The sequence below is a fragment of the Varroa jacobsoni genome, unplaced genomic scaffold, assembly GCF_002532875.2.
Source record: "Varroa jacobsoni isolate VJ856 unplaced genomic scaffold, vjacob_1.0 scaffold_287, whole genome shotgun sequence".
In the NCBI taxonomy this organism is placed as follows: Eukaryota; Metazoa; Arthropoda; class Arachnida; order Mesostigmata; family Varroidae; genus Varroa; species Varroa jacobsoni.
In genome coordinates this window covers 1-136,273 of record NW_019213189.1, presented here as the reverse complement: position 1 = coordinate 136,273, position 136,273 = coordinate 1, and the positions used below count along the sequence as shown (strand labels likewise).

Below are 136,273 nucleotides of genomic sequence, written 5' to 3'. Positions count from 1 at the left end.
ATTGTGGCACTCCAGACGATCGCTATTGCTGCCTCCTACTGCTACTCCGCTGGAGACGTCAGCCACTGCGTTCACCGGTACAACGATGACGCCAGCTGTAATAGAAGTAATACTTTGGGTGCCGGTATAGTGGCTTCGTTAGTGGTCACCGGCAAGAACGAATCCAGTTATATTCAATATCGAGTTTAGTAACATCTGGAGAAGGAGGTTACCTAACTACTACACATCTAATCTAGTAGGCAGACAACAACAATAATAATAATGAAAGAAATACAGAGCTGTAAGTAGATCAATATCCGTGTTACGGCCGTGTGAATATCGTTATCATGTGCCACTCTTACTCGTTATGTCACTGCTCGTGACGGTTACGCCAATGACGTTGGCATTAAATAATGGTCGCGCAGCAGAAAATGAAGACGAAGTAGTAAACATTATAACAGACGCTACAGCTGCTGCTGCTAATGATGAGGCTAGGGTCAAATGTTCAGCAGAAGATTTGCCGCTTCTGTCGCTATGATGCGATTATTGTGATGGTTTCTGATTACTGGCGCTGTATTTCGGTTACTGTTAAATGCAAATTGGACCTGACACTGGCTCCATCGCCGTGCGAGCACGAATCCCGCGCGTTGCCGTCGTCATCGGCGTCGACGACCGATGCCGCTCCTACCGCTGTACAATCACCTCGCGTCCCCCTTTATAGGTCGGGAGCGTTTCCACAGCCTGCGACGATTCCGTACCAGCGGCACAGCGACTGTTAGTAAAAATCGTAGTGCCTGTAGCAGCAGCAGTAATACCGATAAGTTCCATGAATCTACCTGAGTCCCATTACAAACAAACCTTTCGTGGTCACCACCATTACCATCGAGATACAAAATGTATAAGCCATTGTTTGCTCTTTCTCGCTCTTAGCTATCTGGCGAGCGAACGAGCGAGAGAAGCGTTAGTATCTCTGTAGAACTGCGGGGGCTATTGTCGCTCCTGCCGCCGTGGGCGCTAGTGGATGTCGCTGGCGCTGCTGACGCCGAGGGCGAACCCAGTGAGTGACGACTGACTTGTAGCCACTCACTGAGATAAAATAGTGCCAGTTGTCGTACTACGAGTAGTTAGAGTTTTAGCAGTAGCTGGCAATACGCTTTTGTGTCTCGAACAGCTACGTAGTACGAAGGTAGATATACATGAAGCTTAGACAAGAGGCAAACTAATGAACAGCCACCGGAAAGAACAAAAGAAAGAAAGGAAGAAACTAATAGCTAGGCAGTGAATAATGAGTAAGCGCGAAACTATACGGTCAACTCAGCGACTCAGTCAAAAATCCAGTCAATACAGCGATACAGACAACGGCGGCGGCGGCGGCGGCGGTGGTAGCGGCGGCGGTGGCGGTAGCGGCGGTGGTGGCGGTAGCGGCGGCAGCAGCCTAAAGCAAATGGCTCTGGTCATGATGATGATGATGATGGTGCTGATGATAACAATGGTGATGATAGGATTTATAAGACTGACGCTGATTCATGCAGCGCTTCATGGTATTACAGCGACGGGCGAGAAGCCTGCAAAGTAAATAAGAATAAGACAGAATGGCATTGTGCCCTAATGCGTATACTTGACTGAGCGAGTATCTTGTCTGTATGTAAATGCGTATGCACGCTTGTGTTTATGTGAAATGCTAACGAGAGGCGGCAGCTTACCTCGTCCGATGACGACAAAATTGAACTCAAATACTTAACCGTACCTGTTCCGTCCTATCGTAGAAGCTACTCAAGTCACATGGCTAAAGTTCGTCAAGTCCTGCTTGCTACAGGATAGCCTTGTGGTGTCTTGTGCGCGGGGAAACATGCTCAGCAAACAATGGACCTATTGATTGCGGTTTCGTATCCAACAGACAGGGAAAGATAGGAAGAAGACTCAATAGACACCGAGAAACAGCCAAGTGGATAGTATAGTACGATCAATAACGATTTACAGACAAAAGAATGGATGCTCTTCTACTTTGACAATGATAGTAATACAAAAATGGCATGATGGCCAAATATATATATATATCATCTACTTACGGACGTTTGGGCTAGGTGAGATAATTCTTTGGTCGGTTGTTAACCCAAACTTGCACATATATTATTTTTATTTATGCTGATGGCATAAATCTTTTTCTTGTATTTAGCGCGAATAAACACACTGCTTGAAACATGTACAAACAAAAAGAAAAGCGAACGTTTTGTTGCTAAGGTGTATGATCTACGGTCTCACCGGTATGTCGGTAATTGTAGTCATACAATTAATGTTGAAGGTGAACCCGAACTTTTTCGATATAGCTCAGTCCAACACAACTCTCAGGTGGGACTTAACTAACACTTAAGCTTCCGCTTTATTTCTTCCTGTACGCTACATTTTTATGTTATTACATACATGTTATTAACGCCAATAATTCCTTACCAATTTTTTATCGGAATATTTCGATACGCTTACGGCGTTTAAAAGCTGTTTTCATGAAGTGCATCGATCTTTGCTAGAGATATTTATAATTAGAAGCAAAGCCAATATTTTCTGCTTGGTAGCGCTTCTCAAACAGCGCACGCAAACTATAGTTGTGAATTAGTTGAAAGGGTAGAGTATGCTGTAGTGTCAAAGACACACTGTCGACCGGCTTTTCGTCTTTTTTCCTTTGCTACCATTTGATAGTGGCTCATTTGTTTGCCTTTTTGCTTCGGATCCTTTGTGAAACATTTGCGGGTGTCCAGGTCGTGCCTTCGCCCAAACTCCACTTAGATAACCATCAAATCGCGCCAACTCGTGCGCATCAATATAGTTGTACATGTATTTCTATCTACACTAAAAATACATTAATATACAAGCAACGGTTAGTATATATTGTAGTACAACTCTAGTAGACAGGCAGATAGGCAGGGCGGTACTTCTCGTAGTTGAGGTCTCCGTGATAGCTATGTAGATGACGTGTTTGCCTGCTAATCTTAGGGAGACGTTATACTTTAGGTTCGAACACGGTTCGTTCCGTGCAGGGAGGCAGCCAGACGTCTGATCGAACTGTGCCTAACGGCGGTACCGGACGCAAAAATTCGAAACAGAGGTAATAAAGGTATTTGCACGTCTTGCCAGTTACCATGTTGTTGCTGCTGCTGTCTGTCATCTTGTCGTCTGTACGTAGAATCTGTGGGACTCAGTGAAGTGACGGAAAGTTAGCGGCCGCTAATCTCCGAGTCTAAACACTGCTGTCGTTGTTGTTTACATACAAACTAGTCTGCTACAATGGAAGTACCTCTCCGCGTCCGTGTTTACCACCACAATATCTGTCCTCATCCGGCGTGTCTCTACCGCCGATCATAGTACTGTTGCTTCACCGTAGCAGGATTCACGAGTTGAGTTGCATCGGCAGCCGCAATTTCACCACTTGAACGCAGAAGGTCAACCATAGTGATTCTGCCCTTTGCGGTTGCGCTTGTTGCTCTTAACGGCAATTATGATCATCTTCGTCAGGCGATAGATGAGGCGGTTGCCACTTCGAGCGGTTCCATCGCCATGATGGCCCGTTTGCAATCTATCTATCCATTCGTCTATCGGTGTCATGTCGGGTATTTGTGAACAACACTGTTGCTACAGTGGCCCGGCCAACGCGACGCAACATTTGTGAATCGTGTGCCGCGAAGGGATAGGGGGGGGTTGTGAGGCAAACGAGGGTAGAGTCAGGAGTTGTGAACAAATAATGTCTGCATGATACTCTACTGCAGCAGGCAGCATGATGATTACGAGCCCAATTCATTCTCTACTCAGCTCAACGGAAATGCAACTTTTAAGTTACAGTGCAGGCCAGATAGTCGATACGTGGACGAAGCGCCAAACAGAACTGATTATTGGAAAGACAAAGTTCTAGGCTAGAGGAGTCAAAGTTAGGTCTATTGGCACTATTATGGTACGGGCCAGGCCAGGGAACCATCGCGCTCGTTAGACGCACGTGTGCCTAATGCATTGTGTGCGTACAGACTCATTATTGAACAGAAAACCTGCTGGATTATTACAATGGGCCTTAGCGTGATTTCACGTATTTCTATTCTTTCGTCCACTTGTATCTATTCTGCTGATCTTACATTCCATAATAAGTAGACAAATCGACTTCTTTAGTTTTTGAACACGTAGCCAAACACGCCGGTTTAGCTACTCTGTGTCATCGTACGGAAATGTACTTCATATTGCTGTGAGATAAAAAGTCGTAATACAGTTCTGTGGGGCCGGAACAGTCGCGTTCGTATTACGTGCGTCAGAAGGAAAAAGGGCCCTTGATGATCAAGATGATGACGTGGTGATTTGTCGGCACCGACAGCGCTATTGCGTCCAGAACTACAAACGACAGTAGCGATAACAGAAGCCACAAAAGCGCTACAGCACCTAATAAAGGCATCAAAAGGCCAGCGGTGGCGATAGCATGGGTATCATCGCGTCGTGCTATACTTCTGTATTCATCTAGCGTAGTATAGTGGCGCATTATTGCTTTTCGCTCTGCACTCACACACACAAACTCATACACACAAAAAGCTATCTGTTACATCTATCTCTTTCGACTGCGTATGTACGTTTCTCTTCGGCTTTATGCGAGCAGCGAACTTCACGCATAGGAGTCAGTTAGTTAGATTGTGAGTCAGTCATGCAGTGGTCGAAGCTGGTCTTTCGGTCGTGTATTCTCATCCACCACCACTATTGCTGCTACTCACTTATGCACTCGATCGCTCACTCGCCGCTCATCTTGGCTACTCTCCGGCTCAGTCGTTACTCGGCTATGCTTCTCACATCAACGATATCCCTAGAACGGACGGATAGACATTGCTGACGGAGGATGGACAAATGCATCGTTGGGGGAACAACGGACGCGGGGATAGACGGACAGGGAGACGGATGGACACACTGTGAGTCAAGTGTGAGTGACCCCTACGACAACGGCGACTACTGCTTAGAATCAGCCACGCAGCATCATACTATTACTACACAACCACTCTACCTGGACGCCTGGTTGGCTGGCTGGCAGGCGTGAATATATACATCACCATATTACGAGACTATGACCACTATTCTGCGGCTGTTTTCTGTCGGCGCCGCCGGCGACTAAACTCGCACTGAACATTCCATGGGGCTCCCCCACCCCCTGTTGTCGCCGTTGATGGATCTCGGGTGCCTACCCGCCTCTTGGTGCTGTTGCCTTCCATATGTATTTCGTGCTGATGCTGCTGCTTGTGCTGCTCTGTATCTGACAGCACCGCCGTTGATGGTGATGATTGTCGCGGCGGCGGCGGCGGCGGCGGCGGCGACGACGACGACGACGACGGTGGTGGTGGTGGCAGCACCGTAGGGTAGCTTCTTGCATGGATGCATCTATCTGGCTTTGACTAGTGGAGCTCCATCCACTCGCTCTTGTTGCTACTGTTGTCATTGTCGTCGTCGAACTGAACTGAGTCGACGGTGTTCTGCGCTGCGCTGTGCCCAGCCGTACGAAACGCGATGCGGTTGGCTGCGCACAGATGCACTCAGTGCGAGCAACAGCATCGGCGGCGGTGGCACAACTTCCCGACTCCCGACCGATGACAACGACGACAGATGGACAAAGCGAGCGACCGATCGAAAGACCGGCCGCTAAACACGAACGAACGAGCGCAGGTCGTTACCGCTGTTGCAGCACGCCATCGTTGTCATCGTCACCGTCGCTGCTGCCGTCGCGGGGCTTCTAGAGCATCACCAGATCCAAAACAGCAACTGCCACCGCTCGATGTCGTTGAGTATTTTACTGGAGGCGACGGCGGCAACAGCAGCAGCAGGAAAACGGGGCAAGCCGCACCGAATGCAGAAGCACCACAGAAAAGCACTCGTTGGGCGGGATACGGTAAGAAGAAATGTATCTCTACACTGGATACCCACATCGCTCCCTCCCCTACACCATGATCAACAACACAGTTGCTATGTAGGTTCTGCTGAATTTGCCTCTGCGTCTGCTACACTTCAGTTACTTCCGATCGCGAGCTATTGCTGTTGTCTCTTTGCTTTTTTATCTTCTTCCATTTTTACAACTGATCCTTCGGCCTACGCTCTGGCCGTTGTTTCGTTGCTGTACTCCTTCTCCCCGTCGCCCTGAGTGTATTCCCCAGACCCACCTACCCGGCGTCCAACCTAGCCAGTTTCTTCTGCGCTGCGAGTGCCTCCATCGTCACACCATATCGTATGCCTAGGTCTGTGCTGTCAGCGAATATGGCAGCGCACGCTGACTCTCGCTGCAAATAATTGCCAGCACTAACGTCACGCCAGGTGCCTTTGCTGCTGCTGGCTAGCTATCCTCGCTTAGTTTTCATTCAGTGCTGCCCTGCTGTATCGCGTTACTATTGCTATGACGGCAGAAACCAAACGCGACGGACAAAGTCACTGATGAACTGACGATTACGAGGCCATTGGCCACCGCTGAAGTAATAGCAGTGGCAAGGCCTATGGCTTTAGCAGTCTTGTGAGTGCTGCTGATAGGAATGGACCAAGTTGTTTCTAATTATTATCCTTCTGTATCGCTTAGCTATCGTTTTCCGCGGCCGCGGGCACCGCCTGCTTCTTCGTCCAATGCTGCCTGTAAACAAAGTTCTTATCGTTAGATTGAGTTCACTACGAAGCTGCTATTGCCGCCGTAGCAAGTGTACAAGCGATGGACGCGTCGATCCACCGACCATCGGGCTAAAGCTGTTGGACGCAGCGAGAGTAGTGGTTGAAATGGATGGATTGTGCGCGACTTCCGTGCGGCACACGGTGGCCAAGTGTCGTTGATGACCGCGGCGGTAGCCGCAGCGGCGTCAGCGCTGTATTGTTCTATTCGCATCTGTCGATGCGTGATGAGAATGATGCTGATGAAGATGGCGATGGTGGGTCCATCATGGGTGAATACCATGACTATGTAGACTCTGTATTGCCGTCGCGCACGCGGACCTCTCTGTGGCTATGTAACTGGTGGGCAATACAATTGCGTTCGCCCCAGCCGAGGTAGCACTATCAGACTGTTTTTAATGCTGGATTCTGTTGCAAGCATTGGCCATGCCTTCTCCTCGCTGCGTTTCCGCTCACTGCTCGGTCGCTCAGCTAAATTAAACTCGACTCGATGACGACTACAGTAGCAGTAGCAGTAGCGACGAGGTTTGTTCGTTCGTTGGCGACTCAATGCGACAACGACTATGCAATTTCGATCCCGATTGTGATGGTCTAAACGCAAGTGCTACGGCCCGCAAGTACTTCTGTTATCCGTACGATGATCATGGCGTTGTTGGCGATGCCAGTGTTGTTGTTGTTATCGTCTTTGGTGACGGTACTCGATAATAGGCAATGACGACTGTGGTGATTTGGACGACGGACGGTCTTTATCATCATGACTAGATGGTTTTTTCGTCGCGGACGGTTCGTATGTACCATTTTTTTCTTATCGTATTTTTCTTATTGTTACGATATTTACAGGCGAGAAGCCGTTCGCGTGCGAGTTGTGCAGCTATCGTACGAAGCAACAGTCAACGTTGACGCGGCATATGCGGACGGTGCATGCGCCCAAGTCGGAGAACGGCGTACCGAACACGGGTGGAGTGCAAACAATCTTCGATGAGGGACAACTGCTGATGCTAGCGGCAAATCAAGCTGCGGCCTCGAATATGCTTCCACTGTAGAACATCGTTGCCGTGTCCTTATAAAGGAAAAAAGTAGGAGCTGGACAGATGATCAAGGCGTGTCTCATTATGTGCGATCCCAGTTAGCATGTCGTCGACGTGTTCTACCGTCCGAAACAAAAACAACTAGTCGGAGATATAAAATTAATAGGCCAATTGCCTGCAGTCGTTCGCCTGTTGACCGTCCGGAGCAGAAAATGAGTCCACACCAAACTACAACTGAAAAAAGGAACATGGAAACAAAAGCATTTGGAGGGAACCTGACTATTCGGGAATTTTGCATAAGACCGACTATATTAACAAATTGATCAACAACAACTGTTACGCGGTATATGTAAGGGTGTATATAAATATACACGGCAGTTAGACAGAGCGACCGACGCACAGACAACAAACGACCGATGTAGTTCAACAAAGACACGATCAAATACGCACGCGACGTAGCTAGCAGCCGTAGGATCAATCATCGGCGACGTTTTCCATCAGTTTGGGATTTACGAGGACGAAGATGAGGCTAAAGAGGTAGCAGATTAAATGTATGCAAAGCACGAACGGCGTACGGGTGAAGCGGTCGATGGAAACAAAAACGGAACAAAAGAAGCAGAACTACGACGCTGATGATGCTGATTATTTTGATGTGTAATGGAGCACTGTAGTATGTTAAAAAGTCGGAGAGGACGGCTCCAGGTCTCAACCAAGTATTCCTGACCACCACCCCCCACGGCTAGGCTAGAGGTAAGGCTACTTGGCTACGGGGGCTTGGATCAAAGATCTTGTACACTTAGATGTGTATGTTGATGGCTGCCTCGAAATGTTCGGATCAAATGAGGTATGACAAGCAAAATGGATGTTGGTATTGGAACGAAAAAGTGGGCAAGTATGCTCGACAAATATGCGAAAGACAATGTACGATGACAGCATGATTTCGTGTGCGGTATCGACTCTCGCTTGCTTACGTCCGTGGGTCACTTGTAGTCCTGGCGACGTCCTGCTTATGACATGCATACCGACTGGTCCATATGCTCAAAAGCGGTAGTAAGGTACGTAGATGAAGCTCTCGCGTCCGTTCGAAGTAAAATAAGGCGGCTATGCGGTTGCAGTCGGGGTAACCAAACACATAAATAATCCCAAATGTAAATGAACATGAACCACACCAAAGTTGTCTATGGTAACAGGGAAGCGAAAGAAGAAATGGCCGGACAGCCGAGTGGACGTCGAGATAGCAGTGGCGTTGAGGTTTCTTTTGTCGCCAGGACGACCGAGATCCTAAGTTGCTGTCGCATCAACCACAAGCAACAGCAGTCGCAGAAAGAGAAATCCATGGCATAGCCTCACATATGCAGGACAATAGAACCAAATGGCGGGTATCGGGACTATCCGTGACAGCTTCGGCAGCCGCGTAGCTTTAACGAGTCGAATTTTAGAAGTCGGAGAGAGGCACACGCGCACACAATCAACTAATTATAATAATAATAATAATAATTGATAATAACTGCTAAGTGTAAAAGCAGTGCGACCGTATCCTCTGACCTTGCCGGCTTTCGCGGTCACGGTTCGTTCCGCCCCCGCATGTAGGTAACGAAACGAAGCGATTAAATGTTACTAACTGTGCTACTACCACCATTACTCTCACTGCAACAACAGCAACAGGTACACCAATCAACAACAACATCAACAACAACAACAGCAGTAACAACAAAAACAACAACCCACAGCAACAGCAAGAACTCCGACAAACTAACGGCAAGAAACGCAATTAGGCTTCGCCCCACCGGTTGGAGGCCCCCGGACGCTCAAAAATGTCGGCCCGCCGTTAACTTTCGAAATATTCTGGATCATCCGTCGATTCTCTTTAAAACCCATTTTCTTTTCATAATCGATTTTTGTTTATGCCGAAACGCTATCGAGGAGTAACCGATTCTGATATGGGAAAAAAACACGAAGAAAGGGGCTAACGATGGAGAATGAGCGTAGCGGGCCTACGGTCGGTGTTTTATTATGCATTTATCTTGACACAGTACAAGACGCAACATTTTATACACGATATACAATGCTATGATGTATTATCATCATGATATAATAACTTTAATTATGATGGCAGTGGGCATATTCATTATCCTCTTCGAGATGCGTTATGTCCCAAGTGCGTCCCAAAGGTCTCTATTATGGTACGATCTTGACAAGAGCGGAACTTGAGCTACGCACGAGATCAAAATGGACCACGATTGTACGGAGAGTATTTCGGATCTATGCAGCGTGCCTAGCTCATTGTTCAACTTGTTTGATTTACCATGTTTTATTTTCTATGCAGCGGGATCTTCGTATCCCTTCAGTCACATTGCATCAAACGTAAATACATAGAATGGAGGTAATAGTAATAGGGATAACGATAACCGCAGCAGCAACAACAATTAAAGACATTACGGCTTAGAAGTGAAAATCTAGTTTTTGTTCGAGGAAACAATCTTCGAAAGGATGGAAATACATCCCGGTGACAACTTATCTGATACTTTACTAGCACACGTATATGTATATATATGTATACTTGACGTGCCGCTTTTGCTTATCTGCGATGCGATTAGGTGGGCAAGGCAGAGGGTCAAAGCAAAAGGAAACTGAGCGGTGTACTTCATAAAGATACCACTCAAAAAGACGGCATTTAGACGACAGAGTCATGTGAATGTAGCTAGCATCTCATCGTCACATTTGACTGAATTTATTTGAACTTTGAAGAATAACGGCATTTGCTACTTTGGCCGTGCTCGAAGCGCGTCTATGGAAAACTTCACGAGTCACAGTCCGAGGACAGCTATGCATCTTCATATGGTTATGATGAAGTCGTTGTTGTTGTTGTTGTTGCTGTTGCTACCACCGTTGTTATTATTATTACTATTGCCAGCGGGATTATTAATATATATATATATATATACATACATATTATAAATTTAAATATTATTATTATGATTTCAATTGATAATCTTGGCGAATGTGTACGAATATCGTTGATTTATTTCGTTGTATCATTATTGCTAGTAATACTAGTACTCGTGCGTGTGTGCTAGTGTGCGTGCGAGTCAATATCTATACGTGTCCGTTGTGTACCTAAGCATGAGGGTACAAGGGAGGAAAGGAAGACGCTTTTCCAGACCGATGAAGCGTCCGTGTCCTGCAAATTTTTAGAAAACAAAAAAATTCTATCCTTCCTTTACTCTTGCTTGTCTATATCAGTATGTATGTTTGATCCTGCGATGATTTATTACTTGGCATTTCGCTGCACGCTGGCGATTTCAATTCTTATTTGATCTTTTTTCGCTTATTTTTATTCAATTTTTGCATTTTTCCCAATTCCCTTAAAGAACGCAATTTTTTATGTGGTAATATTTCTAAGGGGATTATTATGGCACTAGCTGTTTTTGTCATTGTTGCTGTCGTCATAACGGCTGCCAGTCGATTTTCGAAAAAGGTTTTTTTGATAACAACAGAAAACAAAGCCAAACTAATCGTATGCAAAAATAACAACGATTACAAGTTTTATTTAGCCACCAGCGATGCTGAGTGTCTCATAAACAAGACAAGCTCCATGAGCTTGATGCCGTGGATGAAATATGACAAAATTATCTGCAGTCTAGAAAACGGTTATTCTGTACGAGGAGAAAAAACGAAAGAAGAAGATTTTCCAATTTGTTCGCTAAAGCAGCTTCAAAATTGGGAGGCAAACAGACAAACGATTCAACTCGAACGAGGTCCGATGAGAAGGCTGTGCAGAATTAGAATGATTCACTTTCACGCCTAATCTATTACAGTTAATTTATTCAACGAACCATTGAATTGCAACTGCCATTAGCGCGTGTAAATGAATATATCGAGAATTTTCAAGTAAAAATAGAAAGTGGGAAATGGGTTTTCGCTCACCGAACATGATTGTTTGATTAATTTACCTATTCCTGAATAGCAAACTAACTTTGATAGATCTACTGTCGATGACGACGACACATAAAACGATGATGGTTATTTAGTTATCTTGTCAAAGCAATAATAATCGATTATTTTTGTCGTAATTAACTTTCCGTCGTATAATTTTCTTGCCTCTTTGTCGAAATCGAAGCAAGCCGCATGATCGATGAAATATTAATTTATAACAAAATCGTGTGCAATAAACTATGCAATCAAGATCTATTTAGACAAAGAAGTTGACAGTGGTGGTGGTGGTGGAACAAGCGCGAATAAGCAATACGTAATAATCTTATTATTTGCCCCTTTCCCCAGTCCCCCCGCGTTGGAGAGGGACAACTTTTTATTCCCCCGAACATCAGTAACTAGCTAGCCAATAAAGGACAGACACCTCAACTGATCCCAGTAGAATCAGCAATCAAGGAGCAACTTCGTCCAAAAAATGCTTCTGCTGTTGCTGTTGACACTAATTAGCACAGACGCAATTTTTCTCTACACCGAAGAAATGTCAAGCTTTTATAATAGTATTATCATTGTTATTGTACTGTTTACCTAAGATGAGTTCTATAATGAAGGCAGGGGAGAACTGATATCGCCGGCGAGCAAATCTAAGGCGGTATCTTATATTATGATATGATATTGAAGCTAGCAGAGTAGCTGATGCTACGTTGTCAGGCCAAAATAGACCAAGATGTTTCCGAGAGTTTGCATTTTTTTTTTTTCATTATTTATACTACTTTGCTGTCAATCGATCCGACAGGGTCGGCAAATACAGTGGACCTAATTTTGCGTACAGTATTATCCAGGCTGAGACGATTTTACAGATCTTCGTAATATCATGTAAAGACGAAGAAAAACACCTATCGATTTCTTCAATGTTTCATTAAGTCATGCCAGCATCTCCCAAGACCTATGATCATAAAATCAATCAATCAATCAATCAATCAATCGGTCAATGAGTGAAACAAGATGTGCGTCTATTACCGTGTGCATTTCGGGTTTTGCAATGCCATTCGCTGAATGAAACTAGAACGAAGGCAGTGCACTATTTTTTTTATTTTCATTTCAAAACTTGCTACGGAAACATAACGCATAGCATCGAACCTTTTACTTTATTGGTATGTGTGTTTTTCTGTTGCGAGTAAGTGTGCCCATCGGAGGTCTCGCGTGTCCCTGCACCCCTGTCTGTCTAGTGCACGCAGGCAGCAGCCTAATCATGTAATTATATGGAAAAAGCAATTAATTGACGGAGCGCATGAGAGGAGAATGAGTGCATGTAAGCGACGATAATAATGTTAAAAGACAATAAACGTATGTTGTAGAGTTCTATGATCCCTCCCCGGAAAAATGCTCGCAACTTTGGCGAATCCTATAGTAGAAATCAATCAAAAGCGATAAAGATATATATAACAATAACTAGTTAATAACATTGATGAACGAGTACTTAAATGCAAGAGGACAGGCGAGAGAGAGAGAGAGAGAGAGAGAGAGAGAGGGAGGGAGGGAGGGAGGGAGAGAGAGAGAGAGCGAGCGAGAGAGCGAGCGAAAAAGTAGGTCGTCATTTTTCACACCCCAGTACTTTATATATATATATATATATATATATATCTATATATAAATTTTATTGTTACTTTAAATCGTAGAAGAAGACAAGAACCTTGTGGCAATGCTCTGGTTACCCTGTCGTCTATACGGAAGGAGGCTTTTTAGGATTGACTAGGGTCGTATTATATTTAAGGGCAGTCCGACAAAGGGATGAAGTACTTCACACAGTCACGGCACAGCAGAACAAAGCAAAGCAATGGTATAGCAACCGCAAATATTTTGTATGTACAAGCAGCGAAACAGAGATGTGAGTCTGTTTGTTGTTGGCGTGTAGTAGTATTCTGCTTGCAGACGACACGTGGACTTTTGTGTGTGTGTGTGTGTATGTGTAAGAGCGTGACGAATGCCAGTTTCTGTGTGTCAGCGTGTCTGGGTGTGTGTCTGTGGAGCAGCAATTGTATGAACGTCACCAAAAATCTAGCAACAACAACAACAACAAACAACAACAGCAGCAGCAAATTGTAATCACAAAGACACATTTACACGTACACACACACACACAGACAGCAAAAATAACGTTAACAAACAACAACAACAACAATAATAATAATAATCATAATAACGTCGTACGAATGAACACAATGGATATATTTTGAAGAACGAAAGCGTAAAAGTGAATAAAGTCAACTAATAATACCAATCCCAGTGTTATAGTTGTTACACCAGAAAATAAATCGAAAAAAAGATGATACCGAATAACTCGTCGTGTCCCCTCCAGTAGACGAGAATCCACTTACGCTCAAGCAACGAAATCAACTAAAAGTCAATAGGCGAACATAGTTGAAGTTAGAAATGAAACCGAAAGATCACCTAGGCAATCAGTATTTGTAGTATAGACAACATCGTTGGCGGGTATTATACTAGCCGAATTTGTAATTAAAATTTACCTACTAGTAGATTGAGTCTATTGACCCATTTTTGCGAGTAGTAATGGTTTGCTAATCCACATAAGCTATGTATAAGACTACGTTATTAGTGGAAATATAGACGTGCTTCAGTTGTACACTAATAAGTATAGCCATAATCGTGCGTTTGCAAGTTGCTGGTTAGGTGAAATTCGAGGTAACGATGAAATTAAATGCAAAATGAATTTAAGTTGTTCGATCTACCGTTTATAAATACCTGCTGGGTTTTTTCTTGTCAAGCGTCGAATAGATGAAGAGAAAATTACAGAACAGAAGTGACATGAAAGAGACAGACGTAATTTTTGTCATTGATTATATGATGATTGTCTAAAATTTCTCAAGTTTCGATCGCAGAAAAAACAAAAATCAATCTAAGAGAAAAAAAAATATTACAGAAAATGAAAAAGAAGCAGCGAGTGAGTGGGGATCTCGAGGGGATCAGCTATGTCACCCCGGTGCACCAAGTGGTGAAATGGTTTTACATTATAAAGTATCATTATTATTATCATTACGTAGGAGAAGCAACCGAAAGAAACTGATAGCAACGACAATAATAATGATGATGATGGCAGTAAATATAAAGAACGGAAGAACAACACAACAACAACAACAACAACAACAACAACAACAACAAAGAAAGAGTAAATAAATAAAGAAACGTATCTTTCCGTATTTAATATAAATGGTAATTATCATTTGGTATCAATTTTGTCTTTTTAGCATTAGCAATACAAAGTCAATTCATTTAACATGCGTGACATAAGTTCGGCAGAAACAGCAACATGATGGACGACTTTTCTTGAATATAGTATTGTGAATATTATATAAAAAGAGGCCGGTTCGATACGTACTGACGCATGTTCGTAACATCGGCACAAAGGACTACCTAGGCACTTTGAACAGGACTGCAGCGAGTAGCCATGGATAGGACGTTGTGGATGAAGTTTTCTTAAATATAGTACAATGAAGCCAATGTGGATCGCTATTACTAAACTAGGACGTCATTTCAGTTTAGAATCCTTAGGTCTGGATTGTAAATACAATGGGTGTATTTTGTAACTGAGTGTAACCGATAAAGCAACGATGAAGAATCGTCGAGGCTTATATCAAGCAAGTACGCGCTTCTATATTCTATAATATATAAATACTAATTATAGCCTTACATGTACAAAATTACGTTTTGTCTACAAGTTCAGAGAACTTTACGCTTGCATGATCATTATGATATGGTGGCGCCCTGTATTACAGTATGAGATTTTCCAAAGAAGTTATTTCAGCTTATTCACTTCTATGACGCACATACGTTGTGGCATCGTCGTGTGTGTGTGTGTGTGTGTCTGTGTGTTTTTATGCGTATGTGCGTGAGTGTGTGTGTGCTATAACTGTTTGCCATACGGATATATATATATATATAAATATACACCGTCGCTCATCATTGGGTTCCCTGTTTCTCTTTCTGTTATTGCTTTTATTATCTGATTCAGATAGCACGTGAGAGAATACACGATAGCCACGGCTATTGCACGGTTAAAAATTGTACGATTTTCGAAACACACGAACTCACTCACCTACAAAGAGAGGCGAGCAGCGATACGAACACTCCACCGTCGTGGGTCTATACACAGATGCCCTCCCCCTGCCTCGCATCCCCCGAAATCGTCGTCAACGTCCCAGAATATTTTTTTTGTAAGTCGATGGATGGCAGAGCTCCATTTTCTCGCTGTTGCCGCTGTTGCAGAGAAAAAATACCAACCAAGACCTGGACAATCCTGTGCCAGTCATGTTCACTCTTCGCTGTACTTCTCTGTCCCTCCACTTCGCTGGTGCGCTGTCACTTAAGAAAACCGGCAGCTGCGGTTACTGTTGCGTTTGTTGCCTCTGCTGCAGTTGCGTCCAAACATCTAACTTCTTTTCTGTAAGTTATCCCGTCGCCACCACTGGTGTGTCCCCGATGTCCATCAACCTCCTGCGCGAACGAGTGGTCGTTTGCGTTTGTGTCCATCCGGGGCCCTTTGACAGGAACAGCCGCATCAGTTGTTCAGCGTACCCGTCAAGGGGACGATAAGTAGGAAAAGGAGGAGGACCTCAACTACGATGACGACGACGAGGAATGACAAGAGTTAGGCAAGCAGCTTGTTAGGCTTTTGGAGCGGGCGCGCCGGAGGCGATACACGCTACACTGCACTCGCATAGCGTATATATGCGCTGTTCATGCGGTGCAGTCTGGTGCTAAGCAGAGTGAAGTACTAGTACCATCATCGTGATATTGCTTTTTGCTTGGAGATTTTCGCTTTTTTTGCTCCTGCTGCATACAGTTGTGACATCCGCTGGTTGCTTCCTCCACATAGATGACAGCGAGAACGACGCGAATGAGCGTGAGCGAACCAAAAAAAACCGAAAAACGGGTGAGCGGTGCGCACATAACTGCTACGGGCCGCTTAACACAGCAGAAATAGACACCGACAACAACATCAATAATAGCAACAGCACCACCAACAACAGAAGTCAAAGCAACCGGAGCGAAAAAGCGAGGAGAAAGCAAAAAAGATCACGTACAGCGTCTTGCGGTGTACTGAACTTGAGGACCAAGACTACCTCGGACTCTTCTTGTTCTTAGCTCGTAGCTCGTGTCTCTGTTTCCAGCAGCGACGGTGGCGGCAGTAGAGAGAAAATCACCGGTAGCCCCATAAGCCCTCGGGTTCTTATATGTAGCATGTAGCGCGCAATTGGACGAACAGGATGGCCAGCATTGCCGGACGCCGACAGCACTGAAGGTAAAGCAAATCTGGCAGAGAAATACGCCGATGAATGTGCGATGGTCATTGTTGGTATCACATAGGCTGGATGGATGGATTGATATAAGGACGCGGTCAATGCAGAACTTCACTGTCCATTGTATCATTGTTGTTGTCATCTCCTTGCGAGGGGAAAGAGAGGGTGGGAGGCATAGACGAATACCGTCATTCGTTGTTGGTTACTGCTTGGTTTCCTTTCTTACCTTGCTGTACGGTGCGCGTGCGAGTCGGCAGCAAGGTATTACATCTCGAGAGTCAGAGCATCTGCGAAGCCAGAGGACAAACGTGTTTCTTCTCTCAGGCTTCCTGTCGTGCGCAGTGTTGGTCATACTATAGGAAGTTACAAAAAGAGCACTAGATAGATAAATAAGTGATTTTTTTTTTCGATAAAGAGAAGAGCAGCCAATGCACTGTAGCTGATGCTGTCGATGCTTTGGGAGTGTTATGCTCAAGACACAATCGCTGGGTTTGTCATCACACACAAACAATGAGATAAACATACGGACAGTCATCTAGAACGAGCAGTACGTAGCTACTTCGATATCATGCATGTGTACCTAAATACATCTAATGCAATTTATGAGATACTGCATCCTGTTTTGTTCTGGAACTTCAGATGTTTTAACTAACGAACTAACGATAGGATTTTTGAATCTACATGCTATAAGTGAGCAAAAGTTTGGATCGTCTGGCATGCCAGGCGCGGGAGATGAGCTAGCCGTCTGATGGAAGGCCTAACGGCGATACCAAACGTAAGATATAAAAACGTCGAGGTGAGCCGCCGGATCTGTGTACATAATTTCGAGACAATAAACAATGAGCTGCCTAAATTATGTTTGTCATCCTTTCTTACATATATGTACGTGCAAACTAACTTCATGGTTCAAACATATTGCCGACATTCTATTGCATGTGGTACTATTATATGAGATAGAATTGAGGACAAAGTCTTTATTTTGTTGTTTTGAAACCTCATACTACTTTAAACTATAGAGGATGACCGAAGAGAAGCTAGCTTACTACGGGCTACTTTAGTGAGTGCAGTGTTTGAAGATCAGATTTCGAAACTATCGAAAGTTAACATATAGGCGATTTTTTTTCCTTCATTCATTCTTAATAAAAATCTCTAGCTTTTTATTAGCTATTTGTTAACCAAGATCAATTAATTTCTAGTGGTTAAAGATCAATGCGCCCTATTTATTCCGCCACAGAGGCCGCATGAAGCTTGACAAAGTCAAATGCAAAACGTTGTTTCAACTAAGCTTTGTTTTACGACTAATTCAGATAAACGTCTTTTATTTTGCGAAATCCAAGTGGATATATAATATGAATTAGACAGGTTCTAAACATTTAAAATAACCCTCCATCTATGTGTAAGGCAGAACACTCATTTAATAGACTATTCTATAAGAATTGAAAGGTGACTTCAGTTGAAATTGTTAAACAAACAAGCTTTAAAAGATAATGGTGAGTTATAATAAAGCGAAAAAGATTTTTCGCTTATTATTTCAAATGTAAAGTCGTGATCGAACTAATTTTGTTGCCAAGATTTGCCATTCATCATCGTAGTAACTTATCAGGGAACTTTATTTATGGATAATACCAGAAAGTCCTATAGCACACAACAAAGTACTGTTTTTGTTTCATAGGGGGCATTCCACTCTGCGGATGATCGAATTGTCGCGCGCCCACAACAGAGAAGACGACCTAATCGAATACATTTCAGATTCCGATTCAAATGAACATTGTGAGTATTGACATTACCTTTTGACGCACGTGTTCGTCGACGTGTTCCGCTCATAATATTCCTATCCGCGGTTTTTAGCATAGAAATACGTGTATAGGTTAGACAAGTGGCGATACCATGGACCACCTGGGCGATCGCAATATTGATGGAAGTAATTTGCCACAATTCATCCTGCTATTATAACTGTTTCGTATCCACTGAGGCTATTGCTGGACACGAGTATATGATAGCATCATGTAGGCCGCGCAAAGCAGGTTGCCTATCATTGACCAAGCGTACATCTGCCCGCAGACACGCCCTTCTGCCAGCACAACTGCACAAAATTACCGTCGCGCCTAGGTATCAGTTAGCTCGAAAAAAAAAATGCGCGACAGTTTCTCGTCTAAATTGACACATTATATCACGGACACCAGATATGTCCAGCGACGGGCGTCATCGACGTCAAATTGTTATATTCGGTCCGCAGTATTACGGCGTCTTATTATCGACTCCATATGGATCATATATTGCCTGCGATGATCGATAGATAAAGGAAAATCGGATGTGCCTAGTGTGCTATCCGTCTATGGCATCAGTCGGATAAGTCCGCCTGCCTGCTATCGGCTACACACCCCATGAGACCGAACTGCACGCCATGTCCTTGTGCAACCCATGCTAGTTCTCAGAGCAATGAGTAAGTTAAACCTTTGGTTAAAACAGAAACCCAGAAAAGAACAGGGGACGAGCAAACAACAACAGTCATCGATGCTTCAAAAATTTAACATATACAAAGATTTTCAAGTAGCAATAAAAATATCTAGAGGTGAAGTTCGACGCATAAACGAGGTTTTCGTTGAGCACAGTTGTATATGTAGCGGTATGTGGCTACAGAACACCGGAATAATTGTCTAATGCAGAATAGCGTGGAGAACTGAATGCAACATTTGCACACATTCGCATGATCCAAGTGCGTAACAACAGAAATAGTACTTATACTAGATTATTTTATTTGTTTGTCCGGCTTGCTTTAATGGATTTCAATTCTAGAAGTCGGCTACACTGATTCACCGTGCTCACTTGTCTAGACTCGTCTGTTGTTTTCTTTCATGCAGCGAGTGTGATTACGATGGAAAATAGGCTTCCGGTATAACTTTTGACGTCTGCACGTACCAAACCACCATGGGTAGCTACTTGAACGAACGCATCAAGCAGACGAATGCGTTGCTCCTCCGCCCTAACAATGAACCTGCTTAGTTACCTTCTAATAAAGTTTTCCCTGTGGCCGAACAACCTAACAATTGCAACGCTCCTACGTATACAGCTGACAAACATTTTTGATAGCTGATCTGTGTGAACTTTTTACTACGCTTTACATTGAAATGTCGTATTTTAGATAGGGTCTAGCTTCATTTTATTACTGGTCTACATTGAACATACTCAGTTATAGTAGATCGACTTACTTAATTTACGAGAGTAGTAGGAAGTGAACGAACGGCGAAATTCGGGCTCAGGCTTATTTACAATCCTAATTTTATACCATATCAACACAATTTTCCGCAAAACCTTTCACTACCTTCACTCGATATTGCCTCGTGGAATCATAGGTCTTTAACCGTTCTATAACGTTTCCATTATGGATAAGGCTTGATCTTGATAAGATTCCATCTAGTTCTATGATGACATATGTGAGTTGTAGACCTGACTCTTGACGTAATCTATATCCTACCTGCGTCTTTTTTCATCCAGCGGGATGCCTAAGGACTATAAAATTGAAATGAGATTATAGAAATTTCTACAGATTCTGTGGGTCGCCAAGGCACTCTCTTATTTTACCACAGAACGAGTTTGCGGAACTGCTGCGTCCTTCTCTTAATTGGGTTCGTAAGAAAGTGTTCCTTGCAGACGTTTTCATTCATGAGATATACAGCTGTTACTAATTGGCCTAGATGCTTCAGTGTTATGCTATCAAACTTTCATCAATGTCTCTTAAGGTTACCAATCGTTCAAACAGCGCAGTTTGGTGATACTTCTACGTATGACAGATCTTAATCTAGCAGAAAAAGCTAATTTTTTCTAATTTCTAAACCTGTCTGTTTAAATTCATTAAGCTCATAATAATAATAATAATACTTAATATGTTATATAATGAATATTGCCTACTTTTTTCAAATGTATTATACGCTTAGATGTACAGCATTGTTAGATTTCGGACGACATCGTTTGTCCTCTTTTCTGGATTGTGCATTTATCTAAAGCAAGGTCCAAAATTGCCAGCTCAAACAAATACGCATGATTTGAGAAAAAGTAGAACGCTTTGTGTCTGATTTTATACGAGAAGATCAATGCATTTGTTGTCTACTGGCCATTATTCGTTCAAACCTTTTTTAGAAACTGCATTGTTTCCCACCGGGGTGGTCTCTTATGACCACCATAAAACACGCACATGTGAATTCGAATAATTTTCAGTGACTTTTAACCAAATTCATTGTGCTCAAAAGGCCTGTTTACCGTACGGAAGCACCCGAACTAACATTATACCTTGTCCAGAGCTATTTAGCAAGCCAAGATAGCTGAATAAGTTTCAAGCTACGCGCTGCTAGCAGACGAAATTTGGTAAATAGCTATTTTCCGGTAACACTGCTCTTGTTGAGTCCAACGAATGATGAGTCCAACTTAGAGCGATGATTTAGTGCTGAAAATTAATGCTTTACTGATACGTCTCTGTCTCTCAAAGACAGAGCGATGGTGGACTCCACAGACTACTAATGAAAAAACAGGCCTTCTATAAAACGTATGCTATTCATGCAATTATCCGGGAAGGGAAAGTGACGAATCGAACACTACAGAAAAGGTGACTGCAGCTTAAGAATTTAAACAGAAAAACAGGTTTCCGTGGTCACGGAGGTTTTTTTTTTTTAACAAAAAAAGATTACAGTCACCGTTATAGAATTACTGGGCAGATATGTTATTAAATTATCACAATAACTCTGCATATGAATAAGAAGAACAAAAATAGGTTCACCATAAACTGAGACCAGGACAGACGGAAATAAATCTGGCATACTCTAGAAGTAAGTTGCAAAACTGTTCCTAGAAAAGAATCCGCTTGGAGCACATCATTGCTATATGTGAGACACAGGGCAACTTGTACAACTCAAAGAAGGATCAGGAGAAAGAATGGCGTTCAAGCGAATGGCGGAGTCACCTTGAATGTTACATATTTGGTCAGGTTTTTCAACCCGCTAAATAGGACGTTCCGAACAACGTAATACATACGTCCACTAGCAGTAAAAAGTATAGCAGGTAAAAAGACTATGTCAATAAATCGGATAACTTTCCCTCTTGTATTAGCGGTTCAGCTGACACGTAAGCAAAAGCTATATCGTTTCGGAGTGAACTATTTTCTGATTATGGCATGCTTCACTAGATCCGGCATTAAATTGTCATATAGACATAATCAGGAATTTGCTGCGCTAATTAACACATACATTTTTGAGGTCATTAGAACTTGCATGAAGATTTTTTAACAGATATTTTGTTTAGACAGGCCAATACTTCTAACTGAATTGGGCTGAACTCGCGTTTCCAATGTTTACCAAGGACTGTAATATTAACTTAACGTTACATCAGTTTGCCTTCAACTCCATTAAAATATTTGTTGACGATAAGGTTGCTCATGCTGTACGTAAAAAAACTAGATCAGGCAAAAAAAAAAAACATAGATATCAGTGAATTTGTACGGTCCAGTGTTTCTGATCACATCGTTGGGCTTAACTAAGCGTGGGTGTCTACAGATTAAACATGTTTCCAGGTCAGCAAATAAATACAGGTTATGTTCGCGAGTGCACGATTCAAGAAATTCAATAGACAGCAAGCAATTGTATTCCCATTAGTTAGTAACGCTTTTTTGATATTCTTTAGGACTTTAATAGATTATCGAATGATCTCATAATGAAGCCGTGTACTCGAGTGACCGCCGTGTTAGCAAAGATATGGTAAAGAAGGCACTGCTCTAAGATGAGATTCCCCCTATCAATTTTTTCCTATATGTGTTCCACTGTCACTTTTTCCAAAGAAAGTTATGTTATCAAGACGCAGTTATATAGACGCTCAGGCTGGCCCTTGGAAGCCGCTTACTGCGTAAGGTTCTTTGCTAAGCTATTTCGGAAAAAATTTCTAGAGTTCTAACGCAGTCCTTATCTGCGTGACTTTCTGTGTCAATAAAGAAGGTATCTGAGGCAATTAGCTCGTCCATTATGGGAAGTACACCAGCAGCGGTAATTGCAGACCAATTTAAGGAAAAATACCATATAGCCTAATTGAAACAACAAGCACCATTTATTAGCAGCAGTGGCGTTAGAATTTTTGCCCGTTAACGATCACCCTGGCACGATCCTGTATTCACGCTTGACAATCAGTTCGGTTGGCCATGTGTTAACCAATTCTTAATCTAGTAATCAATAGACTTTGAAGCTTTTGAGGGAACTTGATTTTTTCGACGACTGGTAACGTTTCGTATGCTTTCTTTAAACAATTACCAGCGTGTGCGCACGAACGATCTAAGTACCTCAATTGTATTCTGCTCCTTAGCCGATATATGTATATGCATATATATATATGCATACACATATACATATATGCTGTGCAACACAATGTTGGCGAGCCTAATTCCTCTGCCTTCCGAAACGCAGCGAAATTTTTTAGTAGCAGTCTTATAGTGATAACGAATATGACGGTCATTGTCACCATCATTGTTAGTAGCGGTAGTACGTAACTACGTCATTACATTTAAAAGAAAACTTCGGATTATAGCCTGATTTAATATCATATAACAGACAGTGTAGCCCTTAGGCCCAACGTTAGTTGACCTATAATTTTAACACCGCAATATGCTACTCAATCCTGTCCTATCTCAATGCATGTCTGTCTAACCTAAGTGAACAAGCTGACAGAGGCCAGACTTCAACTGTACCTAGAGAAATCAACAAACCCCACACAGCCCCACTTGTGACGACATGTTTCTTTAGGTAGAAGATAATTAGCATCTTATTACGTTAATCCTTTAACTAGAATTCGTTGTGGGCATCTTTCTATCACACACTGCATCCGTAGCTGATGCAGACGCATTTCCGGACGATTCGATCGTACGTAGCTCCAGCTACGGAAATACGAAAGCTTTTATATACACTAGTAGTGCTTTTACGCACAGGATATCTCTGCTGTTCAAACAAACATTTTTCTATGTTGCCATAAACAGCTGAAGAACGTAGCTTGGTCGAAAATAGCATTGAATAATTTCAATAGTAGTAGTAGTACGTTTGCAACATGACGCTTAACGTGCAGATAACGTGCTAACTGGAATGTTTAACTCCAGAGAATGCTGATTTGTCAAATGATTACAGTGAGATACAATTGGATCGTTTGTAATAAGTATTCCTTTCAAAATGAAGGCAGGTGTTCTACTATATCGTGCGTGATGTGGACTTTAGCACAAATTTGATAACCTCGATGAAATAGCGCATTTGCACAGAAGTTTGAGGTAAGTATATAACATTACGTGTTCGCAGTGTGGCACCCTAGGGGAATAAGACTAAGAATGGACACATATATATATTGATACATGTAATTGCTCGAAACGGGTCTGCTGCAGCACGGACGTTAGCTTCTGTGGATCCTCTATGAATGAAAAATTATTATCGTGTTATATATATATATATATATATATATATATATATATAACACGATAATTGCTTCGTTGAAAATGCGTGCAAGCGGAGAAAGGAGAAGAGCCCATTGTTCATAAACGCTGAGTATACTTTAAGAAACATCAGTATTTCTTATTGGCGTACACTCTGTTGCACAGACTTAGCAGCGATTTACGCTTTGGTAACACAGGCTTCCGAATTAGACATGTTTTTTTCCACATTATATGTTCCTAATGCCATATTATTTCTCTATAGTGCCGTAGAAGTGAGCACGTGGCGTTCGCCATTTTGGTTATGACGACGATAGGCAGCTTTCTATTCAAAATGCATCCAGCTGGAACGCACATGTTTGTTTGATTGTCTGCATTTCTTAGTAGTTAACTGGCCTTTGTCGGATTCAGTTTAATCAGTTGGATATTTGCGTGCCGCGAGTCAGTCGTATTGAGTCTCATTTTTCTGTAGCCTTTGCAGGTGATATAGTCAGCCGCTCAACCCGCATTTACCTGTAGAATCGAGACAATGTGCGTACGTCGACTGATACTTGGAAATTTTGTAAGACGTTAGTCCAACCAGATGTCTGCGGCCTCGGCTTGTACAGCAAATTTAACACGCAAATACAATTGACTTATATATATATCCATATATATGGATATATGTGTGTGTGTATATATATGGGCAGTCGTCTTCGTTTTGTCTCTGCTATACGATTAGAAGTAAGCGTACTTGAGGTTCACTAACATCCGAAATGGGGAACGCCGGTATATGATCGCATTCCGTAAAGTTGTCTCCCAAATCAATTTCAATCTAATTGAAATATATATATGTCCGTCGCGGCGTCGAATAAGAAGCCTGATTAAGTCCCTCTGCATGTATTAAACAGGACAACAAATGATCTGGATATTATGGACTTCTATTCATACGAATATTATTGTACTTGGGCATTCTCCCTCAAAAAGCTCAAGAACAGCTTCAGGAAGCTCCTTCTAGTTATCATTTATAACTTCATCTATTTAGACGTCAGCGACAACAAGGGACGAACGGATTTTCACTGATAGTGCCTCTTGGCTCCCAGGCAACATTATCCTCGGTTATTAGGATTGCATTGATTTATTTTCACACGATTCTATTTTAAAGCATATGCTATGTCGGTATACATAATAGAAGTAATCTGTATGGGACAATAGCGTTTTCTAGACATGTTCTTACCTAGTCGGCATTATATATATATATACTTGCCTTCACCCCTATTGACAGCCAAGCTCAATACGTGTTTACTTCTCTATACTATTCGTTCTGTTTTTTCTTTCGTTCTTCGTGTTGCTGCCGCTGCTAAAATACACAGCAGACTTACATGAACATTATACAGGCAGGCCGTTTACGCACGCACACAGCGACCCTTGCGCACGCCTATATTATTTTTTCGCAGTTAAAATGATGGTACAATTGCGTCGCAGGATATCGCGTGAGCAGAGATATTCACGTGTGGATGGATCTATTTGCTGGGTCGCTCGGCCGGTGCATATGCATTCGCAGCAGCGATCTGAAAAACGTTGTGCGGCCACGCTCATGACACAGTGTTATTTTGCCGGCTTTATACATCGACGGTGGCCGACGTTGCTGCTGTTGCCGCTAGTACGGCTTCGCCCGCCGCTCCTGCGCCGTCTATGTCGACGCCTACCTCAACGATAGAACGGCGGCGGAAACAGCAGGTAGCATTCGCGCTCCAGCGCTCACCAACGAAGCCGCCGCTGTCGACTGACTGACTGACTGACTGGATTGAGCCACTTGACTAAACTGGACTGAGTGCGGTTCGTCTGACGGTGTACTTTGACGGGGCCCGCCATTCGGACAGGAAAGGCCGCTGGCCACCCGGCCAATTGTCCATCCGCCCGTCCATTCTTCTAACTCACTCCAACGATTTAATGCGGATTCAACAATCGCTGCTTCGACTACACGAAGCGTTACAACTCCTAGCCATGTTGATGTCAGTCTTGCTAGTATGTTTTATATGTATATACGCCCTTTTAACGTGTCATACGAATACTATGTGGGTGGTTTTCAACTCGTTGTACATCCGATATCGTCAGGATATACAAACATATCCTACATGGAAATGTATCTAGAACACATGGTGTACATGGCATATGATGTTCATGGCAATATGTATGTGGTTTTTGTAGGAACGACAATTGAATAAACCGAATAATCCGTCTTCTCCGTGTCGAGCTGCCAAGATGGTCGCGTAAACTCGATTTACAAGCGAATCCAACTTAATTTTACTTTTTTTTTTTATGAACACGCGCATATCGGATTCGACAGTGGGACAAAGGTAAGTGAATTGCTAGAACGCCAACTCCGACAACCCCTGGTAGAGCTTCTCATGGCATCGACTTGAGCATTGGACCACTAACAACAGCATGACCTCCGACGTATGCGACTCAGAAAAACTTTCAAGAACAAAAAATGATTACATCTGCAAAATGACTATTAGATAGTAGCACTCCAGACGAAGTTGGACCCACAGGCGACGTGCGTTGCTACGCTAGACGGTACGGATTCCATTGGGGCTACGGGTGCGTAAGTTAAAACCCTCTTCTGTTGCTGTCGTACGAGCGGCCGTTAGAAGAGATGCTGTCTGTCTCCTTACCATATATATATATATATATATATATATATATATTTACGATCCTGGTATCATCTTCGTTTTGTTCGAAGCAATGAATTATATCGCTACATCTACTAAATACAGTATTCGGTTGCAGTCGTAATTCGATTATAGTGATAAAAGATAGTCCTCGCACGGGCTGCCTTGTTTAGCTGCGCCGGACTTTTCAGCTGATGCGACAACAATCATATCATTTTTGTCGTCATTAGACTCATCTAATCACCATTAGATTCAATGCAGAGAGTCGTACTTCGTTCGTGTCATATCGACGTACGCCGACCTCACCAGCGAACGAGTTAACGCGTGCCCGCTGCTGGGTCCCGCTGCTTTGTTGCGTGAACGGGTTGTGCCTCATAAGCATTCGAGTGGTTCTTGTTATCCGGATGTCATGGGTAGTGCGGGTGGCTCTGGAATCAGGTGCGGTCAAGCGATCGCTAGCACGGCAGATGGATAGGCGGAGGGGGTGGAAAGGAACGGCGAGCAACTAGGTGAAGGCTATCCATCTGCCACTGTTCAGACCTTTTATCCAGTCAGCAGCAACTGTAGCAGTCGCTGGAGGTGCGGATGTGCGCGATGATGATGTCTCTTGCATTGGGTGGTGGCAACGGGTCAGTTCGCTTGGACCAATGGCCGACGAGCGGACGCTTAGCGTGGCATTTTTCACGTATCAAGCGCATTTATTAAGCACTACATCTCCTGAAACATGCTCTGCACTGTCAAAGCAACAGCAGCGCCAACATCAGCAACAACAGTAGCAATCGCAGTGGAAGCAATGGAAAATGACGGCAGACAGTGCGTGTTCTAGTAGAACCATATGTAGCATGGCATTCACAGCGATAGAGTAGCGGAGACTAATGTCCGCCGCACGATGATGGTGATGGTATAGTTGATGGCGACGACGATCATAGTGATGATATTGAGCAGTAGCAGCAGCACTGAATTCCTGTCCGCCTTTACCTCCCCCTCCAGCAGCGACCTGCCGGCTCCAGCTAGCGTTGTGTGACCGTTATGTCCGCGCAGACGGTAACACGGGCAGTAGCAGCGACGACGATAGCAGCAATAACAACCCACGTCGGCGACGAGGTCGGCAGCGGTAAGTGCATACGTGGCGCCGCTCCTGCTATTCAGATAACATATTACCATATACTGCGGGTTCTATGGGTTCTGCTCGATGTAGTTCATATATGTAGTAGCATCGTACAATCGAGGTTTGCTCCATTCGCTGTGCCTGTTCGCCCGCCCGCGACAACACAACGGAACCATAGCTACGACGGCTGGTACGAGCGCGACCTTTACTGTTATCTCCATCGCTACTGCTTTTGCTCAAAACGCCAACGCCGTGTATTCATTCCTGTTCGATATAGTAGTCGTATATATCCGTCCACCATCTCTTCATGAATCTAATCCATGTGTCAACCCATTCGAAACCACGACTTTCTTGCCACAGCCGCTGGTTGTTGCTTCGCTGTCGACCTGCTGCATTAATCGCAATGGCAACGTCGGACGCCGCGTTCGTTGCAGGTGCACCGGTGGCTGAGTGCGAGGGAGGGGAGAGTTTACCTGGGTCCGAGCGTCTGTGCGTCTATATTCGACATGGCGCCGGTGATCGTGACGACCGTGACTGTGATCTCGATTAAATGAATTGCGTTGTGTGCGTGTGACTGACTGGCAGGCCGAGCGGCTGCAGTCCGTGCGTGCGTGCGCGCGCGCGCGCCTATCTCGCCACTGAACCCGCTACTGCTGTCGGTCAGTCGACAGTAATTCAGCCAGCCATCAGTGAGGGTGCAGCAGTCTAGTCGCGACCGGACGGGAACCACCACTTCAGCCACAGGTGCCCTTCAGCCAGCAACGCGCACACACGCACACCTACAGTCAGATGTAAGTGAGCAACAACAACGACAACAACAGTAGGCCTGCACCTACAGCTAGACGCTTGCGAACGCTGGTGGTGGCATGGCGTGCCGTCGTTCCGTCCCGTGTGCGGCGCAGTTTAACGCAGTCACTCAGCGTGAGATGGTGCACCGGCCGGTGCATTGGTGCATTCCGCCGCGACACCGGTGCGTCCACTTCGCCGTGGCTACTACTGCTGCCGCGGCCGTTGCGATGGCGGCAGCAGTAACATAGAGTAGGATTTGTTGCTGCCGCCATCGTCCTCATAGTCGCGTCGGCCAACGCCGGCTCTCTGCTCTACTTCCCCCGCCGTCCTTATCGTCACCTGGCGCAGCTAAAGCCGCCGCCACTACCCCGGCCGCCGCAACTTCATCGTCGGTGTCTCCGGTGGCAGTGGCGCAGAGACGCTGGAGCGATGGCGTTCGCAAACGGCATCGATGTTCTTCTCCTCTGATGGCGCATCACCGCCGCCGACGCATCAGGAGGAGCCGCCGCAACCGTTGAGCTGGAGTTTTGGGCGCTCCAGTTGCTGCGGTCGCAGAAGAGGCGCCGTAAGTTGCAGCTAGCTGGCTATAATCACTACTGCAGTTACCGGTTATACACACGAAGAACAGCGACCTAACCACTATAACTAGCAGCACCTGATGCTGCTGATGGTGGATGTTGTTGTGTAGTCTGTTTGTTATGGTGTAATGCAAGGCGCTGTATAGAGCAACTACCATTACGGCTGCTGCCGATGGTGGCGGTCCCAATGATGATGCTGATCATACTTGACGTCGGCGAAGGGAAGCTGAGGCGGAACAAGGCACCGCTACTCTAGGCGTCGCTGCTACTGCTACTGGTGCAAGAAGGACCCTAGTCACGGACGCGACTGCACTTTTTGTTGTTATTGTAGGTGTTGCTATTATAGTTGTTGTTGTTTCGGTTACACGCCCGCGGTTATACCTCAATGAACGACAATGACGTTGACGGCGATGAAGACGAGAGGGAAGCCAAGTGAGATGAGTGCTGCTTAGCAACGACATTCTGAGCAATACCAGCATCACCAACGCCAGGAGTACCGCCCTCTACCGCTACTCAGTAGTCATTGTATTATAGTCGTGTGCTAAAATCCTGCTTCACTTGGATACTTATTCAGTGCAGTGCACGCCGCGGAATCACCTGAAATACACGGGCGACCGCACAGAGCGGCACATATACACACACGCTCCGGCTGACAAATAGACAGACATGAGCATTCTCACACACACAGACGCATAGTAACGTCGATGTTCGACACGATAACGGCAGCTCCTGCAACGGTCTTGTTCCCGTTATTGTTACGCGATGGAAATGAGTGAGCCGGTTTGAGTGAAGGATTGATGCACATGATGCTTGTTTGGTATACATACGCCGCCGTTACTACTACCGTTGCTACCGCTACTGGAACGGTGGGGGCGCGGGGTAAGTTGGGTCTATGTAGATTCGCTTAACTACACGCCTGCTGCAGCTGCTCCTGCTAGTAATGTTCAACTCATTGACGTGACGCTCTTTTACCGCTCCCCTGTTCCTGCTTTTGTGGTTGTTATTGTTAATATCAATAATAATAATGCATTCTCTTGTATTCTGCTCTTTACGTCGCAGCCGGAGCGGACCACAGTGTTCCTATTAAGTTGCGAATTTCTAACGGTGTCAGTAGCAGATGATGGTTATAGATAGGCTGGCACGCAAAGAAATTGTCGATACTGAACAACAACAATATCAGTAATAGAAGCAGCAAGCACGAATCGGAGGTAGAGAGGAAGAATATCATGAACAAAGTAACCCCTGGCCGCGAACCCACCATCTGAAACCACTACAGCGATCGCCGTAGCCGACGTTGCAACCGCCGACCTACATGAACTGATTGAATGGCATTATGACAGTGACAACAATAACATAATAAGGAAACCAATGTCTGCCTAAAAAAGATAAACAAACCAAGGCCGAACAAATCGTATACAACAAAAACGGGGGATTTAAATCTAAATGGACAGGAACATACTGCTACATATATGTAGATATGGATTCATAAATTTATATTAGCGCTTATTACTGATAAAAACATGGCAACAATGGCTGATATAATATTTCTAATGGTTCTACAATAAACTATTGAGTATGTCACAGATAAGTAGGTGTCCCATTAAATCTTCATATCAAGGATTTAGATAAGTTTGCGTCTATGAGACATAAAAACGACCCTTGCTTATTAACAAAGCATGTTTTAAAAGAGATGAGGTAAGGGGACTCTGTTAGTGTCCTATCCCCTAAGGTGTTTCTGTTCAATGGTCTATTCTGCGCGTTGTTCGCTATTTGTTTATTACTATCAGGCCCATGAATCGAAGACATTGGAAGGACGTATGGCCTAATGGGAGATCTAATTCAGCGTTCTCGAGCTTTGCAACATCACATTTAATCCTAACAGATGATGCACCGAAGATGGGACTCATTCTTTAATTTAGAAAATTTCCTTCCTTAATAGCAATCTAGCTGATTGTTCGAAATCTTATGCCCACTGAAACTTAGACCATCGCATATAAGTTTAATAGACGAACACTGCGTCGTCACAAAGGCCCTGTATACATATACATATATGCGATTCTACCCCATCAGCCATATTCTACTAAGGCATTGCTGCCTGGGAAAAATATGTCCTGATGCTGTTGCGCAGATCCGTTTGTTGTTATTATCTAGTTCGTTTCGTAACCTAACACGGACCTTTTAAATAGAAAATTTCCTCTTCAATCGAACCTGTGCCCTGTGCCCCTTATGCATAGTTATACTACCTGCCTGCTTGTCATGTACCGCCGATCTTATTTATGCAATGCATTGTACAAACGTACTGACTGACTGACAGACATTGTACAAACGGACCGACAAACAGAAAATAGATATATCTCTTCCATAAAGAAAAAGAACGGTGCGCCGGTCACTCTATCACGCGCAGTCGATTTCGAATGAGTTAGTTGGAAGTCGCTGTAAAAGAGATAGATTCGTTACATAGTAAATGGTCCGTAGGCGTAACGGAGAACTACATAGTATGGGAATTGGCGTGGAGAGGTTAAGCGTTCGGTGTGGCTATATCCTCTGAACTAGTTTTTATTTGTCTGTGTTTCCTAGCTCACGTTCTCGCTTACGTTTTATAGAGAGTAGTAATAGTCGTTTATGAAATTGATGCTAGGCCTGCGAGCTGCTGCGAGTATGGCTATATAACATGATCGGGTCATTGGTATTCAATCGTTAGGGCAAGACATAACTGTACTCCACGAGCAGACTACGGTACTCCGTTCAGTGTCCCAAACATTTCGTATTTGAGACGTATCTTCAGGTGACTTCTTTAGTCTACAATTCAACTGGCGATGTAGTTTTGTTCTTCTAATGTTTGATGCAATATATGTTAAAACCTTTACTGCCAGGACGAAAATAGGTCACTGAAGAAAATAAATCTTACAGAGGTGCTGAGTACGGGTAATAAGAAGTATGCGTGCATTGTATATGAAGTAAAATATATACCTACGCAATGACTGCATTTTTCGTACTCAGCGATAGCCCTGTCTGAGTACCTTAGACAGCCTACGGTCAAGCCAGACCGCTTGTAGATGCAGCGTGCAGAGAAGTACGTTGATTTCTCCTAGTGTCATGATTTTTCCATCTTAAATCTTGACTTGCATGCGTAATTTATTTAGATTTACTATAGTAGGTTTTAGAAGAGAGCACAGATATGGCCATTGTTTGATAAAAAGTTTTATCAAGCCCAGACAATTTATATAAATGAATGTCCATGACTTCGGCGGGAATGTACGAAGTTATTGAACGGACGCGTCGCAGTCCGTTGACGCATGCGTGATTGTTTTGGGCTACTGGGTCGCTTTTTTTTTTTTGTCTACGTCGCTATTAAAGCCCGGAGATAAATGAATTGGTTTAGATTTAAAACCGTGTTAGATTCATAAAGGTTTGCCAGAGTTAGTTTGTCTAATGAGCTCGAAATCGTGATAAGCTTCTTACTGCTCGCGATCGCCAACGGTCCTAGCAATAATATCTATCGACTTTGCTTGCAAGCATCGCCAGTTTGTTACGCCCTCACCAATCGGAAATCAAAAGAAGTTGGAACGGAATCAGGAATGCAGATCTGATTACATTTTCTGCTTACTAGATCTATAGATACCATGCATAAAAAAAAAAAAACATGTTCCAAACGATCTTGTTAACCAATCTGGAGTCGATTAAACTTGCTTAAATATGGGACGAGGATTGCAGACTATAAAATTAAATTCCATTTGTCACAGCGGCGCTGCCTGAATGGAAATCTCTCGCAACGGCTTGTGAAAGGTAAGGTCTACACCCTAAAGCACTACGGTCGCTTACATAATATGATATGAAATCGAAAGAAGCGTGCGTGCTTGCTTAAAGAACTGGGTGTCCAGCCCTAGGACTCTCGGCAGCAGCAAATGCTCAACATTGACGGGCCTACAGGGGTTTGTGCAAGACCTTTATGTGAATTCGAATTTGATTCAGCATCTGAGGCCGGGACCTCTACATCATCAATTGCCTTTATCGTTTTCGGGTAGAATTTTTATCGTGTTTGTTATAAGCATGTGATTATAAATATGTTAGTCTAAGATTTAATGTTTTCTTATAAATACTACGATAGCTTTAGGGTGCGAATCTTTACTGTCGTGACTGATGCTTAGACAATTCTAGATCTCTTTAACTTTATCGTTTCCTCGAACACCTTTTGAATATAATTATCCCGACGCATAACTGGCTTAAATTCTTGTAGTCAGTAATTTACCTAAAAAGCAGACGCATTTGTTATTAAATTATAAAAAATTACATTCTCAAGTTCAGCAATCAACTGAAAACAGTGCCGGGCCTGAGCATTCAATTCAGACGCTTCGCTGCGTAATCGCATATACATACATAGAAGATAAGGTTTGTTCTGTTCGCAATTGCCTACTGAGTAGCTTGTTTTCGAAACAGAGCTCACGTAAAGTAAAATTAGACCAGGCAAACTGTCAAACGACAAATCCACAGAATAGAAATCGCCAGATATATGATAGATTTTTTTTAGCACGCTGTCGATTGCATCGTATGTTAGTTTACTTGTGGGCTAGACATAATGTCAATACAAAATCCTCCTATCAAATTGTGGTCCTGTTTTCGCTTGTCGTCATTGCCCTTTGCCCTTGCAGCCGTCTCGAAGCCATCGCAATTTGTGGCCAGCTCTGTTGTGGTTTTAGTGGACAAGGTGGGCCTGAACGACGCGACTAAACACAAAGGTTATTGGTACCATAATCATTAGCGAGTTTTCAAGCAAATTGCTGACTTTTTGATAAAGATTTTTAACGAATTTGATGACTCGTTGAGCTCGTGTTGTACGCTTAACTTCCAGTGTACAGCCCGAAAGCTATCATTACGGCTGTTTAGGTATGCTTATTTTGCGCTGCTTGACAAAGGATTCGTTTGATGAAGTCAGCCGAGCTTTATCTACGCCATGCCCTTAGAATGTGTAAATAGTGTGTTCTGTACAGCGCGAAAAGGAATATACCTATCATTGTTCCGCTGGTGCTCAATAAACCAATATGCCTATTACCCAGTTATTTATCTAGCCAGTCAGCAGCTGATTTAATTCACCAGTATAAGCTGAGTCTCACTAAGCCTTTTACTTTACCCTGCCCGCTATACTAGCGTGCCTTGTCTTTGGCCGTCCACCTGCTCATTCGGTCGATTACTCTCTTTCAGTTATTATTCTTTTTTAGTTATTCCATTCGTTTTCGTCCCCGCACCCAACAACTGACTAGTTTAACCCATCATCGTATGATGGCGGTACCGGCTTCGTTACTGCTGGCTTTTTTTTTTGGGGGGGGGGGGGGGATTGGTGCGGTCGTGGAAAAATGAAAGGCAAAATGGATGGATAAAGAAATATGTGTTGATCGAGGTGGGCAAAATGTTGTTCGTGCCTCTCACTACCACTCCGCTAACTTGCTTTGGTACCATCTATCATTTCCTCTAAGCGTTCTTTTCTTCTCTATGTATTTGTAGCTTTGTGGTGCATTCCAGCCGCCACTAGTGATGATAATAATAATAATAATAATAAAGGGCTCCATGTTCACGTCCGGTATCACCGGTGAGCATTATTCCATCAGACGGTAGTAAAGGCTCAGCCGCATCCTAATCCGCCAGGTCTCTACCCCCACCGTTTGTGCTAATCTAGGTGCCCGAGCCTGCGCCATCGGCTTTCTGTTGGCCGATCACCCCTAACAATGTTTGATCGCCCAGAACAATGATCCCGATCACGAGCAACCGTGGTGACCAAAACGTCACCGTCCTCGTCGCTTCTGCTGAAAATAACGCTGTTGAAAGAAATGATTTTCGAATAATGGAGGCGTCCGCCCTTGGTAGTTACCAGCCCCTTGCTCCATCAAGCTTTTTGACGGTGTCGCTCACGCTCCCACCGCTGCTGCTGCCATCCTGCCTTCTTACCCTGCACTTAGTACCTGATTAGAGTGCTCGTTCACCTGATTTTTTTCGGTTCTATCGGTGCTGCTGTTGCGGCGGCGATAGCGGTGTCATAGCGACTACTTTCTCATCGATTTCCCCTTTTGAACGCAGCAGCCTCGTTTGTCAGGCTTTGCGTCTCTATGATCCTCGTGCGGCTATCGGTACTGCTGCTGCTGCTGCAACTGCCGCAAGCTTATACTACTCTGCCAAGACAAGGGTGCTAGGCAAGTGCACTGGGTAATATATATATATATATATATATATATATATATATATATATATATATATGAAGGTACATGTGTAGGTAATATAAAATAAGCCAGCGCTGAGCATTAAAGATTACTGGCTATTGATCTCGTCGCGAATAATACGCGCGCGATGCGCTGCGAAGCAAGTTGTTAGATTGGCTGCATCCCGTCGACCATCGAAGCATTTGTTGGTAACGGGCATCAGTGGCCGAATGGAGCCTATGTTGTTAGCTTATTGAGCGCCACGCAAAACAGAAGGCTCAAATGGCCGGAGGTAAATAGCAAGATCGCTGATCAGGAACGAAGGCCGTGTGCTTCGTGTACTCAGCTGAACGCATGCTCCCAGCGGTTTGACTGGCTCTCCAATGGATTTGGCTGGGCAAATACACGCCAAGCCATGGTCTGACTCAAATGGCGAGCGCGGAATGAGTTAACCGTTGTTTATCTATGATTTTAACTGAAGCCAATCCTCGCTGAGGCTGATCTGCCTCTACTGCTACATGTTTGAAGTTAAGATTTATTTTTTACTGGTAGACCCCGTAAAAAACATCTGTAGTACACAGTGGGCAATTCGAATTTACAAATCATCTGCCACAGCTTTGCCTACTACTATTTGTTTCGTACAGGTCTAAAGGTTCTAAAGTTATGGACAATAAAGGACGCTCACTAGGACGAAACACAAAACCTATTGTCATAACAGAAGGATTTTTAATCGGCTAGCTGAACCATTCAAGTTGATGTGCTATGATGTTAGCAGGATTTTCTGAACGATTTTATACGATCGGTGCGTTATTTACACTTAAAATTTCTAACCAAATCTTTAGCTGCAGTTGAGGCCCTACTTCTTCAACCAGTCCGTAGCTATTTAATACAACGGGAGTTTTGTTTTACTGCAGGATTCAGTATCTTTTAGCCTCTCGCGTATACCTTATCTCACGAAAGAATTGCACAATTTCGTTGCAGTTTTTAACAGTTTAAGTGTTATTCGACGGACATGGTTAACGCGAAGGGCAAACAGAGCGATCCTTGAGCACAAGGCAGACTCCAGCTGGCCGAAAACGCCTCTTTACATTTGCTTCTTGGCCAGTTTCTGTATTATTCGTAGATATCTTGCAGAGACTGCTTTCAGATCTCAGAAATAGAAGATCATTAGAAGACGGAGCGAAAACCATCAGCTACCGTTCCGCCTCGGCATCTGCGCCACAGACCACGGCTTGAACCTAACGATATATAATTTTCCTTTGCTATCACTACGACTTCAACTCCGTATCTCAATAAAAAGATGCGATGCACAGGTGGTACCATTATGCGATCTACCGTTTATCTGAACATGCGATTCTACCTTAATCACCTTTAGATGAATAGATATTGATGGATACTCAGTAGTTCTTTTGAAAAGAAGCTGAACAGTTTTCTTCCTCCTAACGATAGAACAGCCGTCATTGCGTGTCCATTATCGAGTGCGCAGTGAACCGATGGTTTGTTTGAAAAAAATTTGACGGAATACAGTTTGTGCTATGTTTGTACGATCACGCGAGCGAGATTTTCCATAGGGTAAGCTTATATATTTCGATAGAACATGATACAGTTGATGCGATCTTGCGAAGCGTCTATTTTAATTACTCTTCTTAAACAGTTACACTAGATAGCCCGAGTTATTTCGGAGGCGTATACCGCCCTGTTTTCTCCTAGAATCCAAGCTAAGAATGATTATCGTTTCCTATCTAGCTTGCCCTATTTCGGCTAGCCCGTATCTCAACAAGCTCACAACATTAGATCGGGAAATATACGTACACCTTCTCATGCTGTTGTTTCGTGGCCGTTTGAAAGCTTCTCACCTCTTCTAGTTAGTCGGGCAGACAAAAACAAGCCCGCAGCCATTCTGCTTCAAAAACACACTATTGATTACAAAAGTTCTTAGCCATACGAGGCTGGCTGATATGTTAGTAGCATTCAAGAAGTCACCCATGGGCAAAAATTCGATCATCGCTACTCCTATTAAGGAAAAAATTATTCGACTCACTGTTTGTTCTAACTGTTATTCTATTATTAGTAGCACTAAACTTTGTTCAATCGTGGCCTCTACCGCGGCAGCTGCTTGAACCGGTTGTGACCGTGACTAGGCGAACGGCCTTAATGGCCTATAGGGATCCTAGCATAACATGCACAGGCGACCGAGTGCGTGAATGAATCAGCTGCGTGAAGTACCCAGTATAATAACTACAACTAAGTGGCACGGGTGCTGGTAGACCACGGGCAGACTCTGACGACCCATCGATGTAACATGGATAAGCAGGCGCACTGCACCGAATAGCTTTTAGGCTTTGTCAGCCACTTCTGACGCCGCCGTCGCCGTCCCTTCTGTCATTGCTTTACAAAAAATGTTTTTCATTATCTGTTAAGCAACCAGCCACTTCACCACCTGCTTCTGCCGGCGATAGTCATCAGATGACTGCAGGTAACGGTTGTGGCCCTATATATATATATATATATATATATATATATATATATATATATAGTGGCTGTCGCTGTTGTAGCTGGGGTATGGTCGCTTAACCGGCAAAAGTCGTAAGTAACAACAACAGCAGCAAGAGCGTCAGCAGTAGTAGCAGCAGTAATAAACGTATGCTGGCAATATTAGTTGGAGGAGCGACTCTTAGTGAGCAACTTGTACTATTGGTGCTGCCGCTTCTGCTGTCTTTGGCCGTGACGCGCGGGGGCAGTGAACTGTATCGGAGGCAACATCAGCAGCAATAGGAACAGTCGGCGGCTCCCGGTGGTGGCCGTGCTGCTGCTGCTGCTGTTGCGAGTTAGCCGACCGACCGACGTGGCCGCTTACTGTTGTGCCACCGCTACCGCAGCATCGTCCGCCTCTACCTTCTTAGTCGTCGTCAACTGTGACGCCGCTCTAGCGATGGCAGTGGTCGTGGTAGCAGCAGTTGTGGAGGCGGCGCACTGCAATTGGACGGGTCTCAACGAAGCAACGACAACGCGTCGCTCGCCGAGAAGTTGCACCAACAGCGTCAGCCGTCGCGGCAACGGTGACGACAGCCGCAGCAGCACGAATAACTAGCACATACTGGCGCACATTGAATTGCTGTTGCTGCTATGGCCGGCGCCGGTGGCGCTGACTCCGCTGCTCTTATTGAATGAACGGCCACGACACTCAGTAGCATTCACATCAGCCAGCTAGAACCGCTAGTAGCAGCAGCAATGGCGGCAGCTACGTTGCGTTAACGGTCGCTGTACAACACTATTCCAGAGGAAAAAGAAGGACCCATCGTCCGACCGACCGACCGATCCAGTAGGCGACCGCACACAGGCCGGACCAGCGTTCCCTGTTGCTGCTCCTGCTGTAGCAGGCCGTGTACCTTCGAGCTACTTCATCTTTGTGTCAAGTTCCGCTTGTTTTCCCCTTGAATACAACGGAGGAGCGGCGGTAAAGGGGTAGTGAGCCAGCAGGAAGACTAGCTACTTTGCGTCAGAACTGATAAGTGCTACGGGAGCTGCTGCTGCTACTGGGATCGTTGTGTTAGCGCAATGGCACCCACGACTAATGCTCAGCTGCATTGGAATATCCTACAGCCAAGGGCCGGTGCCGCCATGAATTAGGCAGATAGAGCAATGCAACTCAGGGAGCGGAGGGGGAGGAGGGCTAAGAGGGGAGGATGAGCTCTTCGTATCTTGACTTGCGTTCGATAGTGTGCAGCAGAAGACTGGAAGAGAGACTCAAAAATTCCGACTTCGCGGTGCCTGTAGCAGTTAAAGCTGATGGAATATACAAAAGCAGACGACTTTGTCAATCGCGCTATCATACATACATATATAGGGCTAAGTGCGCCGGCAGATACAGGCTTACATGTTACGGTAAGACCCGATATTGGGTCAAACCGGTCACTGAAAGAACGCTCCACGCTTGTATGGCTCAGTTCAGTGGTGTTTTTGACCATCTACTTTGCTCTAAGAACATCTCCTTTTTAACCGCCTCGTTTATTCTGTGATCAGAATTGTTGCCGGTTATTCGAAGTTATCCAAAGTGTTGCCAGGCCGATTTCGGTGTTCGGTACCCGCTAAATGAATGCCGCATAGGCGAAAAGCGTGGTCCAGGCATTTAATGCATGAGGCATTTCTTCATATCAGGCCCCTCTGTCATGCTACTAGATTCAATGCGGCGGCGCCGACCACTCCCTGATACCGCCTGATATGCATGTAGAAGAGTGAGTAAGATATGATGATGATTTTCACTGTAACATCTAGGTAAATTATATATATAATGTGCCTAGGAACGTCTTTTTAAGCATTTAGTATTAAGAATTAAATTTCTCTCTCATGAGTCGTGCTCGATTCAAAGAAGCCAGACTAGCGCATAAGTGCATCCGTGGTGGCGTGTCTGTGTGCGCGCGCGCATTTAAATGAAAAACAGGTAAAAAAAAAAAGTTAAGTCGTGAGTTCGCCAGTGGAGACTTGTAGCATAAGTCGACATATTGCTCTGCCCTACGCTGTCCTGCGATTAAGACTGCTAAGCTAAATGTCAACTAGTTGATCATAAATATTATCTCAGTTTCGTACCAGACAGGAGACCCTCATCGTTTGTCGACTGATACGTATTTCGTCATCTGTGTAAGTTATGGTACGATATGCCGTCTCCAAACGGCGACGGCAGTAGCAGCAGCAGCAGCAGCTCAACATTAACGCTTCGTATCAGAAACCAATCGAAAACACAGATGAGCTATAGAGTTGGTCAATTCTCATTCTACATCTGACTCAAGATTCACGAGGCCAATAGAAAAAGTAAGAAAGACGTCGCTGAGAGGATCAACTCCAGCCGCTTATCGCTGTGCCTAAATAGCATCATTTCGAACAACCTTGTTTCTACCTAGCTACCGTAGGTTAGAGTATAGCCAATATTTGTCATTCGGTGTGTGCTAGCTTTTTTTTTTACTATATATATATATATAACAGCCTTTTACCTAAGACATCAACGCAACTCGGCGTAGCTTATAGCTCACTCTTTGCGCCTGCCATCAGACCGTCGTCCATACAGCTGTGCGTTTCCTGATTAATAATATATCCTAGTTCAGGAGATATCATCCATTGCGTATCCTTCCGTTGTTTATAAGAAATAGAATATAGAGATTTGTAATATACAGCGGAGTCGTGCATATCGGATCTTTCTTTTCGGGCTGAACATAGGGAATGCAAAGCGCGAATATTTTTTAAACAGAATTAAATTTGAACCGTCCTAAATCGAAGTACCTGTCATTGTTCACTGTGTGTTAATATTTTCCATTACCCTATATGGAAGCCTAGTTGGGCTGTCCTTGGGCTTTATCCCTGTGAAAAGTTTATTCTGTGTAATTGGTACTCAGCTTTGCATCTGTTGTATTCTGGAAAAAAATTACATCTAGCCGCTGTGTCTGAATCAGTTGAAGTCGCGTAGGAAATCAAAATGATTTTTCATCTTCCACAAAATTTCTCTATTGGGAAGACAAGTAATACGCGTCAGTCAGCTCTTGTGCAGGCAACCCGTTGCGCAAACATTGAGCGATTGAGGCTGTGTTAACTACTAGGATTGTTACCATTAGCTTAGGATCTGAAGAAAGTCACGATAAAGTGACCAAATGATGTGTTCAAATTTGATCTGTTTGCCTAGAGCTCTATGAGAGAGAAGCGACTGGTTACAGCTCGGCCGAAAGTAACTGCCACTCCTGCTAAAGTTATCTCTGTTGGTGAATTCAAGGCTTAATGTATATCCGCTGTGCACGTAGCTGAGTATGCGCACGCCTGTCCCATAAAGCTTTCGGACAAAAAAAGGAACAAAATCATACGACGAGCTTACTTTTTAATCGTAGCCTACAAAACGCCAGCACCGTTTTATTATGTAGTCTCGTGCCTATTGAATGCCAAAACTATGTTATTGTGTATAGTATTATTCAAATAATAGTAATAATAATATCCATCAATCATTCGGGTAATGGTAGGTACGCATGTGACTCGATGTTTGACAGAAGTGTCAATACACATCTAAAAATAGCAAAAAAGAAACAACGCACGCTCTTCTGAAGGTTTGTGCTAGGTAAACATCAATCAGATTTATCCTGTACAGTCCGTCGCCCCGCCGGACCTTTCCCCGCGGCCTGTTTCAGGGCCGGGCTCACTCGGCTGCAGTCGCCACCCACTACTCCAGCTACTAGAGCTGTTCGTATAGCTTCATGACGCAGCGCGCTCGGTACCCTGCTCTGCTATATTCATTCACTGTTATGTTCTGTTTTTACGTCGGATGCCGGCCGACGCTGCTGATGCGGATCTTGATAACGAGGACAGCGACGGCGGCGGCGGTGGCGGCAGGAGAGAAACAGAGGGAGAGGCCTATTTGCTTCTTGGCAAGCGGTGCAGTTCGTCCATTTGTCTGGCTGTGCCTGACTCGGCAAATATGCTCTGCTTGCTTCAGCAGTTCCCTTGCCGTTGCTGTCGCTGTAGCTCCAATTGCTGCTTCCGCAGCTCCCCTGCCATACGCTCACAGACATGCATCTATATACGAACTTAGTCAGGTCGCTGATTTCGTCGATTTGCACTCACCGTTTCTGTACGCGAACTTTGGGAGGGGAGTCAGGGTAGTTGGAGGGGGAGGGGGAGGGGGAGGGGGAGGGGGCTCGCCGTTGTCGGGAAAACCGCAGCAGAGGGCTGCTTTACGGCGGCGTCGGTGGCGTCTCTCTGTTGGCTTGTCATTCTCGTGTTCGGCGCCTGTTTTCCTGTCCGCTCGCTGGTTCGTTATTATATACTAGTTTGCCTGGTGACGTTGTCTTCATTGCTTGTAGTGATGGCAGAAACTCACCACTGTAGTAGACTACAAGCTACTTCTAATGCTGTTATAGCCGCCGATGCCGCCGCTATCCTACTCGCAGAGACGGGGGCGCCGGCACCATGGTCGCGATCGTCACCGCTGACTTACAACTAGCAGCCATTGGTACGACGTCGGGCAGTCGCAGCACCGCCAATTCATTCGCGAGTTATTAGTTTTTCACATTCATCATTATAGTCATCATCGTTTGTCGTTTACTGTGTGCTCGTTCGTTCGTTCGTTCGTTTAAATACGAACTGTACCACTGGCAAGCACAATCGCCAGCGCCACCAACATCGCTGCAGGTTCGTTGGTACTAGCAGGCGGCGAGCTAGTCGACGGGGGCTGTAGTCGCGGCATGGGCTGGCGGCAAGCGAACATGGACGTGGACGGAGAAGTACGCTAGGGACGAGGCCATGCCTGTGGTGACGTTGGCGACCGTGGGGGATTCGCATCTGATTCTTCGGCTACAGCAGCAGCAGCAGCCGCCGCCGCCGCCGCCGCCGCTGCTGCTGCTACGACGGGACTTCACTGGATGCAACGCAACACCAGAAAGCCATGCCATTAACTTCGAGCGGTAGATGGAAGAAACTGTGACTGACTTCGAGGGAAGCGAAACGATACAGCCTCGCTTACGTTATTACCATGTGCTGCTTGTCTGCCTGCAGTTTGTCTTGCTCGCTTCGCGTGCTTGCTTACCATTGGTACGGTTTCTCTAGTAGCTAAATGAAGGCAACACGCACACGGATAGACACATGAGGAGGGGGGACGGGGGTAGGGGAGGGGGGATCAGTAAAAGCGTATAGTGAAGGGTCGGGAAGAAACCGCGCTTGCTCCAAGCAAGAAACCAGGTAAGACACTCAGGTGGTGGCAAGACAAAACAGTAAGCAAGGAATCGTAGGCGCCAAGAACGCCATGCGATAAACGCAGAGGTAAATACAAGATGAACAACGTTCCGTTCCGTCGGCGTTTTCCTCTTTGGCTCTAGTGTTGGGCTTCTCCTCTGCCTCCCCCATTTTCTCTGCCCGGGGTCTTGTCTGCCTTTTTCGTGTTGAAATTCACTGCGCCAGCTATCGCCGCCGCCGGTGACGACGTGTAGTCCGTTACCACCCTCTAGAACACCGACGTTCGATACGATACCAGAGATGATGATGATGAGGTTGCCGAGTTGTTGGGCGCAAGTCGTGACGGGTCGTCTCGCCCCGAGGTATACCTACCCGTCTCGATACATACATAACTCTGTATATGTAATGTGGTGCGGAATTGCACAGGTACACGCCAGACCGGCGAGTGTCGTAGTCAATGCGAGTCGATACCGCCTCTATGTACATACATCTATGGCAAAAAAAACTCGATAGCAATTCTGCTTATTCGAATAGCAACTACCAGCTGTCGATTCTAGCTGTTGAATACGTAGCGTTATGCTTGATCTCATCCACTCATTTCAGAGATCTAATCCCGGTTGTTGTTGAGTGGCGGGGGGCGGAAGGAAGCGGCCGGGCAGTGTACCGCGAGCACTGGTGCGCACTTGGCTGCTTAGGCGATTTGTCACTGCGTGGCTGCCCGTTCGTTGCTAAGGTTGGCTGACTTGATCGGAGATGCGTCGTTCTTGTGTGTCTTACGAGATGCCTTGGGCGGTTTCAGGCGCCGATGGCTGATGGTGATGATGACGAAGAAATGGGTGAAAAATATAGTCAGTGACAGTCAGCTCAAAAACATGCATACAGATCTCTCTAGAGATACATCAACTGACACATACTGACAAAGCGTTCATCGAAGCATCAACGACGAAGATGAAGACATGCGACAAGGAAGCACTGTTGATAACTCATGTCCCAGCGCTGTATGGTCGTTGTCGTCGTCGTCGTCGTCGTGGTCTCGACGATGGCAGTAGGGCTTGACTCGCGGTAAAGGGGTGTCCGATAATTGTCATGATTGATACCGGTGATGGATCTGGTGATGAGACCATGACGACGCTTTGACTACAAATTTAGAGAGGAGCACAAGTTCGTCCTTTCATTGTTTTGCTTCCAATGAAACGGGTACAATGTGTATGTGATCATTTGCGGACTAAGGCTGGCAAATGCTATTGGTATACCGTCGTTTAACAAACTGTGCGATTGCTGTTGATATGATTAAGGTGCCAACCTGTTAGTTAATAGAGACATACGTCCGTGGCGAAAAGAGTCATTGGTTCAGGAATCCATCGTCGAGATTGGGTCATAAATTGCTTAAGAACGCCTGATAAAAATACAGGCAACAAAATGTCCTTGAGCTTTCCGGCTAGCGCTTTTGATAGTCTCCCGATTAAGAGAGTAAAGTAAAATTCCTAAAAATTGTAGTAGTTAGGAACTCAGGGTGGGTTGCGCTTGAGATGCAAAACACGTTCATTAGTAACCACCTGGGTGGTCGAATTAATCGCTATATATGTGTAACTTCGTTGAGGAATGCATCAATTTCCGTTGTTTGATGAACATTTACTGCAGGGCTTGTTACCATCTATCTCCCATCCTCATAGCTCATACGTCATCGAAAAATCGAGAGGGAACATTCGGTTTACTAGATGTTGTTGGGTTCTCCCAAGTAGCTTTAATCTTTGGTACTACGAAGGTAGAAAAAGTTTGTCCGTGATCTATCAATCTCTATATTGTTAAATCAAATCTAAAACATATTCGAAATTCGTGATAATTATTGTAGACAACATACAGAAATACTAACGACACATATCCTTTGCCCTTGGGCTTGTGCGACTTACTTGTTTTCATTAGGTCATAATAACGAGAATACGAGAGAATGTGTAGATTTTTTTTCATAGATTAGTGCCTTGTACATTCGTGAGGGCTCGTGAGAGACAGGTTTTATGCGTACATTCGTTTGGCACTAGATATACCTTTCACCTGCCTGGCTGATGCCGTTTAACTCAGAGATCATAGGGGAACTCCGCCAACTTTCGTCATATGCTCGAGTGTTTTAACAGGAAACTTTACGATACATTTTAAGAGAGTGAGTGATGCATCGCTGGGACGGTAAGTAAAATCTAGCTAACAAACAAATACTATTTTTTATAAATTAGTGTATACAGATATAGTTTGAGCTAATGAGACGTAGGCTCAGTTGCTACGAAACAGAGAACCAATTGAGCAGTATAATTAATTTTCTGCTATTCATTTTTCAATTCCTAACACGTACGGAGAAGATGCATACGGAACGACATACTGGGTCTAATGTGCGCCCCCGACTTCAATGTGGTTCCGTAAAATAGATGCTTTTTGATTTATTCGCAATGATCTCTGTTGTCTGTTAGGGCGGGAACTACAGTTTACGTTCTGTTTGATAACGAACGGATAAAATAAACCTCTTATGAAGCCTCATCTACAATCTATTAAACACGAACATGGCGGAGATGTCTGATCTATCTGAGAGATACTCAATGATTCCGATTAGTACAACGATGTGTAGCCGTATCACAGAACAACTTCAACCATATGTAGTATCTACTTAGAAACGGCGCCTGTCATCAGCTACAACCTTCTGGTCTTTGTAAAATTTGTCCCACAGGGAAGGTATTCGTTACTCTATTTTTACCTAGGTAAAACTACCGACAATAATGAACGGTTCAGTGCATCCGTGAGTCCGCTGATACCTCAGAGGCTTTCTGGCCTCGAAATTTAACAGATAAACAAGTTCACTAAAGTTCTAATTTAATTTACTTGCGTACAAATACGAATGCATGGAAAAAAAAAACTAGATTTATATAGATATAGCAATACAAACATCAGTTGGACTGTGTGTCGTCAAATATTATTGCTTATACATCTAGTCATATGAAATATCCTTCTCCAAATATTTATAATAATCATAAATTGTGTGTATTGACATTATTAAAAACGGTGTGTCGTCAAATCTCTTTTACAGCTATATATATAGAGAGAGAGATATCTGTCAAGTAAATTATCTACTTTTGCTTAGGGTCGACCTTATCCAGGGGGATGTCTTCGCGGACGATCTGCAAAGCAGTAACAGCAAAGAAAATAGTAAGAGTAAGAAGATGTCGAGAAATTCAAAAAATCAAAAGGGAAAGAAAAACCGAAACACGAGAGAAAAAAATGCGAAATACGCCAAACGAACTGGCAAGCAGCGCACGTCCGCCCGAAAGACGCACAAAAATCGCTCCTCAGATCGCTCTTTAGAACGCGTTTACTTCGATGCGGCTCACTCTTCCGTTCGGCGCCAGCGCAGCGGAGTGCTTGAAGCGCTGTTGTCGCTTGCGGCTGAACGTTTGGAGCAACTCCGTCACCGCGATTCGTGCATTTCGTGGTCGTGGTTAGATACTACAACTTCTACGAGTAGACGTTGTCATCATCTTCGTAGCAATAGTAGTTGCGAAACTAAGAAAGGACAGGCCAAAAAAAATATATGTGGGACTAATAAAGGAGGGCGACGCGTCGAGAGGGGAACACCATACAGCAACGTAAAACGACCCAACGCAAGCGTGCGTGCAAAAAAGTTCGAGAATCAAGAGGGTGACGCAGGCCACACACGCCGACACGCGCTCACTCACTCATAGCCATATGCGCACAAATATATATACAGTTGAAACGGCAACGGCGAGTATCGTCTACTATTGTCACCCTTTACGCCTTCAGCACCCCCAAAACTTGTTTTCCCTCCCGTGGGTCGGCAAGTAAAGCCGTTACGGCCAACAACTAGCCACCTCCGTCCGTGCAATCAGATTAGCAAAAAACATATATATGTAGGATTGTAGTCTATGCGATTGCAGTCGTAGGCGCCTAGCCGCCGGCATATGAATGCTAAGTACTGATAAACGCCTAGTTGACGTCATATGGTATTTTGGGGTGTTGTTATCTGTAGTACCCGTAGCAGAAAGCCGCTTGGTTGCGCTGATGGAACCACTCAGATTGATTGACTAAAGCATTTTTGAGGCCTATTTTGGGCCTATTTTTTTTTTAAGTAAAATTGGGATCGTAAAGAACACTCTTTAGAAGCACTTAGATTTATATATATGTAAACTGCAGAGATGTGCTATTTCTCTTCGATTATAATATGAGAAGTGTTAAACGCTGTACTTCACAGAAATGAACTACATGTCCAAGCTGCAATGTAAATTGGGTAAGAATGAAGTTCTTCTTTGCTGCTTATGATATGTCTCTTTATGTAAAGTAATAAATATAAAGTACGCGCAAGTTGGTGTTGAGCGATTATGGTACACGATGACCTGTTGTAGCCTATCTGAAAAAAGTCTTCTTGGGCCTAAACCAAAACTGTTATCTGGTAACACTCGACCGAAAGGTAACTATGATGAGTGATCGTGACCATCTGAAGCATTTGTAAGCCCTCTTAACCTCCAGAAAAATGGTTATATGGATAGGCCGAAGGAACTGCATGACAATTACATAATTTGCAGTGGTCACCTCACGTTATACAACGTCGGGCAGGTTGTATGGACCTCTTCGACTTAATAATGTTTTAAATTTTGCCAAATGTCTAATCCGAATGCTTGAATTCGCTTCTAGCAGTTAAAAGCTTTGCGTTTACAGCGCTCGAGGGTATGCAATTGGGAATTATGTGAGCGGAGTGGCTCAACTAACTTTGTTAAAAATATCTACGATGTTTACATAGTCACATTAATGTTAGGACATTTCTCCTAAACATGCTTTCTACATAATTTACAAAAGATGTATACCTTTTAACACGATGTACTTGTGACGCAATTGATTGCTTTGTGGTGTCGCTAGATGCTCAAATTAGAAGTCCCCATACAGTAGAAACGATACTGATTTGGGGTTAGGCTATTTTTCGTATGTATTACTTGCTAAAGGTCAATGGTATGGGTATTGAACAAGCTCTATACGTTTTATTTGAAAGAAAACGATAAAAAAAAAAATGACTTTTCTCTCAATCGATGATAGATAGATCGCTCTCTGCAGGCGACGACCGATTCTTCTTTGTCTAAATCCTAACTCGAAAGCTGACGCGTTTCTATTCAATGAAATCACAGTATATGTTCGTAAATTATCAATGAGTGCCCACTTCATCAAGAGCGCCATTGTGAATATAGCAGTGGAACCATCGTTGATCGATCGCTGGTATTGAATAAATTTAAGACAGAAGCATCAGTTAGTTCAACTACCGACTACTTTCGATAGGATATTTAATCTGTGCTGCCATTGCGTTCCTAATCCGCAACAAAATTTCGTAAAAGATAGGTCTACTAAGGAATCCTTCGCCTGAAGTGGCAGCTTCCTTTATCAAGTTACTGAATTAACTCAAAGGGTGTTCGGTCTATGGCGTAACAAGATAAGAGCAATGAGATATTTCGCTAGCTCCGGAGCTAACTGTGACAAACCGCAAAAAATGGTCGACCTTTTTTTTTGGCATTTTAAGCGGCCTTATTAGGAACAGGTCAGCAGAAAAGTCGACCGAAATTTGCCACTTTCAGTACGACGTCATTTAGTCTAATTTCTCCTTATCGAGTCCCGTGGAACTTGTGCAGAATCAGAAGCTAGGAACGTTTAAAAGTTCGATGAGATCCAAGCATTTCATTAACTGGACGTCTTTCAAAATAGTTTGTCCAGTCTCCTCAAGTACAGACCCTAGCACGGTTATGTTCGATCCAAAAATACAAAAGAAACCGACGTCCTCAACACTCGTCCGTTGTGAGATTTCAACGCCTTATTCGAGCTCAGCTTTAACTGAGAGAAAATGCTATTAATCACTTGTCCATTGTAGACATTGTTTATTCTATTAGTTCCGGAACCGGATCAGAGCCTATAAGGCCACATTAACACTAAGAAAACACTTTTTACAAAACACTACTTCAAACCAAAGTTGCGAATTCAGTGTGTCATAGTGGTCTTCCAGTTGGCTGAACAGAATCGCCGTCGCGAAAATTAAGCGAACGCTCTAATAGGTCTGCCCTAGACATCTGTAGCGGTGTGCATAGCTTGCCAATCAGTGATAAAGTTCGTTATATTTCGTGTTCGAGTTTCTAAATTCGTCTGCACTGAGCACGGGTCTAAATGAATCCAGCTTATAGGAATAAACGATAAGATATCATTACGGTTGGATGTATACGCGATCACAGTAAACGATCATGGTGACAATATCTCTTATAAGAAATAACGTTGCTATTGCTATATTGTTCCGTTCCAGTCAGTCAGTATCACTAGAGACTCAACTTCGGACTCAGTACGACTACTGAAATCCGACAATGATGTCCAATGATCCAATGGTGACCCAATGCGTACGCTTGATTCGTGTGTCTAATGCAAAAAAGAGGTTTGTGACTGCAGCGCCTATTGCGGCGCTGGCGCTGCGAGAAGTGACACGGGCGCTCCACTGACTCCAAGCAGAAAATAGGTACCCAGCTGTTTTTATTGCTGTTGCTTTAGGAGATACAATAGCGCCTGATACATTATGGTCGTTGTCACTTTCATCCTACAGGCTGTTGATGCTACTAGATGCAAACGGAATCACTTGAGGCTGGCCGGCTGAATCGGTTGAGGGTTACCTTGCAACAGTTTAATCCACCCTCTGATGCAACACTACATAGCGATCTTCTGTTATAGTACTATACGTAGACGCGTAACGACTCGACATAATGCAATTGTTGATGACAACAACACTGTGCTTATTTTTAGTATCGGATCCGGTAGTCAGATCGTAACTTGTTTCGTTGTCGAGAAACCCGTTGTGCATTATCAAGCTACCTTTATTAAATAATTGTATGAGATATGGAGGCGAGTCATTCTTTTTTGCGCGAAGATACAATCTACATAAGGAATTCTTGGTTCAGATCGGTTAAGTTACTCCTTCTTGCCTTTCCAGAGTTGCATTGTATATTTACGTTTCTTGAAAAAAACGACGGCTCTTTCAATATCCTTCAAACCAGGTGTTGACAAAACAAACCTGTTGCTATTTGTTCCGACAAGAAGATATCTCTTGTGATCGTATCGCCAATGTCGCAAGCAAGTGTTATAGTTCGAGCTCTGATGTTCGTTAAATTAGCCATGAGCAATCGTATGCCGATGTAAAAAATAGGGTATATGTTGCCGTACATTTTAATATCATTGCGGATCGGACAGAGCGCATCCGGATTCCGGAGTTGGAAGACACCGATTTCAAAATAGACACATCGAAGTACAACAAGGTACGCTCTTTAAGGCAGTACGTGGACTCTTCCCATATGTAGACAGGCCGCGACCATGCCAACAGTTACCTACGAACATTTTTCTAGCAGAACGTGTTTCCACAGCGAGGAATGCCTGTATAAGTCGAAAATCGGTTGACGTGTAAAGCGGGCAATGTTGAAAATGACAAGGCAGGGACTGAAGGACGACAGTTAACCTGTCTATGCGGCAGTCAACTAACGTTGCAGGCTCTACTCATACGGATGGTACGCACTTACATGCTATATATGACGGCCGCTTCCCCAAATATCGTTAGAAAACCTAGCAAACTGAAAGGAACCGCTACGATGGGACGGAAAAGAAACTACCAATGATGCTAGTAATACCAAGGAAACAAAGATGGAGATTTCACCGATAGAAGACCAAGCCCGTAAGCACCTTGCGGTTTCGGTAGCAACGTCCATTGAAGCGGGAAGAATGAATGCGCCAGTGAGACACTCCAAACATATAGTGGACTGGAGACAAAACGCTTTTTTTTTTTAATATAACGGCACCCCACGCCATTACTTGTTAAATATGGAGAGGTTACATTGCTTTACAATAAGAATCTATGTACTACGGCTATCCTAGTTGATAATGGCGTTAGCGTCGAAGATCAGTTGGATGCTCGTAGATTAGGCCACGTGGCGCCATTACGGATAAATCCTCTGCTCATTTTCGATATATGTCATTTTGTGATCCCCTCCACTTGAACCATCGCACTATGAGCCAGATCCATCTTGAATAAATTGTATCTATCTTGACTCAAGACTATTAAAAGCTCAAGAAAAGCTAGTGTAAAGTTTATCTGTTTTAACTGAAGACGCGAGAGCTGGTACAACAGAATCATGTTGGCCAATCCAGTGATCGGCCTCTGCTATCTACAACACTCAAATAGGCTTTCGAACCAGCGGACTGAAAGACAACCAAATTACAGTTCGAGCATACTCAAAGAGAATAGGCTCTTCGACGGGCGCACGTTACTCAGCCTACGCGAACCTATCCACGGATAAATTTTCTGTCTTGATTCGTATGGAAGCAACAGATGTAGCCTCACTGCACGTCCCTTGGAAGTATAATACCTGAGTACAGCTCAAGCTACAGACGAAACATAGCAATAACTGGAGTCTTTATTTAGCCGTCGAACGGCGCTTGGCGTATAGGTTTTTCGAATAGGTCTAGGATTCCCGTGAATACTTGAATTGATCTTGGACTGGTGTTTTTCTCTACACCGTTCCCCGTGTCTAAATTCAAGTCGGTTGTGTACCGATCAAACGAAAAAAAAAACCTCTGTTTTTTCTTTATGATTGCTGTAACCTTATATATATTTGATCATAATCACCGTATTAGTGGTAGTACTGTTTTGTCAACAGTCTAGAAAAGTCTAGTTTTGCTAGGCAGCACCCCTAGCAGACCTTTAGGCAAATTTTTGATTGACTGCATGCGCCATCGATCTTGAATGTGTCTGCCAATGACACCATTACAATAAAAACGCAACCATGACAGCGTCAACAACAAAAACAGCAAAGCAAAAAGAATGATGACAAATTCGGAGACCCCATTTTAGTTTGGCGGCGTCTATCAACTCAAGCATTTCGAGCGTCGAGAGATCACGATTTTCGGGGCAAAATGCAAAAAAACGTAGAAGTTTAACTGAACGGCCGTGCAAGCGCTTCTCTGTGCGTGTGCGTGTGCGTGTGTGTATATATGTATGTATCTTTTGATCTTTCTTAATATCTTGTTTTTCACACAAACAGAAATAGGCTTTCATGTTGACTTTCATTTGGCGACACCTATACATTCTGTGAGGTGTCATTAGCAGGGGGAGAGAGAGAGAGAGAGGGGGAGGAGGAAGAGGGAGAGAGAGAGAGAGAGAAAGGGGAAGAGAGAGGAGGATATGTGATACGTCGCATCGTCACCTCTGCTGCACGATAATAAATAATACTATGGATATTTAGTACAGCGGATATATGCGAAACAGTATTTTAGCATAGATTCAAATAACAAACGAGGACTCATAACAAAAAATATCACACGGCAGTCTTCTAGTGAAAGCGAGGCCGACTCGTATCTAAATAGTCATTTCAGCTGATGCTGGTACAATGACCTAAGAAAATTATTCTTGTGTAAGAACGTAAAGTACATCGTAAATGAGCAGGAATAAAGTATTATTATGCTTCACGGTATACATTTAGCTGTGTTTGTTGGAATAGATATGAAAGTTCTGTATCCTATTGTACCAAACAGAATGTATAGGAATTCTGTTTTAATAGTTATTGTTGTTGGATCGGTAGCTGTGAAACCCTGAAGTGTCGGATCGGGCGAAGGCTAGGAAATGTAATGAAAAACGCATCTTTTCATCTTAGTTCTTTCATAAGCACTAATATGAAATATTAAATTAAGACAAACCACCATCTATACTCAATGAGGTTATCGATCAGCAAGTGTCAATACCAGGATCGATCCTTAACACAGGAAGCGGCGAATTATCCCTCTGAGGATCTAAGGACGTCTCGTCTTTCTATAGCTAGCAGCATCTGATTGCTGTTACACAACAGCGTTGTGCGAACTTTACATGGGTCCTTCTTTTCACCTTATAAATAATATCAATGTGTATGAAGCCCGAATACAGGCCATGTGACGAGGTGTGAGCACTTTCAAGGAATTCTCGAAAATAACTTCATGATTTCAGCGACGGTGTTTGATACATGCTTGAAGTGGGTAGAATGGCAATATTCACGTTATATTTCATGTACGCCGGCTGTCCAATAAGCGCGTTCGATGCCCGTCTGTCGTGATAAGTTTTGTCTAAGGCCTAGTAAAATCTAGAAATGATACTCTTGGTAGGGAGAAGTCAAGCTAGTCGATTAGGGACAACAGCTATTAAGACACATCGTATCTCCGTCACGTATAGCGACTTTAAAGCATTGGAGTGACTGCAGTCACCGGTTCACCTATGGATAGCCAAGGTTCGATACTGAAAATGCATTAGATAAGTTTCACTTTGCACAGCTAAAACGTACCCAGTTGTGAGTACGTCATGTTTCGTAACATCACAGATATGTGAAGTTAAATCGATGACCCCTAACAGAACTTGGAAAAAAGGATAGACGTACGGACTTAATTTCCTAACACTAGTTATAGTTAAACTTCGTACAGAACGCTTAACGAAAGAAATGCCAGATGTTGCTGATACCAATGGTATCTTGCCGTTAATTCATCTTTAAATTAAATATTTATTACTCGATATACGATACCTCCATACCGCTAAGTAGACTCAAAGTTAAGTTTGCCCACTATGAACACTATGAATCTATATGACATAGATATGGGGTACTTTGCCATCCTATTACATCATGGCTGTAAAGATGAAATTACATTGAGTTAAACAACTCAATGGTTTAAGTTACTTGGTCGCCACAAAGATAACGAGCGCGCATTACACATACCCGTTATCCCTGTAGATAGGAAAAATAACAGCCTTCACTCAAAAAAAAAGTGTTAAAGTTATGCATGACCGTGTCGTTAGAAATTAGGTTCCTCGAATTATGCGTTTGACAACACAGATTGATCAACACATGAAAAATGGATCAAAACTTGCTTCCTCTGACGAGTTAAACCCTTAAAAACGCTGTAATTATATAAGAATGATCAGGACTCTATATACACACATTACTGTATAAAATGTAAGTCTTGATTAAACGTGTACCGAACGTCAATTGTTAAGTCAGAACTCGTTGCTAGTATCAGGACGACTTCATATATTTCCCGGTTTATCTCACAAAATCGTCTGAAGACTAATACGGCAAATTTACGAACTATCGTAAAAACAGGATCATCCCCGACTGTGATGTAGATATTGCATATATTTTGCGCGCAGCTCTTCGACAAAAATCGACAAAAAAGCACATTTTACTTCCCCGATTCGTGAGGTTTGTTTTAGTGAACGAGTGCGTCTACAAATCTTCAGATATGTTTATGTACGTATACACAAATTTACTTCAAACGAGAAAATGTTCTGTTGACGGCGAATTATTTACAAATGTTAAGGATCATAGTATGTATCGTGTGAAAAAAATTACTAGGCTTTTTAAGATGGAGCTTACAAGTTTGAAACGTTTGCGCTTTCAGTTTTATCGTCTCGTGTGTTACGTTTTGGTTATATGTTACCAATAGTCAAACATTGAAAAAACTGCTTGGGGTTCAGCTCGTACCCAAAGGCTGAATTAGGTAAAATGAGCCCAGAAGACCTAAAGTTTTCTGCTTTAATTTAAATTCAGGTACGTGATGCGTGTCGATAGTGGAAAACAACAACAGGTTCGGCTTTACCTGTGGAGCACCTTGCTGGTACTCCATCCCGAGATTACCCAGATTCGGTGCGCGCATCCGATGGCGCTCCTGATTATGAATCATGAGCAACGTTGAACTTCGACAAAAATACTTCAGCGAACGAGGATTTTCATGACACTTTTTTGGTAGAACTGAAAATTTCTTGGGCAGCGTACAGAGCATATAGCAATTTAAATAAGCACTTATCACCGTTAGAAAGTAGTACGCTTGTTCATCCGTCTGCTGCGGTGATTGATGTACTCAGAGAAAAAGTAAAGAAAATGACATTATCTAACACTGTTTATGTTACAGGTAAAAAAAAAAAAAAGAAGTGTAAAATGCGATCAGTTGCAAAAAGTGCATTTATGTCTACAGTAGATCATTGGCCTAAACGAAAGGCTCTAGGAGCCTTTGCAGCTATCAGCCAGCTGACGCTCTGAACGAGTTCGCAAATATTTATTGATTCGTTGTTAATGGCTGTACAAATTCCATCAACATACAATTGAGGCTCAGCGAAGTGTATTTCTCGTGAGGTCACCTACCTCGTGCACAATGAAAGTTGAGCAATGAGAATTACTGAAATTTTTAGACGTATTCTAAGACATGTCGACATCATGGCTACCAACGAATCATCATGCAGAAAATACTTTTTTTTTTTCTGGAGAAGATACATCCGCACCAGCGGTGCGCATTTTTTTGGACTCGACTCAGCCCACAATTTTTTTCAGTGCGTTTGTGCCATTCGATTAGTAAAGATCGTGCACCGGCTGAAATCTCAGTGGGTACAGCCTTTATAGTCGGCTCAGCTGATGGTATTTCTGCAGCCGTTCAGTATATGCATTGGCATCAACAGCAGCAGCAGCAGCAGAAGCAAAAACAACAATAATAACGACAACGGCGACGAAGTTCAACGAACAGTCATCATGGTCATCACCATCATCATTGTCACCATCAATATTATCATCAAGTTCCGCGCCGAAAAGGCTGGCTTCATCAAGCTGTGCGAATTCGCAGGAGGGAGAGAGAGAGAGAACGAGAAAAGCCTTCTGTTGGACGGTCGGCGTACACTTGCGTCCCTACTTCGTCGTCAGCCGATGAGCGTCGGGCAGAAGCCAAACGAAGCTGGCCAAATGCAGATGTAGAAAGCTAGAAAGAGCTCACGAATACGAAATGGTAGCGGCAACGAACTGATGACGAACTAAAGAATATAGAAGAGAAAAAAGCGGAGATGATGTGCCGCCAAAAGCGCTGAAAGCATCGCACAATGATGCAGTGCGCCTAGCTGATTTGCTGGCTGATTGTCGTCAGTGGACAGTACAGCGACAGACGGTCGAGCCAGAGTGATACCGTTCACAATTCGACGAAAGGTCCGTTTCTGCATTAAGGTCTGCTTCTGTGGCAAGTAACGAATCCACCTGACCGAGGTATCATCGTCATCTACAGTGGCTCAACGTCTGCGCTCCCTGGTGCGTCTCCGCTATGGCAGGTTGCGCCCAGTCTCGGTCTGTACTTATTATACACGACGTGATTGCCAGCTAAAAAAGTGAGGTCAACGATTTTAGCTGAGACGGACAAACGGTCGTCAATGCCAATGGCAAAGCAATTTTTATTCATAGATGAACGGCAGACTGTAAACGTGTTTAAGCGTCTACCTAGCTCGTTACAAGTAACGTACTATATTTTGTTACTGGATGAAACCCTTGGATAATTACTAAACGTTTTTTATATTCCCGACAAGCTTACCATGTCTGATATGTTGAGACTGGTTAAATGAATTGTAAAGCAGTGATTGATTTGGCTAGCAATATGCGTCAGCGAACCAACTGTATCTTCATGTGATGGCCTTAAGCAAATGATTTTTTCAGGATACTGTTGCCAGTGGAAATTCTGTTCGATTCTACTGATCAGGATACATTTATATCACTTTGTGTCGTGCTGAAGAAGGATCGATTCTTTTGGCTTAGCTGCGTGCCATATATGCACGTGTATATATGTGTATAGCCATATAACATCGGCTATATATACATACGCATTCATTATTGAAGTAATTTGCCGATTGTCTGCTAATAGATCTGAGTACAGCTTGATCCGATTAAGCGGCCGCTGCAGTAGTTGGCGAGAAGACACCCTTTCGGAGGTAAAAAAAAAAACAGAAACAGCCTACTAGCGAGGGATTGAGGACCAACACGATCACCGTAGCAAAATAAAATAAAGTTGTGTGTTTTAGCGTCTTAAACAGAATATTCACTTCCTTATATAAGTAACGATATTTATGTTTAAAAAAAGAAAATATTTTAAGAATCAATACACAAGCTGACATTTTAACTGATACTTGTTCGTGACGGTCGTAATACGAGTTCCAGGCTAAGCACCCCGGGTCCTGGTGAGCGAGCTCAGACCGAAACAGGGCTGATATAGTTTGCTGTTATTCCCACTCACTGGTACATTTTCATAGTGCGGTTTGCTAATGGAGGTAGCCACCTCGTAGTTAAACCAGCGAGCACACTCAATGGAAGCCTTTGGTAACAGGCTTAGCGAGCGTTTTTCCGTACATTTTAGATGAATGAAGCCTGTTATCGAATGATATCCAGATGCTATAGGCTATAACGGTTAAGATGCATACACAATAGAAGTGCCCTTGAGATTCGTACGTCGATAACGTTGTCGTTTGTTATTCTGATGGACCGGGCTTGTTGTCGCAAAACATACAAAGAACCTTTTTTAAGAAGAAGTAAACGCATTTTGATTCAAAAGCTGGTATACCTGCAACGGTGTCTGGCATAGGTTCGAATATTTGAGCCGTTCTGACGATCTATCTACGAGGCACTGCTGCAAGCGTAGCCTTCAATTTCACTAGGAATACATCAATGCCTAAAGTAAATTAGGTAGGACACTGGTAATGTCAATCTGCATTTCAAAGGCGGACACATCCAGGTGATGTAGTGTTTGCTTACTGTATTATATATAGCTTTTTTTCTGCGATTCGCCTTATACTGTCAATCAATACTCCGTAGACTGACCAACAGACGAGCATTTGAAACCTATCTTTTCATGCATCTGCACATGCTCGCTCCGTATTGCTACACATCGTCTGCATCTCGTCTGGTGCCTTTGTTACCGCTAAAGAAAGTATCCATATAGAGAACTGCATACAGAATATATCCATGTTCGCTATGGCCGACCAGTTTTGTATTTATGTATAGTCTAATCTTAAACGCTTAGAAGATTCGTTACCGCCACTGATCTTGTACGCCAGCTAGGCATTACCCATTAAACGCATATAATAAATGCACGATTTTCAGCAATTCTGGTTTGAGTCGATGAGTTACAGGTAACTTATTCGAAATTATTCTTGTCAGCGATTCGTCTTGTGATGAATAATCACCACTAAATCCTTAGAACGCAGCCATTATATGCCATCTGTTCCAATCAAATTTGACCTGTTCATAAAAGTGATATCTTCTTGTCTAGGAAGATCGGACGTCGTGATATGAACGTAAGTCTTGGAGTTATTTAGCTGGGGCTTTCTCCCTCAATACAGTGCCCGCCACGCGGCTCGTCCAAATCTGCCTGGTATTAGTTTTTCGCTATTTACTCCTGTACGTAGGATTCCACACGTAGTTGGCCAAATTGAGGTAGTTTCATCTTCTGTACTGCCTAAGCGCGTAGCGAGCAACGCATCGTCCGCAGGTGCGGTCATACAAATGGATTTGAGCAAATATTTGTCACAACTCCGGAAAAAACGATCTCGTTTGCGATCTAGGATTTCGTATCGCCGTATATATGAGGTTGGGGGACAATATTAGGCCGTTATACGGCGGATTTTTGAACTACGCGTCGCAAGCAGACGAAATTTGGCTGGCAGCCCTCTGCAGACTTGTGAATAAAACCGGTTACGTTTGCTTTATAAATTATTTATTCAAGAGGAAAACATTTCTACTGTTGACGCTCAGTAATTAAGCTCTTGTTTCGTGAAAACCACGAGGCTGCGGAGGTTGATCGAAAACTGGTGAAGACATTAGGCAAAAAAAGCCTTAAAAACGACAATACAATATGTGAATGACGCAAACGTTCCCGATACCGGAGATCGGCGAGATTGCAATCTTAAGATCAATGTGGAGGTGACCAGATCTGACGGAAATTATGTCATCAGAAGTCGCGGAGTCAGAAAACTGATTTTTCGAAATCAGGGCTAATATTTCTACGTAAATTACATTAGAAAATTAACATTAGTCGAGTCCACTATAATAATTAACGGCGCTTAAAATTAATCTAAACAATGCCTAAACGTTCCAAGCAACGATAGCGCGTAAGTAAGATAGGTCCGCGTTCTTTTTAGCAAAAGCAAACGAAATACTTACTGAGCAATAAAAATTATTATTTTTCTTTTAATAAAAAACAATGAAAATGAAAGAAAATATTGCAGAAATCATTTTCGATATATCTGTGACATATAAGTGGAGGTTTTGGATGAATCAATTTTTGATATGGCTAGTTAACTTAGACTTAGTACAACCTCTTATCTATAATAATATCATAATTATGAATGTGAGGGGCATATCTTTGAAGAGCCAGTATCGCTACTCTTAGGTTTACGATCCTCTGAGATCTTTAATCTGAATCTTCCTGCGATCTGGATGTACAGCTACGACACGCATGCAGTTCATGGTCTATTGGGCTGGCATGAGTATTTTAAACGAACCACTACCGTCTCTTCTTAATTTTACGGGTTGCTCAGACCTCTGAGATCACTTTTGTTATTTGAATGCACAGCTCTACTGAATTCAATTCGTGGCCTTCTAGGCCAGCTTTTTTTTTTTAGCTTTGCCTTTCAGCCAACACTTGAGACTTTACGTCATCTGTGTGATCTCCTATCTTAGAACCCACCACCCATTAGCTTCAGAAACCTGGTTTGCAGTTCAGTGCCTTATAAATCGCAAGATGTACATCTGAGATCACTGTTGAGTTATGCACGCACAAGAGAACAGTGTTTCCTGCATTTGGATAGTCGTACACATATCTTCCAAAGGTGTCATAGCTTTTAGATTCATTAGTAAGGATCTTAGGGCTATTTCACAATGTCCTACTTGATTAATATTATGTGACTTTTTATGTCGTGACCATTTATAGTAATTTCTATTTACTAAAAGGCGTTAGAGGCTTACGTAATTTTTTAGCAAATTCACTCTTCAAGAAAACTTAAGGAAGCCTACGCTAATGGCTAATGTACTAGTCTATATCTTAGTGTTTCGACTGATTGTAGATATATACTATGTCACCTATTCAGCACGATTATAACAATCCGACTTAGAAGGACAAGTGGGATAGGCACGTTAAATTTTCTTTAATACATTCTCATACTTTCCGTAAGAGGTCCTTGTAGACTGCATCCGTAAGTTGGTACTTTGAGGGCAGCCTCATGTTGGCCCGCCGGATACAGAGTTCAAGTTCTTCGCTTTCAAGAATCGGCCACGGATCAATCTTATGCTTAAAGATCAGATTTCCCAGGTGCTCGATATAGTGCTTCCTGTAAAATAAAATTACTCGATTACCTTACAGTCATATTCTGCGAGCGAAAATTTTTGTGTTAGTTGTATGAATTACAGCTCCAAGTTGAAGTGAAGGCTAAGATATAATATTACCTAACTGCTATATTTGATAACCAAACAGAAGCTACGATGCCCCAGTCCGTGAAGAACTCTGTTGTCACTGCACAGATAGATATAGAGGTGTTCTTACCTAGCAGACGAAAAATTAATGTTATCATTTTTACCAGCACTCAACATCAACAAACAAAATATTTCGTCTGCTATATTACGTCTGTGTCCTTTCGCTTGTTTTTTTGTTGGACCGAAAACGACCCGTAAAACGGTCAGGCTGGACAGATCGCTAGAAATTCATTCCGAGAAGATCAGTTTCCACCTTGAGATAAAAGCTTTTTTCCAATAAACTATCATGTTCGTTTCGTTGGCCGTGAGCGACATTGACGAGGTGGCCATTGGCATCGTCCGTTCTTATGTATTACCGAATATACTAAAGTATATTCGTTTTTCGTAAGGCTAAATACTTAGAACGTTAGCTACACAGCAGTTTAGTGCACTATAACAATATGATTATCTGGTAATAAATTCTGAAAATATCAGTTAAATTACAAAAATATTTCAAGGGCATGTGACCTAATGCTTCAACACAGTGAAACTTCATTTCTCTTTACTGTAGACCTGGTAAACTTATTTTTTCTAATGAAAAATGTAAATTAGTAGTAATGTTTATTTGATAGACTCGTGTAAATCCCACGCGGAGTTGTCAACAATAAAAATAACATTCGTTTCATGGCCCTGCGAGATCAACAGTATTATCTTCACAGCTTCACTATGGTTTTCCACTCCTCCGAGGGGCAAGCGGGAGCTGGATGTGTCGCCACACCTATCCGAGCTGCACCCTTCGGTACGAGCGGTACCGTTGTCAGACCTAGGGGGTCTAAACAGTAAAAATGTTATAAATGTAAACACGTGAAATAATGCTTGCATACACGTAGTCAGGTGCCTATGCACGGTGAATACATACAAATAGAGAGAGTAAGATAGCCCATGATATTTCGCCAAGCTTTAGCCGAACGAAGGAAGCAAAAAACGAAGTTTGTTATTAAAGGCGTTAATAGAATCGTTTGCGATCCTCTTAGCAATAATTGATTCATGAAGCATGAAACTGAATGTGACCTAAGTGCAGGAATTGCTTGATCAGACAGACGACTATAAAAAAAACTATAGATAGTTGATTTGGCAAGCTACGCCCAATCCTTACGTCTATAGGAACGCTATATTTAACGCCCAACGAAAGGTGGTCCTAGTGTATTTTTAAAAACTATTTTCTACAGAAATGTGATCCAAAAGGGTTAGTATTAAATTATAATTTGTCCAATGTACAAATGGCCTCTGTTGATGTCTTAACTATCTAACCGATTGACGAGTTGTCGAGACTAAAGATGCTGCAGCTGCTGCTGCTGCTGCTGCTGCTGCTACCTATTTCAGATACAGCTAGGTATAGCGTAAAATAAGCCCGCGAGAATTCAACGTAGAAAATGCACAGGCCCTAACTGCAGGTATTCTCCCAATTAATTAATACCTATATTTAATACGTTTGATGCAGAAGGAGATGCACTCTGTTCAGTCAGACTTTGTTCAGAAATAGTTAGCGGACAGTCGATGTGATACTAATAGTCACCAAATGTAGTAGGAGATAGCTTTAAGTGTGACATCTTGTTGGCAAGATAGCATAGAATTACCTCAAGCAGCCAGCGTCTAGTTTATGATACTTGACCAGAATGGCTAAATAATAAAATTAAATGGTTCGTACAGTACGCAATCCAGCACATGGCAAATTCTGTGTAACAACTCATGGCGCATCGTAAAGACCTCTATTGAATGACCTCTATCATACATGACAACCTCCTCTTTCGCGTATGAGGGTTCGCTTCTTTTAGACTAACATACAAAATAATAGTATGTCTTTTTTTGAGCCAATAGCAAAACGTATGTTTGTAGGGCATGATAAATTGGCCTAGGCCTATTAAGAAACAGGGATCAATAGTGAGGTCGTTGCAAAGTGCAGATGTCCTCGCTCGCGATCATAGTTGCCAGCGACGAAAAATTCTGCGAATTGCAACTTACTCTACTAAATTGTGTCTACCATAAGGGCGTCCAAGTTATAAAGCATAAACTTAGGTAGAGATCTGAGTTTGAAAAATTCAACAAAAGCTAGGAAACATCGATGATGATGACGGGACAGCCCATAAAACTCGCTCTTAGATTGCTTGAGAACAGCAACGAGCTGCAACAACAAGCTGCAACAACAAGCTAGCAGAAGAACTAAAATTATGAAAGCTTAACAGTTTTTAAATGAAAAGTTCATATCTGAGTCTGAAAAACGATAGGGCTAAATCGCGTAGGAAGTAAGATGAGGCTGGAGAGCGAACTTTATCAAGAGAGAATATCTGTGCTATGTTATAAGAGCACCCACTATTTTCTTTACGTATTCTTCAGTATGTTTAAAGAAGACCAGGAGGGAAAAAACAGCAGTCGAGAGAAGCTCTACACTTGTATGAAAATACGTGAATTCTGTCATTTGCGAGATGATAATACGTATTAAGGTTATGGTAAGCGAAGCGACAAGTACCCGAGAGCTCAGCGTCTCTCGGCAAGCATTCTTAGTCGCTATTACTTCGACGCGCGGCCTATATTACTCTGAACGCGTACTTCGATCGTTCGCTCGCCAATCATAAGCAAAAATAGGATGAGCGGGAGCTATTCGCCGTACCTCACGAAATTATAGTATTAACCCCTCGGGTTTTCTCCGCCTATTGAAAATGGTGAACGAAGGCTCTTCGTGCAAGCTATTCCTCTCTCCCCCTCTCGCTTTTCTAGATATTGCTATAAATTGCTTATATCATCATATCACATGGATTATCTAGTTCTGGTAGAAAGATACACATTTCGTTTCATTAAAATAATCAGTATTTTACAACAGAATTCAAATACTAGAAAGAAAAAGCGTCATAGATAGTGATAGTTACTGGGTGGCGGAAATGATCAAATCACTGAGCAACATTATACACATCTAAAATACGTTTATATAGTATTGCGCACAACAAGGTATTGCTTCCTAATTAACGTTGGCCGGTCTTCTTTGGTTTAGATTATAACTTCGGAAGTTTCACTTTTTTTTGTATCGCTTCTTTAACTGGACGTTGTTTAGGAACAGCAAAATGTATTTTCATGATTTAGCCGTAGGGTAATGTTTCTCACACTAAACAGTGTATCTCAGCGTTTAGTTTAAAGCGGCAATTGACCTAAGTTTTCTAAAATAACGACTTTCAGGTCATCGTAATGCCAAGCTTAGTAATCTCTTCACCGTATTTGTTTTCCCTTTGTCCTAATTGTCCTTTTGTTGATTGTTAGCTGTCCCATTCAGGGTTGTGGAATAGTTAAGTAGCGTCGCTGATAAATGAAACATGTTTTAATTCAGCCCTACCTTCAAGCTCGTACTTGTTCTCTAACAAAGTGACAAACACTGACTTCCTTCAAAATCACAAAAATAGCTTTTTTTTTCTCGTCTCACCTGCAGAATGCCAAATATAATTAAAACTATTTGTAATAACTTAATTGACCCGCTTCGATCGGAATCAAGCGCCTGTGATTCCAGGTCTTCGGAAATCTCGTCTCTCGATGCGTCACCCAGCTACGCAGTCTGCGAAATCCTCTTAAGATCCCTTATTTAGAAATAACGACAAGCCTATATTGTCATTGAAGATTGTAGCCATACTGACTGGCATTAACCGACAACGCTTGCAGTGAACGGTAGAAACTTAACACAAAATAGAAACCTGGGCTGGTTACATATAGCGTATAGGTACATTATAGAAGTTTGCTGCTCAGGTCGTGGAATAACCCTTTCCTATACTAGGAACCTATGGTAAAGACGCCTACATCCGCTTCTCACACGGTAAGAACGGCTGCGAGTCTCGTACGCTCATCTGAGGTATAAGTTCACGTAGTGGAAAGATCGCAGCCACGCAGCCAAAACTTCAAGTTCTCAATCTGCTACGCAGAAAACACCGTTTTCGCTTCGATTTTTAGTTGCCCACATATGGTCGTGTTCATGAAGAAAGTCCTTCCTGTAGTTGAACATAAGTGCGAGTGAAGTTAATAACGCTCTGATGCGTTCAAATAGGATTCGCATTTGGTTCGTCAGGAGCCTTATAGTGTTAACAATAAGTGTTGAATGAAATCGTTATAACTGCCCTAACGAGTCAACTCCTGGCTTGAAGGACAATGATTTTTGGCCATTATACAAGGGAAAATAAAATTAATCATTTTTCTATAGTAGATTACGGAAGCTATCTAAGTGGCAAAGGCAATTCCGTTATAAAATACAGGAAAAATACATGACAGTAGGTAATTCTACCTTTCGTTCTATATGCTATGTCATGTGTAATTTCATTGTAAATAGTACTGCTAATATTTTCATTATCCAGTTAGTATTCTATCAGTGATGCAGAATTTTTAAAGTAATAGTAGATTAGCTCGCTCCTTTTTTCAGCCGAGTGCTATCAGGTGGCGTCCGGCAAACTGAACAAAGGGTCCTAGTAATGGCTGAGCCGGTATCGATGCTCGAAACCAGCTTTGCGTAAGTCGCCTGTTAGAATCCGGATATCAACGCGAACGTATTTCTCACAAAAAGCGGAAGATGTAAGAGGCGATAGAGTAGCTTGCGCCTGCCGCTAAAAAGCCAGACACCGAGAAAATACGAAACTGAACATGAAAATGATGGCAGTCATGACTCGGGACACGAGAGTGTTGAAGTGGACCGAGGAAAGAACAAATGTCTTTTATGGGAGGATTCTCTGCTGCGAATATGCCGACAACGTCTGGCCAAATGAAGGCTGTTAGGTATGGGGCCAAGCGCGTACTTCATTTTGTTCCGTTGAGGTGTTCCCGGAGCGTTGGAGAAGTCGCCAAGAGCAAAAAACCTTATTTAGCTGTACGAAGCTATACCTTTTTGATATAAAAGTTTCTACGTGTGAATTGCAAGATCGATTTTTTTATTGCTCGGAAAGATATTGACGGATGTTATTTAGAAGATGTTGAAGGCTAAAAGATCTATCGTGTAACTGGTTGAGTCTGCCCTGATGGTTGGTAAACAACTCGGGAATGAGCCAACGAGTATCACTATCGCGTCATTCCTAAATGTTGCTTGGAAGCTACATTTTTTAGGAACTATTACGCTGTCTCAAAAGGTAATGCTACAGTAACGATGACCGACGGATTCGTTTAATTGATTTACAAGATTGATATGACAGGTGCATCTGCCCTCACGGAAAACACAAGCATCATTCAAGCATAACGATCCCACTGATTTGAATATTAGTTTGACAGACAAAACATTTATATCATTCATTATGTCCGCGAGCTTTCTCTTAAGATAACCCATTGTCGGCAAACAAGGGTTTATCATCTTTTAGGTTGATAAAACCACATATTTTGCTTTACTTGTTTAGGCAGGCGAAAAGATTTAATGAGTGGATGTCTAAAATACGTGGAAAACCCTTAAGCTCACGTTAACTTGGTATGCAGTACGGGACGAACGCGTAGATACGCCATTTTTAGCTTGAGTATAGGTCAACTAAAACATATTGCGATCAAATCAGAGAGTACTTTATTTAAACGCCCTTTCATAGGAAAAAAACAATGCGATCACGTAGTCGAAATCTTCGAAAGGGTTCGTTCTCCAAACCTCATCATACTTAATCTATAGAAGTCTCGATGAAGCGTTTTTCAACGTTTTTAAACTTGAGTAGTAACTAAAACTAGGTAGTATTTGACGCTTCCTCTCCTCTTATCGACGCCAGCATCGTTTCCGTCTTGGTTGAGCATTTAAGAATAGCAAGTTGTCAACTGCCTTTTCTTAGGTTAATTTTTTCCCGCAACCAACAAACTCCGCTGTCTCGAAGCATGCGCTTGTCGCTAACGTTAACTTGCTTAACTGGCTGCCACCGTTTTTGTAAGCAAAGATGAAGTGACGAAAGTTCTGATGACGCAAGCCCTAGGAACGCCCACATGGTCGGCGAAAATAGAAGAGCAGAAGGAAGTTTAGGCCGTTCGTCGGCACCGCAAAAAAGCCAGAGTCAAGTCAAATCGTCACTACTTCTGTCACAGCACATGCCCATATACAGCAGGAGGTATAGAGCATCATGACATCAAAAGGTGTAATAAGCCATACTTTCGGTCCGCCCCATACTCACAAGCTACGTTCCCGAATAGGAGGCTAAACGATGCTGCTGCTACTACTGTTCGTCTATGGATAATAACAACAGCAATATTGAACCGACATGGTGCGAACAAAGCAAAATAGCTGGTAACGGGCTGAGTTAATACTATGAAACCTATCGTGTAAACGCATACTAACTTGGGTGTACAAATCGCTATCTGCAGGACTTATTTTCTTCATTATTTTACTGATAACGGTACAAGAGTGACGATATAAAGAATTCTCTCCACCGTTGAACCTACGATACGAACGATTATGGCTCCGCTTCACTCTTTTTTCTTGTATTTCAATGAAGAGATACGAAATATTATTAAACTAATGGCGAGGTTGGAGACACGTTCTCTCAGTTGAACAAAGTTTGCATAAGCAGTTCAGTACGTGCATATCTACGTGCGTAAGACGCGTGCTGCACAGAAAACTTCGCATTCTAACGTAATTCTGGCAACCACTCACCCATCCCGACCCTCTACAGGAAAAATCTAGTAGAGAATATCTAATTAGAATAATTGCAATTTTTTAAATCGGGCCAAGTGCATACACCTAGCGCGCATATATATATATATATATATATATACACACACACACGATGAGACGGATTGAATAGAGACAATGCCAGAGACGAACCTGCAAACTCCTGCCATTTTAGGTTCAACCTGCTTGCCACAGATGCCATCCTTGTATCCACCGAGTGCTGTCTCCTTTGTTTCAAGAACAGGGCATTGTTTCTGCTGCTCTTGGCCTGGCGGTAGGTCTTTTCTGAGAGGTACGCCTGCGTCCTGCGTTAGCATTAAATAGATAACATCGTTACTACAGAAAATATAATTCTGGGCTGCATACTTCATGATTGTCATAGAGCATTCCGACTGTTTCATAATTCTTATAACGACAGGTGCATCAACTCAAGCATGAAAGGCCTACTCCTGACCTAGAACTGTAGCATTATAGAACTTCCAGCGAATCTGGCAATGTACTTTTCTCAATTGTCTAACCTAACACTAGCTTCTTTTTTCGCATTTAAACACAAAACAAGGGGACGTTAGAAGCAGGACAAGAAAATGACCTTCAATGGGAGAAGAGCGTCGAACCCACGCCCCTTTGGGGCGGATAAACAAGCATGATCACATGACGTCGAACTGTTCCGCTAATTGAAGTTTAGCGCTGTTCACTAGGGTTATTAGTCCTTAGGCACTGTAATGCCCTTCGAATGTGGCCTGATGTCCTATATTGGTGGTGCAGTATATTAATGCTTGATTACTATATTAACGACTTGCTCTCTTTATGGGTTAAATTAATCTATGTCCGTGTATCGGCAAGAGGTCCAAACATCCCGGCACCGTGCCAGTTTATGGTGATTTCTTTTCTAGAAGCTTTCTCTTTTTTAAATAACTAATCTCTTTGCTTGCTGCATCAACATACTAGGTGAAAAATGTCAGCCTAAATCACAAATCTTGTTTTTGAAGCTGAAGTTGTGTGACTGAGTAAGACGCAAACCGGCGAAGATATCGAGCGAACGACATTTGGAATGCCTTCTTTTTCCGACGTCCGGCAACCAGCTGCTGGTCTAATCTCAAGCAAAACTGTCCATTGGATTTAGCCACGAACTAGAGGGGCAAATGAGTCAATTACATAAATAGTACATGAATATGAAATTTTCGTATCAAGTTCGTAAACCGAAGACTCATAACAGCGCATGCGTTTATGTTTCTTCGTGGTAACACTCCGTCGCACAGACGATGGCTTTACAAGTTTGATATAAGTATCGTCTATATTTCCTTTTGCGTTTTATTTACCGACTACAAATGATTGGCCCAGTTGACATAATTAGGTGTGTTACAATAAAGCTACGTTAGTTCCACTATAAACTCTATTATTACTGCATGATTAGTATTACCCATTATTGTCATGTTATTTCAAAGTTGATACGGTCAGCTGGTATCAACGAAAGTGGAGGTATAGAAAATTTACCTGATAAAAAAAATGGTAACTTCTCGAATGAGCTTACGCCAACGTTCTACCGCTGTTCGTACCATGAGCTCCGTTGAGGCATTCGATTAGTATGGCATCTTCTACGATATCTGCATTGGATTTATCTTTGTGCGCGCAAAACGAGCCGTTCTGCTGATTAACGAGCATTTCTCATGTCTGCGGCATTGCTAATTTTATCTACGCAAACGATTGGGTCGCTTTCGGGGTCTTTAACGGTTATCTTATAGTTATCAGCGTATGAGGAATGTATGAGTTCGACGACACTGTACCTTCAGTAAAGCTTCAAGTTTGTCGTATTCTTTGTCACGCAGATAGAAGAGACAATTGCGTGGATGATGAGCGTGGAGACCCATTCGGGAACAGGTAACTGAAAAACCACATTTCTAAAAGAAAAACAAGAAGTAAACGACGTCAGAGCATCTGCCATCACCTTAGCCACTCAATATATTTACACAACACGAAGCATTATCACTACGAAATAAGCAAGTCCTCTTAACAGTTACTAACTTCTAACGTAAGTTCATTTAATGTTTGCCTGGGAGTCAATATACTATTGTCATTTGGAAGCTATAGACGAAGCCGCATTAAGCTTGCCGCATTGTTTTACCGTTAGATAATCGGCCGCGTAATTAGGAACGGGCTTGCGCATTTGGCATTATCGGAAACGGTACAAATTAAAGAAACACTCAATAACAGATTATGGCTTTTCATAGCACAACTATAGGTGAAGGTGTGTTATTCAAGACCACTGCAACACAACCTCGAGCAGAAAAAAGCTAATGGAACAATACACGAATATACATGTAGGAGGTATCGTTAGCAACGTGAGCCACATTTAACTGGAGTATTGCGAATTAAGCATCACAGAAAGGCTTAGTTAAACGTTCATTTTAACAGCAAATACTTAGGATTTTTCTCATTTGTATGCAAAATAAGTTCGTGCCTTGTTCCCATCATGGAAAAATGAGCAAAAAGTTCATGCCCCCATCACCAAAGCTTCTAAGAATACGAAGTGCGGCCTTCGTGCTCCTACAAACAATAACAAAGGAAAAGGTTATTCTCTAAATGTAAATATGATGCGAGGCAGGTGTTGATATACGAGCAAAACCTCAAAAAGCACAGGATGTTATGCACAGCTGCCTTCTTTCTCTTCTTAGAGTACCCTTATCCAACCTTAAATGTCTACGGTAAAAGAAATTACAACTCTTATAGCTAAGCCAATAGCAAGGTGACTGTTCTTTCTGTTGTTGCAATGATCTCGCGTCCGTCCTGCATTCGATGATGACCCAATAAGGGTTATTTCAGCTGATCAAGAATGTCGAAGTGTTGAAAAAATACAGAAGTTGTAAGTAATGCTATTTGATGGTACACGAAAACTGTTAGTATTCAATGATCTTGCTTTATAGTGTGTACCTTAGAAGTGTTAGCCACTAGAGTTATCGTATTTATGGGGGATGGCTGACAGACATTACGTTAGAATGCAGATGCCCAACGTCAAACAGCCTAAAGTGACGCACATCTCCATGTTTGTATGGCCGGTTGCATCCCGAACAAAAGTCGAATCCGCACTGAAGACATTTGAAGTGCATACAGCCGCCACGAGAAAGAGCGTAGCGAAATTTACATGCTGGACACTGAATTCCGTTTTCCTCGAAGAATGTCTCCAGGGCCTTTTCGGCTGAGTCTGGCTCCTCACGAGATAACCACGCGACGAATTCGTCGCATGACATTGACTCATGTTCTGTCCGCCACTGAAATATTCAGATAATTTAAGAATACCATTAATGATTAGTAGTAAGTTGTCGTTCACATACTTGTATGCGACTCGTGCATGCACGCTCGTACTGCGCATTCATCGAGTAACCATAAATATTCCAGTTTAACATAGCAAACCAACGGCCTATGGCGACTGACATAGACTATCTACCGTGATCAACTCGCCATATAGTGCACCAAAGTAAGAATTGTGTCTACATAATTTAACGTTGTCTATGAGTGCTTGATTGATCCTGAGGCGACCGTATTACTAAGATCCAATAGAGACCTCCGTCAACGAATGCTGGTATATAAATACATGAGGTAAGAAAGAATCGCCAGATCAACAGCTCATTCAACAGCGTATGCCCGGCTTGAGTGACCCTCCTACGCTGTTCGAAATTAGCATTAAAGCAAACTCTTCTTTCGTTTGTCTGGACTCCCGAATCTCATCGTTCTTGCTGTATGGACGGCACTCTAACTTATGGAAACTTTAGAAACGTAACTGTCATAAGACTATGGGCTTGTTGTTGGCGCAATCGTATAGCTGGTTCGTCTGCTATTCCTGTGATAGCGTGCGGTTTCTGTTGAACCCACTCGATCACACAAATAGACCCGCAGTCTTTCTTTGACGACCTTAGCAAAAGAGCGGGTTGCATGGCACAGCTCTTGCAATAGGCTAGAGGAAAAAGACGAACTCAATAGCCTGAGGGTGGAAAGAAGCATACGCTGGGAAAGAAGGCATTCTAGGCATACAGGCGTTAGTCTGTGGCCTCCTACATCGACTACGAAAAAACGTGTCCTGAACCAAGCAACGCCTATAAGCTCTTTGAATGAACAAGCTATTGTAATGACCCGTGGTAGATTTCTATTGACAACAGTCGATAAAAGAAATCCGAGAAACGCATTTGGAAGGGGACACGTGACTGACAAGTATACTAAGACAGATCGTTATTCCTCTAGTGTCCTTATTGAGTACTCAGTCGCTCACAGACAGAGGCTAGCGCCGACCGCTTGCTGTTCAACCAAAAACCGTATTCTTGCAACGTGGTGCCCTAAAAATCGAAATCGGTCCTAAACAAACGTTGCAGTAAAGATGCGCATAAGGCGCACGCATATACAAGGTACTAGAGCAGTGATACCTGGGTAGAAGAATCTCATGGATATTAGAGTAATAAATAAATGTAAAATATGTGCTATAATTTTTCTACAGCTGAACTGTAACTGGCAGAGTGTGTTATGAGTTATAGGACACACAATTATGGTCTGAGCTCGAGTGAGTCAGGCTTAACGAAATGTGCGGTCGCCATGTTAATACTACAATTCATGATCGAGGCCACTCTTACAGGCGTTCGGCTCTTTATAATCCAAAAAAAAAATTATGTGATTCAGTAACAATATATGAGTTTACAGTTGTTACCCTCTTCATTTAAGGCTATGAAACTTTAATACAATATACAACATTTAGAGATCATGATTTGCTACCAATTCTTCAATAGCCAAAATAGAATACGAACAACGTGAATCCTCGGTTTGCCAGCAAATATATAATATATTAGATAAGTCAATATAATTCACCATAACTGCATCGGTCGATTTTTTTTCGGTTGTTTTCGGCTACGTTATCCCTGTAAACAGATCCTCGAAACCTTCTTTTGGGCACAGCAGTAAGGACGTGCCCCACTAGGAGTGGAAACGGGGGTAGGTCTTGCTGGACCTAACTAGCGTTTCTTGAACCGTCCTATGAAACGACATGGTAAGCATGCAAGCACATTTAACTGTAATATTTTTGTGTTTGTAATGATAATTTCTGGTATTTCATAATCCCTCATAATCATAACCTTAGTAGCGCTGAGAGCCTAGCTGGAGGCTTCCTGTTTCTTATGCTCACCGACACACGGCCTGGCGGTCAGTATGGTTCAGTATACCGCAAGCGCGACCTAAATTTGGAACCTAGACTACTCATTAACTAATTTCGAAATATTCCTCGTTTAATTGGCACATAACTATTCAAGTGATATTGGTTAGCTGTAAACTTGTGCCGGCCAAATACGGTACATACGAAAAATTCGGATCGAGTTGAATTTTGAGCTGATACCAAGCCGAAAACTTTTTGAGAAATGTAAGGGATGAAAACTGGCTTAAGTAAAAGAGAGTATGAAAAGACGCGAAATGTTTCAAGAAGACCACCCGTTGGAGCTTACTTGAATGATTCAATAGGCAAATTTTGTCTTATATGATGGGCCGCAAGCTGGTTAGTTCTCATCTTCTATTTTGTCTAAAAAACGAGGTACGTAAAAAAAACAACTTTCGGCCGTCTTACATGGTGGACGGTAAACCGGTTGTACGTTAGGCGCTTTGTTTAATATAATTGTATTCAGGTATTTACAATGCGTATCATTATTGCAACGCTTCTGTATATAGGTCGTATTAGATGAGGATCAAAAGATGAGGAGGTCTTTGTCCAACTTTTAATGTGGCTGAAAAATCGGCCAACATTGAATAGGGGCAATAGCTCAATTCAGTGGTGCCGACGCGACGTACAACTCTGCGAGCGTGATCAGGATCTCATTATCACGACCGCAGTTGCGCTCTTTTCCCATTGAAAAAGCAGTAAATCGCAACAGACGAAAATGCAGAAGAAAAAGCGCAGTGTTTTGGCCGCAACGACCTTCAGTGTGCTAGGGTATCATTAACTGGGACCATCAGAACGCTCGGATCGCGACGATACTAGCGACTCCGACTGCAGCTGCTGATGCGATAATATCGTGCTGACCCCCGGGGTGATACAAACAGAGACGATTTGGAGAGTCAAAAATCCCTAATATTAGCTCATTAGATCGAGCACGGCCAACTGACAGGGACTTAGCGCCCTGAAGGCTGGTGAGAGGCTCAAGTAAGCGTGGTCTTGCAGGAGCACTGTGGGTCTATCCTTTAGAAGAAACAATTACCATGAAACACATTTCCTGCTCTTCGCCCATAACACGGACTCATCTATCAGATATGATACCTGCTTCGTTGGCCAGCGTACTATGTATGGGTTGGCCCTATTTAAATAAATACTGTATACAAACTGGCGTCACCCTTCGAGCTCTAATCGGCCTTTGATTAACAGCTGTGATTAAATCATGAATAGATCTCATCGTCAGACGGTCATCTCCAACGACAATGCATGGAGTAGGTTGTCCAGAAATTCCCACGCAGGTTTCCCGAGTTGACGGTGGCCGGGTGTATAACTAAAATCATGTAAACAAGCCACGCCCGCATCCGAACCTAGACCATCATGTTCCGATGTTTAGCAGGAAAACACGTTACACACTGCGCTATAACGAGGACGAATTTCTCATGCATCTATGCAATCACAAGATACTAACCGTTTTCCTGCAAGCAGAGCACATCGTTGTTTTGCAGTCTGGGCACGTTACCATCCTCCGTTCGGGTACAGTGATAAAGCCCGACGAGCACTGTCAGCCAAAAATGGTACAAAATGAATCCAGGTTTCAGTTGGGTCATATTAGAGTGATAGACAAACCAATAAATGCAACGATAACATCGACGATACAACGCCCCCTTGAGGGCTGACGATACTAAAGCTCTACCGTGCATTTATTTATGCTCTCTATTTATAACAGGTAAATGTCGTTTAATTGTGAAGTTCGCTAGAAATAGTTATTGAATTGCTATCGATAACTACAAAGATACGGGTAAATTATAATAATTAACGCTCATGATGCAAAAGGCTATATATTGTATATAGACGCGTGAAAAGAACGGAGACTTTGCCGAATCGAAGTAGGTTCAAAACATAAATAGTAATGGTGACAAACCTGAGGGCACCAACAGAAATTTGGGTCCTTCATAAGAGCTCGTTCAACAAGTCTTTTCTGGAACAGCTCAAACGTCTCGTTATCCAACAGGTCCTTCAGCTGCAAAGCAGATAGGTTAGCTAGAGAGGATCCATCTTAATGCATTTCTTATACAATAAGTAATGATAATGGTATCGATTATCGTTTGTCCTCTATAAAAAACTCACCAAAACAGACATATTGCTGAAATAATTCTGTTCGATTTTCTCGTCGGCTAGGTCGGGCTCGCGGCAGAAGGGGCAACGCAATTCACTTATGTTGTGCTCACGGATCTGTATCGTGAAGTACGTTTGGAGGCATTCTCGACAAGCAACATGGGGGCATTGGAGTAGAGCCACCATCTGCGTTTCCATTGCCAAGCAAAAAGGAACCAATCTATGTATAAATTTACAGCAAAAACATATACACCCGTACAGCCACATAACGAGATGTGTTTTTTGTTTGCATAGCAGACTCATGAATTGTCGGCGCCGCATTATATATGCGCAATCAAAAATTATTCAAGGTCCAGTAACCGTTGCCGATCAAAAAATATAATAAATGGTAATAGGTATCCCAATTCTTATATCGTATGACGTACCTTTTCGCACAATCGTTAACATAGAACGATGTCATACGTACAGTATATAATTAGATATAAACATCAATTTATATCGTACGAATACGACTATAGACTAAGGGCACCAGATTAGGCCATCGAAAACCTGGAAGAAAACACTGACAGGTCCTTAAAAACGTTCAAAAAAAAAAACTGAATAACTATTCCGAGAACGAACTTTAGATTTAACCAACTCCAGATCTTAGTGTTTACAGTTGATGATATATTAAGTCACACTTTGATATATTAGCGTTTTGGAAATAGAGGGATCGGGAAACTGCTCAATATACAATGCTCTCACATAAAGATAAAAACGTATTTATGCAATGATGTAATACGACTAAAAAACTGCATATACAAATATTCCTAATATATAAAGATTCCGCTGTCTGGGACGTGAGTTTTACAATAGATAGATAGCAAAAAAAATAAAATATCCCGCGAATCTACTATAACTGCGTGACGGTATTTCTGACATCGGGGAAAACCAATAAATCATTACGAGTGTTTTATAAATTTCTTTTTTTTTTGGTGTTTTTTTTTTTTATAGAAGTTGCATAAACATACTTCTATATGCGTATTTTTACGCGTACAGTCTTATTTGGGTTGAAGAAGCAACACTACAGATATCGTAGCTGTTCGGAAGGTTGTTTGTATATCACGTACAGACAGTTTCATCAGATTTTGTGTTTTTATTTCGTAGCTGACACGTTATGTCATGTCATGTCAGCCAGAAAAAAGAACAGCTCAAGGCATTTTTTTTCTCTCTATATAAAAAAATACAAAAAAAAAAAACTTTGGACTAAATTTCGCATAGCGGAGCCGTTAGCATTGCGTAATTGCGTCTTGCTTCACGAGCTCACTTCCGTAAGCGGGTTGAGTACAACTACTCGATTTACAGGTAGAAGGAGCCAAAGGCGAAAAGAAAAGTAGGCTGAAGTGTGAGTCCAATATTAGATCTCTATACTATTTATATATGAAAAGCAGCGCTTTACTATTAAAGGCGATATTTCTTTCGCACCGTGAATATTTCCTTAGAAAGTCATACATAATGGCTGTCAACTATATTTTCTGTAGTGAAACTTCTATTAAGTCAATTGGAGCCGCTGGGCATATACTGACTCGAACTAGTTTACCAGAATCTCTATATTTAGATACATGTTCTTTCTGCCTTAGCCTAGTCTGTAACGTCACTCTAGTCTCAATCTTTGTTAGTACACTTCTCGACTGCAGCAAAAAAGTTATGCTGTGGGGTTTGTTCTGGCAATACGTTGGTTCCCACTTTCTCGCTGTGGTGCTCTATCCATTAGTTAGACGCGTTAATGCGTCTCTCGTAGATGCGAGCCACCTTAACGAACGAACGTGCCCTGCACGTTCGTCAGAACAGACGCAGGCGTGAGACATACGCACGGTTGATGTTCCGTAAGACCGACATCGTGTTGCTTCTCCCCAACACAAGGGCCTCTTCTTGATTCTGACCTATTCCACTGCGCACGTTAGCGCAGAGCGCTATTTCAAGGCCTACTCAAGCCACTCGGTTCGTTTGCTTGAAATCTATTTATATTGTGATCTAGGGTCGTAACGGCCCATCTACGCGCTAGGTCAGATCTGACCGGCTTTATATTAGGGTAGCATATTGAAAAAAAGTAACTGTTACTGATGCTGGAATGAGTGTAAGAAGCCTTAGGATACTGACTGCTATCGACGTAGAACGAGTATATGTTGTATGCGGGGAACGATTGATGTAGAAACGGATAGAGCGTAGGATACTCTGAAGAAATAGTCCGTGTTTATGTTGAACGAAATTTAAGGAGCATACTTAATAAGTGTGTGATGTTTATAGAGTGATTGCTATAGATGCCAAACCATCTATTCAACGAGTATCGACACGACATTAATTAACGATAGTTATGGAAAATAACTATAGTGAGCGTAGAAGGAGTGTCACATAGAAGGCGCAACGTCAGCACGCTACGTCGTATGTGTCCTGGAGAACGAGCGGCAAATAGATATTTTCGAAAATTCTCAGTCCATATTTTTGTCTTCCCTGTAACCATTAAGCGGACTAGAGAAAAACGGTCTGTTAGGGACTGGATTCATAATTTTCCTATTTAGCGTTGAACAATTGAAACTTCTAGACCGCGTGCCTCTACGTACTTTTTTCTCTGTCTTACACACACACGCACACACATATATATATATATATATATATATATATATATATATATATAGATATATATTGAAAACGTGGCTAATTTAATTTTATCTCGAAATCCGAAAATGAGCAATTTAAAAAAAACCAAAAATAATTATAATTAATCACATTTCCACTAAAACTAATTGAATAGGCTTCACGAGTTCTTGCTCTTATTTTCCACGCAGTTACTGAACGGTACTGTCTTTGCAATGCCTGAACTTTTATCTAAGTAATATTTACCTAAGTTACAGATATCGGTCTATTAGCTAAAATGGTTTTACTAACAAACAAAGTCAATGGTCTTGTAACATTTCTCATCTCGAGTAGTTTAGCCGCATTTCAGGTACATAGTGAGGACTCATGTGATTAGTAAGTTTAACTTTGAGTGGACAGTATTGAAAAACACCAAGCGTTAAGTGTTGGCACATTGCTTGTTGATATTTTTTCATAGTCCGTGGTCCAAGTTTAAAACTGAAGAAAAGCGATTACCGTTTAAAATTTCTCTGAACTTTCACCGTTGCCGTCTGCGCCTATCTCCGTAAACTGGAAAAACGTTTGCTACAAGACACGCTTAGGTTCATCTAAAAGATACGGATGTGTGTAAGGCGGACCACAAACTTTGCCTTTGAGACAGTGTTTTACCATTATAGTGTCCAGGTAGTTTACGTGTTTCTCCTTCCTAGTTGTAATAGCACTTTGGTGCACCTTGTATTGGCATGACTGCTCCGCTAAGATGCCTGATACGCTTTTGGCCTATCTGCGCCGGTCTTCATTCACATCAGTGCAGGCCATCATTTCAAGACAAATGAATCTCTCTCTTTCTGAGTTGCGAGACCTGCTTTCTTACAATGTACATTTAACATTTAAGTTCATAAAACTAGGTAGGTGCATCTCTTTACGTTACCTGCCTTAAGTTAGCATCGAACCCGGTCACGTGTTGGCAAATGGAACATAATTTTGTAACTACCAATGTAATGTAGGAATTGTGTCGGCAGGACAAGCTTCTCTTTCACATTTTACTCGTATTCTACAATTTCAAATCAATATGTTAAAAACCCACTGGGCCGTAGCTAGGACCAACATGATTAAGTCTATTTTCGAACCTATTTCGAAAGCTCATTCGCGTTTTACAACCCCTACCTACAGACTATTATAGACTTAACACACTCCTACTTCCAACATAGACTATACACGTTAGACAATTTATATACAATACTGTAGAGCTTAGTCAACGAGTGTTGTTTCCAATTAAGTATATATTCACCACACAAACTTAATTAGCTAATTGCGGTCACATGTATCGCCTGTCTTGCTGCTTCAGAAATCCAACGGTAATGTTGGACGTCATGTCTTCGTAACTTATGTTATAAGGCACGTAAGATTACTCGGAAAAATACACCGGTCTATAACACATCATAAGAAGCTAGTAGAAACTTTCGTAATGTAAAATCCCTATGAAAAAACATCAGAGACACTCAAGGTTAGCTGTCTTGGGCCCTCGAAGAATGTTCTATTCTGAGCAATGTACAACTGCGAATGCGAATGGAAGACAAGCGTCTGCGCCGCTGTACGGTCAATAACGCGTCTTTGACACATATAATACGTGTACGTGTTTGATTCAAGGAACCTTGGACGAGACTGAAAAACCTGCCGCCTTCGTTGAAGACGAAAACGCGTCCAATGCGTCCAAAAAACTGTCACACATAAAATACGTTTTTGGGATTTGATTATTCGAATAGATTCAAGAATTTAGGAATAATGACGATCTGTACAAATAACGTTCTAAAGCATTTCATTAAGGAATAAGTGCGCAACAGGAAAAAGTACGCAAGATACTTAGTACGATTTATGCTTAGATCATCTGGAAGCTGTCGACGAAGTAGAAGTTTCGCAAGGTACAGGACAAGAAGTGTACTTCTTGGATTATAGTATTACTGGTAAACTTGACAAAACATGTACGTTGCAAAGTTCTACAAAAAAAAAATACCTTGATCCTCGTTCACAGTACGCATTCACTCGGTGGAGAATTAAAGTCCGAACGCGCTACGGAAAAGTTGTCATTATGTATTCTTATCTTGTCTCTGCGAATTTGGGGTTTGTCAGTAGGCGAGTGTGTATGCCTCTGTTTATGCATGGCAACACACACTGATCCGGAGACCCACGGGTCGTTTATGTGTATCATCGAAAAAAGATACTATCATCTTCCCAAACTGCAAAACAGTTGACGAAGAAATAGCGTTATCATACAAGTTTATAGAACCGGGGGCTATTTCTGAGCACATTACCCCAACGGTCGACGAAAGCTTTTAATGTACATAGCTACGATTGCATGAAGTAAACCTGTGTTCACATGAGAGTCTCAAACAATAATACTTCAGGGACTACCAACAGACTTCAAACACGAATGTCCCACATAATAAAACAGTAGATGATCACTGAATGCCAACTTACGAAAGTTTAGTTTGTGTTTATCTAGCTGCTCCACTCGTCTAGACCCAAATCATCCTACGGAGTCATTTTGTGAAATAATTCTGCAATGATAATTTTGTTTATTTTCGACCTACGCATAGTAGCTATTATGATAACATTGTATTAAACAATTGTTGATATCAATATGATGCCACCCTGACGATTGCTTTCACTTCCAATCCAGACAGCTACTTCGGATCTCAAATTATATTTATTTTATACATCGTAGCAACCGAACAGTTCTACATGCATGTAGAATTATACCAACCTGACTCATTGGATACGTGCCCACACAAATGTTACACTCCTGCTGAAGGAATACAACTGCCTGATAGACGCTATCTGTATTTTCCGACGCCAATATGGCATCTGAAAGAGAATGAATTCGAATATCAGATATTACCTCATATCCATCCCACTCGATTGAATGTCTATTGCTACAAGTTAAGCCAATTAACTCTACGCCACGAAAAATCCTCATAGATCCCTAAAGTGGTACCAGCCAACGACTACTTAATCATTTATTTCGTCCGTGGCTACAGGCTCTCTGAGCCTTCGCCACCGAGCCTTAGAAGTACGAAAGGAGTTATATATATACGTATGTAAAACAATTGACCTAGCAGACGAGGAAGGCTTAATAAAAGTTTAGCCTTTAATACGTTAACAACTTTCTTGGTCGAAGACAAGGCAATATAAAGACGAGTATTAAACTGGTACAATAAATCATACAAGCAATATAGAAGCTATGGATATTTCTAGTAAACTAATATTATAATTATATATTATTTAGTGACAGATACATATATGCAATCCAAATAAACACTAACTTTATCATCATTTAACTTAAAGGGTTACACAACATTCTATTGCAACGAACAAACACCACACACATATTTAATTTTAAAATTATAAATATTGGCAATTTTGAACGTGTAACTGCGAGTTCATGTAACAGCGAAGCGATAACTTAGAAAAGCAGCTTTATATTTGCACCAACCATATGCAAATATACAATGCTATATATATATATATATATATATTTTAGGAGACAACAGCCTAGGGAGTTTGCAATGAAATTCTTACAATAGGCTAGTGGTAACCTAGCTGTCGATCAACTTCAGGAAGGCATATGAAGGCCGGAAACCACAAGTAAGGCAAACTAGGTCTCGTTCAACACATCAAGCAAGCTTCTGTATTATATAGCATAAACGTATTAGAATTTTGTTTTGTACATTATGTATATACAAATAATAGTAGAGTATGAAGGTTCAATTAGTCAAAGCTAGAATATGGTGTAGCTCAAAGCAGAGAGATTTGCCTACGACTCAGCGAACTTCAGCATTTTTTAAGTTCGAAAGCCGATTCCATGACCATTTAATAACCATGTATATTTAAGCTGAAACCTAGGCGGTTTGTTAAAAAGACGCCATTTAGACTATATGAAATGGATTACGTTTCCCCCAAAGATTATACAGCGTACTCAATAATTTTCATATTAACCAATGCGTCACAATGTCGATAGTGTGTTCTCTATATTGATAACCTACCGTCTTGGTCGAACTTCAAATCGACAAGTTCTGCAACTATTTGGGCCTGTTCCATATTTTCCACCACTCCAGATTTGAGCAGCTCGTGAGCCCTCTCCTGTGATTTCAACACAGAAATAAAGTCATTGTTTATTTGGGGGGCATTGAGAAACGCGGGGAAAATAAACTATTAATGGATAATCAATCGCCTGTAAATGAAGTATGACGCCGTTCTAAAGATGTGCAGTCAGAGAGTTAACGTAAACGCCGTATCGAGAGGAAGCCAAAGCTGAGGACTAGGCAAACTTGTGATACATGTTATCGTTTCAAATTAAGTCACAGGGGCTCTGACACGAGACAACATAATTGTGTTAGTAATGAACAAGCAGAGAAAAACTGTGCATTTGAAGCGTCTTTACGTTAAATTACCAGTCAAGGACGCGCTTTTACGAACTGACAGGATCTGCCCTCCTGAAGGCGGAATTTCTTTTGTGCTATTTCATTTAAATTATTTGTTGTCTCAATTTAGAAGATGCATTACATAAATAAGAACTGTTTTGTTTTTGTCCTGTGCTTAACGTCCATCGCCAGTTTACGAGGTACATTTCTTCTATGTTAAAGAAAACAACTATGCTACATCGACCGGTCAAGCAAACGGCTCTAAAACAATACGAAAACATTTTTCGGAGCTAACCCTTTAATAGGAAAAATATTTAAATATTGTGTCCTGTAACTGCTTCAAGTAAACAGGAAGCTATTGCTAGCTATTCTCTAGGACTCTTCTAGGACTTCATTCACTCACTAATGTACTCGGGTTCCATGTATGCATGGCCCGTTATATATCTCATGGACGCTTGCCAGTCAGCTGGCCGTACGGTCGAGTCGCTTCCTGTTGAACAGCACGTTCATGCAGAGTCCATACGGGTGGCATGTGTGCCGTTCACACATAGGACAAGTGAAACTATCACCCAAACAGACGTTCGTCCGGCCTACCGCCTAACCAATCTATTCTCTCGCACCCGAGTGGCATATATATCTAAAGCCGCCTGCAGTGTATTTGTGCGAATCGTCGACGCGGGTGGCTCGACAAAACAAGCTAACCCTGACGAGAATCGATAGCTTATCAGAATTTCGCTCGTATACATTCCACCTCTCAACTGCAACCGAATGAATTGAACAAAAAGGAAGTAGGCGTGATTGAAAGACTCAATGACAAAGCGAGATGAAGTAGCTGAACGAACGAGAAGAATGGGAACAAACATCCTGGCCAGAGACCTCTTCTTCTTTGGACGACACCATTATAGCCGACCCAACAGCTTTTGCTGGCCGATATATCATTGGGTGACTCACTAAATCGACGGATACAGGTTCGTTCACGCCTGAACAGGGGGCAGGCAGAACACCGGGATACACGGAGAAGGGAGTTCTAGAAAGTTCTTTACAATACATAACTTAGAGTAGGGAACAGCTGCGAATCTGAAATTAAAAACTCTACACGACGGAAACGACCTTGTAGATCCGAGCTCGACAACACGATTATTGTCATTATGTCTACCAGAATAGACGTCTACCGACAGAAAATTATGCCCTTCCTCGCCACCAATGCCATGCTATTACATATTCAATGCGTCCATGCGTTTTTAACTGAAATATAGATATGTATTCCAAAGGAAAATGTTTACAACTTACAGGGCAGTAAACAAGCAAGCTATGTCTAGTGAAAACATAGCAAATCATACAAACATAGCAGCGTATAAGAAAATACTAACTGATGTCACGAAATAATTGAATATTATAGACCTGAGCTAATAGCTGGTCTTCCGTTTAGAACGTATAGAATAAGAGGCGGCGGCGTTCGCTGGGAGTGTCTGTATTTCAAATCTCAGAATTTTACCTTGATATCAGTAAAAACACGTCTATGTCCAAAGTGGGTGTTTTGATGATGCTGTTTATTGAAAATAACCTACAGACGAAGATTTTAACTATCTTTGGACTACCATGGATTTAAACTAGATTGTCTGTATTGTCTACACACGTGTGCCGTAAGTGCCCAACGTCTTCAAACAACGTCTACGGTTAGACGCGTGCCTACTGGACTTAAGTGCATGTAAGATCAAAGTGGAATCAAACAAACTGTATTTGCTCTCCTCTGGGGGCAAAGCCTTACAAGCGTAGCCTTGAATTTCGCGAAGCTAACCTGACCTAGAAACTCTCCGCTTAATTATTTAACTTCAGTTTAGCCATAGCGGATATCTTTAAAAGAATAGGAACTCTCGCATGCCTATCGTAGGCTATAGAGCCTCAAGTCAACAGTTAACTGTACAAAAAAAAAGCCAGCGGACGCTTGTTTAGTAGTTTCCCATTTTCGGCCATTGTTTCTCAGAGATTTGCCAGGAAACAAAAAAACAGTATTCACGGCTACATTCTCCCACCGGGGCAGACAAAACCAGGATGAATAAGCATCAAATTTATTTGAATGTCGGATGCTTTTTAATGAAACCAGCCCTCGAAAGAATGAACTAAGACCGACTTGTCGAGGAGCTGCTTCGAAGCAGTCATACCATACGAGCGTATGGTAAACAGCGCTCATAACGATGGCTAGGACATAGCTAATACTAAATATTATACCGTTAGAAGCGCGGGGGGTTACAGCGTGTAAGTAGGTACATGGTACAATGATGAAGAGGTTCAAAATGTATCCACGTATCTGTTCGTTTGCAGCTTTGCACACGGTATTCAAATATATGGGAAAATTTATCCAAAGTATTTCTAACAGCTGGGAAAAACGTAAAAGTCAAAATAGGAAAGTATCAACATTCATTCTACTAGCCGCACCCGTTGTGAGATAATAAGATTGGGTTGTTTTAAAACACTTCCACGCTGGCAGCTTTTTTTTTTTTTTCTTATGTTTAATATATAAATACCAATATATTCGAGCACGGGAATATTACACATTGTGTGTTGATTATACTCACGTAAAACTTCATAAACGAATGGAAATTTATTGAAGGTAGGCATCTTAGGTCACACACATGTATTTAAATAAAAAAAAGTACATGGTCTAGGCACGCTATTGTCGCTAATAGTGAACTTCTTATACGTATCAATTTTGAAAAATACGTAAATTTTATATATTAAAATTAATCTAGTGACAGCGTCAATCAACTGTTCACTTACTAAGACAAATTAAACATTTTAAAGCCGTGGCCAATTTGCCAAAGGGTATGCAACACCGAATATGTTAAAAATCGAACTCGTTTTCAGTTTATCAGGTCCTTCAGTTCATTATCAGACGTAAGTACCTTTTGTGCTAAGGGTAGCTACTGTTTCAGCTAGCGTCAATGCTGAGGGCGCGCGTTACCGGGATAATACGTTCAATAATTAAAAGTCCTTACTATACGTTGTGATTTGTTGTTGACTTTAACACTAAACACAAGCAGTATATGTAATATATATATTTGATCGATGAAGTCTAGAGACTGTGGAACACCTACCTTGTACTCTTTTTGTTTTACCGAGCTCACAGGGGCCCGGTTTTTCTCCTGAAGTACTGTTGCATCTTTGACACGACGTTGTGGAGGGGGTTGTGTGCGGGATTTCTTCACCACTGCCATAAGTCCTCTCGAACAAGATGAGACCTCATTACGAAATCCTTTGAAAATTGCAGTAACGGCAATTTTTCATGGGATTTTCATACGAGTATAGCAATTTATATATACTATCTTGGAAAAAAATGAATAGATAAACTAGGCGAGCCTTACCTCCTGCCGACACTGTCATTGATAGTATAAATGTTTATACTAAATTAGAAAAGCTATTAGCTAGATAAAATAAAGTAATTACCAACAGATTAATGAACCCTGTTGTAATGAACGTTCCAGTATAACTGATAACAGTGGCAACCGAAACAATAATTTCGAAGGGAAGCTAACACAAATCTTAATACGGCGCCAATTACTAGCTAAAACCTTAGAAACGCTGGCAAGTCTAACGCCCTTACTTAGATCGGCGCCAATATAACGTTACGGACACGCGATCTACGGCAAGAGAACATTAATTATCATGAAGACGCTTGGTCGCTTACATGTTCGACCAGTCGCAAGAATGTCCTTTGGACCGTTAGCGCTAGTCGCCGATCAGATTGGATTTTCTCATCCTTCAACTTAAATTTTGTGCTTTGGGCATATGACTCCAGTATTTCTTTATCCGCATTAAAAACCCACATTTCTTTGAAAAACGCGCTTCGGGGTTCACCACCATAAACATGACAATAGCTTAGTGTGGGCATGAATGTAGATTTTGTACAACCCAATATAACAGCTGTGTACAGGGTTACGCAGAAGAATCTCTATCTAGCCACTGATTCTTATACGGCCAGTAGAAAAGAGAGTAAGTGATCTGGTGCACTGCTGTATTTTGTTATTTATGTTACTTCAATGTAACCTGTACCAGGGGGCCGTTAAGTCTTTTGTCAGCAGCCACCTGCTTCATATGCATGCACGTAGACGTACAGCCATCGTGTCCACACAACGGCCTTTGAAATATCATACATGCAGCTACTATGGTACAAGCATGCAATTGGATCTTTCGTTTGATTTAATTGACACCTTCCCTAGAAGTATTTAAGGACATGCTCGAGGTAAGGTCTTGGAAGATCCCGATACCATATCGAGCAACCATAAACAGTTGACCGCCCTTTTACAAGTCGCTAAATCTTCGGTTCCGTCCCTGGGAAGTTCTACGGTTAGCGAATTCCAACGTACTTTTCATGCAGGCCAACCGTGACTCTATTCCGTATATTTACACGAAATAGTGTACTACTGCAGTTTTAATGGGATGGACCACAACAAATGCCATTTTAGCAATGTATATTTGCCGCAAAATGCTTGAGAGGGCTACATATTAGGATAGGATATAGGAGTAAGACAATGATAGGTAATTACCTTTCGTGAGATCTTGTCCAAACAGTCTTACAGCCGTCTCCAATCTGCGTTGAGGCTTAATGATGATGGCATCGCCGCCTGGAAATCGGCCGAATCCATCGCCTCGATCAACGATTACAATTGTACTGCGACGACGAATCGATGGCCTTCGATACACTGCGATCGTTAGCGGTTCAATATAAGTAACGGTAAAATAGAAACAAATCATTGACCTATCAACAAACAGTCGTTATTTACCTACACTCATATGTTATCCATTAGCGTATACGGCATGGTACACTTAATTGAAAAAATATAATTTGGAAACTATAGATATATTAAGACTAACTCTGTGTTTTATGGACGCTGATAATATCGTATCGGCCAAAACGTTTATTACTTTACAAGCATCCTGTTCAGAAGCCACTGTTCACATTAAAACTAAGGGTGAATATAAAAAAGATTTTTTTTTTTTGCCATCTTTTTTGTGCCATCTATTTTATAATATACGTACCATATAAATACATAAATTCAACTCGACTATCCAGGACGAATGCCTAAGGCGAAGACCTAAACGAAGACCCGCTTTTAAAGGTACGTACCGACATGTTTGGACGCAATTTTTTGAGGTTTGCCTCCAAAATGGGCCAAATCTTCGAGAGATCTTCTAATCACCTTCATCATGGCAGCCTGATTGGCGAGGTCATTTTGAGTTCGTTTTATGGCAGCGTCACTCTCATCACCTGATACATCCGAATAATCATTAGAGTCGTGTCCGTCTTTCTGTGCAGTTGGCTTCGCAGATTCTGGAATTACATGAACTGACACGGCGGGTGGGGCAGAGCTATTCAACACAGTAGCGGATACGTCCGGTGAATCAGTCAACGCTACCTTCCGTTTTATGAACTCCCGTTTATCAGGCTTGTTCTTTGCTTCTATGGAGTCACTTGGGATTTGCTCATCTCTGACTGTGGCCGCAGTTTTGTTAAACGATGGAAGCTCGGCTACAGTATTCCTATCTGTATTCCTATTGGATTGAACTGTTGGGACTGGCGTCTTAATGAGGTCCTCTTTATCGTCATGCTTTCGGCTCGGCAACTCTGACATAGCAGAAGGTTGGAGTTCTTCCGTAGAAGGAGCATTAAATACGGAACTAGCAAAATGCGGATTTTCTGACTCAGCTATTTTACTGTTCTTCGTGCGGCCAACACTTAACGAAGCATTTTGATCATCAGGGAGGTTTATCGTATCGTTAACGCTCTCTTCAAATCCGTGCTTTGAAATCTCGTCTGCTACATACCCTTTCACTCCAAGTTCATCCTCATACAGGTCATAGTCACCTCGCATATTTTCATCGGCCGAATCCGAGTTGTGTATTTCTTTATTTGCATCGCCACCGGTCACTTCCCGCTCCAAACGATCCTGTTCCTCCCAGTATGCGGCCTGTTGTCCCAGAAAGTCCTCTATAATTTTGCTGTCGGCTTGCTCAACGATTTGTTCCTTGAAGTCCTCGTATTCGGTTGTCCTCGTATCCGATATAGCGTTTCCGGAATCATTAATTAACGGAGTCTGATTTTGGTGTTGATCCTTGGCTGGATTTGCACCCGCCTTGGAGCCTCCGGAATCAACCACCTGACTCGAAATTTCAATATCTCGAATATCTGCTACCTCTTCAGGGAGAGTAAGACTCAGTAAAGGGTTAGAAGATGAGGTGATCTCGGAAACGTTTTCTACTTGGGATTCGGTGACGGCTATAACCGTAGCACTATTTTCATCCTCGTTACTTTCAAAAGTTTGAGGTAATTTAAGCAGTGGCACTTCCTCTATATTGGCTTCATGCTCGGCTCCATTTTCGGACTTTTTATCATCTCTTTCATCAAGGGAATACTGACGCTTCTCTTTTTGTAGTTGTTGCCCCGGAGTACCTTCGACCTGGTGATGCGCCGCATCAGTCGTCGGGCCTGCTTTACAGCTTTCGACCTTCGAGGTACGTATCTTGTGGGTATCAATTGGCGAAGCTGGGTCAGGAGCAACCTTTGAGTGCTTGGATTTATCAGCTTTAACCGCCACAATCAGTTTCGCGGCTGAGCTCCCTTCAACGACGCCTTGATTGACATCATTCAAAGTCACTGGACTTGCTGAAGTGTCACGATCCTTATCTGGATTTGTGATGTCCTCATGATGAATTTCAGGGTTATGCACAATAGAAGGATCAAGAAAATCGGAAGCTTCCTCAAATTCCTCGCTGTCATCTGAATCCTGTGACTTTGCGCTACCCTTCATCCGTACCTCAAAAGGTGATACAACTACCGCTCGTGTAACGGTTGCAACCGCGAGTTCAAGTTCAGAATAGTCATTGTCGTCGACTTCATCGCTATCTTCCGTTGTGTTGTCAGCACCGGTAGCGGTAGACGCACCTTCTAAACTAACTCCGGTCGTTTGCTCGTTAGCATCATGGTTTCTACTTTTCGTCGCCTCTAGGCCTTCTTCATTATCACTGTTCATAGCAGTTTGGACCCGTTGGCTGGCGGTTATCTTCGGTGTAGGATTCTCATGGACGAATTTGTCGTCGTTTTTCTCCGGTTCCGATTCCATGTCCGTTACCTTATGTTTTGGCAAAGATCTCTTGCACCGTCTGGTACCTCTTGCCTTGTCTTTCTTGTCGGTGTCATTTGCGTTATTGCCGCTTGAAACGTCTTTGTTTTTTTTAGGTCTTGTGACTTCCGCAGAATCATCATTGCACTTTTCCTCTCCACATTCAACATCACCTCCACTGTCTCTCGAAGATTTGGGTGAACTAGATTTTGAACTTTGTCTTCCCTCATTTTTAACGGCACCGTTATCCTCATTTGATTGGGCCGACATATCGTTGTTTTTATTAAAAGCCGTTTTGATGGCTGACAAAATAGTGCTAATGCCATTTTGGATGCGTTGCTCAATGACCTTCTCAATATTCGTTGAATTGCTAGTGACAGATGACGCTTGGTCGACTGAGGAAGCTGACATGGATGATAAGGATCGTGGATTCTTCTTAAAATAGCCAGTTTCAGCTACCATCGCCCTTTTGTGATGCTGTCTGGTATAGGCAATTCGCTCTTTGTATTTCCTGTAGCGAGTCTCCTCTTTCTTTTGCATATGCCGCTTCATCATAAGCTGGTCTAGTTTGTGAAGTTGTAGGTCAGGTCCAGCCAGTAGGTTGAGACTTTCAGAGCTGGATGAAATTACCGAAGAACCGCTGTTTGCTGATGGTTCAGCGTTACGCAACCAGAAAGCGATCTTTTCATCGGGAGTAACGTCATTCTCGCTGCTCGCTCGACTCAAAGCTGGTTCGCTGCCGGATGGTCCGTTGTTATTAGCATCATACATCTTGACAAGAAATGCGTTCATCGCATTATTACTGAGCTGGGCCACTGCCTGGTCTATATTTCCTTGGGCCGCGAGCAGTTCTTGCAGAATATCCTCTGGTTTAAAAGGACCTTTAGTCGCAATTTCCTGGAACTAATAAGGGGATAATATCAAACAGATTTGCGTATTATACAGTCGTTCTTCGGCCCACGTTTATGCTCTAGGCCATACACTATGTTGACCATGGTTATTACTTCAAATGTCAAGTCTGGTTTAGCGCACGACGGCCAAACATGTTGTATCAGCTGGCTAGATGTATTTAAATACAAAGTCTAACACTTGTAAGCAAAATATTACCACTGCTTGACGTTTCTCCACGGAGTCAAGTACGGCGTTCCAAACATTTCCTCGCTGTCGCCTCAAGGCCGCTTGGGCTTCCATCACACTGAGCTGACCCACGTTCTCCAAGGCGTTCTCTGCTACATACGAATTTGCCAGATGAATTACCGTTTCGATTATGTGTGCCCAGTTTGTTTGCAGCCAAAACACCTGTAAGTAGACCCATCGTAACCATGTGTACGTGTTAAGCCCATTAGAACTGCCAGGATGTGTGCATTAAATACGGAATTGACGTCAACTTCAAGTTACCCTAAGCTAAATACTTGATCGTGATATCAAATAATACAGAAAGGTTAAACTTAGACAAACGGCAGGAAACGCGGCGACGATGTGAAGGGCGCGCATTTCACGGCTTCCGTAGCTCGAAAATCCAAGAGACTCCAAAAGCGGAAAATTAGGCAACACTCTAGGCCGAATTCCCACCAAGGACCTAAAAATTATAGGGAGCAAGAAAGCTGAAACCCTTAAATCTCTGCGCTGTCAACTTGCTAGGTAATCTCTTAAAGAAACTTCTAATGCCTTGTAATCAAACCTTGTTATTATCGTCAAAGGCCAGCATCTTGGACGCTAGAAAGCAGCTGGTACTCCATTGTTTAATTTCACCTCTAATGTAATAATAATGCTGCCAAATGCTTGAAACGAAATAACACGACCCCTTAATAACACGGCGAAATAACCGGCTTTATCATGCTAATTTATATATAATAAGAGTTAGTATAACAAAGCGTAACCACAGGATTACGTTTTCTTTTCACGTTCTTCTGGGTGTGTGTAAGCGGAACCAGAAAGTCTAGAAATAGAAAGCGGTCTACGACGTTCGATTTTCGTGCATCTGGATACGAGATTAATCTTCTAACGTAAGTAGACAAACAATACTGCACTCAAGCTCCAAGTTTGTCTTCATTACCCGAAGCCTGATTATTTATGATGTTTGCAATATTAGTTGAGGTCCGTCAGCACCGTCATTGACGGTCAGCCAAAACCGAAGTACAAAAACAGTACAGCTTTGTATTGCATATTGCTTGTACATGCCGGCATCTTTTTTCCGTTACAAACACCATTGGCTACCCACTCGCATAGAGAATGGTGCATTAGTTTGTTGCTATGCATGATATGAGATAATTTATCGTCCTATCATTTTGCTACGAATTACAGTCAGCCCGCAATAGGCTTGTTGATTACAGTATTTTACATTCATTCGGAGAAGTTCTACGTCTCAGGTTAGAACCAATTCCTTTCATCGAACGTCAGATTTCTTCAGGCACTGTAAGCGATTTGAATATATGAAAAATATGCGGTCGAAACGCCTGTTCCTAAAAGACTTCAAACATCTGAGAATAATTTAGTTAGCTATATTAATGCAATGACTACAAAGCCCGTCGAGGTCATTGAGCTCTGGCACTCAGTAGGACAGAGACGGGGGTTTGGCTTCTTAATAAGTGGTCAGACACAAAAGTAACGAAACATGAAATTGCTCGCTGTTTCAAAGCTTCCTTTTAAACATTTATATTTTAAAGTGGGAGATTTATATTTTAATAGAGTGTAGTTGTTGCCTCGACAGTTGTGTCCCTTGGGAGTTTTTCGAGACAATAATTAGAGATAAATGGGGCAAGAAATCTTCAAGTATCTATCGACATTGTTATTATCTTACTGAATGCTACCCTCTAAGGTGATCACCAATCGCTCGGGCGTACGTCCTTTAAAGTTTCGTGTTATCATAACATGTATCTAAATATAGGTTTATCATGAGCGTATTATTATTGCTCCTCCTCACATCGTAGTCTGTTCATAGATTAAAGGTTGTTATATTCTGTAGTGAATTTTATGGAAAAAGTTAGTACATCATTTGACTATTCCGTCTATAGCTTTCATTTATATAATACGGCGTATTCAACATTGGCTGACCTCAGGGGGCGACATTATGCGTTAATCTAGCGCAGGTAAATGAGGTAGGTACTCATCTGAAATGATTGCGGAGAGTCAGAAACGTTGTATCTTCCATTAGACGAACCCCCTAACCGTGATTCGTATATCTCTAGGGCGTTCGGTGAATCATTTCGCAGCCCGAATTCAAGCTACTCTTTCTACAAAGATGTCAAATGGCGTATTTCAAAAGTCCGCGTTTGTTTGTTGAAGTTCGTGTTCCGCGCTGCAGCAGACTATTTCTCCCTACGGCGCCTTGTAGTGTTACGGTCTGTCTGCTCCACAAGTGACTAAGAAAATTAGAGCTGACTGTATTTGTTCTCGGTGTTTTATTTCTGTAACGCGCCGCTGTGGCTAAATATGAAAGGATTCCTAATTAAATGTTTGTATAGAAAGGGACGCAGAATGTCATAATTTTAACAAACAAATTTCAGAGTCTTGCTAGTTTAGCATAACAAGACGTGCATCCGAAATAAACTTCCGTGTTGTTTAGTTACCATTTTTCTCATAACTTGTCGGTTCCATTCCCTCAGTGCTGACAATCCTTATAGAAATCTTTTCTACGCTATAAAGACAATCGATCTCCTCGAAACGGCTTCGGAGAGTGCCGAAGAACTGAATTGTAAAGTTTAGTTTGTCCAATAAACTTCGAAAAAGTTTTAAATTGAGTAAACAGCCTTTTGAGAGTTCAAATATGATGTTTTGCGTACAGCGGAGCCTTCTAAAAATCAATCAATGCACCTGTCCCTTTTTAATAAACAATAAGCTCCTCTTGTTTGTCGATAGCCTAAATCCAATATCTAACTCCGTTTGTAAAGGTCAAATAACGTAAAGCCTACGCAATAAGCTGTCTTCTTACATTCGGATCTAAGTAATGCCTTAGCAGCTTATTGATATCCTTGCAGAACGGCAGCTGGAAAGTTAACGTATGGGATGAGTCTGAGCGCACTTGTGTTCCTCCAAACGGGCAAAGAGGTGCTGCCCACTTTTAACTTATTTTCCCATTTCATACTTGTTGTTGACAACAACTGCTCCTGCCTATTGAACACTAAAGCCCTAGAATTTTTAGGCGCTCAGGTCTATACTGTCTTGTGGTATTAAACATAGGAAAAAATACTCGAAGGCAGTAGAGTGCTGCTTCGTAACAACAATTGCTGTCCTTTACCAGTTAGCTCACTAGAAAATCAATTTCAAGCCATTTTTCAATTATACGTAAATTTATTTTTCCAGTTATTAAGTAATGGGATCTAATATGTTCATGAACCCTGTATGAGGTTGCACTAGTGAAATCTACGAAAAGCCAAAAAACAAGTACACTCTAAGTGATAGACCCATATACTAAACAATATTGTTCATTATATCGCCGTTGCATAATTTGCACACATTTAGTAGCACAATTGCACAACCGTTCTATGCTAATCCCCTGAAGTGAATTACTTAGCTTTGTTTAGTTGAATAAAGTTTTCTCTGTAAAAAAAAAACTTGCTCATTAGAATAATTAAGAAACTCAGTGTTTTTCATGGCCCCTTAGCATCATTCTCTGCTGCTGGCCTCTCATCTCTAACATGTGCGGGTCAGGCATCAACAAGAGCTAAATATTCCTCTAGTATATTTTATTGGTTAGTCCGCAGCTGAAAAAGTCTCAGGTTATTTTGAAGGGGCTGACAAGTGGTCGGTTTCATTTCATAGCAGTACAGACATGTGAGCTTCACTCAGCTGCACAAACCGCAGCGCTCCAAGGTAGAGTAAGCACGTAACGCCCGGATCGTGACAATATTATCGCCTCTTCCGTAAAAACATGTTGTACGTACAGTTTAGCTATAGCCTAACTATTTGGCCATGAAGGCAAGCACCTCAACAAGGCCACCCGTCATTTGCCTTATTCACTTCAACATTTTGATGTAGCCGTTAGTATTGCATGATCTGTCATCCAATTCTCGCTTTGCTTCCTAGATATTTGACAAATGTTCATTTTAAACGGAGTATTTATCGGCTTGCCTTAGATGCCAAAAGCGAGGGGTTTTGAAACGCAGGAGTGCTGGACTACCTAACTAAGCCCATCTTTCATGTTATATATAGAGCGATATATTGATACGTATTTGAAGAGCATAACTATTCGAGCTCACTTCATTCAGTTACTTTGCTTACCCTGCTAGATGGCCATCTTCTTCAGCTCGAGTAGTGCTACGTGAAAGACTTTTTGTGGCCTTACAACATCCAGTTGTTCTTAGAGCAAAAAACAGAAATTCTATTTTTGCCCATATTCTTATAACCTATTATCTACTCGAAAATTAGCCCGGTTATCGTTAACAGTTTATGAAGTTCCAATTACGTTTAGCAGCTAAGATGACACAATATTTCGAAAACTAAAATTCTCGACGCTTTTGGACAGAGGCGCAGTGTCGAGTTATTGTCGTTTGAAACCCACAAAATCTCTCGAAGAGTATAGGATATATATAGGGTATAGGTATAGAGGTATAGGTATAGAGTGTAGGTAGTTCAAATACCTATGGCTAAGCTACATTCTAGGCAAAACCATGTTGCGAAACAAATTGCTATTTACGCGACCAGCATCAAACCTCTGTGCTAGCACTCGTATCGGCTCTAAAGAAACGGAATTACAGATATTTTCAGCCCCGCTGGACAAAACAGTCGTCCGTAGCCCTATTTCTTCAAACGTATGAAAGGGGACGGGTCAAGCTCTTTCTCCTCTAATAAGCCTTAATACAATCACCTGCTGTGTGGGCAGGAGAGGCTGCCTTGCAAATGGCATGGATTGACTTCTCGTAAAGAAAACATTCACAAATATCTTATTATTGAAGTACCATTGACAGGAACATTTTTGCTTGCCGTCCATATTACCCATTCTGCCGTTTGCTAAGGTTAAGCTAACTTGAGCTTTTCTGAAATGCCCTGCTACATCGAATTAATTTTATTTAAAAGCAAAACGTAAGTTAATAAAAGTTAAAAAATTAGTCTTATGAATTACGTTGTAGCAGAACGTTGCGTAACGATTAGATGCCGAGAGAATGCTACCAGTATTTGTTTTTTTTTTCGGTAACCTTCGAAACGCTTCTTATTTCGAAACTTTCGGTATGTAATTATAGGTGATCAATTAACCGACTAGAACGTTAGAACGTAAGAAGTCTTCACATCCTATGGGTGGCTTTGATAAGCATAATATATTAGAAGGGTATATTTATGAATGATTTCTGCAGAAATCGACAGCCTCACTAATTGTGATTCCAAGACTTTCTTTCTTTGTAGAAAAGGTTTTTCGGCGAAACATGCTTTTTGCAGAAGTACATGCAACTTACGTAGCACTATAGTTAAATTTACCTCCAAATTTCTTAGCAGTTGGGAAAAATCTTATAGACAGGTTGATGCCTTCTACTGCACATTTGCAAATGGCAAAGAACTTCATTACGTACAGAGGTTATAGCCACGGACACGATCGCAAGCGTGATCTTACCGGATTGGCGTCCGCGCACAGTGATTTGGCGATCTGTATATCCTCAGCAGAGAATCCAACCGCCTCGCCTTCCTATATTTAATGTGAAGAAAAGAATGGGTTGCAACGATGACAGTCCGTCGCCACCGGCCCCATGGCAAGATCGAGGGGGACACCAGCATCATCGGCATCGACAGTGATCGCGACCAAAACAAGTAAAGAGAAAAAATGGAGAAAAAAAAACGTTACTTGAGTACAAAGATAGGAAAACAGGATCGGCTACAGAAGAGTATGAGGCATCTATAAGAAGAACTGACGAACAACGAGGCGTCTCATAGTGACTGCGGTGAGGTTTGAGGAGAACCTGAATTTTCTGGCATTCTAAGACTACGTGGTGGCGCCATTGCTGATTTTGTTTCTATTACCACCGTTTCTAGGTTATTATTCTCTGAGGGAAACTTGTTGCCCCTACCGCTCCTTCAGGCTGTTCCATTCTATAGAATTCTGCCTTCGCTTTACCCTACTAAAGCTCAGACGCTTTATAAACCTAAGCTATAGTTTTAGCAGTCTCTTCCCCTTTCTATCCTCGCAGGAACGGAATGGACCAGAAAGGTCATTGGTAGGGGGCTGATGGCTAAGGCTGCTTAGAGGTGGCTAGGGCGAAAGGAAGAGAAGGCAAAGCAGGAGGTACTGTTCTGCGACCTATCATCGCCTGCTCTGGCATCTTCTGGCAATTTCTATGCAAAAACCTCTTGTCTTTAGCATAATGTTACTATTAAGGCAGGTTGAACCATTTGAAGCTAAATAACTGTGCCATTGTTTAATGCCGCATGAACAGATTGGCCGGGAAGGCCTAACAGAAAGGAGACAGATTGAGAATCAGCCCCTTAGATCGCTAAATTAAGAATAACCGCATCAGGCATGTCAAAGGGAGCAATTATATATGATGTTATAATAATTATTTAACCCTATATCAGCCTTCTTGAGTAGCGGTAGATGTATATTAGTTAAACTCGAAGGTGTTTTGTTTGTTCTCCGATAGCTACCTCAGCGTGTCACTATGTCAGTGCTCATGAATAAGCTATACATACGCCGGCTGTTCATACGTGTCTACGAAATGTCGAGCGCAACCTTATGTATCTCAATAGTATGATTTTAATCGATGAAATCAGTTTAAAAACGATATTGGTTATAAGCAAGGTTAACTAGTGTTAAGGTAGGTAGCATTGCCGTTCGAAGCATGAAAGTTCAACCATTTTTTCTGGTTCGCGTCTCAAAAAATATGCTCGACTACGGGCCCGTTGAAAGACGCTGCCATGATACTAGATGCATGGGTACTTCCCTTAGACGAGCGCTTAACCGACGGGCCACTACGCTATCCGTTAAGGCCACGTACAAAATCTAGTTCCCTATTACAAAACATCGTCTTTAATTCATCGGAATTTCGTTCATACGATTTGTGCCCTCAACAAACAATCTCTCCCAAGTCGATGAAGTCATTAAACCTACAATTCTCCTAAGTGATTCTACAAATCCTCCGCTGTTTGTAATACCGGCCCGCGCAGAAAAAAAAAACTGTGGCTTTGGCAAGGCGCCCTATACGTAGTATCAAATAGAATTACACTCTATCGTTGAAGCGTTGGTGCTAAAAACACTGAAATGCTAAAAAAATCTCTACACGTAATACAAATCTGCACCAATTGCTTAGAATTTGTTGATACAATTTAATAATGTTCTATCAATTTATGCGAACGTTAACATCAAATTAATGAAAATAGACGTCAACATCTGTCAATGCACACGATCTCGGATGAGATGGAGCTTCCTAACGCATTGTAGGGTCTTAATTACAACTTTCACATATACTAAACGTTGGTTTTCCACCACTTCTGAAAATCCATACCTAAGTTTTACCTTTATAGCTTTCATTAGCTGAAGCGCGTTCTCTTTCTCTAGGTCACGTCTCTGTTCTTCAATTAAATCAGCGACACTGCGAAACGACCGAATCTTCAGGTTGAACGCTGTGGGCATCGAAGTACTTTGATCCTCTTCATCACCAATATTATCGAACTGTCGCGTGTCGTTATCTTTAGCCATCTGCGAGAGCTTTTTGTGGTTAGGAGACGGTGTCAAGACGTGGTCATCATGCTTCGCTCTTTTGATCCAGTCTGTTTCCTTACTGCCTGTTACAGCGGTTACCATCGTTTTTTTGGCAGCGACATAATCTGGCTTTTCTGCAGCTGTTGTCGTTGGTGCGACCTTACTTGGCCTGATCTGTCTTCTGTCGAAATCGGCGACAGCGCGAGACCCCTTAGTGACAGTTTGCTGGACGCCATCCCTAATGGCAGACACTGTTGCTGTCTGTCGACTGTCCCCTTTAGGGACTGTGCGCGGTATCGAGATTTGACTCTTCTGAGAATTCTCCGAACCTTCCTCTGAGTCACTCGATAACTTCTTTTCCTGTGCGTCTTCTTCAGCTTCGTCACTTTCTTCAGCAGATCTCTGAATTTTTTGTTGCATTTCATTATAGTTGCAAAATTGAAAAACGGAGTAAGAGTATAATTTTTCTAATTATGTATTAGCGTATTGTTGGCGAAGTGAAATAAGCTTTGAAAAAGAATAATAAAAATATATCCTAAAAACTGTAGAGTTACTCAACCGTATGTAGATAGTTCTTGCTGATACAATGTCTGCAGCATTCGGTAAGCATACGACATTCAAGCATTTCACTCTTTTGCTTTTTGTATTAACGACACTTACTTCGTGTCTCTCTTTTGCCTCAACTCGGGCCATTATCTTCCTTCGAGCTCCGAGTGTACTATCGCTGAGTTTGCCGTCCTCGGCTTCCTCTATGTTTCCGTGACCCTCTTGATACTCTGCAGTGTCGTCCGGCGTAGAACAGGGTCTTGCTTCTGGCTTTTGAAGCCCTTCCTGTAATGGACAACAGAACATTGATCACCTGAGTGGGGTGTCTTGGTTACTCGTCATCTATACAAATGACAGACATAGCTAAGTTTGATCTGCTGACAAGAAGTGTACAGACAATTCGAACCGCCGAACGACAATTGTTACTTCGTTGAGATGGCTCTTTTTATTTTCATTGGACTCTCGAAGTTGACTTAATAGGCCTATTCTATCCGTTCCATTTTTAGCGTAACTCTTAAAGGAATATACGAGAATTGAAATTTCGGACAAACCTTTTTAATTGCCTCGGTCGACTCGAGAGACGCTGCCTTACTAATGGAAGGATTTCTTATAGTTCCGAGTTATTTAATATTTTCAACATTCATCCAATATTTATTTGAAATTACCTCACTGGAAAACAACAGAAAAACCGCTAGCTGACAGTTTAGATAAAGGTGAGGAAAGGGTCGAACAAGATTAGCTTTCGTTTTCTATGACTCTCCATTTTGAGGCGGATAAGTCACGAAGGGCTTCGAGATCGCGAATCTGCCGATCGCATGTAGGAAAACTGTACGGCCTATTTTGAGCTTCAGATCGGATGCCCTCCATTATCAGGTCTCCGGGATTGACATTTGGATTTGATGGGATCTTCGGGATTGAAATTTTTACAAGCGACTTTAACGCTGTGACACTGTTTCTGTGTATGGTTGTGATATGCAGATCCATCGAGTGTGTGAAGAAGCCCCTTCGATTTGCAACAAGGGACGTGGCCGGTATAGCAGTGACCTTTGCCGGTTCTATTCCTTATCGGTTCATGTAAGCGATATGGTTCAGTGTAGCCTATTAGCAATATAATACCTTATATATATACTTTAGAACTGTGGAAACGTGCATGGGATTTCGGCAGTGCGTAACTGACACGCTTCTACCTACGTTATTACACAAGGTAAAAGGAAGCTAATTATAATGCTAGGTAGTAGAACTTGATTACGGGCAATTTATCGTACACTGCTTTTACTTATTCATGATTCTTATACGCCGACTTGACATGTTCAGTTCTACTTACTTAGTACTATTAGCTATGAATGTTTTCTTTTGGAAGTTTCCGTAGAGAGCGACAAATATTAGATCTGGTAGCAAACAATATAACCGCCCCGCATAGATAATTCATTATCCTTACTATAATTAATATGGATCCATATATGTGATGCTTGTTTGAAAGCTTTTACAGGCATTTGTCAAGTCAGACTATATGCATATATATACCTTGTATAGCGGATTGAGTTTCTATGTGAGCAAGCAATATAAATTATTTGACGAGCGTATAATAAATAGGTTAATATTCTGCCTAAATAACTGTAGGCGTTCAGTGTCTTTGAATGCTCTCAGAGGCTGCCTTTCATCCAGTTATATCCCATCTACTAAAGTAGTTAGGTCACGCACGGTTCATAAAGCTCGAACATTCAAAAGAGGACTAACCTACCATTTCCAGAATGGCGATATGTGCTGGATCTTTTCCCAGGAGGACTAGGTTATCCTGATTGAGGGGTCACCCTAGTCGGTACGTGCACCACACTTCATGAAGATACGAGTTCTATACGCTACCAAAACGTGCTCACATAGCAAATTAGGGGCATAAAAATAGAGAATGGCTAGGGCACCGTTCTTTTTGAATATGATTTACCGCGAGATATATATATATATATATACAGTTTGCAGTTAAAAATTATCGGTAAACTTTTACTTCACTTAAGATTCGATTATTTGGCTAGTTGGTACAGCGGCAAAACTACGAACCGATCGCAAAAAATTAAAAAAGTAATTTCGTTTCTCTATCTAAGCTTTCGATTTAATAATTTCCTTAAAATTAAAAAATTTAGCAAAAAAAATATGATTTTGTAAATATACACATAAGACTCACGCTATTTCGTTCGAGTAACGTGTCCGCGTTTATTTCATTCATGTGTATATATATACATATATATATATATATATATATATATATATATATATAGAGAGATATATAGAGATATGCATATATATTGTTTCGTATGAGATTTGCCGTAAGATAAGACTCTCTAAACGATAGCGTGCTAAAATTGTATTATTGCTACCGTCAGAGTACACTGATACCGACGTTTGCTCATTCTGTAATAATACCTCAACACAAACAATTTTCAATGATCTAATACAAAACACTTAACGTAGCAAACTACTAATATTACAAACTGAACGACCTTTTCTTTTTGGGCTTGATTTTTTTTTTTAGTTTTTACATTTGCCCTACTGTCACTTGTAGCCAAGCAGTAACGTAATCGCCTATGAATTTTCTATTTATATTACAAAACGTTTTGGTTATCTCGTTTTTATAACTTTGTTAACGCGTCCTTGTGTTTCATAATATTTTTATGTGACCAGTTGACAGATTTGCAAGGCCAGCCTGCTCGTGCTCGTCTTCAAATCACAAGGTCGCAGGTATATAAAAACGTAATATCTTCGATCACAGCTACCCATTAAGGCTCCAAAATGAAGCAAAAAATTTTGTAGGACTGTTTCTGTGAGTTGAATCGAAGAGGTTCGATTGGAGGGGTTTGTTTGCTAACCGATTAGGAACATGTTACCCGCACACCACCAGTCCAGGTCAACCCCACCGAATATCAATGTTCGTTTAGCGTTTGCAGGCGAACGTGTAGAGCGCACCCGGCCGCGTCTGACAGACTCAATGTGTGATAGTTAGATTTTTCAACAGGATAAATAAAGAACAGAGAAAGGAAAATCACTAGACCAACTTGAAGTAGCACTTTCTCAACCTGAGAATTCCCCAATCAATATTTCTCCTGTCCCCGTTTCTCGTACGGAATCAATGTGAACTAAATGATATTTATTACAAAATAGTCAAGCATATTAGAGAACGCAATGATATACGCAAGTACGAGCGGACGTATATTTGGGCAGTCCTAACGGCGAGCGTCGGTCAAAAATAGTCGAGAGGTTCGATGTTACGTATAGTCATAGGCTGGCAGCGAATACTAGCTTTGAACGAATTAGAGAACACGGTCAAGCGACCATCAGGCGATCAGACGGGAAGGCTCCGACCTAACAAAAAAAAGTTGATTGGAGGGCTCCGCTAGTAATGAGCGGATGGCATCTCCTTGCTTCATCAATTATCCATTTTAAAAAAAGCTGCAAACCTCTTTCCCGCTACATCCTGCTAGCATCAGTTAGGTCGCATTACAATGACCAATATATTCATTGCATACCGCTGTAGAAGATATTACGAATCCTCGAACGCGTTTGGAATCTACATCGGCCTATGTAGTTGCAAAGTTACATATAGGGTGTTCCAAAAATCCACACGTTCTCTCTCATCAGAATCCATCAATTGTTCGTCTGCTCACAGACAGAACATGAAAATATCATCCGAAATCACATCGTCTACTACTCGAGTTTTCTTCATAGCATCTACATATATAACGCCTTATTGCCTTCTAAACGCCGCCGGAGGCAAAAAAAACAGCGTTTCTCTTCGAGTAGTTTATATGTCTGTGTATAGCTTTGCTGTTAGTATTTGCATGACTCTTCGATCATCCTGTATATGTCAGCCGTTAATTTCTAGTAAACCACAAGAAGTACACTGTTTGTAATACGCATTGACATTCACACGCGTCCCATATAAGTCCGGCTGAGTAAACCTGGGTCCTACTATAGCATGTACCTGCCCATATATACGTATTTACCGCAATCTTTATTTATCTTAGTTTCCTGTCACATTGCCCATTTCACAGTACGTGGATATTTCCTTGATTGCACGACGGAACTTACCTCGGATGAAAGTGACGACCTGGATGATGAAGGTGTTAGATCGGAGCCTTTAAGAGAGCTTTTTCGTGGCCTAGAATTAGAGCCACATTCAGATGTTTGTCCTAACGAAGTTTCAAAGCGAGACCTTGCCTGATTAATTGAAGTAATCGTCTTTGGTGTGCCGTTTTGGTTAACCATCATACGCCGATACGGTCCCACTAATGGGATAAGAGCAAAAAGGACGATCAGAAAAATTGTTTTAGAATGAAAATTAATATCCCCATACCTGTTCTGCTACACATGCATTCTGTAGCTTCGTCATACCTGCGGGGTGAACAGGACAGCCTCTTACTAAATTCGTATTGGGGTAGCTAAGCGATATCGACTGGATATAACTTGCACTATTGACCGTTATCGCTAAGTACGATTTTCTGATACATTACAAATTGTCCGACACCTTCTCGGTTCCCTATTTTAAGCAGATATGGAAAGATGAAAAAAACATGCTCAAAAAACGTAAAAATAGCGACATGTATCTATGAGATATCAAGTACATCGGCAAACCTGCTCCCTGTTATTTAGGCAGCATACCAGTAGTAAATGAGCCTTCCTTATTCATCTTGATTTTGTCTTCGAACCGCGATACAAGGCTTCGAGGTTTGGGATATTTTTCATTTTCCACGCTCCTTCCAGATTCAGTTTCAGATTCTGCTTCAGAGGTAAATTCTACCACTTCGTACGCGTCATACGGCGTTGTACCTTCTTTTGATTCTAGATAAATGAACCAAATTAAGTAACTGAGTTCTCGTTTGCTCGCGGTCTAGTGCTTGTCACAAGTAACCGTAGTCTAGGAGTATTCACCATTGCAGCATAAAGACTGTTGCTTCTGTTTTCACTGGTGTAACAGATGCGTATTTTACGTTTGTTCAATGAATTAAGTATCAAGCTTCGATTTTTTTTTCTAGCCTCTTTCTCGTAGGATTATCAAATACCATCCTGTTTGTTGCGTTCGTTTAGATTTTGAGTTTCTTTTGATCGAAGAGAGGCAATTGTATACGCTGGTAGTTATCAGACGAGGTATTTATAAACGTCTAGTTTTTCCGTTTTCGCATGATGTATAAGAAGCTGTTTGTGCGGAGCATTGAGGCACGAGAATCTGATGCATAACTACGTAGTTACATACAAAAAACGTAATTTTGCGCAAGTTTAATTAGTTAAGTACCTTGTCTGGGTGCATCTCGTCCGTTCGAGCCGCTAGAAGCTTTCGAGTTTTCTTTCGCATTAGATTCTCTTTCAAGTTTGGCGTTTTCAGCTGCGATGCGTCTCTCGTTATCCAGTCGTCGCCGCAATTCCTGTAAGTAACAGTAGCGCACACTTTGTCATTTAGAACTTAATTGACCGCAATATAAGGTAGATTTCGAACCAATTCGTCGACACTCTCGAACAAACAAACTGCCATCCAACCGCTATAGCTTTTCGAAATAATGCTCGAATTTCTCTTCGATTAGAGATGATGTTTCCTGTGGCCTATCTTCACTGTGGCAGAAGCTTATGGTTGTCGCCGTCGCTTCAAGCGTAAGCTAATCTTCTTACTGTGAACGTATTCTGATGCGTTACTGAAATCAATATTATATGCATATCACTCAAGTAGCCTTTGCTTTGTGTAGTCACACCTTATTTAATTACTCAGACAATACGAACTAGTGATATGTCGTACTTTCGACTAGTTACTTTTTCCTGCTTTGTAAAGGACATTTCCGCGCTCATCTGCGCATAACCAATATTGCTAAACGGCACTTCAACGTGTTTAGCCTCCTCTGTCTTTCGTCAGCTGCTGCTTCGATCTTGGCTTCTACGACGCCCACCCTCTCCTGGGCAGCGACAGGTCGGAGGTTCCCGACTCCCGACGAACGAATCCTATTCGTCCTCGTGTCGGCGTCGCTTTCGGTGCTTTATGGCGTACGACAAATGGACACCAACTCGACGGAACTCGAACCAACTCAGGCTTGAGGGTCGTACGGACACAGCACTACCGTATCACCATTTTGGAAGTACGGAATAGAATCACCGGTGCATGATAATTAGTCCTAAATATACAGTACAGATTTCAACAGACGTGTTTCAAACATTAGAGAAAAAAACGTGCTTTTATTTTTGAACCCCTACGTCAGACTCAATTAAACATGAAACTCTTAACAATCTCCACAGAGCTAATCTTTTCGTTTAGCTAGATAAAGCAGAAAAAGCTGAGTTCGAATTGACAATAGCTTATTTACTCTGGAAATCGAAAGCACACCTAAGGCTAAGAGAGAGACGACATAAATTGTTGCCTTCAGCCATCCGATTGGGATGGTTGTTTAGGCTTTCGGCCATGAGTCCATAAGATTAGGACATATTGGATGGGAAGAGTTATGACCTGACGCAAACGTTTCGAGAGTAACAGAACGGTACACTGTTATCAACATAAAGAACTTATCACATGTAATAAAGCTGCTGCCCCTCGTTGAGCTGTGACGACCTTTGTAATCTCGTTTTTTGTCGGTAGCCGTATGTTACAAATGACAGACTGGACGAAAAACACGACGAGGCGGTTCTCATGAATGACATTATTTACTCCCGTACCGCTTCTATGAAGGCATATGTCAGAGCTGGATAACTGTTTCACACAAAGGTATATGATTTATATCGAAGTAATGCTGTTCAGAGGTGCCGGTGTTGTCTCCAGTCCATTCTAATTTCGGGGTTTTAAGCCTTTCTAAAATTCGGAAATCTATCACGTAAATAATCAGTTTACTTTGCCTAGTTAATCTGAATAGAGACAACAATCGAGCTTCTTACTAACGCTGATATACTATATATGTCCCAAGGAGAGTACAGCGGCTGGGATATTTGTGCTTTATGTTCTTGTCACAAAGTCAGCATGTAGAAATTACAAGATTCAGTCGTTGCAACGACCACGTGACGACGTTGCGAAAATCCGTTCACCCTTTGGACACAGCTCTAGCTAAATTTATATCAACAAATTTATATCGGTCAACGACTTCAGCCTACACCCATTTGGTTCAAAAGAAATAGGTAAGAGCCAATTTCTTAATATAATCGTAGCCATTTGTAGTACCTGTTCCACTTCGCGCTGCTGCTTAACAAATTCGTAGTCGAAACCATCGACGTCCTTACTTATACTCGTCCTGGGATCGGCCTGCTCCGTTAATTCGGCTGGTTCAACAGGTTTCGATGGAGGCTTATCAGCGATGGCTGAAGTATTTACATCACATGAATCCTTGTCTGGGTAATTCACTCTTGCCGTTTTCGAAAGTTTCTTATAGTGGCGGTACGCCGCAATATTTTATAATAATTGATGAGTTTTTGCTATACATTACGTCTTATGCTTCCCGGTTCAATAATAGTGTCTTGTCTGACCATTGAGGGTAGCCCATTGCCTTGTATATTATTATCTCAGTTTCAAAAATAATACATAATAATATAATGTATCATTTCCTTAGGAGTAACTGGCTTACAAGGTCTTTTTTACAATGTACAAGATTATAGTTGCACAGATAGGTGATTTGCGCTTATATGCTTACGTATTCCATAGCTATATATGGTCATGTGGTTCTTTACCTTTGGTTGTCTGTTCGGCCTTGGCCTGTTCTCGAACGTTCTCTTGGTGGCCATTGTTTGAGTTGCCTTGTTGTTTAGCCTGTTCTGGTGATGGGTCTCTGAAGGAGGTCTTGCAACATACGGCGCAGATCTTAACGCCAGGAACGTTAATAAATGTGCAATGTATACATATCCACTGCTTGGAAGGACTCCAACGGATTCGGGCCGGTTCTGGGTCATTGTTTGTGGCTAACCCTGAGCCCGAATGACTAGACGGACCCGACGTGGATATACAACTTTCTTCGTCGAGATTTCTCTCTGTCGAAAACACTGTTCGAGACGATTGACTTTCTGCTGAAACTGTTTCCTCCGCGCTTCCGCTCACAGTCGACCTTGTCGCAGTTTCAGTGCCCTCAATGTCACGTGACGACGCTTTGATGCTACCAGTACCACCCTCATGACTTTGGCCATCAGTCGCTAATTTCCCGCTTAGCTTCTTCTCGGGTAACCGAGGCGCGACAGACGCACCCCATGCTGTGTGCTCAGGTATCTTAACCACCGGCTCAGGCTTTGGTGACAATTCAAGTGGACGCTGTCTTGGCGACGACATGGGCTGTGAACTATATAACCGGTTCCCTGGCACCTGCTCGAAGTTATCTTTTGTCGCTCGTTCGTACGAAGGCCGCCTTGGCCCGACAGAGCTTTTTCTGTCCTTTTCTCTGGACCTGGATTCTCGAGTTGGTGGTTGCTGCTGTCGAACACTGCTCGGATCAATGTACTCCTCCATAGTGAGTTCGGGTGACGGTGAGTTACGACCGGATCTTTGAGGAGTCCTACTACCTTGGCGGCCGTTGTCACGATATCCTTGATTGCTATGACGTTCCTCGTCAAAGTCTACATCGCTATAGTCTTTAATGTTGGGATCTGACGCACCCAGGGACGATGCCCGAGTAGAGGAGGGCCGTGGTGAACTCTGTCTGGAATCCTTGGAGTCACCTGTACGCTGACCACGTCGTCCATCTGAATGTAAGGCAGAGTTGCTACAGCTGAAATGAGCGCTGTGGGGACCTGGTACAGAACGATTGTTGGATTTCTCATCATAAAAGTGGAGACGTCTCAATAACAGGTACATTATTATTATGTAACAAAAAAGTGAAATTCACGAACGGCACACGTACGCACATTTAATTCAGGACTGTGCCTGCATATACCTTTTACGCTAAAGCACTCCTTAGGCCGTTGAGCCAAAAACGCCCTCAAATTACTCAAGGATTTAAGAATGAAGCTATTCGAGGTTACACCGATTATAACTCCAGGGGGGGGGGGGGGGGGAATGAGATAAAAATTAATGTTTATAGCACGCTGCGGCTTAGAAAATAATAATTATAATGATATTATTTGCTGTTTGTAATACTAGTGCCCTCCCACTAACCAGGTCAAGTTTGTCTTCACATATATATAATAGCGTCAAAAATAGCGAGAAAGTTTATCTACATATTAAAAATTATGAAATTTTTGGTGTGTAGGGTTAACTTGACGAGAAAACTCTGTACGAAAAACGCCTGAAAGCTCACTGACAAAAAAAACTATCCCGGTTACCTACGGTGCAACTGGGGCGCAGTCTGCGCCACAGAATAGAAAGCTCGCTCCTGGAAAACTCGCCTGTTTAAATATACTATTTACCTGCGCATGTCACTGATATTAGTTGTGAGCCGAATGATTCAGGGATAGTTAAGCGGCGAGATTAACAAACTGTTTTTGAAGTTTTTCATGCCTAGCTGCTCGGACTCGACGAACATGACAGGTGTGTTTATATTTACCATGAATGTTTCTGCTCGAAAACGTCAGCCGAAAATCAAGTAACGAAGAAGAACGTTTCTATAAATCACTATTGTTCTTAGTGATTTAATTTTTATAATCTTTTTTAGTCTGGTTTAATTTAATCTTTCAAGCGACATCATAATGCAGACATATCAGAAGAAAACCAATACACTGATTCATACCCGGACCTAGGCCAATGGGACCAATGATAACCCAGCTTGTAGAAAAAGCCGTCCTTAGCCTAGCTTTGCGAATTTAATAAAATGCGTACATAGATTGAAAGCGATTCCGCCTAACGTCGGTAAAACCATTGGACGCGCATATTTAAAAAATTTAGAATCGTGGGCTCCATACACTAAATTGATAAGCCATCGCTCTGTATATTATAACAACACGTTAAATTTGAAAGATCAAAAAGAGACAAAACCTGGTAGGCGATCTCTCCAACTAGATAAAACTAAACCTCAATTTTAAATTTTTAGTTATAAACGGCAGATTTAGACTTTTTTAACTATTTACTGCGATTGGGAAGACCAACCGGTAAAATCGTTTACCAGGTATTTATCTAGGATAACCTAATCATTGTAATGTACGTATAGCTGCGCTAAACTAGATAATTTGTTCTGTCACGTTATGCCACATTAATTCCACTTATTTCTCCCATAATTCCCCTTCCTTGCAAAACTCAAATGCCATTCGAGTTCGGCAAAAGAGCAACATTGTTTTGTCGAAATAAATTTAGCTAGACACATAGACCATTTGTCTTCCTCCATTGCGATAAGCACAAGCTTACATGCTCATATACACGAGAGAGTAGCTAAGTAGGTGCTAAAATGGCCGCCGGCTTGAGAAAGTGAGTAACCACTGCTAATTTGTATTAATGTATTCGAGTTTTATGTTGATGGTCCCCTTACATAACCATACGTGCCGCAGATATATGGCGACATATATTGGCTGGCCCTGAAAATGTGACAAGATATAATACCACGACGAGATTAAGCGTTTAGGAAAAGCTGGCCGGATTAACTTACTTTGTCTGGGAATGTCTCCCTGTGAAGGCTGACGCGACACCTGGCGGCTATCAGAACGCAAACGTGATGACCTCGGGATGAAGTCGATGTCAGAATCTGACGTTTCTGTGTCAGCTCCCATTGGACGCTGTCTATTACGATTATGATAGTACCTGTCAAAAAGTCAATTTAGTCTTTAGTCCATTTAACTTTTCTAGTTACGTACCTTATATAGTGTGTATCTCTAGCAAAACTTGAAGCAACGTTCTCTGGTTTTTTTCAGCCCAGAGACAGATATCTTAACAACCTAGCTGGTCAGTTCAAGCAGCAGTGCATTTAGTTCGCTCTTTATTTCGCCATTAGTGCGTATGATACCTAAAAAAGCGGTAAGCCGAGTAAGATCTGTCGAGGGTAAGCAGTCGCTCTTATAGTCGCCCCGAATAGGGAAAGATTTAGCGAGACGTCGTTCAAGATGGACAAGCAACTTTGCATTTAGAAACCCAATAGCTATGTAGAGTATACCTTATAAACTAGGTTCATTCATTGGATCATGCTAATGTATTCGTATGTATATTGTCGAGAACTAGCTAATTGTAAACTAACCAAATTGCCCTGTTGGCATCCATGTTGCTGAGCTGGGCGTTTGGATTTATTGGTGGCATGGTGTCGACAGACTGTAAGTTTCGCCCAGACCCCCATTGGTTGCCTCCAGGGTAGCCCCCGAACGGTACCATACCCATCGGATGTTCGAAGGGCGCAGCCCCTAAGACAAGACGAAATGTAATTAAAATTTTATTATATATGTTACACATAAACATATATAACTCTATTTCGCGTTCCGTGACTATTCATAACCACCTAATACTAACGTAACAGAAAAGCAGAGCTCAAACAAGTCTGTTGAATCTCTGTTTAGAAAATGAGATATTAGGGTGTCGAACCCCTTCACACTGAACTAGATATTATCATAAGCAGACGAATAAATTCAAAATCAAAAACATACTTAGCACTCGTTTAGTATTCAAACGAGAAGGGAACGTTCATAAATTTGCGTTAAATCATCTTACACGTGGTCTGAATCAACTGCGAGATGACTAAAGGCACAACAAACTGTGATGGATTTCAGATCGTTGACACGAGTCCAACGACTACCGATAGACACGACATATTCCAGAGCGTCTGAAAGTCCATTAATCAGGTAGTTCAAATTCTACCTATCTTTTTATTCTTGTTGCACAGATAGATACAAAGTACCTAGTAAATATCTAAATAAATGTACTTTCTATTTATTCACACATTTTTAGTTACATCTATGCACTCGAACTGTACAAAAAAAAAAACATGCGGCAAAACCTATTCATTTTACGCTGCCAATCATACAGTTATTATTATTTATTAAATTATAGCTGAATATAAAGATAGCATTTGAACTCTCCGATTTGTAATAGAAATTGCATCAGTAACGAAAAACATTTATGCAGAAAACTTTCAAACGCTCTGGAATATGTCGTGTCTATCGGTAGTCGTTGGACTCGTGTCATTGATTTAAAATCCACTACAGTCAATCATTTCATAGTTGAGTTTGTAGGACGATTTAACGCTATTTACTATTATTATTATTGTACATGTACTTCACTCGATATCAGGGGATACCATCTATCTCATACTATAATAGAGAGAAATCGTCGCGTATTAGCTATACTTTGGGGATCAGCTTTAGCGGGACTCACTAGGTGCTTGCGGGTACATCATGGCGCCCCATTGATTCGACGCAAAGCTTTGGCAGCGTCGCATAGAGCTCATGCGCGGATCAACCATGCCGTTTCCCATAATACCGCCCAGACCAATTTTCGTGCTTGATTCCGTATCGGTGTCCTTTCCTTCACCTTCCGCCGACGAATTAACGTTTGAAAATGACCCGCTGGAACCTATCGTTAGCCATTAATTGCGGTCTGAATCCGTGTATAATAATACAATGCTTTTTTGATTGCTTTATCTCTATAGAGGAAACTATCACAACTAGTTTCTATTAGTAACAGAAACACCTATTGAGTACATGATTCCTACTTCAGAAGTGAAAATACTGCCGCACCTTGACAAATGCTATAAGAACCCTATTGAATTGATTTCTCTAGCAGTTCGAACGAATAGATCCTTTTTGTTCGTAGGCCTTTGTGTAATAATCTTGACACCCGAATGTTACGAGAAAATAGCGCCGCCACATTTGATCTACATTTCGTAAGAACGGTTGGCCTGAGATGATCGCATCAATTTTCTAATAAACTTCCTTAGTCAAAACAGTCTGTTTGACAAATGATTCCGTTTGCCTCTTAGCAGATCTGCGACATATCGATTGTTACCATGCTATTTTAAAAGCGCCTTTTTTCGAAGACCTACTGCCAGCTTCTGTCCTGGTTACTGCTGGGAAGGCCCATAGCTCTGAATTACTTTGGCACATGCAACAAATCTGTTTAGGTAATTTCGGCACAAGGCTTCTCTCTCAGATCTTTGTATCAACAGCCCCTATTGCTCCATTCGTCCTGGTTGAGAACCTTTATACTTGTACCTACCGTCGATTCTTACACAAATTAAAGATAAAGCCAATGAAACATTTGTTTCTTTAAATTTCTCCAGATATGTGAGCCGATTCTCAACGCAGAGATTAGCCTAACGTATGTGGGTTACAATGAAATACAGTCAAACCTACCGGCGTACCCCCAAGGATGTGGCATCATTCGGGGGTCACTGAGATATGACATGCTTCCGTAAGGCACACCCGGCATGTAGGAATATGGAGCTCCGTATGGGAACACTCCGAACGGACCGAAAGGTCCTACGTAAGGAATGCCCTGGCAAGCCTGCGGTGCCATACGAGACAAGTCCATCATTGACTGATGACGGTTCATTGATGCTCTGTAGGCCAACAAAATAATAAGGCAACATGATCAGTCGACGTAGAGTTCCTTCAAAATCGTTACGGTAGTAACACCGACATGATCAAATCGTGAAGGCTCAGTTAATGACCTGACTTTTTATGTAGGAACTAAGGGCGGTTTGTAATAATCTGAAATCAATTTGGTTAACATATTGCCTTAGGTGTAGGATGTCTATTTGGGTGATTAGATCGAACAAGATTGCAATTGTTAGGATTTCAAGATTTAATTAATTTACTCACGTTTGTGGGTTATTATACATCCTGTTGACTTGAAGATTGCTTGCCAACAAACCATTATCTTCCCAATCAGACAAATCCTGTGTGTCAATAAAGCAACCATTAAGGTACACATATATACATACACTCAACCTAAGTCCAATAACTTCATCTGTCTATTGTAAAGTAGAAGACTTGGCGGTCGGTTCGTGTTGACCCTTTGGTTGAAATCCATAGCCCTTAGTTCCACCGCTTTTTACAGAATCATAATTATGAGCAGAACGGAAATTTTCTCATTAGGTAATAATTAATGTTTTGAGACAAATAAAAGATTTCTGGAAGTTCGCAAGTTGTTGAGATGTGGTGCTTTTCCGGCAGAAGGTGGTTCAGTGCACCAAAAATGTCTGCTCCAAGTACTGCTTTATTGGATGGCGTCACTTCTCAAACATCTTGTATATTTGAACTTCGAGCCTTACGTGGAACACGGGAAGTCATACAACAATGATGACCTTCGGCTTAATCTTCCACAGTGCACAAAGGAGTAGCTTCTAAGCAAAGCTTGACCAGGACTGGACTGAGTAAAAATAGAAGCCAAATTATTATTTCGCTTAATGATCTGCGCGGTTGCTCAAAACCCTTCGTTTTTTCTACACACTTTACTTGTAAGAACTCCTTTCCTCAATATAACATTTTAACACAAACGGTTTTTAGTTTCCCTCATCGTTCTTATGCATTTTCTTCTTCTTGTACATACAATAAAAGTACATTTTCATGAACCTTCCTCGAAAATAATCACAGCTCACTGTTTTTTCGGGCAATTTATTTTCTATCGGGCTACGAACTATTTTGTTTAATGTGTAGCAGACCTAAACAAGTACTATTTGTTCATTATACTAACCCTGTTAGCATTGATTCTTGCGAGCGATGAAGTACTTCCGGCCTGCCGATTATGAAGACATTCAAATGCATTTTTCTTTGGCTCTTCGCCGCTGCCTGAAGAAGAACCCGAATACCAATCTTATTAACCTAATAAACTGTGAAATTGTTTATCGACTTTTCAATGAACAGTTGTACTCGATAATTCAACGCTCACAATAATGCTGTGGACGACACATCGTGCCTTCGTATTATATGCCAAAGAGTATGCCCATTGAAGTACTCTACACGATGAAGTTCATCATCTAGATAAAAATTAATAAATTACACTATTCTGTAGCATTGATGCAATAGTCATGTTTTTTCACGATCTTCATATTGTTACTACGAGTACAATGCGTCTATCGATAATAAATGTTTTGATTGCTTAATGTAAACCGAAGGCCTACGAAGATCTAGCAAATGAACAAAGGGTAGAACCATAGATCCCTACAGTTATTTGCAAGAACTATAATCCGCTTCCCGAAGGTTTTTTGTCGTTATTATTTCAAGAGGCAATGGATGCCCGGTGTGCCTTCAGCCTTCAAATCCTACACGCATTATGCATTGGCTAATTAAAATACAATAAAACTTAGGAGGCTACAAGAAGCGCGAGAGGTCATTTGTCTCACTAATTTATTGACAGTGTAAAAGGTATGAAACGATACGAAATGCGTTGCTTTGCAAAACGTCGTAACACTGTAGACATAGCGTCAGAGTTCTTCACAACTTCCCTGCAAACGACTGATAAAAACGATCACAGTGCCTTTCTACTGGAGGCATTATCTGATCCTCATATATTTCAAATCCTATTAACAATTAGAAAAGTGTACTTTCATGGATCCGTCGACAGGGACGTCATAAAGCGTATGAGCCTTGATCTGTCACGATTAATTCAGCCATTTTTTTTTTAATTACGTATAAAAGCTAGAATAGTTTTTGGAAATCCTCTGTCCTTTTCGTTTTAAACTGATAGAAAAAACCACAGTTGTAATAACTATACGTTGTATATTTGTATATCTTGACCTCTAACAGTGGTGCGTTTGATTGACTGACTAAAGCAATCAACCCCTGAAAGATAATAATGTCGAAGTTCATTTACGTGAAGCTTCTCTCTACAAGCTAAATAGAATGGCGTAATTGCACGACAAAAACAAATAAAATTGATGGTGTTGGTAGTCTTTTGAACTATTATCCCCCCTACGAATCTGTGACGCGCGTCGAATGTAACTATTGCTGGAAAACACAGGATTTCGACACCTCACTGCTGCACGATTATACTCCTTCACTCAACTGCAGTTTTCAAAACCCTGCCGCGTTTCGCCTGCACTCGCGCTATAGCAGGGTAAAAGTCGTAATAACAATATTCACTTCTCCCCTTTTCTATCGTCAATACCATGGGAACTTGCCATACAGAATTACTAAAACAAATAGAATACCCATCGCAGGGAGACCGAATCGGCGTGAACCATAAGACGAACGTGGGCTGAAGTTCGTAGCCCAGGTCGACACTGCTTGGCTGCTCTGTCTGAAGCAGCCCGGGCATTTATTTGGAGGGCATCACAAATCTCTTATGTATTGATGTTGCCAACTGAGTTCCATTGCGCCGTAATCATTACCTCCGACAAAATGTGACTATGACAACAGCTAGGTAACCGATATACATGTAACAGTAGTGTCTGGTGCCTAGGCAAAAGGCGTCACTTACGGAAGGAAGATGGGCTGGAGGGCGTTGCCTCGCCGGGCGGAGATGGAAGCGGTCGGTTCTGGATGAAACGCTTGAGGCTGCCCAGTTTCGAAGAGATCGTCCCGCGTTTTTCGATCTCCTCGGGTATCGCAACTAGAATAAGTTAGCAGATTGCACAACTTTTAGTTATGATGAAAAAATAAAAACGTTCAACTCAATAGTGCTTTCGTCTTAGCGATGGAATGCCTATTACAAATTGGAATCTACACTGGACTTGACATGCGAATTGTTGCTCGTCTAGCATGACACACCGATTCGATAGGTCTTCAGGATACAGTATTACTAATTCTTCGTATATTAGAGATTGTTCGCGCCGTACGCGTTCTCTTCTGTTATTTTATTTCTCATTGAAGACAATTCGATTTGTTCACGGAAACACAATAGTTCCATTCGAGTCTACACATAAAACGAACGCGTGCGCTGTCTACCTTCCGACTTTCCCCGCATTAGGTTGGTCAGCAATGAAAATGGTTTCTTTTTTCTTGGCGGAACATTTGGCTGCGACAGAGGCTGCTGTTTCCAAAACGGGGTACTGGCTACAACAGTATGACCAGACATCTGTGAAACTGTAGCGGACGACGATTGAGGTGGCCGAACGGAGGCGTCATGTTGTTCCACGGACTTGCGTAAATGTGATTTCCGTTTTGGGTGTCTGCAAGTGATTTAGAAGTATAGGATTAATATTAGTTGACATTATTTTCTATTACTGCTTATAGAGAACTTGGTGCTTCAATACAACTTGGACTTGTCTTGTTTGTATGTTGAAAGCTGCACACAGTTTTGATTACGAGCTTCGATCCTTGCGCTCAAACTAAATCGCCGTCGCAGAAATGCCTTGGAAACCGTTCGAGTATAACTGGGTTTAGAAAAATGAACAAATAGATCAGCTATGTACATATTTGTAGCTTGGTTTCATCTCATACACGTTGCACTCTACCACTGCTTATTGGAAAGTTTATACGTATGATAGCCGAGAATGCATGTACACACAGACGAGGCATAAATTAACTCATGATGGATTACGATTTTCCAAATTAGACGGCTCAATGGATAATCAATAGATAATTTCAAAGGTTTTCGATATGCACCCACTCAATTCCGTAAGTAGATCCTTGTGCAGGTACTTGCTCCCGAACACATACCTCAAGATTGCCTTCATGAAGTCATTTAACTGTTAATGGGGCTTCATTCAAACTTATGCATTTCGTTGATTGCAGCGACCTAGGCCGATATGTACTATACAATATTTTGAGTAAATTTGGAAAAAAATGAAAGAGCGCACATCGTTTGTAATAAGAAAGATTTTTTGGGGAAAAAAATAATAAATACCACTCGTTAGCCCTGGTTCGTATTTCGTCACTATGATCCTATTAACGAAACCTATCACGAGTATCCTATTAGCGCAACTGAATTGAGATGAAGAATTCTTGATCTGTTATTCTATATTAATCAAGCTGTCCACTGGGAGAAGATCGACAGCGCTAAGGGGCAGAAATGCGCTGGAAGATCTGTACGTTCGCAGTTCCTTAACTAACTGGAGGCAGGGTAGAATTGTCTCTACGACGGATCAGTTCATGCAGCTGCCTTAGACCCTTACATACATTATGTCCTCTAGATAAAAGAAAAAAAGGTTTCGGTAAATTCTGATAAGCCTTTATAAGACATGGAAATTTTTAGAAAAGCCCCTAAATACTTATCATAATCAAATATCATTCAAGCTTTATTCGAGTAAATAAACACGGGTAAACAAATAAAAATTAGGTGGCTAATATCAGTTTTAGGTGTTAGTACTTAAAGTGTGTAACGCTAAAAGAGGATGAATTGGAACGGCAACCTTCATAATGTGTTTTTAATCACCTCTTCATAACAGCACTTACCTTTTTTATTGAAAAATATCAAACATGATATCGTACACGTATCGTTTTTCAAATATGGCGTATCTATCTATATTCCTGTGATCGTTGCCACTCATTAAGAATAAAGAAAAAAGAGTGGAAGAAAAAGAGAAAAAAGAGAAGGATTGCATTTCGGCTTCTTTGAACATCTTACAGCGCGTACGCACACTCCAGAATACGGTTATATGGATATTAGATGAAATTTATTGTTGGCTAAAGGTATCTATAAGGCAATTGAAGTCTATTCCGAATGTCTAAAGCTTTTTAAGATACAAATTTCCGCATCTATAGTGACCGATCATCCGCACTGTATTCTCAAAAAAAATGCATAGACATTAATTTATCAAAAAGGTCTGTTTTTTTCCATATGGCATATTCTGTACACGGAGACCGAAATAATTTCTCGGCTTAATGAAGATTATCTTACCCTGCTTCTTGCTGTAATTGGTAGATTAACATCCTAGTGGTAAGGGATCTGAGTGAGCGTCGTTTCTGGGTAGTGCACTGTAACCTTTTTCCAGCCAAAGTTAGTGGTGTTTGCTACAGTGTGGTTAATAACTCTACACTTTTTATAGAGGTTATATTAACCCAAAAAATATCTCGCCTTATATATATATATATGGTTACTGAATAAGTGTTTGTTATCTGTATAATCTACAAAAGGCAATGCATGTTCATAATTTGGGTTTTTCGGTTGAGGGTTCCCAGCTTCTGTCTAGGTTGATAACCTGGGAACCAGGATGATATTAGCGATACTATACTGAACTTTTAACAGGTCCTTTAATAGAATACATATTTTATCATAGATGCGGTGCTACTTTGCAGACGCACGCATGGTGCATAAAAAAGAACAGCTGTTTTTCCGCCCCAGAGAACTTTTTATCGGGTTGATCGTTTTGGGTACTTTGTGCTTGAAAACTTTAAAATGGCTCTCCATATAAACACTGTTCTCTGTCACAACAGATCTGAGCTGCCTGAATACGCTTTTCTCGGAAAATATTGTCTCAGAAAAGCTGTATATACAGCATCGCTTAGAACTTATATGGCCATAATGAAAAATTCCCACATCTCTACCAAAATTGTTTCCGACATTTCTAGTTCTTATATTTTCGACTTTCTATTACATTATTGACAATTAATATCGCCTGAAAACATATTAGATGGCACGTTAAGTCATGCGCACGTTTAAGCAAGGTTTTATATGGAAGCATCCGGAACGTTTGCTTAATAAATTTAAAGACGCCTGGCGTGCTGTTGTTTCCAAATCGGGCCCCTATATATTGTTCGTTTTAGCTAGAAGCCAGCAGTTTGACGTGGTGCTCCACGGCAGTGCTAGACGTAAAATGTTTTAACGACTCGTTAAAACGTCTCTCGTACCACTAAATCCGATCGTCCTAGTTAACAAAGTATTTTGCATTTCCGTTATATCTACCTAACTGAATCTTTCCAAATATTTACTGAAGATCCCATTATATTGATAGATACCATTACGCAAATGTACAGCAAACGGATAGAAACAACGAGTCAGCCATTGTTTACCTATTGTGTTATATTGCTAGCGCAGTATCTTTCACGGTTCATTTCAAGGAGTTTAGTCAGCGCAGTTTATTGCTATGTATGTCATTTATGTTAATATGCAGATTTTTTGCTTAGGGAATAGTTGTATTTTGGCATCTCTATATTGAACCTTTTCCAAAAAAAAGAACTCATGCAACATAGGTTTGGCAAGTCTCTTAAGGCACGGTTTGAATACAACCCAATAGGAGCTCATGCAAGTCTATAACAAATTTCGGACGATCTGTCTCAGAGGCGGCCTAATCGCACATAATCAAATTTTTACTCTACTGCCTTGACTACGTTGATTAATCCTTCACCCCTTCATTGGATGCACTGGATGGTTCTTACCGGTGGAAAATATCGTCGCATTGAAGACAGAACACTTGGTTTTCACAGCGGTCGCAACGAATAGCTGCTCGTGTTGACTTGCACAATTCACATTGGTATTCAGGGGCCGCACCCCCAGGGCTCACACCAGCGGGAGGCACGGGAGGCGCAACCGTTGGTCTGCGAGTCGATGTACCTGACCGCTGCATAGCTTGAATGTGCGTCGAATTTTTTAATTTAGCACAGCTAGTCTGTTAGGCCGGAGCAAATAGAATTAAGATGATATTCTATTGAAAAAAATTAGCTTTAAGACCCCTTTGGGGCATATCTAACAAATAGCCACTGCACTGGATATCTCGACGCTATGGAAACCCTTCCTCACGGCATAACCGAGCGCAACCAATATACTTATTACGACACAAGCTGCAATACAACAAAAGTTAGTGACGTTTTTCTCACATTCGGGTCATAATCACGAGACTCGATTTGCTCTCAGAAACAACCACAATATTCTTGTGCGTCTGACGTCGACTCGTGGTTAAACGACAGCCCCCCCACCGTTCACCAAACACGCGCACAAAGCTAATCTTACGAAGGTAAAAGTGCGGTAAGACAATTATTGTAGGCCTAAGCAATAGGCGCTCAGCTACAGCAGCAGGCCGGAAGCAACCTAATAGCAATTTCCGATTTGCAGTCCACGTCCAGCAAACCGGGCGTTGCCGCGGCTGTCTCGAGGTCGGTGTCGCCACGCTTCTTCCTCAGACTCGCACCGCTAAGCCGATCTTGAGTCCTCTTGCCTACTACCGGTAGTGCTGCAGCCGATAAGCGTGACTGCTATGCACACACGGGCAGAGTGCGAGCTAGCCTAACTTGAAAACATGGACCACAACTACAGAAACACGACAGCAGCTGTAGCAACAGCATTATCACGCTCACTTGTCTGCCTCTAAAGGGTGTCTGTGCAAATGAGGACCGGCCAGCCGGCCGGCCGGCCTGAAGCAGACGTAACCAGGCAGCTACCGTTACGCGCAGCGAGTATTAGGCTACTGTGTCACCACCATCATTCGCTGCAATGCAGCGTGCGCGCTGTTCAGCGTTTCATAAAGCCTTCTTAAAAAAAGAATAACAGACCTAAGGCGGATGAAACACCTATGAGCAGAGCATGGCATTCGAAGACGCTACAAGAAAAAGCACCGAAGGCACCATTCACCATAAACTGGTGCTGGTCGAGTTAGTCGAGTGACAACTGGCATTGATTGTCGAGTGTTATATGATGGTAGCAGTAATATAGAACAGAGTCATCCGCTCTAATAATAGTATGGCGTCCCGTTTCGTCTGACTGTGTGACTAAGCCGCACAGGCAGACGACTAAAACGGCCCCTTTTAATGTGTGTTATGGGCAAAAAAGAGAGTCAGACGCGCCTTAATAATCTATAACTCAACGCGCTGAAATGAAGTAATCAAGTATAGCTTCTAAGGCAATGATGACTCGAAGTTGGGGCCTTCATATCCCTTATTGATAGTGAGTGTTATGCTTCCTGAACTGGTTGAACTCTATAGCGGATCGAATTAGTCCTCTTCTGAAGATTTTTTTTGCCGAGCTACCACACATGTCAAGTTGATTTTTTGAAGGGAGAAACCAAATATGGTAAACCTATTATCACAAACCTATGCATGTATTAATATTACTTACTAGTTGTTGTTATGGTAAATATAGTACCGCCTCGATTCTATTCCGTTTTATTATTTCATAAAACGTAAAACAAGCAGCAGCTACTACCTATTTTATTACTTAATTATTCTTGTTCTATGCGAAACTCAGTTGTCACCGAGAGAGCTATTTACTGTCATGTTCGTCTGCTAAAAGCTCTACCTTGAAAGACACACATAATGGTCAACTGTATTCTTATTTCCTTTTGTTTTATAGGTTATTTTTGCTCTATATATACACACGAGCTAATATACAATAGAAGTTTGCTAATGACCAGCTTTGGATAATGACTTCGTCGGTACATGAACGCTATATGCTTTTTTGACTACCGATTTAAGACGACTATAACTTTCCCTCTTCTTTAAAAACTCAAACACTTTATTCAATTAAGAAAAATGCATCGAAAAACATATGGGTCGTTATTTCCTCCTCTAGACAAACAGCTGGCAGGGTTTCTCCTCAGCATATTGTATGAGGGCACGCTTAGGATAAGATATTTTTAGAACAAGCTTGAACAGCTCTCTTCCTGTGGCATAGCCTTGTGATAACAAATGATTCAATAGCATGGCCGCTGCTATACTCTTAGTGCTAGTGAAGTCTGATTGACGAAATCAAATGTTTTTGCCTCAACTGAACGGATACACATGTCTGCGATACTAATTTTAAACAGTGTGACTGTTGCTGTTATTTATATTGTATAGCAAGCATTAAGACTAAATCGTTCCGTATCTCCTTTTTTTATATTTACATCGAATTTTAATATTAAAGGACGTGCAAAACTACTTTTGGCAGGACTGACATACACCTAAAAAGGCATCACCATTTTTACATAAGGAACTGTTTTCACTAGTGTGCTCTACTAGGACAAGCTGAGATAATAACATCTTCAATGAGACAAAAATAGTCTATTCTTGAAATACATTTGATAGCACGTTTTCTCCACAGTCCACAACTCCATTTCTCCACAACTCATGCCCTTCAACCAGAATATCTGTTAATCAATATTACGCGTCGATACTTCAATCGTTCTCATAAGTAGCCCTCGTTTCTAAAGTTCATCTTTGATTGTTCAAGATAATAGGTTTCCTACTTCAAGATTTTTCACACTATCGCGAATGATCAGGGTCATCAACATTCCAACCTTGTCAGACAATTGCTCGAACAGAAACTAGTTTCACGCAATTTGCCTGTCACCAACAAACATATCATAGAAAAGGCACGCATCACGATCACCTCGGTTGATTTTCTACGTATTGTTATGTGTCATGATACATAATAAGAGTAAACCGCATTTTTATATGAACTTTTATATGAACCGCAATGAAATGAAGGTAAATTAATCAATTTAAATAAGTGAATAATTTTGTATGGGAAATAATCTACGAAGAATGATGAATGCCACTAACGAGCACGATTTAGACACATTGAAAATGTGGCACATGTTAAAAATCAATTAGTACTCTGAAAATTATGCACTAACATTTCATAAGGCTTTCAATATTTGCCCCACTTTACTGATAACTCCAAAGCTAGCCTCAAGCGAGCGTAACTCACAGCATTTATGGACACTTAATAAGTATAGTTATTAACAACTGTAATAATATTGCTCGATAATTTTGCGCCGTATACATGTGAGATTACCTAGTTCCTCGATTTGATGGTCTCCTAATTCTCTGTCCTGCTCGACCAATGCCTCCGAGTGTCTCTATTTATTATTTTAACTGGAGACGACATTGTCTAAATAGGTAGATAATTGATGCTTTGACGTTGGTGCAGTAAATCGGACAAGTGTATTTCGGCGGTAGACACATTCTTAGGATCACCATATTATTCCGCCATTGAATTGGTTGCATAATGCTAAAAAGGACAGGATTTTGTCCAAAGACGAATAACTCTTGCGTGATTTAATAACTGTTTCTCCTGCTGCTTATCCTTCTTAAAGTTGTTCTGTTATCGCTGGAAGACATCGAAACTTCGCCTGTTTTAGGCCTAAAATATCAGTGAATTCGACGACGTTTGTAAACCATTTCCATTAAGGATTAAATGTAAAGCTATCATATAAAGGTTTCCCATGCTAAAGGACCTGACTCCACCATAAAGAAATAGTTGAAGGAGAATAATCATTTGCCTTCGTATTCCGATTACTAAAATTGCTTCTGGGTTTAGCTGAGTTCGGCGAATGTAACCTTTGTGGTACCCTAGGTAGAACTATCGTTTCAAATTAGTTAGACTTATTTGCACGGAAATTTTTCAACTTCCCTTTATTTATTGTCTTAGCTATTTTTTCATCATGGTGCATATCCTTCGAGACATCCTGTCAGATTGTTTAAGGCAGCAAGAAGAGTCAGGAGAATAGCCGACGAAAATAAAATAGAAATTGACGTCGACTCCTGCAGCTTTTACCTACCATATATTGCCGGTACAATGTAGAAGTCAAATAGAGAATTCGTATGATACGATCGCCTGTAACGCGTCCTAAGAGAGTTGACGTTAAACTTGTTAAAAATATATGACGTTCGTTTTTTCTGTACGGAGGGTACAGATAACCCACAAATTCACAAAATGTATACAAATATAAAGCAAATAATAGAAGCGACAAGCTGCGTATCAAGTCGCTACGTAACGGTTTCTTCTAGAAACGTCTTTCCACTCATGATTATTCATTGATGTATGGAAGAACTCTGAGTTAACATCGGTCAACCTTTTCTGTCCGTAAAATCTGATAAAGTGATGATTTTTCCTGAGTCCAGAACCGGTTTAAGGAGGTGGCATGAACTTTGTCCAGAGATAGGAGATATGCTGCAAGTGGTGTTTTCCAGTACAACCGCATGCCGTGCAATTTCAGCGGTGTTGCCTTTATCTTGAAAGGCTCAACGCTGTTTCCAATAAGGAATCTTGTGCTTCTTGTATCGACGTGGCGTACAAAAGCGCTTCGCGTACTTTTTCTTCGATATTTGCTCCTAAGGGTGCCTTCGATGTGTTCGCTGTCACTTAGAAAATTCAGGCCAAGGAATATGTACGAGATATATAGCAAGATTCGTTAGTCCCCATAAGTATAGATAGCCATTCATAAACGTCTAGCCCCACCCATCTGCTCTTTGTTCTTACAATATCCATTCATTTTATAGCATCCGGTCGTCTATGCAGAAAAACCTGATATACCCTACGGTGTGAAGAAACACGGGCTTTCAATTTATCAATGATAATAAGCCTCAAAGTCATTGCCCTATAAATAATGGTATAAACCTTTGAAGAGCGTGGGCGACGTTTCCCTAGCCTGATCACCATTTGAAGATTTCGTCACAGTTCTGATCAGGTAGATCTCAGTGATACGTGCTATACGAAAATATAAACAACATAGAGCTGTTCCTTAGAGAAATAGATGCAGGTTTATCGTAGGAATTTCCTTGGTAAAATATAAAGAAGATAATTCCTTTATATTTTATCAAGCAGTGATACGATAAGCAGAGATAGCTGTTCAAGGGTTTGCTATCTCAAACACATAACCTACCGTCGGCACTACACAGCTTCGCTCGTTTGCTATTTTTTGTTGTACATGCACGAACAGAACGCTTTTAAAATTACAAAAATATTAATAAATACAATGAACTAAGTGCAATTCCTAAGTGAAAAGTAAATCGAAATAAATAGGGTTTGACTACCGAACCTGGTCATACGAGCATTTAGACATTCTATGAATAGGGGGGAGCAAGACGTAGAAACACCATTTGGTGGTGATGGTTAGAGTTCATTTCTGTTTCCGAGCTAATTCCTGCTTTCTTGGGAGAGGCTGTATATATATATATATATATATATATATGCATCCAATTGGGGCCAACGTACCAGGCTTTCTCAACGTCGCAAAAAAGTTAGCACCTCATCATTACGGAGAAAAGTACTCACTTCCGAATATTTAATAGCGGGTCATCATAGGATTAATATTTTTTTAACGGAAGTTGTTTGTGTTGCAGTCAACGTATTCACTCTTTCCAGAAGTGTTCCTTCCGAACAACTTTCTATAGCAGAACTATCGCAAGATGTTTTCAACCCTGTAATTACACTGAAGACGTCTATAGCTAAAAGAATTACACATGCCCTTACGATATATGGAGTAGTCCTTATATTAAGGCTGGTAGATAGAGCGGTTCGAGGAAAAGGTATCTTGGGTTGCCAGTTGTCGTGAGCTAGCTGACATGATAGCATCTCGGGCTCCGAACCACGCATACGGACCTACGCCAATTCAATATAAACAAACGTGTTAAAAATAAGCGCAAGTTTAACCAATATATATGATAATCTATATGAATGTTTCGCTAGAATACGGTACTGCGCACATCAGTCAACACCGATAAAATCAGAGTTTGCTGAATCCGATTATCCTCGTTTCTGTATATCTGATGAATGAGACCTTTCCACTTGAGTTACATCTCCTCAACAAGATTATTAAATTTACTGCACGTACGGTGACATTTGTACGTACCCACTAATTAAAACTGGTATGGAAGCACTGAAAGGCCAATACTGGATCGCAAATCCTGAGCGACCACCAGTTCGGCTTGACGCCTATTTCTTCCGATAAGCTGTCCATATAGACCATTTTATCTACCATCCCAGTGTGACGATCGGAAATTTGCCTTTATATTTGAAATATCTTGGGCAATCTCATTGAGGTGCTGGCTCTGTGAAAAATGCGTCCTTAAGTACCGGATTATTTCGAGTAGTTCACACACTCAAATACGTTCAGACCACAGAATAGCCAGAATATGCACTGTTTAACCTACATGGAGACATGTTGCGGTCTTACTGATTTTACCAGTGCACACAACAGTCTTAGTCCTGTGGAAAGTATTAAGCCAAACTAAAAAACGTCTCGTGTAATGTACTGAAAAATGTAAGTACTTGAAAAGTTTTTATTTGAAGCGTGAATCATACTTATACGAAGGATATTGTTGATCTGGCAAGGTTATCTTAGATAGGCAAAACAAATTTAACGCACAGTGGTTACCTGATATAACTATTACCTCAACATAATATAGTTAGAAAAGCTACATGAAAATATTTTCGTTCAGTACTATAAAAACGAAACACATTTTCAGGCAGGCGAACTCTATCACTATAGACAACCATAAAATGTCTGGCTTGTATCTCTAACAGTTGGCCAAGGTTTCCCCTGCGCATCGATCGTTCCCAAGAAAACGATCGAATCATTATGCCAGGAGTATAGACCTTTGAAGAGCTGAAGCCTTTCGATATCTCCGTTGGCCATACACTTGCCATAATACTTCGGTTCGATAAACGGAGTGTCTAGCAGACAGCTAGTTGCAACAATAACCTCGTCTACGGGTACGCTTTCATCTAAATCCTGCATTATAAGTTGATATTTTAGGTATGTTTATATTCCAACAGGTATTAATCGACTTCGACGCTCAACGCAGGTGCTCTGATTAGACATGAAACTCCACTTCAGCACAATTTCTTGCTTGATCCTAATAATTTTACGTCCTTTTAGGTATAATTGGCAAACTGTTTTCGCACTACCTTCGATTCGGTTTGGCCCTACTGATTATTGGTGTATAATCACAACTGTATTCTTTAAAACTCCCTCATGTGTTGAAGGATTGGCGATGGAGATTAAGTAAAAATAAACCTTTCTCACGATTATTATCTCATTTTCACTTCAGTCATCCTATTGGCAAAGGTATACCGTATAATCCATGCTCAACCTCGCGAACAGGTCGGCTTACTCAATAAACAAACATACCTGAAAAAGAACTCCGTCCTCGACAAAGCGCTCGAGGGCCGTCTAGGCCGAATTTCGTTAGCGAGAAGTCCCTTGGCAAAACATCGTTAATCGTTCCCATTTGCGTGATTGGCGAATGCTCAGGCGTAAAACCTGCAATGTCATGATTGAAGCTTTGTTGAAGTTACTGAATAACACTGTGCATCACAAAACTACCCTGCGATTATTAATAAGTGGAGCCGCGTGTTACCGTGCCTACATCTCATTGCACATTTTTCTATTGTTTGTGCGAATCTTACACTACCGTATCGGATGCTTAAATGCAAGCATTCATATTTATAATATTTTCCTCAGCTGAACATCAAAAAAAGTCAGGGTTGATAGCATTGATTATGTCTGAAGGTCCTTCAAAAATCTGACGGTGTTAGTGTATTCTTTTGTGAAGTTGTTCGTAATTATTTGTCTGATATTTGAAGAAATTCAACGCATCTTTCGGTATAACAGAGCTCGAATACCAAATTTGAACATGTCCTTGCCGTATATGATTTGTAACCTGTACGTGCTCCCATAAATATTTAAACTAATAAAAAAACAAAAGTTTTGCAAGAACTGATGACATACTCTTGCTGAGGCGCGTAATTAGAGCTACGTCAGAAATGACTAAGATGAATTCAGGTACCAGCCTGAATTCATCCTAGTCATTATCTAGAATGAATTAAAGAGAACCTACATCGTAAATTTTTTTCTTTTGTACTGCCCTCCCGTGAACACTGTTTTCTGATACGGTCTTCTAACAGGGTAGGCACATATAAAAGTCGGCCGTGGACATCGTGGAAAGAGAATGTGGAGGACACCAGCGTACTACGCATAACTACACGTGTTATACGCGTCTTAACGAGGATTTGGCTTATAGGTAGATACTCCGAAGCTACTTGGCGCAGTAAAACTCCTCAGTTGTGAGATCTTGCTTCAAAGAAATGTCTGCTCTTGCATGGCAGCTGATACCCATTACCGGCATAAATGACCTCTGGGCTAAGAAATCAATAATAACAATACACCGATATATGCCCGAATGTATGCATTACTGATAGATTAGTAGAAGTGGCCATTTCACGCGTTTACTAAGTAGCCAATGCCATCATCATAAAATAAAAAACGCATTTAATAATAATAACTACTATGTAATAACTATGTATCGGTTGTGAGCTTAGATGACTGTTAGTATATCGATCTCCACCTTCATTCTAGCTGTAAACCCAAAATCAACACTGCTGTTCCATCCAAGCGCACGCCTCGTTGTTCTCCAGCAAACAAAACTATTCCCCGCAGCGGTTTCCTTGATTCAATATGTGAACTTTACTAATGTTTATACCTACATGATGCTCTACAGCTTCCTGTCAGATTTCGATAAATCTAACTTATCTGAGGCTACTCGGCTTCAAAAGGTGACAATACAGCTCTATTTCAATAGTCCACTTGCTACGGAGCGCCATGCATTGTTATACTGTAAATCTACAGATCTGTGTGCTTTGTACTTAGTGAATTCAGCGTGTTCGACCTCGGCCGTAATGTGCATCACGCTATACTCTGACTTAACGCTATATTATCGCTAACGATGCGGAGAAGCACATGATAGCCCAGGTGGCTAACGTATAATGTCAGCCTGATCAGCCTAGGCTTAATAATGTAATGAGTCCAGTAAATCCATTTATATATATATATATTCTAATGTCTGTCTAAATATGTAACTATTGTTGAGCCGATTAGAGTATCGCTGGGGTTACACAAATGAGCTTTGTAGTTTGAAACATCTATGCAGTTGAAACAAGGGCGCTCATGGCCATTATTTGATTTAACAGGCGAAACCGAATCGAACGATAGAAAAAAACGCAAAAATTATCTTATCAGCAAGTCCAGCTAGAGGTATGGCCAAATCCAGCGGTCTTTCCGAATCCTATAACAAGCATGCGTTCACCACGACAACCAGTACTGTTCTTATACAGCTTATCGTTACTCGACGATGGTCATGGATACACATACAGAAACAGCACTATGCCATTTATACTCATTTTTTACTAATGCAGGCATTTTCAATATATATACACTTGTGGTCGATACTCTCCGCACAACGTTACTGCAGGTGAAATTATTAAGTAAGTCATGTATAATAGGTCACCTTATATACTTATGATAATTATTACATTCAAAAGAATAAATTTAAAATACTTTTGATCATGATACTGGCACTCCACACAATAGGTATACTCTAAAATCTGAGATACGAGAAACTTCTCACTGTTGTTATTCGGATTAGTTTTGACGAGCAATGATGAGCAAATCTATGTCTACTCTCATCATGAAGATCAGTACTCGTAAAGTTCAATGGCTTCAACTGAAATGTTTGCCACTTGGCAAAGTATCATACGTTTGTCAGAGGTAGTCGTTTATTTAACTGGTTAATCTACAAACATTTCGTGGGCTTCAATAGATATACAAAATCCAATATAACTCTTAATCAATCTACCAGTGACGTATCAATCAAAACAGTCAATTTCAATCTACATATTCGGAAACAATCTAATTATTAACTTTAGATTCAGTTACATTATTAAATAAATTAAACTCATGAATTATGCAACTAAGTCCTTTTTCAGGCAGCTGCTTTAACAAATGGGCACGATCAAGGTCAGGTTCGCTTATCTCAATTCCTATGCCTCTTTTGATTTACCGCTTGCCCTAAAACGTTTGTCCGATTACTTCAACTGATCTTTGAAGAGATGCTGATCTCGGTACTGCTTCATTCTCGAGATGGAATGGTGCCTGACGCAAACAATCACCGCATCAACTAACTCCGTGCTTTACGTTCCATTTAATCGATGCTTCACTGATACCCGCCATCGTCTATCTTGTTTACCTAAAGCAGAGGTGGTCGGATACAACGCTTACATTGATCACCGGAAATAAATATAAATGCTTTTCTCTTGACAAAAACAATGTTGTTCCCCGGTTTCGCAAATATATATATATATATATATGCATACAGGATAATAGACTTTATCGTTTGTAGCTTGATTTAACGAAGCTAGGCATCAGTTTGAACGAAATTCTATCTATGTGACTCAATCACGTTTTGTGCCTGTATATCCAACACTCGTGATACTCACTTGCTTTCTATGCCAATATCTAGATCCTATAAATCCATATACAGCTAGCCCCGTAAATAAATGTTTATTTCCAAATAAAGCAAACAAGTGCTGAAACGAGGTTGTAAATATAAAATGAAGTTTTAATGTTTCGATATGCTTTTTAATTTTCAGAACTTAAATTTAGCATATCTAAATGTCGCGTAGCGATCAACATATGCTTGAAAAGTAACTCGTAATTTTCATAAATAAAATAAAACATGCCAATAGTTCATGAGTTTTTTTGAAGGACTCGACATGGCGGGCTGCATTCATTGTTTCATTTTCGGCTGTCATCTTGCGGTTACAAATGCCCATAATGCTATTGAAAATGCTACCATCACGTTACGTTCGAATCTACCTATAATGGTAGTGAATCCTTTTACCAGTATATATCCTTGATATACCAGTTATATATCCTTTACCGGTGTTAAGCAAAGCAAGCGAGTCTGTTGCTTAACCCTCTATACAAATAGCATATCGCTGAAACCGCTAGAGCCGAGGGATAGATGACTGCTATATGCTATGTATTATAAGCATTTCATCAAACGAACACTATATTTAACAGATAGTTTAGTACGTGAAGGGCCGATTAACCTTCTCGACAACACCATTAAATCGAATAATGTTCATCAGATCAAACTGCTGAGGATGGTCCCGAAGGTAAATAAGCATGTCTCGATGAGACAAATAAGCTAATAATGACGCTGATAACCGCTGAACGCGCCCATCACTTCTAACCTGTTTGTAACGGTAAACTCCACAACCTTAAAGAAAAATCAATGTATATTAATATCTGAAAATGTTCAAGCATAAATAACTATAATATTTACTGTTGCGTTATTTAATCACATTTGTCCTGTAACACACGTCGTTGGCGGGCTTTGAATTAGCAATAATGCAGGTTTATAGGTTGTGGCCTGGTGGATTTCATTGATTAAATTCAAGGTGTATATATATATATATGGAATAACTGGTTTCACATAACTAAGCACCTACAAGGTATTATCGTCTTGTCTTCAAAGTATTATTGTCAATCTCTTCAACGATTTAGATGATGGCTCACTGTGAAGGGTGTTTATGTAATATGCAAAAATATGCGGTATATTTGTATCTTTGTTTTACATTTAGGTAGTTGCTCTAAAGATTACACTAAGATCGATACCGATCGCAGACGACTTGAGACATATGAAGTAATATCAAATTAGAATCACTTTGATTCTATTTTGATTTTCCCCTTAGCATAGCTACAAGGCTTGGCGGACGCCCAAATGGGTGCGAAACTCGAATTCTGTGAGGCACTCCAAGCGGAAGATCAACCAGCTGAAAAGTTTAAAATATACTATATTATCAGAAGAAATTGTACTCGTTACATTGACGATTGTTCTACGAAATGACCGTTGTTAACCTCATGAGTCCTTTTGAAGCACGCCTGTCATTACTGAAAATTTTCGAAGTGCCAGCATTATAGTAAAAAAGGCCAAATATATATGACATAACTTTTTTATGAATTACTGGCAGAATGCAATCGAAAGTAATGTTTTATCTTGCAAGAAGTTGGTTAATGTGTTGTATATGATCTTTCAAAAATTCGAATAATCAATTTTTTGCAAATGGGGCAATAGACACATCAATAAACTCGTTAGACGTATGCGATTACCTCGGGGGTTACAACCTACTCATTGGACTCTTTTATTGGATCTTTTTAATCTAGCTACTTCAGGCGTATCAGCAGCATGATGTTGTGTCTTTAAAAGCTAAATGTAACTCATCTATAGCTCACCACTTGGTGACAGCTTTTCTCAGTTTATCACCTAAATGCGGGTTATGATTTCTTTTATTAGATCGTCTGCTACGTAGATTTAGCTGCATAATCTCTCAAATGTTTGTTAAGTGCGTTGATAGACAGTTTGGAAACGGAAACGGACAGTAATAGACTTGATGTAATTAATAATGCAATCGCGGTGATATGGTCGGATATCATGAAAAGGTCTACTATATATAGGAGAAGAATTAACCTCAGGATCGTATGCTAAAACTAGATCTGAGTGAGTCCCGTTGACAAAGCCTGAATCTTGTACTGCTTTAGGTAGGAAAGGGAAGACAAACGTTTTTAAAACTTCATTTTCTTCATCATCTCACTTTAAGAATAACTAACTCTCCATTGTTACAAAACAGAACCCATAGAGGAGCAATTAACAAAATCTTAATGTTAAACTGTGACCGTTTCAACGTATGTATTATGTAACAAACAAGAGCCCTAGCAGCTTAGTTTGTTGCTTAGCTTAACGTGTCATTAGATTCCGTAGACAACCTGAACTTAAGCGGATGCTATGTTTTTTTTAGAACTATGCGGTACTGCTGGCCTTGATCAACTGCTTTTTACATACTGGACCACCTTTAACAAATAGATGTTATGCCTGTCTTACTAACAACAACCAAGAAAAATAATTTGAACTACACGATTTTACTCGACCGTGGTGAATATTTCCCCCTAAGCTTCCAAAGACAATTAGCAGTTCCTGTTGGGACAATGTGCGCGCGACTTTTGCAAACCGAAACTGTCTTTCGTCTGAGCTATCTGTTACCTCCAGCGTTGGTGGACGTCTCGCTTGTCTCGAACCAATGACTGGTTATGTGGCTAGAGCGTCGTGTGCAATATGTAAGGTATGCCTTCAGGATGTCTTTAAGCCAAGCAATGAAGTGTACGTAAGCCGGCAACCATAAGAAGTCTGCAAAATACTAACCTGCTGTGATCAGGTCACACCAAAACAGTGTTACTGTTTTTCTAACTCAAGCGCATTCCAAAGATGTAGTAGGAGCGCATAGCGACGTCGATTGTTAATAATGGCGTAACCTAACGTATTTATGAGTGCTTAAAAACACAAAAGGATCACAGTAATTACAAGATTCGCATTACAGCGGTTATCTCTATCTATGCATACATAACATTTGTCTTGCATTACTTCATAAGAATAACTGAGTGCAGCTCAAACATAATTGTAATAAAATGCATTCGTTACAGGTGACACAAACTTTCTAACATTATATGTTCGTGTTCCCAGATGTGAGCCCACAGCATGATTTGTTATATCTAAAAGTGTATACAGTTCAATAACAAGCCATTATCACTTAAAAAGCGAACAGTACAACGTAAAATATAAGTACCTCAGCACTTGACTTTGGTGGTAATCGGCGTGCTCGAACTTACTACTACTAGAAAGTACATATGAATCTCGGATATCGGCTGTACATAACGGAAGCTATATTCCTTCAGTTTTATTTCGTTCTACTTGACTCATTTCGTCACGAAGTCCTTCATTTTATACTTCTCAAGGCTCTTTATCCGCCTCCTTTATCTGTTTCCTAATCTCAATCTGCTATTTCTGTCACCAATATTATTTTCACTGTCCTCTCCCGGTAGTTCTTTGACTCGGTCGTCCATCTCAACGGCTCTACAATCCGACGTGTTGATGAAGTTCGTACGTTTCGAAGTTTCCTTCGTCCCTCATAGCATTTCTTTTATCGCCTGTCGATGGATACCTGTATTTCTGATCGGTACTTTTTTGCCAACAGCTCAATAAGACAGTTAAGGAAACGACTTTAGGATACTGGGTCGTCCTTATAAATATGAAAGTAGATAGATCGAGATGTTGTAGGCAGGAAGATAAAGAAAAGAGAAAAAGGAAATAGTGGATAAGTTCGAAGTAGTCGAAGATCACAGCATATTTCGTAGTCTAAGATCACATAGTTCCAATCATTCCGGTTCATTACCATGTCTTTTGCTACACCCCTGAGCTCTCTTTTAGGATCAATAGAACGGAACACATGGGTACCAGCCACAAAAGTGCTGCGCTACGGGTTGAAACGACTTAAGGTGTTTGGATTGTGAAAAAACGCAGAAAATGTTATTAATAATGGAATTCCTGGCTCAACTGCACTTAGTCGCTATGTCGCACAAACAAATGAAGGAAGCTGAACCTCAGAAGTTCTGTTAAATAATACAGAACCTATTGTGCATCATGAATAGGTCGCTGTGGCTATATAGGTCACTAGCTAATGTAGGATACATGCCGAACGCAAGAACAATGGATGTTGTTATTGCAGAAATATTGCAGCAATCTTTAATATCTATGTAACGCCCTATTAAAGATACTGGTTCATTACAGATACAATATATATTTAAAAAAAAGCACGTTTATCCAAGTCTAATACTACTCTTTGAAGGCGGCAGCTACTCGTGTCCTTCACGCTACATGGAGGACGAAGCTACTCTTGAAACTGCACTCGAAAGATACTACTGTCGTTTGTTCAGTTTCGGCAGATCTGTGCCACCAGACACCTCCTAGATCGGCAGCTCTCCCGAGACATATGACTTGCGCTCCTTGGCCTTCCTCTAAGGGCACTTTGCTGGTAACCGGGCCTGCGGTTCCACCGCCAATAGTACAGATCCGCTCCCATCGCCACGGACTTTGTTCTTTACTTAATGGAAAGTTTTTTGACGTTTTGCTTTTGGATTTTGTTTATCTTGACGATCTGTTTCCTTTGATTTTCGTGAAATCACTCACAAAGTCAACGTATGTATATCGCGATTAGCCTAGAAACCCCTCAAAAACTGAAAGAAACGTGAGAAAATACGGGCTAGATAACAAAAAAAAGGTATTCTCACTGAAATATTTGCCCGAGGCCAACCCCAAATGAATAAAGGCAGTTAAAGACTAGTGTAATAAACTAATATGTTCACATCAGCTCAAGCATTCGAACCAGCTTTATTTACTTGATCCGTCGATCCAAATATAATCCGTCTTTGTTTATCGTTTCTTCAAGGACGTGAAAATACACAGAATAGTGTTATCGAATCATACATGTTATATATTAGACTGCAATTATACTACAGAGTTGTAATAGCGACTATATTAAGAAGAGTTTTGGTACGAGGTCTACATATTGGCAACTGCAGCTGGGGGGCGAATGGCATTAACTAACCTATGCCATGCCTTCAAAACGATTTTGTCAACAAAGCACCGACCCGTTAGTGGAAAAGCATCCAACCGAGGCCGATCAATCAATACTAGGCAACGGAGTTGCTTGATAATGATATATTTGAATACATATATTTACGTTTCCCTCAGATGTGGCTTTTCAGTACCACAACGTAACTTTGAAAGGTCTAAGGTTTTGACGTCAATAAATGAGAACTACAACAAGAAGAGTGCAATAAAATTTTGTGGAAACAAAGAATAAAAATGAAGACTGCCTCTTTTATCATCATATACGAAAAAGAATACATTACCTTTTTTACATAAGGCTAAGTGCAGCGTCGTATGCAAATAGTCGGATTAACTGTACTTCAATGTACCTACTCGCTGACGAAGCTGACATAAGCACCTCAACTATCGTATCACAGTTAATTCAGTATATCCTTGCACAAAAACCTTAATAGATATTCTGTTTAGGCGTCTGCAACGTGCGCTGACTCTGGACCAAAAAGATAATAGCTAGAGTGTGTATTATGCCTTTGTTTCGAAAATAGTGATACATGGTTTCGTAGAGTAACTACTCCTACTTCCAAATCGGCTAACGGGACTGATACTGAAGCACGACGATTTTAGATTACTAAAAAGCAGACTGCTTTCACTTGACAGCTGTACGATTTCAGGCCAAAATTAATCACCTAGAACTAACGCACTAGAAAGCACTGTTTCACGCTGCAGCTGAATTCAAGGAACGCGCTCAGCCGGCTAATCCTTGCCCGACTCGATTGCCTATGTCTAGTTTGCTTCCTTACAGAGGGGAACCCAAAATTGCTTGCTTTTTTTGCTTGATTGATGAATTTGATTTGGTTGCCTGTCGTGCCTTAATGAATGGTACAAAAGAAAAATAGTCGGCAGCCAGATTGATTTTCTTAGCAATCATAATGATTGTAGAATATTTGTAGAAATCTATCTGCAAAGCATAAAACAGGATTGTCAGGAATGGGAAAAAGGCACATTAGACTGCCTATCTCGTCACGGTTGAGCAGATAGCCAAATCGTGTTATAGAATATATTTGAATGTATTTTTTTCAGGAATTCGTATGCTTTAACACTATTTTCCTGTCAAGGGTCAAACAACAAATTCTATACCGTACATTGAGAAATGCATTACATTTATAACAGCGCATGTTGGTGAGACGTTGAATCTGTGCAATATGGTCAGCCGCTCAAGGGCACAGATGGAAGTTTTGGTCACAAGCACACCGCACGACCTCCTAGAAGTTTTGTCATGCCGATAATGCAAATCATGACCGAGTCAACTTCGGTTTGCTCGTACTGTTTATTTGGACTTTAATATAGATCAGGTACAATATTTACGATATAAGAAATTTACGTTTGGCTTCAGACTTCATACATACAAAATCGTATTTCCCGGTCTAGACAGCACGAATAATCCGCGTAAGTAGTTGTTTAACCGTCTCAACCAAGCTCTGTACACAAATATAGAAGGACAATTCTAATCCATTGTTAGGGTTCGATATTTACATATGTAGAAGATTAAGAATAAAGAATAAGAATAAGAAAAAGTGGAAGATCTTTTGTCTTTCACTACAGATTGCTGGGAGTGCTCAAAAGATAATCGACCATGTCCATCCTATCACTGATCATCAAATCTACGTGAAGAACGCTTCAAATGTGACAACTTGTTTATAACGACTGAAATCCTGTATAATGATCGCCATAACTGTGCAGAACGCAGACAGATGCTGAATAGACGTCTAAAACTCAACTACTTTTTAAAACATAGATTACCACAGGCACTGTCTCCATAATCTGCAGTTGTTTTAGATCCGTTACAGAAAGGCTTACATTTGCCTCGCTGTTTATTTGTCTTAACTCAACGATATCGTTGTTCGAAGATAAAAAAAATAGCGCTTAAATTGATTACCCAAAATATTATATAAACTTTTTTTAATTACCGGTCTCACAGAATGTTAATGTGATTCCAACGCTACTAAAAACATAGCCACTTATACCGGTGATTTTCCTTAGTTAAAAAACACCTTGCTTCTTATTAATTCTGAGTAAACGAATATCCAATAAGTATGTTATAAGCTCCTAAAGCCACTTCTATATTGCTTAACAACAATATAGTATAAAAACTCACAGAACGTACGTCGAAGTTATTGTTCCTTATTGTTATGCCCTGAAGCCTGCGATAATCTACAAAATTTGCGTGAAACGATCGGTGTTAATCGATTGGCGGTAGTCAGTGGCCATGCTGCACTGACCCAGCAACCGGCAAGCCCTTTCATCTGTCGGGTCGTCGGCCTTCAGCTAATTCCGATATATGCCAATAGTGTGGGGCCTAGCTACATCGTTGAAAGATTGGAACCTGATAGTGTGTAAATTCACCAAAATTGGTACTTACTTTCATTTATGACAATAAATAGTTAACAACAATACATTAGAGTACGTGTCACTGTGTGCACAGCGATCCCCGCTGATATTATAGTGCAATATTAAGTAAAAGCTATGAATATTGTACTAATATATACAACATTGAATTTGTAGCATGTCTATAGCGTATTTACTTGTTTTCCTTTCAGTTAGGGTCACTGCATAT

General features: G+C 41.6%; 1 protein-coding gene and 2 long non-coding RNA genes across 6 annotated transcripts in view; 2 read left to right on the top strand and 1 right to left on the bottom strand.

The window, feature by feature from the left end:
* Window positions 1–17,762, top strand: part of LOC111259023 (uncharacterized) — a 24,580-nt gene extending 6,818 nt beyond the window's left edge. Inside the window, exons 2-3 of the long non-coding RNA XR_015310406.1 lie at window positions 7,474–8,411; window positions 17,601–17,762. This is a non-coding gene — a long non-coding RNA (uncharacterized LOC111259023). The remainder of the gene's footprint in view (window positions 1–7,473; window positions 8,412–17,600) is intronic.
* Window positions 17,763–28,283: 10,521 nt separating this feature from the next.
* On the top strand, window positions 28,284–31,070 carry LOC147753699 (uncharacterized). The gene is made up of 2 exons (XR_015310408.1): window positions 28,284–30,361; window positions 30,542–31,070. It is a non-coding gene; the product is annotated as an uncharacterized LOC147753699 (long non-coding RNA).
* Window positions 31,071–46,213: 15,143 nt separating this feature from the next.
* On the bottom strand, window positions 46,214–118,866 carry LUBEL (Linear Ubiquitin E3 ligase). 4 transcript variants are annotated; one of them, XM_022830687.2, is made up of 31 exons: window positions 118,060–118,767; window positions 114,688–114,911; window positions 114,221–114,352; window positions 112,496–112,590; window positions 111,622–111,698; window positions 111,154–111,359; window positions 110,177–110,374; window positions 109,050–109,209; window positions 108,468–108,619; window positions 105,637–106,683; window positions 105,134–105,270; window positions 103,238–103,367; window positions 102,607–102,786; window positions 102,037–102,233; window positions 98,071–98,241; window positions 97,225–97,812; window positions 95,332–95,403; window positions 89,895–90,086; window positions 86,795–89,690; window positions 86,214–86,369; window positions 84,765–84,922; window positions 81,292–81,388; window positions 80,013–80,113; window positions 74,648–74,821; window positions 74,442–74,540; window positions 73,989–74,078; window positions 70,377–70,610; window positions 69,129–69,242; window positions 67,498–67,649; window positions 60,409–60,574; window positions 46,214–46,535 (listed from the first exon to the last, which is right to left on the bottom strand). In XM_022830687.2, exons 1-31 carry the CDS (start codon window positions 118,245–118,247, stop codon window positions 46,485–46,487), a joined length of 8,634 nt encoding a protein of 2,877 aa, XP_022686422.1. In that variant the 5' UTR covers window positions 118,248–118,767; the 3' UTR covers window positions 46,214–46,484. The 4 variants fall into 4 exon arrangements, 3 of the variants coding, with proteins under 3 accessions (XP_022686422.1, XP_022686425.1, XP_086823815.1); XM_022830690.2 differs by having other exon boundaries at window positions 105,637–106,635; XR_015310404.1 differs by lacking the exon at window positions 67,498–67,649 and having other exon boundaries at window positions 118,060–118,828.
* Window positions 118,867–136,273: the final 17,407 nt, after the last annotated feature.

Coding starts and splice junctions, on each gene's coding strand:
- LUBEL (XM_022830687.2), bottom strand. CDS start 118,247: ATGCAGCGGTCAGGTACATCGACTCGCAGACCAACGGTTGCGCCTCCC. Junction 102,787..103,237: donor ACGAGATGCACCCAGACAAG/GTACTTAACTAA, acceptor TCATTTATCTAG/AATCAAAAGAAGGTACAACG. Junction 81,389..84,764: donor TAAAACAAAAAGAGTACAAG/GTAGGTGTTCCA, acceptor TTGAAATCACAG/GAGAGGGCTCACGAGCTGCT.